This window comes from Coregonus clupeaformis, chromosome 2 (assembly GCF_020615455.1).
Source record: "Coregonus clupeaformis isolate EN_2021a chromosome 2, ASM2061545v1, whole genome shotgun sequence".
Taxonomy (NCBI): Eukaryota; Metazoa; Chordata; class Actinopteri; order Salmoniformes; family Salmonidae; genus Coregonus; species Coregonus clupeaformis.
Genome location: NC_059193.1, coordinates 31,253,252 through 31,369,783, shown reverse-complemented (window position 1 = coordinate 31,369,783; position 116,532 = coordinate 31,253,252). Strand labels below are relative to the sequence as shown.

Sequence of the window (116,532 nt, the reverse complement as noted above, 5' to 3'; positions counted from 1 at the left end):
AGATTTCCGAGTTCCCAATTGTTGTTGTTGTTGTCGTTGCGGAAAGAGTACCACAGCATGAGTACCAATAAATACCAATAAAACCTAGCGTTCAAACAGGTAATTGGTTCCAATCGTTTTTCCACATTCATTTTTCCCATAGGGATTTTAGAAACACTTCAAATAAGGGCTGTGATTCATGTAGGCATACCCTGGCGTGACGTTTTGATAACTGTATAAATCGCTCTAGGACAAGGTGACTTTTATCAATATATTCGCCTGTGTTTACCCCCCCAAAAATGAAATGCTAATTAGCTTCTAATGTGGCAATCAAAAAGAATCAAATCAAATCAAATCACATTTTATTTGCCACATGCGTCGAATACAACAGGTGTAGACATTACAGTGAAATGCGTACTTACAAGCCCTTAACCAACAATTTATTTTGTAAATAAAAAATAAAAAGTGTTAAGTAAAAAAATTACAAAATAAAGAGCAGCAGTAAAATAAAATAACAGTAGGGAGGCTATATACAGGGGGGTATCGGTGCAGAGTCAATGTGCGGGGGCAACGGCTAGTCGAGATAATTGAGGTAATATGTACATGTGGGTAGAGTTAAAGTGACTATGCATAAATAAGAAACAGAGTAGCAGCAGCGTAAAAGAGGGGGTCGGGGTGGGGTGGGGGGGGGGTTAGTGCAAATAGTCCGGGTAGCCATGATTAGCTGTTCAGGAGGCTTATGGCTTGGGGATAGAAGCTGTTACCTTTTGGACCTAGACTTGACCTAGAACAGTCTATGACTAGGGTGGCTGGAGTCTTTGGCAATTTTTAGGGCCTTCCTCTGACACCGCCTGGTCTAGAGGTCCTGGATGGCAGGAAGCTTGGCCCCAGTGATGTACTGGGCCGTGCGCACTACCCTCTGTAGTGCCTTGTGGTCAGAGGCCGAGCAGTTGCCATACCAGGTGGTGATGCAACCAGTCAGGATGCTCTCAATGGTGCAGCTGTAGAACTTTTTGAGGATCTGAGGACCCATGCCAAATCTTTTCAGTCTCCTGAGGGGGAATAGGCTTTGTCGTGCCCTCTTCACGACTGTCTTGGTGTGTTTGGACCATGATAGTTCGTTGGTGATGTGGACACCAAGGAACTTGAAGCTCTCAACCTGTTCCACTACAGCCCTATCGATGAGAATGGGGGCGTGCTCAGTCCTATTTTTTTTCCTGTAGTCCACAATCATCTCCTTTGTCTTGATCACGTTGAGGGAGAGGATGTTGTCCTGGCACCACACGGCCAGGTCTCTGACCTCCTCCCTATAGGCTGTCTCATCGTTGTCGGTGATCAGGCCTACCACTGTTGTGTCGTCAGCAAACTTAATGATGGTGTTGGAGTCGTGCCTGGCCATGCGGTCATGAGTGAACAGGGAGTACAGGAGGGGACTGAGCACACACCCCTGAGGGGCCCCCGTGTTGAGGATCAGCGTGGCAGATGTGTTGTTACCTACCCTTACCACCTGGGGACGGCCCGTCAGGAAGTCCAGGATCCAGTTGCAGAGGGATGTGTTTAGTCCCAGGATCCTTAGCTTAGTGATGAGCTTTGAGGGCACTATGGTATTGAATGCTGAGCTGTAGTCAATGAACAGCATTCCCACGTAGGTGTTCCTCTTGTCCAGGTGGGAAAGGGCAGTGTGGAGTGCAATAGAGATTGCATCAGCTGTGGATTGTTGTGGAAAATAACCACTATACTTTATTAGAAATCAGTCCTTCCAGAGTGTTTGTGGGATCAATAATGACTTTATTATAATGTCAACAAAGCCAGGCCAATCTGCAGATTTGCCCGCCATCTCTCCCTCCCTCCTACCTATATAGTATTTTTCTCCCACCCTAGGTTCAAATCCCTCCCTCTTCAGTTTCCCGCTCTTTATCACTCCGCCCACTTCCTTTGTCTCTGAGGGCGGCTAAATTCTACTTTCATTAAGTTCAGAATCACATAGTACTACAATCAATCAATCCTTATCTTGCAAAAACACTCATGTTTAGTTTAAACTCTGTTCAACCCCGGCTCTTTCACTGTGTTTGAAGATAGAAACAAAAGGCCCAAGCCAGTTTCAGTCTCTGATATGATAAGACAACCATGGATCTAAGTAAGAGCAAGCAATTTGACCCTGGGTCAGCTTCCCTCTTTTACCCACACACACAGTGAAATTACCCAATTCAGTTAGCCACAAAGTATGTTAACTATATGTTGATGATTAACTCAGTTTCACCTCATAGTCCACTAAACAATTTCCAACAGGATCTGTTGGGGCGGTATGCAAATTGGAGTGGGTCTAGGGTTTCTGGGATGATGGTGTTGATGTGAGCCATGACCAGCCTTTCAAAGAACTTCATGGCTATAGACATGAGTGCTACGGGTCGGTAGTCATTTAGGCAGGTTATCTTAGTGTCCTTGGGCACATGGACGATGGTGGTCTGCTTGAAACATGTTGGTATTACAGACTCAGTCAGGGACATGTTGTAAATGTCAGTGAAGACACTTGCGAGTTGGTCAGTACATGCTCGGAGTACACGTCCTGGTAATCCGTCTGGCCCCGCGGCCTTGTGAATGTTGGCCTGCTTAAAATTCTTACTCACATCGGCTACGGAGAGCGTGATCACATAGTCATCCGGAACAGCTGGTGCTCTCATGCATGCTTCAGTGTTGCTTGCCTCGAAGCGAGCATAGAGTGATTTAGCTCGTCTGGTAGGCTTGTTTCAGGGCAGCTCGCAGCTGTGCTTCCATTTGTAGTCAGTAATAATTTTCAAGCCCTACCACATCCGACGTGCATCAGAGCCGGTGTAATACGATTCAATCTTAGTCCGGTATTGACTCTTTGTCTGTTTGATGGTTCGTCTGAGGGCATAGCGGGATTTCTCATAAGCGTCCGGGTTAGAGTCCCGCTCCTTGAAAGTGGCAGCTCTACCCTTTAGCTCATTGCGGATGTTGCCTGTAATCCATGGCTTCTGGTTGGGTTATGTATGTATGGTCACTGTGGGGACGACGTCATCGATGCACTTATTGATGAAGCCAGTGACTGATGTGGTGTACTCCTCAATGCTATCGGAAGAATCCCGGAGCATATTCCAGTCTGTGCTAGCAAAACAGTCCTGTAGCTTAGCATCTGTGTCATCTGACCACTTTTTTATTAACCAAGTCACTGGTGCTTCCTGCTGTAGTTGTTGCTTATAAGCAGGAATCAGGAGGATAGAGTTACTACAAATGCCATGATGATCTGGACGAGACTGCCAAATTGAGGCAAAGGTAAGATTCTCTGGATGAACCATCTAATGTTAGCTAAATGTAGAAATTAATAAATTGGCTACATTTCTTTAAATTGACAATTCCGTGAACTGTCTTGTGCAAGTTTTAAATTGACACAATACCTGTTAGCAAAGGTGTCAGCTAGAAGACGACGTGCAGGAGCTTGCAGGGATTTGTAGTTTTGCATGATGTCTACTTTGATGCTAGTTAACATTTTCGAATCTGAGAGTAAATTGATTTGATTTTGATTTGATTTATTAGGATCCCCATTAGCCGGCAGCTAGTCTTACTGGGGTCAGACACATAACAAAAAATACATTTAAGACAATTTACATAAATTTAAAAACATTAACATGTAGTGTGTGTGTCTGTGTGTGAATCTATCAGTTACACATTCATGTCAGTACATACACACAACAAGTAGGTCACATGGGGGAGAGGCGTTGTGCAGTAAAGTGTTGCTTTATTTGTTTTTTGAAACCAGGTTTGAGCTTCACTTGCGCTATATAAGATGGAAGGGAGTTCCATGCAATCATGGCTCTGTATAATACTGTACGTTTCCTTGAATATATTCTGGACCTGGGGACTGTGAAAATACCCCTGGTGGCATGTCTGGTGGGGTAAGTTTGTGTGTCAGTGCTGTGTGTAAGTTGACTATGCAAACAACTCTTTGTTAAGGGTTTCAGTGACTTCCTTAGCTGTGGTTGCTGATGTGCATATGGTTGAAACTGTTAGGCCTACTGCTGATAGGTAGCTCTCTCTGCTCTCTCCCTCCCCTCTGTCTGTCCTTGATTGCAGGAGTGAAGTCTGGTGTGCGGGAGTCAGGGTTCCAGCTGCAGCTCATTCACCATATCACCTCAGCCTTTAAGACCCGGTCAAACTTACCACTCATCGTCAGATCATAGTCAAGACGACCATGTTAGTCTCGCTGCCGACTCAACCTGGTTATTTTTGCTCTTTGTGTTTTTGGTCTGTTCTATTTACTTTTTCTCCTGTGCCACAGATATTTGGAACCTGACTCCTGCCTCCGCTTCACTCCTGCCACCACCATCCTGCTCTCCATTACCGGACCTCTCTTTTGGACTCACCACGGACACTAGGACATTACGGTACCACACCTGCCCTGATCTGGATCTGTTACCCTCCCTGTACCTGGACTTGCTCTTCCCATATATTTGGAAACCTGGACTTTGAACATTGTAAATAAACCTGTTAACTTCTCTGGCTTGGTGTACTTGTCTGCATTTGGGTTCTTATCCAGTTAAATCATAACAGTATGATCTGACCAACATGAACCCAGCAGACAGTAGCTCGGATACCACCCCAGAGTGCACTCAAATTTGGACTGCCATAGCCAATCAGGGCATTTTACTTGGCCAACATGATACCCTGTTTAAAACGATTGCTGAGGACAGTCAGGTGCTGCTTAATCAGGTTCAATTACTCTCCAATCAAGTATCTGCCCTTACTACCCCTTCAGCCCAGATCAGAGAGCCTTTTGTTCCTGCTCCAGAGCGCTATGACGGGAACATGGGAACCTGTGGCGATTTTTTGACTCAATGCTCGTTAGTGTTTGAACAACAGCCCCTCACCTACGCCTCAGAAAGAGCCCGTATTGCCTACCTTATCAACTCTACTAGCGGTTCCGCTCGTGCCTGGGGATCCGCGGTCTGGGAGAGTCAGTCGGACATTTGCAACGCTTACGATGCCTTCACCACGGAGATGAGGAAGGTTTTTGACCACCCCGTACGAGGCAAGGAGGCTGCGAAACGGCTGTTTTCTCTTCGGCAGGGGGCTCGTAGTGTGGCGGAGATGGCAGTGGAGTTTCGGACTTTAGCAGCAGTGAGTGGTTGGAATGACGAGGCATTACAAGGAGTGTTCATCAATGCTTTGTCTGAGACCTTAAAAGATGAATTGGTGTCATATGATGAATCGCCTACGCTGGATAATCTTATTTCTCTCACTATCAGGTTGGATAATCGGATTCGGGAGCGCCGCCGGGAGAGGAGTGTTAGTTCCAAGCAACCTGTCTGTCATCAACAAACTCCTCCCTGCATCGTCCCTACGGAGAGAGCCGTGTCTTCCCGAGTCGATACGAGGAGCACTGAACCCGAAGCCATGGAGGTGGGTCGTGCACGGTTGTCCTCAGAGGAGCGTGCACGTCGTATTCAGGCTCGGGTCTGCCTGTATTGTGGAGAAGCTGGTCATTTCGTTCCTTCCTGCCCAGTTCGTCCGGGAAAAGGGCCGGCTCATCATTAATGGGAGAAGTTTTGGTGAGCCGAGCAGCGGATTCTTCCTCTTCTCCCCGCATTCTGCTCCAGGCATCCCTCCAGTGGCAGTCCCAGAATTTCTCTGTTAGTGCGCTGATTGACTCTGGTGCCGACGAAAGCTTTTTGGATAGAGAGTGGGCTCAACAAATGGATTTGGAGACTGTTCCTATGGACTGTCCGCTGCAGGCTAAGGGTCTAAATGGACAATTGTTGACCCGCATTACCCATCAGACTGTTCCTGTTTGTCTTAGAGTGTCGGGAAATCATCAGGAGAACATTCAATTCCATATTATCGACTGCCCACAGACTCCCCTGGTCCTTGGTATCCCCTGGCTCATAAAACACAATCCACACATTGATTGGGTGACAGGTAGCATTGTTTCATGGAGCACATTTTGTCATGTGAATTGTTTGTGTTCTGCTCAGACTCCTGCCAGTACGGTGCCTCAACCTCCACTGGAGTCCATGGATCTTTCTGCTGTTCCTGACGTGTATCATGACCTGGCATCCGTTTTCTGCAAACACAGAGCTACTTCTCTTCCTCCTCACCGGCCTTACGACTGCGCCATTGACCTCCAGCCAGGAGCCCCGCTCCCCAGCAGTCGCCTGTACAATCTCTCCCGGCCGGAGACGGAGGCTATGGAGAACTACATTCGGGACTCCTTGGCGGCAGGTATTATGCGTCCTTCCTCGTCACCTGTAGGAGCGGGATTCTTTTTTGTTGCTAAGAAGGATAAGACCCTCAGACCCTGTATTGATTACCGTGGACTTAACAACATCACCATTAAGAACAAGTATTCTCTGCCTTTGATTAATTCTGCTTTTCCCCTCCTTCATGGTGCTACCATCTTTACGAAACTGGATCTACGAAATGCGTATCACCTGGTGCGCATTCGTAAGGGTGATGAATGGAAGACTGCCTTCAACACACCCTTGGGACATTTTGAGTATCGGGTTATGCCTTTTGGGTTGTCTAATGCCCCTGCTGTTTTTCAGGCACTAGTCAATGATGTCCTTCGGGACATGTTGAATCGGTTTGTTTTTGTCTATCTGGATGATATCTTGATTTTCTCAGAGTCCTCCCAGGAACATGAACTGCATGTGCGCCAGGTGTTGCAAAGGTTGTTGGAGAACAAACTGTTTGTGAAGATGGAGAAATGTGAATTTCATGTGTCTGAGACTTCTTTTTTGGGTTACATCATAGCTCAGGGGGAGCTGCGGATGGACCCAGCTAAGATCTCTGCTGTCACGGACTGGCCAGCTCCCTCTACCCGCAAACAACTTCAACGATTCCTGGGGTTTGCGAACTTCTATAGGAGGTTCATCAAGGACTACAGCCGCATTGCGGCGCCACTCACCGCTCTCACCTCCATCTCACGACCGTTCGCTTGGAATGAAGGGGGCCGAATCAGCGTTCGAAGAACTGAAACATCGCTTCGCCTCGGCTCCCATTCTGATGCAGCCGGACCCCGACCGCCAGTTTGTCGTGGAGGTGGATGCATCCGACACTGGGGTAGGTGCAGTGTTGTCACAACGTTCTCCTGAAGATAACAAACTGCATCCCTGTGCTTTTCTCTCAAGGAAACTTTCTCAGGCAGAGAGGAATTATGATGTTGGAAATCGTGAACTGCTCGGCCGTTAAGCTGGCTCTCGAGGAGTGGCGACATTGGTTGGAGGGGGCGGAACAACCCTTCATCGTTTGGACGGATCATAAGAATCTGGCTTACCTCCAGTCAGCGAAGCAGCTCAACCCCCGTCAAGCCAGGTGGGCACTATTTTTTGGGAGATTCAATTTTTCTCTGTCTTACCGTCCTGGGTCACGCAACGTCAAGCCTGACGCCCTGTCTCGTGTTCATTCGGCTGTTGATACTGGTAGTAACCCTGAACCCATTTTGCCTCCTACCTGCAGTATTGCAGTCATCACATGTGACATCGAGGGGATTGTTAGACAGGCTCAACATCATCAAGCTGACCCTGGGAGGGGTCCTCCTAACCGGATGTTTGTCCCTGAGTCTGCTCGCTCCCAGGTACTTCAGTGGGCTCACTCGTCTCCCCTTACCTGTCACCCTGGAGTTTCGCGGACCCTTGACTTTGTGCGACGGAAGTTCTGGTGGGCCACGATGGAGGCGGACACTCGAGCCTTCATTGCTGCTTGTACGGTATGTGCACGAAGTAAAAACTCCACCCAGGCCAGCGCTGGTCATCTACGACCTCTACCTATACCCAGCCGGCCCTGGTCGCATATCGCTATGGATTTTGTCACTGGACTTCCCCCTCATCTGGTAAGACTGTCATTCTTACGGTGATTGATCGTTTTTCTAAGTTCGCTCATTTTTTGGCCCTACCTAAACTGCCCACTGCCAGAGAGACGGCGGATATTTTGGTTGAACATGTGTTCCGCTCTCATGGTCTACCCACGGATATTGTCTCTGACAGGGGTCCCCAGTTTGTCTCCCAGGTGTGGAAAGCTTTCTGTAAAGCTTTGGGCATTACATCCAGCCTGTCCTCTGGATATCACCCCCAGACCAACGGGCAAGCCGAGAGAGCGAACCAGGAGATGGAGACCGCACTTCGCTGTGTCACTGGGTCTAACCCTGGGTCATGGAGCTCCATGCTCCCCTGGGTGGAATATGCTCATAACACCTTGACTAACGCTTCCTCTGGTTTGTCTCCTTTTCTGTGTGCTCTGGGTTATCAACCTCCCCTGTTCCCTTCCCAAGAGAGGGAACTTGCGGTACCCTCGGTGCAGTCCCACATGCGCCGCTGCTTCAAGGTCTGGAGGAAGGCCAGGGTAGCTCTGTCCCGAGCTTCGGCGTACATGCAGAGGCAAGCCAACCGTCACCGGTCCCAGGCTCCCGGTTACTCTCCTGGTCAAGAGGTATGGCTGAAGTCACGGGACCTTCCATTGAAGGTGGAGTCTAAGAAGATGGCGCCTCGTTTTATAGGACCGTTCAAGATACTGTCTATTGTTAACCCCTGCGCGGTTAAGCTACAGCTTCCTGCCTCCCTACGGGTTCATTCCACCTTTCATGTTTCCCAGATTAAGCCTGTGTCGGTTAGCCCTTTGTGCCCGCCTCTCGTCCCCCTCCTCCGCCCAAGATCGTGGGTGGGGGTCCGGTCTACACTGTCCGGCGACTTCTGGATGTTCGCCGCCGAGGTCGTGGTTTCCAGTACCTGGTGGATTGGGAGGGTTATGGTCCCGAGGAACGTTCCTGGGTGCCCAGGAGCTTCATTGTGGATCCTGATCTGGTCCGAGAGTTTCATAGGTTACATCCCGATAAACCCCGTCGGCCGCCAGGTGGCGTCCGTAGAGGGGGGGGTACTGTTAGGCCTACTGCTGATAGGTAGCTCTCTCTGCTCTCTCCCTCCCCTCTGTCTGTCCTTGATTGCAGGAGTGAAGTCTGGTGTGCGGGAGTCAGGGTTCCAGCTGCAGCTCATTCACCATATCACCTCAGCCTTTAAGACCCGGTCAAACTTACCACTCATCGTCAGATCATAGTCAAGACGACCATGTTAGTCTCGCTGCCGACTCAACCTGGTTATTTTTGCTCTTTGTGTTTTTGGTCTGTTCTATTTACTTTTTCTCCTGTGCCACAGATATTTGGAACCTGACTCCTGCCTCCGCTTCACTCCTGCCACCACCATCCTGCTCTCCATTACCGGACCTCTCTTTTGGACTCACCACGGACACTAGGACATTACGGTACCACACCTGCCCTGATCTGGATCTGTTACCCTCCCTGTACCTGGACTTGCTCTTCCCATATATTTGGAAACCTGGACTTTGAACATTGTAAATAAACCTGTTAACTTCTCTGGCTTGGTGTACTTGTCTGCATTTGGGTTCTTATCCAGTTAAATCATAACAGAAACATCAGTATAGATGGACAAACATGCTTTGTTTAATTCCAGTGGCAGGTCATTGGTAAAAATAGAACAGAGTAGAAGGCCTACAGAGCTGACCTGTGGTACACCACACTTTACATGTTAGACATTAGAGAAGCTTCCATTAAAGAAAACCCTCTGAGTTCTATTAGATAGATACAGTAGCTCTGAATCCACAATATGGCAGAGGTTGAAAAGCCATAACACATATGTTTTCTCAACAACAGGTTATGGCCAATAATATCAAAGGCTGCACTGATATCTAACAGTACAGCTCCCACAATCTTCTTATTATCTATTTCTTTCAACCAGTAATTTGTGTCTGTGCAGTACATGTTGTGTGTCATTCTCTATAAGCATGCTGAAAGTCTGTTGTTAATTTGTTTACAGAGAAATAGCATTGTATTTCATCAAACACAATTTTTTCCAACAGTTTGCTAAGAGCTGGCAGCAAGCGGATAGGTCTGCTGTTAGAACCAGTAAAGACCGCTTTAACACTCTTGGGTAGCGGAATGACTTTGGCTTCCCTCCAGGCCTGAGGACAAAGACTTTCCTCTAGGCTCAGATTAAAGGTATGACAGATAGGAGTGGCTATAGAGTCAGCTACCATCCTCAGTAGCTTTCCATCTAAAGTGTCAATGCCAGGATGTTTGTCATTATTGATCGATAACAATATTCTTCCAACTCTCCCAGACGAACTTTACAAAATTCCAACTTGCAATGCTTTTCTTTCATTATTAGTTTTTTTATGCATGAGTACAATGAGTTTAGTCACATAATTTCTCAATTTGCAGTAAGTCAGATGTGCAGCCAGATTCATTAGCCACTCTTTTTGCCCCATCTCTTTCAACCCTAGTTTTTCAATTCCTCATCAATCAATGGAGCCTTATCAGTTGCTGTGTCTGGATGCTCCTTATTAATCACATCAGACCAACAAATATGTTTAACATCATCCACATAAAATATTTTGTATGATCTCTTATACACTATTTTAGGCCCAGCTTTTGGATCTTTGGCTTTCTTGGATATAGCCACTATATTTTGATCACTGCATCCAATGGGTACGGATACAGCTTTAGAACAAAGTTCTACAGTATTAGTAAAAATGTGATCAATACATGTGGATGATCTTGTTCCTGTAGTGTTTGTGAACACCCTGGTAGGTTGATTAATAACCTGAACCAGATTACAGGCACTGTTTACAGAGAGAAGCTTCTTCTTGAGCGGACAGCCTGATGAAAACCAGTCAATATTCAGGTCCGCAAGAAAGTAGACCTCTCTGTTTACATCACATACACTATCAAGCATTTCAAACATATTATTTAGATACTGACTGTTCTTCTCTAAGCATTACAGGGATATGGCTCTGAATATATACAGCAACCAGTGGCGGTCAGTGCCTTTTAAGATGTGGGAGGATGATATTTTATCTTCATGAGCATAGCCTTATTTCTATTACAGCATATTGGATGACTGTCATTTATATTCCATTCACCCAGCTCAATGTAAAATCGATAGGTTTAGTTTACTACATGATACTCTAATTTTCCCTATACCCATCATGAGGTTGCTACAACCTATGAATGAAAGTTTACAACGTTCGTGCACACAGGTCGAGAGCAACATTTGAGGTGACAGACAGTAACACATTCAATACTGCCTTTCAGACTCTTGGCTGCATCTAGCTGATCTAGGGTGTAATCATTAGTCCAACAGTTGCAAACTAGAGTTTCTATTGGACAAATTCAGGTATGTTTATCCCCGTTTCATTCCGTTTGCTTCCGTTTAAGAAACGTTTTTCAACAGAATTGGCAGATTGAAACACCCCTGAGCACATGTAAACACAGTTCACTTTCATAGCAGCCATGTTGTATTCCTTCTCGCATCTACGTGCTCTCCTCCTCTCACCTTTTCCCTTCACTTGTGGACTTCAATGCACAACATATCAGCTGTATGTGACCAGGCGAAAAAAACTTTCCAAGCCAAACCATATCATAACCGCTATACACAGCCTACACCGTTATCACTATATTAGCTAAAGTAACGTCATAGTCAACATAGCTAATAGAATTAACGCGTTAGTAAACCCGCTACAATCATGCAGTACAGTGTAAAGTCAGTAAGCAGTTTGGCGGGCCCCGGTGGCAATAAATTAGTAAAACCAAAAGCTTACCTTGACTTGGAAGAGTTCCAGTGTTGTGCTGTATAGTCATAGCCAGCTAGCTAACATAGCATCCCTCTGTTTGAGCTGGGTGTTTGAGTTGGCTAAACTAGCTAGCTGCATTTGCTAGCTAAGTAAGTGAAATATCTCTCTCTCTTGTTTCTCCTTCATTTTTTAATAAATTAATTTGTTCAAAATTGTTCAACTATTGTCTTTCTCTCTCTGAGTCAGCTACTCACCACATTTTATGCACTGCAGTGCTAGCTAGCTGTAGCTTATGCTTTCAGTACTAGATTAATTCTCTGATTCTCTTTGATTGGGTGGACAACATGTCAGTTCATGCTGCAAGAGCGCTGATAGGTTGGAGTACGTCCTCCGGAAGCTGTCATAATTACTGTGTAAGTCTATGGAAGGGGGTGAGAACCATGAGCCTCCTAGGTTTTGTATTGAAGTCAATGTACCCAGAGGAAGACGGAAGCTAGCTGTCCTGCGGCTACACCACGGTGCTACCCTACAGAGTGCTGTTGAGGATACTGTAGACATTGCAAAACAATGTGTTTTAATCAATTATTTGGTGACGTTAATATATTTACTATAGTTTTATCTAAAAATGATAACTTTTAAATGTTTCACTATTTTTATATTTTTATTTTTATGAACTTCACTGAGGATGGTCTTCCCCTTCCTCCTCTGAGGAGCCTCCACTGACAGCAACACCTCCCCCATAAGCATTCCAGACATGGCAGAACGCAGGGAAGATTGAAAACAACAACAAACAGCAGGGATCTAGACAGCCACAAGCCCGGGACAATCCGCAGTCCCATCCACAATGTCTAACCGCGTCTTGGGCTGCGTTCAAGCCCTCAAGAAAATATATAGAGCCGAATATATATTGATAAAAGTCACCTTGTCCGAGAGAGATTTACATGGTTATCAAAACGTCACGCCAGGGTAAGCCTACACGAAACACAGTCCTTATTTTAAGTGGTTCTAAAATCCCCTATGGGAAAAATGAATGGTGGAAAAACGATTGGAACTATTTCCCTGTTTGATTGCTATGTGTATTATGACACCTCCCCCACTGTGGGGTTCTATAGGGGATCATGGCTAGAAACAGTGGCGACCCGTCACTCAGGTCAGGTGGGGAAGAGCCCCACCTATTTTGAGCCCCACCTGTTTAGCTAAGAAAATATAATATATATACATGTATATATAAAAAAAAATGTGTGCCTGTTTTGCATGTTATTTTGGCATTAATACATGTCACATATCAGTTTGAAAACAATGTAAAAAATAAATAAACAAATAATTGAGTTAATAAAGCCGCATACAAACTTGGTCTCTTTTTTGCTGTCTTGAGTAAGGCAGCTCCAAAATGGATGTGTTTCAGTCCAGCTCAGTGCTTTGTGGTGGTGGGGCAGCCAGCAGAAAATACGGAGCGTAGGGGTTGGTAATGTTCTCTAGTTGCGTCGTGATTGGCTCAGTGTTCGGTCACTCATGGGGACACTACATCACCGCAAAATCTATGGGTAGTGCTCGAAAATTCAAGCCCCTTGGGTGCTGCCACAGAGTTACATTAGAAGTGCCCATCCAAGAAGGCTCAAGGTCATTGACCACAGATAAAATGACGTCAAATCACGTTATATCTACAGTAGCTTTGATTGGACTGATCATGTCAACATCATAGTTTCAAAATCTTAGCTAGCAAGCTAGCAGTCATCATAATGAATTAAGTCAACAATCTACTGGCAAATCCTTTTCAATCCTTGTCATATGTAGAGAAATAATGAAGAAAAATTATAGATAAAACGTAAACATTACACAACAAGTTGGAAATCTCAAATTCAACAACGAGTGGTTTGGAAGGAATCATTGGCTAACTGCAAGCATTGCAAAGCAATCACTAGCCTGCTATTCAGTGGAGTGGGAGTGTGGTCCAAGTCTAGGTTTAAGGGTCTCTTTTCCAAGCTTAAAAGGATAAACATTCAACATTGGCCATGCTGTCAATCCAGCATGACTTCTGTCGCGCTCAAAACAACTGGAAACTCTGAACTGGGAAATCTCAGACTTCAGTGAGTCAAGACAACTGGGAACTCTGAAAAAAACGAGCTCAGACTGGGAAAATACGTTTTGAACGGTCATCCAACTTGGATTTGGAAGTTGGGAACTCTGGCCTCTTTCTAGAGCTCCGACCTGAAGATCACTGATGTCATCATGATTCAACCTTGTTTTTTTGAGCTCCCAGTTGTCTTGAAAGCACCATCAATCCAGAGAATGCCAGACCTTGATGTCAAAGTTTGATGACAAAATTTGGCCACGAAGGACCGCCGCGCCACCTTCCTGTTCAAGTGAGCACAGCACAACAAAGTGAGTCCAAAAAAGTATTGTATGCTGCTGCATAAATGATGTAATATGCCAGGGAGATATGTATACTGTAGCTAAGAAAGTAATACTAAGTGTATGTTGTGTAGTAAGCTGTTAGTAGCCCATGTGCCTCACCCAAATAATTTGGTTCCTTTTCCACTGTTCATGGTGCACATGTAGCCTATTGCCTTTTTTAGAGTAATGTAATCATTGAATATTGTAAGAGCTTTCATTGTCTGCTTATATGCACCCTTTATTTATCATACGGTTCTGACTTGGTGTACAGGGAGAATACTGTAAGAATGGCCCATGTTCTGAATTCTGTACATTTCAAAAGTGCTGAACAAATAGTTATATTGACTACGTCCGTCCTAGCTCGCTCATTAATGTCTTAATCGAAATTACGGATTGCCTCTTATCGCTCGTTGTCCCGTTATGCCATAGTTTGTACATCTCAATTGTCAGTAGAAACCACATTTGTTTAAGCAAGTCAGCCATATCAGCTATGTATTTTTTTAATGCAGTAAATTAGTCTAAATGAACTGTTTCGCTGCCAGACAAGGCTCCGCTGATAGCCAGGTGTAGCAGTGGTAAAGTGTTGGGACTGCTGTTGGGACTCTGCTGTCGAGACAGCTTTATGTAGGCCCTAACAGTTTGTGGGCACTGTTTGTCACCGTTATAGTGCAATTAATGTATTGTTTAGTGTTGTGTTGCGTAGTGGCTTTGCTGGCATGCATCTAAACATTTTATTTTATTTTTGCCCCATCAAGATTTACAGCCTAAAATTGCCACTGGCTAGAAAGATAACAGCTTTTGTCAAATTGACATCAAAAGTACCGTATATATATATTTTTTACATTTTAGCTAACCCGAACCCTTTTCCTAACCTTAACCTAATTCTCTTAACTTGGACACGGTTTCCCAAAAGCATATTAAGGCTAAATTAATTTTAGAACCATTAGAACCTATGTTCATTATCCTAACCTGCTGCATAAATTCTCCTACCCTGCTACGATAATTCTAATCTGACAAAAAACAGAGCCTTTCTAGTCAAAACCTAGAGCATCTCCAAAAGTCAATAGACATCACCTGGCCAATAAATGCCCATAAACGTAACCCCTGTCGAGGTCAAAATCAGCATTGTCCACGCAACTGGCCTTTGTTTTCCTATCTTTCACCACCACTTACTTTTTATGTTAACATTTTCATGTGGCACGTGGGCTCTAGCCAACAGGCTACAGTGCGGGTAGACTAGTCTACATAATGAGATTATTATGGATAAGAGCGAGAATACTTTTCTTTGTCAAGCATCGATCATCATCATGTCACCAGAATCAGACCATCGATAATTATTGAAAATGAGCATCAAGACCAACCCTCGATATTTATTGGAAAGGAGCATCAAGATCACGTGCACTTCACCGCTCTGTGAAGTTCATAAGTTATTTCCTCTGTAGCCAAATAAACTGCATTTTTTCCCGAGTGGTAGTGGGAGGACCACACACCATATCATCGCGACTCCAAGTTTACTTCGATATGATGGTTATTATATCAATATTTGCGCATAAAGGCTTTGCACTGCCATTTCTCGCATAATACATTTTATCCACACAAAAAGTTCCCACCTTGTCGAACGAACAAATGATCTGTCGGCATTTATAAAATGTTACTGAAACTTCCTGTTTCCATCACAGCTGTCGCTATTTTTTAAATACAGTATGACTTTACTTGCACAAAAACTGTGGATGGAAATGTGGTTATTGAGCCCTATAAGACAATTCAGGTGTGGTGACTCTTTTGACAAGCATATTTTGCATTAGGCTATTTAGTGAATGAAGAGTTTCCTCATACAAACAGTGTAGTAATTATGCAGTAATTAATGTTATTGCACAGTGGAATTAGGGGACTTCTACCAAAACAGGAGTCTTCCATGGTCTTTGTTCCAAGCGCAGCGATGGGCTCTGAGTTATAAGAAGATGTATTGCTGGACTGGAATAAAGACCTGCACACCCTGTAGATCCCCAGGCCCAAGTCAAAGAGCCAAGATCCTCTTCAAATGGGTAACGTTTAACCAACAACCCTCTGAAATGTTTTGTCGTGCAAGGCTTTCACCACCCAAAAAACATTTTAGAATCTTCTCCAAACTCCAGCTGAAAGGTTCATGACATTTGGCTGCATTTCAGTTAGAAGTGCACACATTGGAACGGGGACACAGAACGGGGCAACACAATCAACAGGTCGTAGGCAATAATTACACTTTTAATGGTGAGGCAATATTGTATGTAACACAGTGACCAGAAACTGTGACACACACTCACCTCCCCGCGTCACATCGATCACCATCATCATCTCAAATATCAGATGCAAAGACTAGAACACAAAGGGACAACAAGAACAGAGGACAAAGCCTTCCACCTGAGCATGTACAAGATTGAGAAAGGAAAACAAACTGCTTTAAGAGGCCACTTTAGAGATATATAATGTATATAGATTGTATATATGTAAATATATATATACATACATATACACACTAGGTCCCCCTCACTGGGGGGCTGATTAGTACACGCTGTGGGTATTTCATAGGCTTTTTTAAATACACGTTCAAATTTCATTTTTTTTTTTATACAGAGACACATTGCTTTTGCTACAGGGAAGTAACACTGCTTGTCACAGAGTTTAGAACGTCACATAGCTGCATGTCCATTGTTCCACTGGTCTTATTCTTGCACCAGTCACTGGCCATATAGAGGAAGAGAGAGGGCATGTCTGGACATGGCCCACAAGTCAAAATGTCCTCTCCACTGTCCTTTAGGTAGCATAGTAAATACAACAGAGCCAACTGGTCCACCAGGGAAGAAACAGTCTGCTTTTCTATTGCTGCCTTCACAAAGAAAGATCCAAAGAAAGCTAAATAAAATGACGGTTTGCTAATCATATATAGCTTACAGATGTATTGTAGGATGCTGAAAGTAGGCTACACTGAAACCCGTTGTTTCTTTTTTCTAGCTCGTTTCAAATGGACGATACACCGAGATACTGCAAAGTAAGACTAGAAAGGGTTAATTCCCCACTACCGCATCTAGAAACAGATTTCAAAGAGTCTCTCAGGAGAAAAACATTTTTCTAAATGAAAGTGTAAAAGAAAGGAGGAGAGAGGATGAGTATTTCCCCTCTTCTTTTTGACAGGTAATAATAGTACATTCTGCATTGGAAGAAAGTCTTTGATGTTATCATGTCATTGTCGATGTTCCACAGGTTAGTCAAGGTTGTCGTCTAAGTTGTTGAGCCGCCCGTGGCCCTCCCTAACCCCTCCCACACACACACACAAAGGCTCGCCGGTGTGCAGGAAGGTACAAGGCCATCCGTCCCTTAGACTGGGGGTCGAAACCACGGCGACGACCCTCACGACTTGTTGTCATCGTAGAGGTCGAGCGATGCCTGGATGTCGGGAAGCTCCATCTCACAGACCACACTGCGCGGGGACAGGGAGTTCCGGTTGAAGAAGTGGCCACCTGCAAAGGAACATGGGAAAATGTCAATGTCAGTGACACCAAGAAATATTACATATCATCTGCCAGTAAGATACTTACACTACATGGCCAAAAGTACGTGGACAACCCTTCAAATTAGTGGATTCAGCCACACCCATTGCTGACAGGTGTATATAATCCAGCACACATTCATGCAATCTCCATAGACAAACATAGGCAGTAGAATGGCCTATACTGAAGAGCTCAGTGACTTTCAACATGACACTGTCATAGGATGCCACCTTTCCAGCAAGTCAGTTCGTCAGATTTCTTCCCTGCTAGAGCTGCCCCGGTCAACTGTAAGTGCTGTTATTGTGAAGTGGAAACGTCTAGGAGCAACAATGGCTCAGCCGCGAAGTGGTAGGCCACACAAGTTCACAGAACGGGACCGCTGAGTGCTGAAATGCGTAGCACTCAAAAATCGTCTGTCCTCGGTTGCAACACTCACTACAGTTCCAAACTGCCTATGGAAGCAACGTCAGCACAATAACTGTTAGTCGGGAGCTTCATGAAATGGGTTTCCATGACCGAGCAGCCGCACACAAGCCTAAAATCACCATGCGCATTGCCAAGCGTCGGCTGGAGTGGTGTAAAGCTCGCCGCAATTGGAATCTGGAGCAGTGGAAACGCATTCTCTGGAGTGATGAATCACGCTTCCACATCTGGCAGTGCGACGGACTAATCTGGGTTTGGCGGATGCCAGGAGAACGCTACTTGCCCGAATGCATAATGCCAACTGTAAAGTTTGGAGGAGGAATAATGGTATGGGGCTGTTTTTCATGGTTCGGGCTAGGCACCTTAGTTCCAGTGAAGGGAAATATTAACGCTACAGCATACAATGACATTGTAGACGAATCTGTGCTTCCAACTTTGTGGCAACAGTTTGGAGAAGGCCCTTTCCTTTTTCAGCATGACAATGCCCCCTGTGCACAAAGAGAGGTCCATACAGAAATGGTTTGTCGAGATCAGTGTGGAAGAACTTGACTGACCTGCACAGAGCCCTTACCTCAACCCCGTTGAACACCTTTGGGATGAATTAGAACGCAGACTGCGAGCCAGGCCTAATCGCCCAACATCAGTGCCTGACCTCACTAATACTCTTGTGGCTGAATGGAAGCAAGTCCCCGCAGCAATGTTCCAACATCTAGTGGAAAGCCTTCCCAGAAGAGTGGAGGCTGTTATAGCAACAAAGGGGGGACCAACTCCATATTAATGCCCATTATTTTGCAATGAGATGTTCGACGAACAGGTGTCCACATGCTTTTGGCCATGTAGTGTATCTAGAAAAGCTGATGCCTAGCACCATAAACAAACAACAAATAAAAATGTATAGTTATTCATACTTGATCATTTCATCTTTAGCATCTGTAAACCTCATTACAGGAGTCACTGGGATTGGACACCATCATGGACATTTGCAGTTGAGTAAAAGTGTGAGTGTGTGACATGCTGAGGTCAAACCGTGACATTGTGAATCCTCAATGATCCTCAAACTGCTATACAACCTCAAGTCAAGAGAGCGATACATGGAAGATCACCTGGACCACCTTTTGAATCATAGTAATCATCAATATCATTCATACCTCAATAAGATCTAAGCAGTGTTATGTGAAGGTTTGTGGCCTGACGATTCTGATGTGTGAGGTTAGACATGTAATGTAATAGCTAAGAAATAGTGCCATCTTCTGGGGATAGTATTGCATTACTGCCAAATATACACAACGTACAAAACATTAGGAACACAAGTTATTTCCATGACATAGACTGACCAGTGAAAGCTATCATCCCTTATTGATGTCACTTGTTAAATCCACTTCAAATCAGTGTAGATAAAGGGGAGGAGACAGGTTAAAGAAGGATTTTTAAGCCTTGAGACAATTGAGACATGGATTCTGTATGTGTGCCATTCAGAGGGTGAATGGGCAAGACAAAATATGTAAGTGCTTTTGAATGGGGGGTATGGTAGTAGGTGCCAGGCACACCGGCTTGAGTGTGTCAAGAACTGCAACACTGCTGGGTTTTTCACGCTCAACAGTTTCCCATGTGTATCATGAATGGTCCACAACCCAAAGGACATCCAGCCAATTTGACACAACTGTGGGAAGCATTGGCGTCAACATGGGCCAGCATACCTGTGGAATGCTTTCGACACCTTGTAGAGTCCATGCCCTAACGAATTGAGGCTGTTCTGAGGGTAAAAGGGGGTGCAACTCAATATTAAGGTCTTCCAAATGTTTTGTACACTCAGTCATGGTCACATATGAGCACAGAAGAACCTTAAACTTCAACTTTCTGTAGGGAGGTGTGTGTGTGTCTGTCTGGTTTAGGTGCACAAGAATAATGGGTGTCTTTCAATAAATATAGTAACACACACACAGCTTTGTTTTTGTGAAATTCCAGGACTTTTTGGAGTGTAAAAAAGTTTGACCATTAAAAATCCTATTTTCCCTAACCCCTTAAACTTAACCCAAAATCTAACCCCAAAACCCAAAACCTAACCCTTCAGCTTAAAATAGCATTTGAACAAGTTCAGGACATTCGGGTGAAATGTTAGGACATTGTGGTCCTGATAATGTAGGAAAACAAATACAACACTCTCACAGTCACATAACAAGTCAAAAGGAGGGATCCACAGTGGTTTAATGTCTCATAGCGCTTTGCCCTATTACAACAACAAAAATGACAACTAACAATACAGGAAGGTACAGTAGTACAAGCTTAGAAATACAATACAGAAGAATATGGCACAAGAAGGCAACATTGCCATGAGGCTCCGGCAGAGAAAGGGTCTAGAGGGGCGTCTTCACTCCTCCCACTCCAGGCTGGAAGATAAATGACATTTAGAAAATAAAGTAGCAGAACAAAGAAATGGCATGCAAGTAGGATCAGAGAAGGGAAATGTAATTGATCTGAACATAAAAAATATTTTTCTCTTGTGTAAGGCTCTAACACATTTGCAGTTTTTTTAGTAGAGGGGATGGATGGAGGCTGTGGCTTCCGTAAATGGTTGTTCTGATCTAGTGCTACTTTATTGGGCAATATTGTGAAACAGTACTCACACTGTCTCCGTTAATTGATGTGCAAACATGTACAATCCAATATTTCATTACTTTTTTTACTCTCTAACTGCAAATGTATTAGATACATGCCAGTACCCATGTCAACTGTACTTGACGAGAGTACAAATATACACTATGTTACAATTGTGCTGTTAAAGTATTTTTCGATTCATGTTAGCTGCGATCAAAGTTGAGTAAATTAATGAAAATGGAAGTTTGCCACATCTGAATAATAATCTCAGACTGTTTTGCATCTGTCTGGACTGTATTCAAACTCCATTGTATGGCAATGGTTCAAAGTAGTCAGAGTTGAGACAATTTCAGATATCCACAAATCCAGGAGTATAGTCCTGGATGCTGGTTTAGTTAAATAGAAATGAAATAGACCACAATATTCTGTGACAAAGCCATCAGGACTATCCCCAGTTCAAGACTATATGAAACCAAATCTTGATTGAAAGTACAATTGAATCCAGTAGTAGAATGGTTTAACTATGGAAGTGGATGGTGGTACTCACTCAGGGCTGGAGAAGCTGGCAGTGGCCTTGATGATCATATAGAACAATGTGAGAGCGCTGAGAAGGCCGAAGCTGGCGATTATAAACCACTCCTCTGTCAATAGAAGGAAAGGGGGGGGGGGGGGGTCACTGCAGCCCACCATGCAATGGGTTAAAAACCGACGAGTCCCCACAGGAAAACACAAAAGATCTTTCCTCTCTTTGAAAACCAATGTGAGGCGGAAAAGTCAGGAGGATGAAGAGACGAGAAGATGAAGAAAGGTGCGTCCTTAAGATCCAGAGGAGGAGAGCGACAGAGGAGAGAGGCAGGATGAGCTTGAAGACAGGAGATAGAGACCTGGAAGCACGGGCGTAGTTTAAAGACAGAGTGTTATGCACATGTGCACATACACAGACAGACAGACACACACGCATGACCCCAACGCACACACCCACCCACACAAAAGCAAAAATTGCACGCACACATGTATCCAGAGGCACCCACACAGCACACACCAACTGCGACAGAAAGAGAAACAGATGTGTATGTAGGCCTACATGTATCTCTACAATGCATGTACACTGAGTATACCAAACATTAGGAACACCTTCCTAATATAGAGTTGCACCCCCCCCCCCCCTTTGCCCTCAGAACAGAACAGCCTCAATTTGTCAGGGCATGGACTCTAGAAGGTGTTGAAAGCGTTCCACAGAGATGCTGGCCCATGCTAACGCCAATGCTTCCCCACAGTTATATCAAGTTGGCTGGATGTCCTTTGGGTTGTGGACCATTCTTGATACACACGGGAAACTGTTGAGCGTGAAAAACCCAGCAGCGTTGCAGTTCTTGACACAAACCGGTGCGCCTGGCACTTACCACCATACCCCGTTCAAAGGCACTTAAATCCTTTGTCTTTCTTATTCACCCTCTGAATGGCACACATACACAATCTGTCTCAATTGTCTCCAGGCTTAAAAATCATTCTTTAACCTGTCTCCTCCCCTTCATCTACACTGATTGAAGTGGATTTAACAAGTGACATCAATAAGGGATCATAATGTTTTGTATACTCAGTGTATAGTACTGATGTAAAGTCAGTGGAACTGTACAAATTGAAAGAGAGCAGGCATATACTACATGAGCCTTTTAAGGTTTACCAGAAATTAGAGGAAATTGAGTCATATTATCAAACAGCATAAATTGGGTGGATTTAGATAAGAATGACTTTGATTCATTTATGGAAGTAGGCCTATCCTGAAACAGGTTTAGGTACTAAGAGTTATATAACAACTCTTACTCACTCTATTATTCAGATGTTGAACTATTCACACTGATTAGCTATTCATTCAAAGTGTTGTATGCATTACTGAATTACAATTACTAGCTATAAGTGAAAGAACAGTGTAGAAGTAGTTGTCGTAATAACTGCAGTGCATGTTCTTATTTTTCAAGAATGGCTTTTCGCCAGTTGTGCTTTTTGCCTTCTCATGGTTGGGGTTAGGATTAGGATGGGATAGGGATTATGGATTAAACAGACAGTGGCTGCGAGAGTCAGAGGGGGGTGAGTGACCTACAAGAGACAAGTCTCTGGTGTGTGTGTGTGTGTGTGTGTGTGTGTGTGTGTGTGTGTGTGTGTGTGTGTGTGTGTGTGTGTGTGTGTCAAAAGAGGGGATGAAGTGAGGTATGGAGGGGCAGGGAGGGATTTCGGATATATACAGTGCTATGAAAAAGTATTTTCCCCCTTTCTAATTTTCTCTACTTTTGCATATTTGTGATAATGAATGTTATCAGATCTTCAACCAAAACCTAATATTAGATAAAGGGAACATAAGTGAACAAATAACACAACAATTACATTATTTATTTCATTTATTTCATAAACAAAGTTTAAAACGAAAACGAAAACTCTGCATTCCACAGTAAGAACATCATACCAAAGGTCAAGCGTGGTGGTGGTGTGATGGTTTGTGGATGCTTTGCTGCCCCAGGACCTGGATGACTTGCCTTAATAGAAGGAACCATGAATTCTGCTCTCTATCAGAAACGAGCAGTTCATGCTTGAAAACCCACACGTCACTGAGTTAAAGCAGTTCTGCATGGAAGAGTGGGCCAAAATTCCTCCACAGCGACGTGAGAGACTGATCAACAACTACAGGAAGCATTTGGTTGGAGTCATTGCAGCTAAAGGTGGCACAACCAGTTATTGAGTGTAAGGGGCAATTACTCTTTCACACAGGGGAATTGGGTGTTGCATAACTTTGTTTATGAAATAAATGAAATTAATATGTAATTGTTGTGTTATTTGTTCACTTATGTTCCCTTTATCTAATATTAGGTTTTGGTTGAAGATCTGATAACATTCAGTATCACAAATATGCAAAAGTAGAGAAAATTAGAAAGGGGGCAAATACTTTTTCATAGCACTGTATTTTGTGTGTGTGTGTCAAGTCAATATGTCAAAGGTTTGCAGCTCCAGTAAACATTTTGCTACTCTAGTTATTCAGTTTAAAAAAGTCCGTTTTGCCTTCACTAATTATTTAAATAGCATAACCAGAGACATTTTAGTTTTATTTTGTCAAGGTTAATTCCTTCACTTAGTGTTTTGAGCTATGAAAAAACGGAGCTTGCATGCTGATTTGCCAGGATCAAATAAAATTGTGAGACACTTTTATGGGTGTGTGGGTCAAAGAGTGTGCCTGAACTCGAAAGGTTGAAAAACAGAGAGGAATAAATGAAAACCAGAGAGAATTTCTGTTCTATTTTGTTACAATTTTATAACCTTTCATATCAATAATGTAACTTCAAATCAAATCCAAACTTGAGTTGAAGCAAAGAAAGTGTCTGAGGTGGAAGCTGCTTACTGGTGACGGCGATGTTGATCTCTCCGGAGCGGGGGGTGAGCTCTCCGCTCTCGGAGGGGATCTGGGGTCCGGTACCGGGGTGGCCTCGTTGCAGGGGCTCCAGGCTGATGGACGTCTCACTGGACAGGTCCACCAGGGCCGTCCGCTGGCTGGCCATCGTCTGGCTGCGCCCTATCCTGTGGTCCATGTCAAAGCCGGCGTTGTCCACGCACGGCAGGTTGGGCTAAAGGGTAAAGTAAAAAAAACACAGGGGTTAGGGGAATGTTATGGCTAGTGGTTAAAGTCCAATTTGTGTCATATTAACTTTGGCCAATGTTAGCTCACGCTAGAAAGAACTCGATATTTTGATCGCTGACCCCGATTTTGACCACGACCCTGACCTTAACCCTAACTTCTGAGCAAGTAGCTCTTGTAGCAGCTCATCTAATGATACCACTTTAGTCTGTTCTGGTATGACTCTAATTTCTGGTGTCTGAGCAATAGTTCCATACCTTGCCAGCAGGGGGCATACTAGGGCTATGGATGAGGTCATAAACAGTTGGCATAAACAGAGGGTTACGCAATCGCCTGGATAAAGATCTGTCACAATGACTGGGAGCAGCATGTGAAGGGCAATCTGGGTAAATAACGTCTTAATCTACAAAACAACACATGCAGCTTAATAGACTGTGAAATGTTCTGTTGTATTCTACTGTTAATCAACATAAACATATGAAATTGAGACATGTTTACATAATATCTTATAAGGCTATCTTTTTCCTCTCATTATTTGGGTCAAGAGTAGTGTGTGATCAGATCAGAAAAAAAAGGTCTGAGGCCAAACCGTTACTGGCGTTGCCGGATAATATTGACATACTGACTTCTAACAAATGTCCACTGATAAGGCATTGAGACATTGACTACACTAATACTCACCATGATGCCCAGAGCTTTGAGGATGTTCAGTTTACACATGGGGCAGGTACAGTGCTCGTTCAGCCAGGGGTCCACACACAGCTTATGGAAGACATGTCTGTGCAGAGAGAGACAGAGAAACAAAGAACACGGTTGAAGAGCACGAAGCCACCTCCACAAACAAGCCCCCAAATGGCCGACATGGGGCTCTTCAAAGTCTGCTTTGGACCTCTTTTCTCCCCTTTACATCCTGCGACTGGACAATGACTGCTCTGTTTGAACCGGCTAGGAGGGCCTGGTGTGTCTTTAACGGCAGCGGAAAGCTTGTGGAAAAAGGAAACGAGTCAAGCTTTACAGACACAGTGGTCATTGTGGGGCAACATTGACACAAAATGGACATTGTGTGTCTTATGACACAAGGCAGCCATTGTGGATCTGAGAGAAACATCATCTTGTTTAAAATGAATGGTCTGTTCCATATTATTAAATAAAGACGGACAGCCAGTTTCACTGCACTTCAAAGGACCTGTCTACCTGAACTCCTTAATGCCTTTATCAAAGGCATGGTACGCAAACCATTTAAACATTAAAGATCCTTATGATGAGCATCCATAAAACAATACAAGGCCCCATTATCGCTAAAGAACGATTCCTTAAGTGCGAGTACCAACAATGCATAATAGAAAATACTTAGCCTCCAAATACACCTAAGGACAAGCATAAAAGTGCAACGGATAATTCTGCTAAGTGCTTGTCTAACATAGCCTGGCATTTCCTGGGCATGGAGTGTAAAGTGCTGTTCCTTATCAAAGCCTCTTGCAGCGGGGGCACCGGGCCTCTAGCACTGTTTATTGCCTTTCAAGGCAGGCACAGAAAACAAGGGCTTTATACATTAATGAGGAGTCTGTTTACAATAGAATGGCTTGGGGAGAAAGTCAGTGTGCAGTCAGAAGCAGCGCTGCAAGAGAGGGACTTTTGGATAAGCCTGCATGTAGAGAGACTCGGATAAGAGCTTGTGTTTCAGTTTGATTGTTTCACAGTTTGAATATGTGTGCCACAGGAGGTTGGTGGCATTTTAATTGGGGAGGATGGGCTTGTGGTAATGGCTGGAGTGGAAAAAGTGGAAGGGTATCAAATACATCAAACACATGGTTTCCATGTGTTTGATGCCATTCCATTTGCTTCGTTCCAGACATTATTATGAGCCGTCCTTCCCTCAGCAGCCTGTGTGCGTGACTGTAACGAGTGTGGCTATCTGTCTCTGTATGCTATAAGTGAGAAACTACAGTCTGGGAGAGATTGCGCTCAGAGCATTTGTCTGCATCCCAAATGGCACCCTATTCCCTATGTCAGGGTTCTTCAATTCCGGTCCTGGAGGGCCGAAACACCTCTGTTTTTCATCCTCTCCTTCTAATCAGGGGCTAATTCAGACCTGGGACACCAGGTGAGTGCAATTAACTACCAGGTAGAAATAAAAAACAGAAGTGTTTCGGCCCTCCAGGACCGGAATTGAAGAACCCTGCCCTATGTAGTGCACTATATAAGGAATAAGGACTTTCTTAGAGCAGAGAACAAATGTGACGGACAGACAGACGGGTTATTAGATACAATACCAGATGGCATCACAGAAAAACAGCAACATACCAACCAGGATAAATTGTTAGTTTTTCCTTTCTTGGTTGGTATATTTGGTTTATCCATATGGCATCTGATATGACATCTAATATGTTTGCCTGCCTACCTGCCTGCCTGTATATCTGTCTACCTTTCTGCCTGCCTGTCTGAAAAGAGTTTTGTGAGAAAATGGTGCTTTGGTTTGAGAACTGAAATACTGGTGGTTGTTCTTACTGCATATCCTTGGATATCCTGCAATAATTGGCTGTTGAGACTGTTCTGTCTCTGTCTACCAGCCTGCCTGTCAGTCCGTCAGTCCATCTAAATCTGACCAGAAAAACACCCCTCCATTGACAACACTGTCCTATAGACTGATATTAAATGTACAGAGACACAAATTGAGTGGTCGTCAAGTGTCCTCCCATTACTTCAATGCTTTTAGTTATTGATTGGGGATAGCAGTGTGTACTTAAGGGAGGCACCAGTGGGGTTGGTGGTTAGAGATACTGTATGAACACAGAGGAGGACGCAACATGCACACACATGATAAGGACCAATAAACTCCATTCTACATAAACAGCCCTTTTACTCGTTTGTCCTCATTTCATCCCTCTCTCTTCATTCTCTATCCTCCAAGTCCGTGTGAATAATCCATGTGTTTTGCCATCGGATCAAGTCTTAGTTTCTGGCTCCTCTACTAAACTACAAATACTGAGGTTGCCCAGAAAAACCACTAGTGCATTCTTGGTATCATTGCAGTGTGCCCTAAAAACACAGATAGCAATGAAGGGCAGAAACCAAGGGTACATTTAGCTTTGAACCGCTACCATGACCAGTCAATCGCACACGTTACTCTAAATCTGTAATTAGCCTACCTATGGATTGAGGACAAAAATGAGCTCTTTAGCTAGCTTAACTCTTATGTATCCGTTCATTTGGAAATGGTGATTATCCTGCATTGCATTATGTCTATTACCTAAATAAACGATAGCAGGTTTTGAGGCCAGACAACTTTTCAATTTCCTTTAACGCTAGCTAGAGATTTTGAAACATGTAGACTATCAGCATGTCCACAACTTCTGTGAGGACATACAGTGGGGAAAAAAAGTATTTAGTCAGCCACCAATTGTGCAAGTTCTCCCACTTAAAAAGATGAGAGGCCTGTAATTTTCATCATAGGTTCACGTCAACTATGACAGACAAAATGAGATTTTTTTTCTCCAGAAAATCACATTGTAGGATTTTTAATGAATTTATTTGCAAATTATGGTGGAAAATAAGTATTTGGTCAATAACAAAAGTTTCTCAATACTTTGTTATATACCCTTTGTTGGCAATGACACAGGTCAAACGTTTTCTGTAAGTCTTCACAAGGTTTTCACTCACTGTTGCTGGTATTTTTGGCCCATTCCTCCATGCAGATCTCCTCTAGAGCAGTGATGTTTTGGGGCTGTCGCTGGGCAACACGGACTTTCAACTCCCTCCAAAGATTTTCTATGGGGTTGAGATCTGGAGACTGGCTAGGCCACTCCAGGACCTTGAAATGCTTCTTATGAAGCCACTCCTTCGTTGCCCGGGCGGTGTGTTTGGGATCATTGTCATGCTGAAAGACCCAGCCACGTTTCATCTTCAATGCCCTTGCTGATGGAAGGAGGTTTTCACTCAAAATCTCACGATACATGGCCCCATTCATTCTTTCCTTTACACGGATCAGTCGTCCTGGTCCCTTTGCAGAAAAACAGCCCCAAAGCATGATGTTTCCACCCACATGCTTCACAGTAGGTATGGTGTTCTTTGGATGCAACTCAGCATTCTTTGTCCTCCAAACACAACGAGTTGAGTTTTTACCAAAAAGTTATATTTTGGTTTCATCTGACCATATGACATTCTCCCAATCCTCTTCTGGATCATCCAAATGCACTCTAGAAAACTTCAGACGGGCCTGGACATGTACTGGCTTAAGCAGGGGGACACGTCTGGCACTGCAGGATTTGAGTCCCTGGCGGCGTAGTGTGTTACTGATGGTAGGCTTTGTTACTTTGGTCCCAGCTCTCTGCAGGTCATTCACTAGGTCCCCCCGTGTGGTTCTGTGATTTTTGCTCACCTTTCTTGTGATCATTTTGACCCCACGGGGTGAGATCTTGCGTGGAGCCCCAGATCGAGGGAGATTATCAGTGGTCTTGTATGTCTTCCATTTCCTAATAATTGCTCCCACAGTTGATTTCTTCAAACCAAGCTGCTTACCTATTGCAGATTCTGTCTTCCCAGCCTGGTGCAGGTCTACAATTTTGTTTCTGGTGTCCTTTGACAGCTCTTTGGTCTTGGCCATAGTGGAGTTTGGAGTGTGACTGTTTGAGGTTGTGGACAGGTGTCTTTTATACTGATAACAAGTTCAAACAGGTGCCATTAATACAGGTAACGAGTGGAGGACAGAGGAGCCTCTTAAAGAAGAAGTTACAGGTCTGTGAGAGCCAGAAATCTTGCTTGTTTGTAGGTGACCAAATACTTATTTTCCACCATAATTAGCAAATAAATTCATTAAAAATCCTACAATGTGATTTTCTGGAAAAAAAAATCTCTATTTGTCTGTCATAGTTGACGTGTACCTATGATGAAAATTACAGGCCTCTCTCATCTTTTTAAGTGGGAGAACTTGCACAATTGGTGGCTGACTAAATACTTTTTCCCCCACTGTACGTGAAGAAGACCTCCCCTTTCAGCCTCATAAGAAGGACCTGTCTCCTTCACTTCCCCTTCTCACAGCAATCTGAGTGCTCCTCTTTGACAGAGACTGGATAAGCAGGATGGATGGAGAGCATTAACGCTTGGCCAGTTCAGTCCTGGACTGTGTTTACATTTCTGATATCTGACCTGAGCTGGTCTGTTCTGGACTGAAGAAGGAGTGGGTACATCGTCCTTGCGTCAGTTGGGCCAAACAAAACACAGCCCTAATGCAACTATGCAGAGATTGGCCGGCAGATTCAGCTGCTACTCAAGACCAAGGGTGCATCTCCAAAGTCTAGGAAAACTTTTCTCCTAATCTCCTCTCATTCATCTGCAGAGACAGGATTGGTGAAAGCAATGTGGTCAGATGCCTACTGGGAATCGTCTTTCACCTGTCCAGTTCTTTCACATCAGTGCAGATGAAAGAGAGGAGGCAAGTAGAGCAACACTCTCTGGATGTGCCATGTTCTGACTGAATGATTGATATGTCTTGACATGTCTTCAGGAGGGCACCTTGGGACACGTCTTGAGAGTGACTGTGATGTGATGACTACGGCAGTGTCCTATCCCTTAGTCCAGCTTCTTAGTTCCATCTGCAAAGGCCAGAGAGGACACGGCAGATGGCACAGGGTGTGTGTGTGTGTGTATACGAAGACAGAGAAAGAGAGTGCCCGCGGCTGCGGGATTATGAGCCTAAGTGTGTGCGTGCGCACGTTGCTGAGTGTGTGTGTCGGAGGAGGAGGACGTTTAAGTATGTGTGTGTGTGTGGGGGTGCTGGATGAACCTGGAGGTCATTTGGCAGCACTGGGTCTAAACATAGCCGGAGCGAGCTCGCAGGGGTTACGACTCACAGCGTGCAGCGAGACCCGACGGCCTTGATAGAAGAGCGTCTGCATTTCCAAAACAGACCAGTCTCCATTTAGCCAGAGCTCCTCCCTCTCTCCCTCCCTCCCCCTCTTTTTTCCTGGCAAGAGCTTAAATGTCAACTCTGACAGACATTACATTTTCCACTTCCTTTGTAAAGCTTAGTGATCCACTAAACCAACACATGCTGTATGTGTCCTACAACTGATCCTAAATCAGATTCAAATGGTCAAACCAGAGGTGATTGACAGGTAGTAAAAACTGGATTTTTATGGATTATGAATTTTCACCTGACCTGCACACATACAGAATTTAATTTTCGCTCTTCCTGTTTTCATATTCCTGTGGTGTTATATACAGTTGAGGTCAGAAGTTTACATACACTTAGGTTGGAGTCATTAAAACTCGTTTTTCAACACACTCCACAAATATCTTGTTAACAAACTATAGTGTTGGCACGTCGGTTAGGACATCTACTTTGTGCATGACACAAGTAATTTTTTCAACAGTTGTTTACAGACAGATTATTTCACTTATAATTCACTGTATTCCACTACGTTGACTGTGCCTTTAAACAGCTTGGAAAATTCCAGAAAATGATGTCATGGCTTTAGAAGCTTCTGATAGGCTAATTGACATCATTTGAGTCAATTGGAGGTGTACCTGTGGATGTATTTCAAGGCCTACCTTCAAACTCAGTGCCTCTTTGCTTGACATCATGAGAAAATGAAAAGAAATCAGCCAAGACCTCAGAAAATAAATTGTAGACCTCCACATGTCTGGTTCATCCTTGGGAGCAATTTCCAAACGCCTGAAGTTCCCACGTTCATCTGTACAAACAATAGTACGCAGCCGTCATACCGCTCAGGAAGGAGACACGTTCTGTCTCCTAGAGATGAACGTACATTGGTGCGAAAAGTGCAAATCAATCCCAGAACAACAGCAAAGGACCTTGTGAAGATGCTGGAGGAAACAGGTACAAAAGTATCTACAGTAAAACGAGTCCTTTATCGACATAACCTGAAAGGCCGCTCAGCAAGGAAGAAGCCACTGCTCCAAAACCGCCATAAAAAAGCCAGACTACGGTTTGCAACTGCACATGGGAACAAAGATCGTACTTTTTGGAGAAATGTCCTCTGGTCTGATGAAACAAAAATAGAACTGTTTGGCCATAATGACCATCGTTATGTTTGGAGGAAAAAGGGGGGTGGCTTGCAAGCCGAAGAACACCATCCCAACCGTGAAGCACGGGGGTGGCAGCATCATGCTGTGGGGGTGCTTTGCTGCAGGAGGGACTGTTGCACTTCACAAAGTAGATGGCATCATGACGAAGGAACATTATGTGGATATATTGAAGCAACATCTCAAGACATCAGTCAGGAAGTTAAAGCTTGGTCGCAAATGGGTCTTCCAAATGGACAATGACCCCAAGCACACAACAAAGTCAAGGTATTGGAGTGGCCATCACAAAGCCCTGACCTCAATCCTATAGAAAATGTGTAGGCAGAACTGAAAAAGCGAGTGTGAGCAAGGAGGCCTACAAACCTGACTCAGTTACACCAGCTCTGACAGGAGGAATGGGCCAAAATTCACCCAACTTATTGTGGGAAGCTTGTGGAAGGCTACCCGAAACGTTTGACCCAAGTTAAACAATTTAAAGGCAATGCTACTAATTGAGTGTATGTAAACTTCTGACCCACTGGGAATGTGATGAAAGAAATAAAAGCTGAAATAAATAATTATCTCTACTATTATGCTGACATTTCACATTCTTAATATAAAGTGGTGATCCTAACTGACCTAAGACAGGGAATTTTTACTAGGATTAAATGTCAGGAATTGTGAAAAACTGAATTTAAATGTATTTTGGCTAAGGTGTATGTAAACTTCCGACTTCAACTGTATCTATATATGTATGCAAATGACCTACAGCTAAATTGCGGTACGGCGTGTCTCTGGTCTAGCCTGATGTGCGTCAGTACAGTCGTCCCACTGAGCAGAGCAGCAGGAAAGGTGTGAGACGGATCTGATGGGGGGATGAGGAGGGAGGGAAGTAGGGAGGGGCGCTGTGTGACGGATGAGTGTGGTGATTACCTCAGATAGGAGGAGAGATGTCAGGGATGGGTAGAACTCACGTCAGAGGAGGAGGGAGGGAAGGAGAGGAGGAGGGAGGGGATGTAAGTGGATGGTGTGACATTGAGAATGAGTGGATAGCGGACATGTTGCATTCCGAATCTGAGTGAGTGTCTGTCGCGTGTAAGAGGTGCAATGGATGTGTCAGGCTGTCAGCTAAAACTCCTGGCTTAGGATGTATATACTGTAGGTACTAGGACATACCTAGACACACACACAGTCTTGTACAACTAACCTTGTGGGGACACAAAATGTAGTCCCATTCAAAATCCTATTTTCCCTAACCCCTAAACCTAAACCTAACTCTAACCCCAAAACATAACCCTAACCCTAGCTCCTAACCCTAAAACTAACCCTAGCTCCTAACCCTAAACCTAATTCTAACCCTAACACTACCGTAATTTTCGGACTATAAGCCGCGCCTTTTTTCCAATTTTTCGACCCTGCGGCTTATATAACGGTGCGGCTAATCTATGGATTTTTACAGCTAACGGCCACTAGAAGACCTCCTAAATGTATGGATTTTACAGGTTACAGTCCACCAACTTTAACTCTATGGGCTCTATGACCGGTCCGCGCCCCCCACCTTTAAGCGGCGGGCTCCAGCAGGAAAAGCTGGAGGCCGGAAAAGAGTGAGACAGGTAGCGCGCAAAAGTAAAAGTGGAACCGATAGTGGTACGAGAGATAGAACGAGAGACAGAACGAGAGCAAGACAGACAGACATTACGAGAGCGAGACAGTTTGTGCAAAGGAAGTTTTCATGCACAAACCCTTATTATGGAAAACAAACGTAGAAATGCATATGATGCAGCTTTTAAGTTAAAGGCAGTCAATCTGGCTGTAAAAGAAGGAAATAGAGCTGCTGCACGTAGCCTTGGCATCAATGAGTCAATGGTGAGACGTTGGAGACGCCAGCGGGAAGAACTGTCTCAATGCAAAAAGTCAAAAAAAGCTTTCATATGGTAATTAAACATTAAAACACCTGCGGCTTATAGTCCAGTGCGGCTTATATATGTACACATCATTCAATTTAGCTGCTGCGGCTTATACTCCGGTGCGCCTTATAGTGCGGAAAAAAAGGTAATTCTAACCATAACTCTAAACCCCCTAGAAATAGCATTCGACCATGTGGGGACCAACAAAATGTCCCCAGCTGGTCTCCATTTTTTTTTACTATTCTTGTGGGGACTTCTGGTCGAATTAAACACGTCCACACACACCCCCCTCCCACACACACTCACTTGCAGGGCAGGATGCGGACCACGTCGTTGAGCTGGTAGCCCTCGATGCACACAGCGCAGTGGTTGAAGTCCGGGTCTGTCTCCTGCAGCACAGAAGACAAACAGGACAGTCAGTGTTAGACAGCCACAATGAACAGGAAGACATCAATTACAGAGGAAGTGAATGAACAGTGACAATGAAACAGATACTTCACTTTTGACCATTCATATTCAATATCAACCAGGTTACAAATAGCTGTTTTGTTCAACAGGCTGAGGTGGAAATGGTGCCTAACATGGTCAGTGTCTGTGACTGACGTGTCTGTGACTGACTAACTGTCCTGGCATGTCCATCAGTCAGTGTCATGCTTAAGCACGACATGGGAGGAAAAGAGGGAGAGAGAGAGAGGGGAGGAGGGGGTGGTAAGGGAGAGAGAGAAGAAGAAGAGAGAAAGAGGTGTGAAAGGGGTGGAGGGGTAGAGAGAGATTGAGTGAAAGACAGTCAGACAGTGGGATGACACTGAAAACACGAGCCAAGGAAGAGAGGGAGGATGGTGTGATATATTGAAAGAAGGATGGCAGCAAAGAGAGACTGACAGAGAGGGCATAGAGAAAGAGAGAGAGAGAGCGAGGTGGGGGAAGCGAGAGAAAGAAAGTGTGAGAAAGAAAGAGAAAAATAGAAACAGTGTGATACAGAGAGTGTGATGAGAGAGAGTAGAGAGAGTGTGATAAAGAGAGAGAAAGAGAAAAGAGAAAGAGAAAAGAGAGAATCAAGCCATGTTATTTATGGAGTATGGCTATCTCTCTACTGACAGAGGAGAAGCCGCCACAGAGGCACAAGGACATACCAGCGCCCAGCCCAGCCTGGTCGGGGACTGAATTAACCCGAGCAAGCAGGGAGGGGCTGATCGATATGACAGGAACAGGGTTCTGAGAGAACACAGACCCACTGTCTGCTATCGCTCTAGTCATACCTGGGAACACTAGCCTAGTTTGACATGTATGTGCTTTAGATAGCTCCACTGACTGTGTACAATGGTGGCCCCATACGACCATACAATTGCATGCCAACAATAGTCAGTTGGTTAAGCCCATTTAGATGTGGGACAAGGCAATGTAAAATACTGATACAAAGTAATAATAATAATAATACGGTCTGTGTTCAGCTAAGATTTTTATCCAAAGTCACTTATAGTTATCAAATTGCCAACTTAACTTTGTTCCAACCAACTAAACCATCAGAACTAGTCATGGTGCTGGCAAAATTGGATGCGCAGTACTTCTGGGTATTGGAGTTCCCGGTATGGGAATATTGATAAAGTCTGACAGCTTGTATAGAAAAGAAAATGATCCGTACCAGCTTGCCATGCAGAGATCAATATAGAGAACAAAACACACAGTGGGGAGAACAAGTATTTGATACACTGCCAATTTTGCAGGTTTTCCTACTTACAAAGCATGTAGAGGACTGTAATTTTTATCATAGGTACACTTCAACTGTGAGAGACGGAATCTAAAACAAAAATCCAGAAAATCACACTGTATGATTTTTAAGTAATTAATTTGCATTTAATTGCATGACATAAGTATTTGATCACCTACCAACCAGTAAGAATTCCGTCTCTCACAGACCTGTTAGTTTTTCTTTAAGAAGCCCTCCTGTTCTCCACTCATTACCTGTATTAACTGCACCTGTTTGAACTTGTTACCTGTATAAAAGACACCTGTCCACACACTCAATCAAACAGACTCCAACCTCTCCACAATGGCCAAGGCCAGAGAGCTGTGTAAGGACATCAGGGATAAAATTGTAGACCTGCACAAGGCTGGGATGGGCTACAGGACAATAGGCAAGCAGCTTGGTGAGAAGGCAACAACTGTTGGCGCAATTATTAGAAAATGGAAGAAGTTCAAGATGACGGTCAATCACCCTCGGTCTGGGGCTCCATGCAAGATCTCACCTCGTGGGGCATCAATGATCATGAGGAAGGTGAGGGATCAGCCCAGAACTACACGGCAGGACCTGGTCAATGACCTGAAGAGAGCTGGGACCACAGCCTCAAAGAAAACCATTAGTAACACACTACGCCGTCATGGATTAAAATCCTGCAGCGCACGCAAGGTCCCCCTGCTCAAGCCAGCGCATGTCCAGGCCCGTCTGAAGTTTGCCAATGACCATCTGGATGATCCAGAGGAATGGGAGAAGGTCATGTGGTCTGATGAGACAAGAATATAGCTTTTTGGTCTAAACTCCACTCACCGTGTTTGGAGGAAGAAGAAGGATGAGTACAACCCCAAGAACACCATCCCAACCGTGAAGCATGGAGGTGGAAACAAAGGGGACAGGACGACTGCACCGTATTGAGGGGAGGATGGATGGGGCCATGTATCGCGAGAACTTGGCCAACAACCTCCTTCCCTCAGTAAGAGCATTGAAGATGGGTCGTGGCTGGGTCTTCCAGCATGACAACGACCCGAAACACACAGCCAGGGCAACTAAGGAGTGGCTCCGTAAGAGGCATCTCAAGGTCCTGGAGTGGCCTAGCCAGTCTCCAGATCTGAACCCAATAGAAAATCTTTGGAGGAAGCTGAAAGTCCGTATTGCCCAGCGACAGCCCCGAAACCTGAAGGATCTGGAGAAGGTCTGTATGGAGGAGTGGGCCAAAATCCCTGCTGCAGTGTGTGCAAACCTGGTCAAGACCTACAGGAAACGTATGATCTCTGTAATTGCAAACAAAGGTTTCTGTACCAAATATTAAGTTCTGCTTTTCTGATGTATCAAATACTTATGTCATGCAATAAAATGCAAATTAATTACTTAAAAATCATACAATGTGATTTTCTGGATTTTTGTTTTAGATTCCGTCTCTCACAGTTGAAGTGTACCTATGATAAAAATTACAGACCTCTACATGCTTTGTAAGTAGGAAAACCTGCAAGATTGGCAGTGTATCAAATACTTGTTCTCCCCACTGTCGTTGTGAGGCTCATCTGACCTAGTGGGGCGGAGGGGGAGGGGGCTTATGTCGGGTAGGAGACTCCCTTTAAGACCCCGGGGAGTCCGCTACCCTTCCCCCGCGACCCTGACTTCCTGTCACTGCAAGTGAGGCAGGCTGCTGTAAATGGCCACCTGATTAAATATGAATGTTGTCATCTACAGCGACTGCTGGCACAGAATGAGGCCAAGGCACATGGCACAGACCAGGGGCCTCATAACCGTTGCGTAAATGTCACACTAAATATCTGTGTGCGCCATTTCTGAAAAGATTGCGTATGTCTAAAAATATTGAGATTTATAAACTTGCCGCATGCTATACATGCGCATGTTTCCCATTATATAAATCTTACCTGTCGTAAACTGTGCACATCGTGAACGAGCATTATAATTCCACCCGGAAAACGCCCATCATTGAACTTTTATGGTGAAAATAACGCTGTTTGCTGTTTGATTTGGAATTTTTGGCATTAGGCCACAGCAGTTTCTAAAAGAAAGAGCCATGACAAATTAGATCAAATGTTCTTGAAAGTGGTGCCAGAATGTTTTACAGTGACTCAGACTTTCACTGTAATATTCAGCAAAGGACTGTGACTATTTCTGAAATAAATAAAAAACTATAAAAAATTGTTTTGAAGTTTGCGGAACATTTTATTTAACAATGTTTTGCATCAACTTTTCCCCCCAACCTAAATATGCTCACTGCCCGCGAATTCTGAAACATTGCCTTGGCCTACTCGAGACATTTGAAATTACAAGGTGAACTGTCTGTTCTACCATTATGTTAATGTAGCCAACATTTTAACAGCAATCCGGATCGGATTATATAGAGCGAAATAGGCCTACTTGAAATACAGTGAGGGAAAAAAGTATTTGATCCCCTGCTGATTTTGTACGTTTGCCCACTGACAAAGACATGATCAGTCTATAATTTTAATGGTAGGTTTATTTGAACAGTGAGAGACAGAATAAAAACAAAAATAATCCAGAAAAACGCATGTCAAAAATTTTATAAATTGATTTGCATTTTAATGAGGGAACTAATTATTTGACCCCTCTGCAAAACATGACTTAGTACTTGGTGGCAAAACCCTTGTTGGCAATCACAGAGGTCAGACATTTCTTGTAGTTGGCCACCAGGTTTGCACACATCTCAGGAGGGATTTTGTCCCACTCCTCTTTGCAGATCTTCTCCAAGTCATTAAGGTTTCGAGGCTGACGTTTGGCAACTCGAACCTTCAGCTCCCTCCACAGATTTTCTACAGTGGGGAAAACAAGTATTTGATACACTGCCGATTTTGCAGGTTTTCCTATTTACAAAGCATGTAGAGGTCACATTGTATGATTTTTAAGTAATTAATTTGCATTTTATTGCATGACATAAGTATTTGATCACCTACCAACCAGTAAGAATTCCAGCTCTCACAGACCTGTTAGTTTTTCTTTAAGAAGCCCTCCTGTTCTCCACTCATTACCTGTATTAACTGCACCTGTTTGAACTTGTTACCTGTATAAAAGACACCTGTCCACACACTCAATCAAACAGACTCCAACCTCTCCACAATGGCCAAGGCCAGAGAGCTGTGTAAGGACATCAGGGATAAAATTGTAGACCTGCACAAGGCTGGGATGGGCTACAGGACAATAGGCAAGCAGCTTGGTGAGAAGGCAACAACTGTTGGCGCAATTATTAGAAAATGGAAGAAGTTCAAGATGACGGTCAATCACCCTCGGTCTGGGGCTCCATGCAAGATTTCACCTCGTGGGGCATCAATGATCATGAGGAAGGTGAGGGATCAGCCCAGAACTACACGGCAGGACCTGGTCAATGACCTGAAGAGAGCTGGGACCACAGTCTCAAAGAAAACCATTAGTAACACACTACGCCGTCATGGATTAAAATCCTGCAGCGCATGCAAGGTCCGCCTGCTCAAGCCAGCGCATGTCCAGGCCCGTCTGAAGTTTGCCAATGACCATCTGGATGATCCAGAGGAGGAATGGGAGAAGGTCATGTGGTCTGATGAGAAAAAAATAGAGCTTTTTGGTCTAAACTCCACTCGCCGTGTTTGGAGGAAGAAGAAGGATGAGATTAGGAGCACTCCCTTTAAGAGTGTGCTCCTAATCTCAGCTTGTTACCTGTATAAAAGACACCTGGGAGCCAGAAATCTTTCTGATTGAGAGGGGGTCAAATACTTATTTCCCTCATTAAAATGCAAATCAATGTATAAAATTTTTGACATGCGTTTTCTGGATGTTTTTGTTGTTATTCTGTCTCTCACTGTTCAAATAAACCTACCATTAAAATTATAGACATAATTTCTTTGTCAGTGGGCAAACGTACAAAATCAGCAGGGGATCAAATACTTTTTCCCCCTCACTGTAGCTTATCTATTTAGTACTGTGAAGTAGGCCTAATTAAATGAGAGATGGGAGGAATTGTATCCTATTTTGTTTAGGCTACTTTGGGAGTATGAAACCATCACAGTCGGAAAACGTGAGGAAATAGTCCTCTATTTGTTAAACATTTTATTGCAAAGATAAAATAAATGTATCTTCTCACTAACGGCAAATGATTGCATCTTGTTGTTATATTTTCCTGTTTTTTATGAAAATGTGTGTAATCTTATCTTCCATTTGAATCAAATACTGTTTGCAATGCAATACTTCAACCACCAGAAATTCTGCACACGCATGGTCTAAAGTTAAGCGCATTCTCTGTTAAAGTAATTTTTTTTATAAATGGCAACTTTTGTGTGAAAACTGGCACACGCACGTTTTGGGGTATATTTTGTACGTATGCAGAGTTAAAAAATGAGGCCCCAGTCCCTGTGTGAAATAGGCCTCTGCTAAAATAAAGCAGATCTGTGTCACTAATGGCAGATTTTCAAGATGGCAGAATTTGAGACTTCTAGGGCCTGGGGATGACTGGGGTTGTAGAAGAGCAGAGAAGAGATCAGAGTTACTCACTACAAGTCACTTTGCACTATGAGACGCAATGGATGTTTTATCCTTTGGTTACGAATGTGATGGAATAGTCCCTGATGTGGCCTGAATGTGTCCTATGTGGACTGTGATTAATGGGTTACGGAGCTGACCTGTGCACTACTGAACGTGATAAAGTGGTCTCGGCACTGACCAGTGTCGGTGTTGACGGTGATGGAGTTGACACAGGCCTGGCCCATGTCCTAGCGACTGGCAAAATAGGTGACGGCACTGACCTTTTAATGTTGGCACTGGTATTTTAAATAAATTGCTCAATAGCTTGACCATTTTGAGTTGGACAGTGGTGTTATTGTTGTTGTTGTTGTTGTTCCTGAACAGATATAGGACGACAGGTCTATGAAGGAAATGGCCCTCCGGCTGCGCAGTAATGTTTAATTAAACTAATGACCTTCATAGATGTAACAACTGACCTCCATAGCAGCCGCAATATAGCAGTGAATGCTGCTACATGCAGGTCTGTTGGGGCATGTTGCTTGTAACTCCAAAGTTACTGCTTTGATTCCCGCATGGGTCCACAAATAGTGAACTTAATGTGTTTGCTGTAATGACCATATAAAGGTTGTGTAGATAAGGAAAAGGCAGCTAGGCTAGAATGCCTCGTATTGTGTCTGGACAGTATCAGGTATAATCTACTTCTCTCTCGACTGCAGCTTGTTATGCAAGCAGTCCTCGTTGGCTGTCAATGGTAATGGCCAGGCAAGATCTCTCCATTACGCGCTCTTACGTCCAAAGCCATCAAGCAGGGGCAAGGTTAACATAACTCCTTGTCCAGAGAGACGTCGTGGCCTGATAAACTGGCAGGTTATTTGTGACCAGTGACACTGTAGCTTGTTGTCATCTCCGTCATCACCGTAACAGGCTGTATTTTCTAGCAAGGGCCTCGGCCCCTTAGTGCCTGCCGGTAATCTCCTAACTCATAATTTTCTCCCCCCTCACTTCCTCTTTCTCCTCCCCGATATCCAGCCTTGACATCCGGCTCAGTGTGGTCAATCACTCCCGGTGGACTTCCTCCTGATGGAAGGTTTCAATTTCTGCGGCGCACTCCAAGGCCCATGGTTTATTCATGGACAGAGACCTGTCTCACCCTTGACGAGGGCTCAGAGGTGAGAAGGGAAGAGGCCGGACGGAGAGGACCAACACTCTCCCAAGACGCCCAACATTCTCCTCCATACCCCGTCAGCCCCGACACTTGTCTTCACTTGAGACATTCTAAGGATCTCCGTTACACATCAATAGCATTATACATTTTCAGTCAAATGTGATTTGCACTATTTCCTGCATGTGTCAATGTGAGAAATACTTCTGGTGTGCTCATAGGAGGATTTAGAAAGGATTTTAATCTTGTGTCTTCGTTTAGTTGTTCTGGTTACTCACGTTGACTACCAACCACATTTCTGGAATATTTTAATAATAAACACAAGCAGGATTTGTATTGAACATTCACAAGAGTGGAAGATCCCTCAATCAATAAATCAATCCTCTCCTTTGACATGTATGGCATTAGCCATTCTCTGCTTGTATCTAATAACCTACAAAATGGCTACACGGACTATCTGAGTTTACCCTTGTATTTCTCTTCTCTATGCACACTAACAGGACTCTACACACTGACACACTGACACTCCAACACACACACAACATGCACACACATTTATACTGACTCTACACACACGCACACACACTCACATACAATCATCATATATGATGCTGCTACTCTGTTTATCATATATCCTGATGCCTAGTCACCTTACCCCTATACATATCTGCCGCTATCACTCCAGTATCACTGCATGCACATTGTAAATATGGTATTGGAACTGACCCTGTATATAGCTTCTTACTTTCTCATGTTCTTCTTATTTATTATTAGTATTTCTCGTGGGTTTTTGTTCTACCTTATGTTATTTTTAGTGCTACATTGATATTGATTACTGCATTGTTGGGTTTGGAGCTTGGAAGAAAGGCATTTTACTGTACTTGTGCACATGACATACAAAATAAAAGAAACTTGATTCAAGAAAGCAGTGCTGGCAGGTGTACCTTGTCACCTTTCTTCACTGTCCTGGTTGTCAGCTTCCCGATGGCTTTCTTAGCTGCATCTCCAAGTCGACGCTGACAGAGAGAAAGGGGGAGAATGAGAAGGGGAGAGAGAGGGGGGGAGAGGGAGAATATAAAAGGTGAATATGGAGAGCAAATGTAGCCTGAGGGTTGAATTAACAAGAAAAATGAACTATACCTTATTCAGCACAAATAACTCTTCTCAAACTAATTTCCCAAAACTCCATAGTGTAGCACTATTAGAAATAGCTAAATGAAGGACATAAAGGACATTCACACTCATTTCAATGGTTGGGAGCCTTTTTGCTTTAAACATTTCAAACAAATTGGAGAATTGGAACAAAAATAGTACAGCAGTACATTGAGCTTCAGCCCAGTCAACCAAAGACATGATAGCTATAACAAGTTTTACTGTAAAAATACAGTTAATAATTGATCTTTGGACGTTTCAACCAAGGGCAGAATAAGGTGCCAATGAGTGAGGTTCAATACATTGGGACAATGTTGAAAGACATAGAGCCAGAATCATAAGCATTTTGCAGTATTTTACACTGGAGAGGAATAACAGGAAAATGTTAATTGAGAGGTCACAAACTGTACAAAGAAACAGAACATTCGGTCTCATCTTTAAGGCATGGTTCTTCACGTTTCTAGAACCCTTCTGAGAAAATAAGTGACGCAATCCTTGCAGATGCCGAAGCTTAGACGTCAGGGTCTAATTTTAGCTATGTAGTCACAGTGTGGAGAGAGAGAGACATTTGTAAAGCACATATGCTGCTGAAGGGAAAGACCTTGTTCCGTTCCTTTCCACTGATTAAAGACTGGTGATTTAGCACCAGTACTGTAGACACAGTGACATTGAGTGATAGTGATAGTGATAGTGAGTGAGTGAGTGAGTGAGTGAGTGAGAGAGAGAGAGAGAGAGAGAGAGAGAGAGAGAGAGTGTGTGCGTGTGTGAGAGAGAGTGACACTCCCCCTGTGCCAAGTGATCAGTAGCAGTAATAGGTCTGGTCCATCCCATAAACTACTACTACTAGGGCTCAGTGTGAGTATAGTGGACTTATCTCACTGACCTAAGTGGCTCTTCACTCATTAACACAGGCCCCACTGATTAATACTGTACTCTAGTGTGAAAGAATACACTGTGGTGTGTGTGTGTGTGTGTGTGTGTGTGTGTGTGTGTGTGTGTGTGTGTGTGTGTGTGTGTGTGTGTGTGTGTGTGTGTGTGCGTGCGTGCGTGCGTGCGTGCGTGCGTGCGTGTGTGTGAAAGAGAGAGAACGTGAGAACATGTGAGCTTTGCAAACATACAGAAGCAGTTGACTAGGCAGTTTAATGAGTTTGTGGGGTTATCCTAAAACAAACAAAAGTTGGTCACCTCTTGCCACCTCAGAGAGCAGTGACAGTGAGTGATAGTCTTTAAACTCCCAGTACTTAGTATTTAGTGACAACAGTATTTAGTGACCACAGTATTTACTGACAACAGTATTTACTGACCACACATACATTTACATTTACATTTACATTTATGTCATTTAGCAGACGCTCTTATCCAGAGCGACTTACAAATTGGTGCATTCACCTTATAGCCAGTGGGATAACCACTTTACAATGTTTTTTTTTTTTTTTTTTGGGGGGTGGGGGGGGTTGGGGTAAGGTAGAAGGATTACTTTATCCTATCCCAGGTATTCCTTAAAGGTGAGGGGTTGTTTCTGATAGATAGCTAGAGAGTCTCGAACTGGCAGAAGCTACATAGATGGGCCCCGTGTAGCTCAGTTAGTAGAGCATGGCGCTTGCAACGCCAGGGTTGTGGGTTCGATTCCCATGGGGGGCCAGTATGAAAAAAATAAAAAATAAAATGTATGCACTCACTAACTGTAAGTCGCTCTGGATAAGAGCGTCTGCTAAATGACAAAACATTTAAATAGATTAGGACTGTTTGTAAACAGTCTTAAATGGCTCCTTGTTTTGTCTCCTTTTCCACAGCTGTGAAATGACATTGAAGGTTTATACCACAGAGGGAAGGACAAAAGGAAATTAGTCGATTTAAGATAATTGGGACAGGGCCCACTAACCTCCACTGTCCTCCACTATCCTGGCTTAAATATCTTGCACAATTCAGGTACAAAAGGTAGCGTCTTAGACTAGACCAACCGAAAGGAGTGTGTGTGTATTTTAAAGGTGCCAGACGCTAAGGAAGCAGAGTTTTACAACAACGACCCTCCATTAAGGATTCATGAACGATTTACCGCATCAGAATTTCATGGCTGCTTCCTCTCAGAAAGAGAGAGAAGGGGGGGAGACAGAGAGAGAGAGAGAGAGAGAGAGAGAGAGAAAGGTTACAGAGCAAGCGAGAGAGAGCGCGAGAGAGAGAGAGAGAGAGCAGAGGAAGGTCAACCGAGCCAGACATCATCTGGAGGGCATGAAGGTGACTGGCGCTTCATCTGCTATCCACTTCCTTTACCTGATATGAGTCCTCACAGACGGTCGACTGAATACTAGTATGTCAAAGTGACATTGAGAGCATATGCCTCAACTAAAAGCTCCAATATTGGAAACATTTGTCACCACTATCTAAAGATGTTTGCACTCAATTGTTAACTTCAATTTATATATTTTTAAATAATTTTGTGTCCCCCTTTCACCCTGCATTGGTATCAGAAGTCTGATGGAACTATGGTGTGATAATAGTGTCTGCTAAATGACCAAAATGTAAATATAAAAATTAACTGTGTACAAAAGTACATTGATACATTGGTCTTTAGAGTATCTTGTATTTGTAACAAGATACATTTTGATGTATCTTTTGCCCATCTCTGACCCTAAGTACATAAACACCAAATAAATACAATATTATAAAAGAAAGCGTAACCATTAGCCAACATACTCTATGTCCTACCTGGCTGCGGTCACGTGCGTTTGTAAAGCGTATCTTCTGGATGAAGTAGAAGATGAGCCAGGCAGAGGAGACGATCATGAGTACGATGAAGGAGACGGAGACGAAGACCAGGGAGCCGCGGTTGATGTTCTTGGCCTGGCCACGCTGGCCCACCACCACACTCACCAGCACTGTCAAGTTCCTCTCCAGCAGACCCAGGATCTCCTTGCCGTACGACTCGGTGATCATCACCGCCACAGTGTCACCAGTACCTGATGAACACAGTAGAGGGGAGTTAATAGCATAGTGGCTAGGTTTTTGTGGTAATCCAATCAGAGCTTTTGCATGTTTTCTTGTGACGCGTCAAGTCAATGAAAGCAATGACCAGTCAGTCCCGATCCATGATTTTGGAGGCAGTCAGTTAGCATACACTTATTCACAGTTTCCACATGCTCCCTCCACTATATTCAATCTGCCAGCTTTTAAATGTCAGATCCATATCACAATAACTACTATTGGATAGGCAATTTCTCTTCACCCATATTGACAGGATCCACAAAGCAAAGTCAATAACAGAGCCCCTTCCCTCTAAGTCTACAGATTTAGGATTGGTTTCCAACCAAATTATCTTTAGCTACTATGAAAAGACCCATAGAGCCAGTCAACAGATTCTCATTCCTCTACATGGACAGATCTAGGATCAGTAATCAGTTCCCTGCGTTAGCATTTCAAGGTGTTAAGGCCCTGGAGATGGGTTTTAATAGGGTGGCATAGAGAGAGTTTGCCATCCATCTGCATGGCATCACCAGCCAGTCCCAACAGAGCGTGCCAGCGGATCAGATCTACTCTCCCTAGCTCAACCCATTCCTCATTTATTAAGACAGGTTTTGAAGACCTGCACAGCCAACACAGCTGTGTAGTGACGGATTTAATATCCCATGGCCTGAGGAAAAACGTGGAGACAGGAGAAATGTATATGAGAACATATAATATATCCATTATCTGAATAATATACCCGATGTGAAGAAATGTGAAATATTATGTCAACAAAGGTGATGTGGTATAATGGAATTCATTCATTGACAATGACCACAATGAATTGCAGAGAGCATTAGCCAGTGGAAAATAATAACTGTTTATTTTAAACTATATAAGCAGTGGTAGAGCCATCTGTGATCATCATAATCATCTCCATTTTAAGTTGGTGGTAGTAAGAGGGTCCAGACAGCTGACTGCTACAGGCCAGGGGGAGTCATGTTACTGCTGGAGACGACTCCTCTCTGTCCCTCTGGACTCTTTACCACAGCTTGCCTTACCACTAATAGCAGCTGTAAGTGCACTGTGTGTGTCTGTGTGTGCTCAGGTGTGTAAGCGTGTCTACTGTACATTAGTGTGTGAATCTGTCTAAATCTGTGTGCGTGTTTACTACACATCTGTGTGTGTGTGTGTGTGTGTGTGTGTGTGTGTGTGTGTGTGTGCATGCACACACGTTTACAGGTCTATATCTGTATGTGTCTATTGTACCTGTGTGTGTGTGTGTGTGTGTGTGTGTGTGTGTGTGTGTGTGTGTGTGTGCCAGAGACAGTGTGTGTTTAGAGCAGTAATGTCATGTTTCAGCAGCAGAAGAGACATGACCAGAGGAGTGCAGTGCAATTTACCTTGCCTCAAAGTTGACAAATGGCACGCTGGTCACACACACCAAGGCCATGAGATTAAGACAACCCACCACCACGACTGCTCTGTGCTACCTTATAGCCTAGCACAGTATACAGTAGACTCCATCGTGGTGGCATCCATTGCCATTTCGGTAAGCGAGCCTAAACAGGTCAACTCTCCAACTATATTTACGCATCTAATACATACCAACTGAAAATAAAGACACACATTCAGAGACACACACACACTCATGGGGGAGGAAGTGTGTACACATACACACACATTTGTTTACACTCAAGGACGTAGGATGAATTGGTTTTGATGAGGGCTCTGTCTTGGACAGGAAACATCCACTTTGAGTGGAGAAAACATGAGGCCTCTACCTTTCTCCTGTAGCACACACACACTCTATTTTCTAGAGACGGTGACTACCTGCATTCTCACTGTGACATAAACCTTTCTTTCTTTTTCTGCATAGACATCCCTCCCTATGAAGGATTTTCTGAAAGATGTCAAAACAGTGACATCCCCCTTCCTCTAAGATGTCAAAACGACAAACGAGCAAGTATCCAAACTGCCTCATCCTCTTTACCTCATCAGAGACATTAAAACAACATTGTGCCGAAAGAAGCATCAAGACTGTCCCTCACAGATCATTTGGCTCCTTTTAATCGCCAAAAGTCCTTGAAAGTTTGACTTTGAATGATCAATAATGTTATCAGATGGGAATTCCTCCAGTATTGGCCTAAAAACATCTCCCTGTTTTCTTAAGAGAAAGAGAGAGAACAAAAGAGAAAGGGACTGACAGAAAGAGAGAGAGAGACAGAGGGAGAGAGAAAAGGGCTGTAATTCAGAGGGCTGGGTATAAAGACTCCCTGTCATGCAGGCTGAACGGCAAAAGTTACAGTTGAAGTCGGAAGTTTACATTAGCCAAATACATTTAAACTCAGTTTTTCACAATTCCTGACATTTAATCCTAGTAAAAATTCCCTGTCTTAGGTCAGTTAGGATCACCACTTTATTTTAAGAGAATTATTTATTTCAGCTTTTATTTCTTTCATCACATTCCCAGTGGGTCAGAAGTTTACATACACTCAATTATTATTTGGTAGCATTGCCTTTAAATTGTTTAACTTGGGTCAAACGTTTCGGGTAGCCTTCCACAAGCTTCCCACAATAAGTTGGGTGAATTTTGGCCCATTCCTCCTGACAGAGCTCGTGTAACTGAGTCAGGTTTGTAGGCCTCCTTGCTCGCACAGGCTTTTTCAGTTCTGCCCACAAATGTTCTATAGGATTGAAGTCAGGGCTTTGTGATGGCCACTCCAATACCTTGACTTTGTTGTCCTTAAGCCATTTTGCCACAACTTTGGAAGTATGCATGGGGTCATTGTCCATTTGGAAGACCCATTTGCGACCAAGCTTTAACTTCCTGACTGATGTCTTGAGATGTTGCTTCAATATATCCACATCATTTTCCTTCCTCATGATGCCATCTATTTTATGAAGTGCACCAGTCCCTCCTGCAGCAAAGCACCCCCACAGCATGATGCTGCCACCCCGTGCTTCACAGTTGGGATGTTGTTCTTTGGCTTGCAAGCCACCCCCTTTTTCCTCCAAACATAACGATGATCATTATGGCCAAACAGTTCTATTTTTGTTTCATCAGACCAGAGGACATTTCTCCAAAAAGTACGATCTTCGTCCCCATGTGCGGTTGCAAACCGTAGTCTGGCTTTTTTATGGCGGTTTTGGAGCAGTGGCTTCTTCCTTGCTGAGCGGCCTTTCAGGTTATGTCGATATAGGACTTGTTTTACTGTGAATATAGATACTTTTGTACCTGTTTCCTCCAGCATCTTCACAAGGTCCTTTGCTGTTGTTCTGGGATTGATTTGCACTTTTCTCACCAAAGTACATTCATCTTTAGGAGACAGAACGTGTCTCCTTCCTGAGCGGTATGACGGCTGCGTGGTCCCATGGTGTTTATACTTGCATACTATTGTTTGTACAGATGACCATAGTACCTTCAGGCGTTTGGAAATTGCTCCCAAGGATGAACCAGACTTGTGAAGGTCTACAATTTTTTCTTTCTTTTGATTTTCCTATGATGACAAGCAAAGAGGCACTGAGTTTGAAGGTAGGCCTTCAAATACATCCACAGGTACACCTCCAATTGACTCAAATTATGTCAATTAGCCTATCAGAAGCTTCTAAAGCCATGACATCATTTTCTGGGATTTTCCAAGTTGTTTAAAGGCACAATCAACTTAGTGATGTAAACTTCTGACCCACTGGAATTGTGATACAGTGAATTATAAGTGAAATAATCTGTGTGTAAACAATTGTTGGAAAAATTACTTATGTCATGCACAAAGTAGATGTCCTAACCGACTTGCCAAAACTATAGTTTGTTAACATGAAATTTGTGGAGTGGTTGAAAAACAAGTTTTAATGACTCCAACCTAAGTGTATGTAAACTTCCGACTTGAACTGTAAGTCATTACACTATTAATCTCTCTACCTCTCTCTCGCTCTCTCAATATCTTCCTCTGCCTCCTTCTCTTTCTCTGTACCTTTACTTTGAGTTTCTTGTCATTCTTGCTAGCAATCTGGCCATCCAGAATCACAACAGGCTGACTTCTGCCCCATGGAAGCGCACATCGTTTTCGTGACAATGTCAGCTAACCCATCTATTGTCCCAAATTGAAGGGCTTCCACAGAACAACATTCTGTTTTACCACAGAAAACAACCACATAGTGGTTGGAATTTGGTAAACCGAGGCAAAACAAGGTTCAAATGAACATTAAGTTGTTAAACCACTGACCAACAACCTAGTTGGTCTACTGCTGCCTATTGCAGTTGAGCTATGTCTACTCAAACACACATATTCGCTCACACACTTACACATGACACGCACGCACACATGCACAGAAAGACCCAAACGCAACCTACTATAGATAGGAATTGCACCTAATTTCACTAGAAATTGGCCCTCACTTCACCATCTAAAGACCATAAACCAAGCAAGACAAACAATAAAGAGAAAGAAACCTTGACTTGAGAACATAAAGAGACACACACCATTGCCCCCGGTCCTAAAACTGTACATACACGCGCACAAGCTCCGCTTATCACGAAAGAAGTGCAGCTGGCTTTACAATATGCTCTATTGCCCAGGGTTGATGGGAAATCACGGCCAGTCAAAACAATGGGCCTGCACAACGGGCCGCTCCCATTAATCATTAGCTTTATGGGGCTGAGCTAGGCTAGTTCACCATAGATCCAGCACTGAACAAACATGTAGAGACCGGGCCTGGCTAGACTAGGCTAGGGTACCATAGACCCAGCACAGAACACGTGTTGTACCATAGCCCAGGGGGGAAATCAGCCATGACGCATGTTAACTTATTAACTCTGGTGCCTCATGCCAAAGGTGTGGATGTGTTTTGTGAGACATGGATAGCAAGAGAAAAGGTGAGATGTGTGTGTGTTTCTGAAAATCTGTGGGTGTGCCTTTGGAAAACAAAACACATTTTTTAAATGTAATATTAACTAGTCTCCTTCCCTCCTACTCTGTAATGCTGAAAACATAATAACAAGTTAACACAGAAAAGGAGCAAAACCTTGGGTTGACCTTGGGACTTTCACTTAATTTGGATAAAACACGTAGCGACTTCTGACACGTGATGTCTTCTGATGCAACTCCACACCAGTTACTCATATAAAACAGAACACAGCTAAAGCAGTTTCCTTTTATTACAATTTCAATCATTGTTTGTTTTCTTCAGCTACTGATGACAGCTAAGTAATTAGATTTTAGTTGCCAAATGTCGTCTTATAGTAAATACATGATGGTATAAGGGCAACATAATGCAGTGAGAACGTGCAGGGAGGTATCTATTTAGTCATATTAAAACACTTCCATTTTTTACGATCAGGAGTATCATCCGATCCGAATAGCAACTGTCAATTTACAGACAAGATTACGAGTATGGCCATACCGGCACACCCCTACCATACACACTTGTCTAAATTGATGGGTCATGTGAAAGAAATGCTATAACCACCCCCCAGCCACATCTAGTGGATGGGTCACTATTGTCTAGACATGTACACAGTGGTGTAAAGTACTTAAGTAAAACTACTTTAAAGTACTACTTAAGTAGTTTTTGGGGGTACAGTGGGGGAAAAAAGTATTTAGTCAGCCACCAATTGTGCAAGTTCTCCCACTTAAAAAGATGAGAGAGGCCTGTAATTTTCATCATAGGTACACGTCAACTATGACAGACAAAATGAGGAAAAAAAATCCAAAAAAACACATTGTAGGATTTTTAATGAATTTATTTGCAAATTATGGTGGAAAATAAGTATTTGGTCAATAACAAAAGTTTCTCAATACTTTGTTATATACCCTTTGTTGGCAATGACACAGGTCAAAGCGTTTTCTGTAAGTCTTCACAAGGTTTTCACACACTGTTGCTGGTATTTTGGCCCATTCCTCCATGCAGATCTCCTCTAGAGCAGTGATGCTTTGGGGCTGTCGCTGGGCAACACGGACTTTCAACTCCCTCCAAAGATTTTCTATGGGGTTGAGATCTGGAGACTGGCTAGGCCACTCCAGGACCTTGAAATGCTTCTTACGAAGCCACTCCTTCGTTGCCCGGGTGGTGTGTTTGGGATCATTGTCATGCTGAAAGACCCAGCCACGTTTCATCTTCAATGCCCTTGCTGATGGAAGGAGGTTTTCACTCAAAATCTCACGATACATGGCCCCATTCATTCTTTCCTTTACACGGATCAGTCGTCCTGGTCCCTTTGCAGAAAAACAGCCCCAAAGCATGATGTTTCCACCCCCATGCTTCACAGTAGGTATGGTGTTCTTTGGATGCAACTCAGCATTCTTTGTCCTCCAAACACAACGAGTTGAGTTTTTACCAATAAGTTATATTTTGGTTTCATCTGACCATATGACATTCTCCCAATCCTCTTCTGGATCATCCAAATGCACTCTAGCAAACTTCAGACGGGCCTGGACATGTACTGGCTTAAGCAGGGGGACACGTCTGGCACTGCAGGATTTGAGTCCCTGGCGGCGTAGTGTGTTACTGATGGTAGGCTTTGTTACTTTGGTCCCAGCTCTCTGCAGGTCATTCACTAGGTCCCCCGTGTGGTTCTGGGATTTTTGCTCACCGTTCTTGTGATCATTTTGACCCCACAGGGTGAGATCTTGCGTGGAGCCCCAGATCGAGGGAGATTATCAGTGGTCTTGTATGTCTTCCATTTCCTAATAATTGCTCCCACAGTTGATTTCTTAAAACCAAGCTGCTTACCTATTGCAGATTCAGTCTTCCCAGCCTGGTGCAGGTCTACAATTTTGTTTCTGGTGTCCTTTGACAGCTCTTTGGTCTTGGCCATAGTGGAGTTTGGAGTGTGACTGTTTGAGGTTGTGGACAGGTGTCTTTTATACTGATAACAAGTTCAAACAGGTTCCATTAATACAGGTAACGAGTGGAGGACAAAGGAGCCTCTTAAAGAAGAAGCCTCTCTCATCTTTTTAAGTGGGAGAACTTGCACAATTGGTGGCTGACTAAATACTTTTTTCCCCCACTGTATCTGTACTTTACTATTTGATCTTTTTGACAACTTTTACTTCACTACATTCCTAAAGAAAATAATGTACTTTTTACTCCATACATTTTCCCTAACATCCAAAAGTACTTGTTACATTTCGAATGCTTAGCAGGACAGGAAAATGGTCCAATTCACGCACTTATCAAGGGAACATCCCTGGTTATCCCTACTGCCTCTGATCTGGCGGACTCACTAAACTCACATGCTTCATTTGTAAATTATGTCTGTTGGAGAGTGCCCCTGGCTATCCGTAAATAAAAAATAAAAAATTGTGCCATCTGGTTTGCTTAATATAAGAAATGTGAAATGATTTATACTTTTACTTTTAATACTTAAATATATTTAAAACCAAAATACATTTGGACTTTTACTCAAGTAGTATTTTACTGGGTGAATTTTACTTTTACTTGAGTCATTTTATATTAAGGTATATTTACTTTTACCACCACTGCATGTACACATGTTCATGAAATATTTTACCCCAGACACATATGGCTAACTTGATGGGTCATGTAATCATCTGGCAAAGTAGTCTTTTTTTAAGACATGTAGCTAGCTAGCTATCTAAACAATAAACCATAATCCCAACCCATACTACTAGCAATACAAACTGATTTTCATAGCTAGCCACCATGCATGAAATGCTGTAATAACTATATGCAATGTTAGCTAGCTAGCTAACATTAGGCTATAACTAGCAATGCAAATAGATTTCTGAGATACGAATAACATTACTACACAGATCATACACGTAACATTAGCGAGCCGGCAAGCTAACGTTCGCTACCTAGCTAACAGTACGCTTTAACTTGAAATGAAAACAACTTTCTGACAAAATTAGAAATGTATAATATCTGAAAATATAGCTAGACTCTTACCCATATACATGGATGAACGCTTCACGGCAGCATGTATTTTCTGTTTGGTTTGTAGCTAGCTACAAAAAAAGCTGTGGTAGCAAGGATTATCTATATATACTGAGCAGCTCATGTTATAGAGAGAAACGTGCTACATGGCAGACCAATCTGAACTCATCTCTCGGCATGTCCAGCCCATCCAATATCTCAGCTAATCATGGCTAGCGGGAAGGTTCCTGTGTTTTTCCGTGGCTAAACCAACAAGGCTCATAATTGAAATGTTTTATTTATATTTACAGATGGCATACAAGTTTGTTATTAAGGCGTATGAAAGTTCACATATTCCAGAAGGCATTTCTGCCAAAAAACGCATTTTGATAAAAAATGTTTAAAAAAACATTAAAATGCCTCTCCTGTGAAGTAGTGATGTGCGACATATGCCTAGCTTCTTGAAACGGGTTGCATATTATGGTGTTGGAGTGTGTGTGTGTGTGTGTGCACGCACTTCAGTGAGAGCGCACTTCAGTCTGTGTGTTGCGTCAGAGGGCAGGGGGATAAACAAAAAGCCTTTTCCCTGATGACTCATGCAGTAGTCATCTTGTGTACCTGTCCTGTCTGTACACTGACAGCAGAGCAGCTAGAATGGGTAGAAGTAAGTGACCTTCACCTGTCACACACTGATACGGCCAGGCAGAGTTTCTCAGCCGGCTTCGTGACAACTGCAGAGTCCAGATAACATACGCACACACGGGCATACACACACATATGTAAACACGGATGCACATACACAACCGCATGGATGCGCGCACACACAAGTGTGCACACACACACACACACACACACACTCTAGGCTAACTTTTATTTCTATTGGTGGCACTGGTGCTACCAACTTTTTCAGTTGATGGCATCAGCACATGATTTGGTCACACCAATTCTTCATGCGACCAATTCATTTTTCGTGCGATAATGACCTGTGTCCCATAATTGACCTGCATTCCATACAGAACAAGGTTAATAATGACTATTTTTAATTTTTGCAGGGCTTGACATTCAGGTAAATTTGCCAGTGGCACACCGGGCCAGTGCCAACTGAATGCTACTGGCCCGAATGAAAATAATACTGGCACGGGAAAGGGGATGATGCGCACATCATTTAAATGTTATCTTTAATTTGCGGGCTGAGCAAGTAGGCTATAGCCAATAATGACCTACCCTCCACACACAATTAATTACATTTTAACTTGACAATATCATATTTGCATTGATTGTTTAGATGTAAAAAATAAAACCTTTGCGCAATCTTAAAAAGGGTGTTATTGTTGGCAGTCGCTCTACCGTTGTAGGGCCCTATATAATCCGTTTATATTTTGGTAAATTCCGTTTTCTGTAGAACATTTTCCAGGTTTCCGAATTTTCCTAGTTTCATTTTAGGTTTTCACTTTTTAATATAAAAACTACAGACCACAACAATGCTTAAAACACATCAGGAGACCACTTTTGAGGTCTGGGAACAATAATAAAAAACTAAAACTAAAATGAGGGTGTAGTTGCCCTTTAATTCAATAACAGGCCTAGCGTGATTGATACAAATCATCATGATATCATTCTGCCAGGTAGGCCTACTTTGCAGTCAACATTTAATTGGGAAGGTTTTTTGGGAAAGCCTTTAGAAATGTTAATTCAAACAGCGCATGATGACTGAATTGCGCATCGCAAAGATTGAACCAAAACTTCAAACTAAACTTTTTGAATACCTGGTCTGCATACCCATTGTTGCAAACCCATTGCTGTTTGAATTAATCTTGATAATAAAATAAGAAAACGCACTGCCAAGGGTCGCAAATGCGAGTGTTTTGGTCCCAGTTTTGAGCCCAGCAAAACACAGCCTACACGTTTTGGGCTGATAACAACCCAAAACACAGTAAGACGCTGAACTAGAATGAGACTGCAGGGACCACAACAGCAGGCATAAACAATATATATACTCTCTCACTCTCATTCTAACTCTAACTCTAACTCTAAGCAGTTATCTGTAGATCTCCAAAGCTAAGTCAAGTCTCCAGACAGGCATTCACCACAGAGGAAAACAGACAGAGCCAGGCAGGCACGTGCCCAGGCATGTTTACATGCCTCACTCTTTGGCTTTGGCTTTGCTTTATGGGTGGCGCCTAACGGCTGAACGTAGACCTGCCGTGATGGCTTGCTTCCAGATACTGATCCAAGGTCTGGTTTTAGTTTTTCCCCTTATGGTTAAGGGTAGGATTGGCGAAAGGTCAGCTTTTCCTAGACCTGTGACTATGAGGAAATTCTATTCAGAGACTGTGTGACTAAATTACATCCTTTGCACCCCACTACAACACAAGCGCTTCACAGTACAAGCACCAAGGCAAGGCTTTTTCTCGCTTTCGCCCTCTATTTGTCTCACCCCCATCCCCATACACAACAGAGATCAGAAGCATGTTTATGAACATTAACACGCACACATAAATCCCTGTCAACACAGTCAAACTTGCTGTTGTCAATGTGCCATCCTCTGTGAGGCTGATGTTTATCTCCACACAACATCTCTGATACAGTGCCTTCAGAAAATATTCATACCCCTTGATTTATTCTACATTTTGTTGTGTTACAGGCTGAATTCAAGATGGATTAAATAGATGTTTTGCTCACCCATCTCAACACAATACCCCATAATGACAAAGTGAAAACATGTTTTTAGAAATGTTTGCAAATGTCTTGAAAATGAAATACGTTTTTTTACATTCACACCCCTGAGTCAATACATGTTAGAATCACCTTTGCCAGCGATTACAGATGTGAGTCTTTAGGGTTAAGTCTCCAAGAGCTTTGCTCACCTGGATTGTGCAATATTTCCACATGATTATTTAAAACATTCTTCAAGCTCTGTGAAGTTGGTTGTTGATTACATTTACATTTTAGTCATTTAGCAGACGCTCTTATCCAGAGCGACTTACAGTTAGTGCATACATTATTATATATATATATATATATATATATATATATATATATATATATATATATATATATTATTTTTTCATACTGGCCCCCTGTGGGAATCGAACCCACAACCCTGGCAGTTGCAAACTGAGCCGGCCATTCCCTCCCCTACCCTGGACCAATTGTGCGCCGCCCCATGGGTCTCCCGGTCGCGGCCGGCTACGACAGAGCCTGGATTCGAACCAGGATCTCTAGTGGCACAGCTAGCACTGCGATGCAGTGCCGTAGACAACTGCGCCACTCGGCGTTGATCATTGCTAGACAGCCATTTTGAAGTCTTGCCATAGATTTTCAAACCGATTTAAGTCAAAACTGTAACTAGGCCACTCAGGAACATTCAATGTCGTCTTGGTAAGCAACTCCAGTGTATATTTGGCCTTGTGTTTAGGTTATTGTCCTTCTGAAAGATGAATTTGTATCCCAGTTTCTGTTGGAAAGCAGACTGAACCAGGTTTTCCACTAGGATTTTGCATGTGCTTAGCTCTATTCTAGCCCTTGCCGATGACAAGAATACCCATAACATGATGCAACCACCACCATGCTTGAAAATATTGAGTGGTACTTAGTGATGTGTTGTGTCAGATTAGCCTCAAACATAACGCATTTTCTGCAGTTTCACTTTAGTGCCTTGTTGTAAACAGGATGCATGTTTTGGAATATTTTTATTATGTACAGGCTTCCTTCTTTTCATTCTGCCATTTAGGTTAGTATTGTGGAGTAACTACAACATTGTTGATCCATCCTCAGTTTTCCCCTATCACAGCCATTAAACTCTGTAACTGTATTAAAGTCACCATTGGCCTCATGGTGAATTCTTTGAGCAATTTCCCTCCTCTTTGGCAACTGATTTAGGAAGGTTGCCTGTATCTTTGTAGTGACTGGGTGTATTGATATACAATGCTCAAAAGGGATATTCAATGCCTTATTTTTTTATTTTTTTTACCCATCTACCAATAGGTGCCCTTCTTTGGGATGCATTGGAAAACCACCCTGGTCTTTGTGGTTGAATCTGTGTTTGAAATTCACTGCTCAGGTACCTTACAGATAATTGTATGTGTGGGGTACAGAGATGAGGTAGTCATTCAAAAACCATGTTAAACACTATTATTGCACACAAAGTGAGTCCCTGCAACTTATTATGTTACTTGTTAATACATGGTTTACTCCTGAACTTATTTAGGCTTGCCATAACAAAGGGGTTGAATACTTATTGACTGAAGACATTACAGATTGTCATTTTTAATTCTTTTGTAAACATTTCTAAAAACATAACTCCACTTTGACATTATGGATATTGTATGTAGGCCAGTGACACAAAATCTCAATGTAACACAACAAAATGTGGAAAAGGGGTGTGAATACTTTCTGAAGGCACAGTATACCCTTACCTCTCTAGCACTGTGTCAGTATGCTGCTGCTGCACTGAAACACACACACACACACACACACAATACAACATACAACACCATATACGCATTTGAACTAGGCTTGGGCGGTATACCGTATATACGGTATACCGAGGTATTTGGAAATAGCCACTGGATGGTTTTTCAATACCGTCAATACTGTTGAAACTATTTATTTGAAGTTTTTTAAAGATTTGAATAATTGTAGCTACTTTTTAAGTAAATACCTGCAGTCAACTTGTGCAATATGTTAGGAGATGAAGGAGATCGCATTCTTCATTTCACCTGCTCATTTAATTTTCATTATGAAGCTTACCGGTAGTCCCCAGTCCCGTTGTTTGTTTATAAGCACACAACGACGAGAGACCGGAGCCTTGTGAGTCACTCACTGTTGTGCAGCACGCGCCAGGTGATTTAGTTACTGTTTCTAATTCACAACTAAATGTTTGCCAGCTAGATATCTTATAACAATTAAGTTAACTGTCTAAAATGTGCTAAATGCTCTGCAGTTGTGCATTTGGTTTGCTAACGTAGTAGTTAGTTAGCTATCTAGTTAAGTGGTTAGCTTCTTCCAAAATCAAGCTTTGCTTGGTAACAGCAGAGAATCCCGTCCTGGATCAAGATCCTTTCTGGCTAATATTTGGTGTGCAAATATCTGAATCTGAGTCTGAATACTTATGTAAATAAGGTATTTCTGTTTAAAATTTGTAATACATTTGCAAAAATTTCTGAAACCCTGTCTTTACTTTGTCATTATGGGGTATTGTGTGTAGATTGCAGATTTGTTTTACTTTTTAAATTTTATTTTAGGTTAAGGCTGTAACTTAACAATGTGGAAAAAGTCAAGGGGTCTGAATACTTTCCGAAGGCACTGTACATCTCCCATATCCCCGTGATATTAACAAATAACTCCCACCCGTGATAAATGACGTGCTATTCAGGCTAACAGCGATCAATCCTGAAAGGTTTGCGCTCGGGGGAACTATCAGGATTCTGCCGTTCGTTCATGCTAGAAAATGACCTTATAAATTAGTCATGGGCTCCCTTCTATATTTATAAAAGCCCATCGATCCCACCCAGACATCTATCACACCTTCTGACTCATTCTCCCTACCTCTTCCTCCCTTTCCCTTGTTTCTCCTCTTCTCCCCTCTCTGCCTACCGTTACTAGACTCAAACAACCACTGTTGTCCTAGGTCTATGGATGCTAAGCTAGCTCTCTCACTTTGTGTTTCATTCTTTCAGTTCTTCTCTTCCTTTTTCTTCTCAGTGTCTTCCTTTCCTCTCTCCTCTCCTCTAACCACCACTGTCTGCCTACCTGTATTCCCAGCTATTGGCTCCTCAGCGGTATAGGGATGCTACACCAGCCCCCGCCCTCTCTCGCCCCCTCTATTTCTCGCTCTCCCTTCCTCGCTCTCAATCTCTCTTCACCTCCTCACTAGACCGTCTCTGTCTCATTCATGCAGACTTTTCAACGCTATCTTGAATTAGCTCAGGGCATCCCCTGGGGTGGGGTGACGCTAAGGTGAAGTACAAAACGGCTCTAGGCTAGCTGTCAGCTACTTTAACTCATACTGTAGACTCATTCATGAAGTGTCCGATTATATTTTAATGGATGTTGTTTTTTTAGAGATGCTTCATGTAAAAGTTGTGATCTAAAGATCAGAAGTTCTGACTGTACTCATTCAAAATCACATTCTTGCTAAAATAAGCTGCGACTGAGACAGTGATGGTAGCAATGACACAGAGTGAGTAGGAAGAAATGCATGTGAAGCAAATGAGAGAGGCGGAGGGAAGGAGATAGAGAGATGTGACAATGCTGTAAATATGTTTGTGTGCCTGAACACCCTTCTGTGTGTGTGTGTGCGTGCGTGTGTGTGCGTGCGTGTGTGTGTGTGCGCATGTTGCAGTGTAAGAGAACACCGGCCTTGCCCAAGCCCGCTGGCTGTGTTGGTGTTTAGCTGTGGTGGTGGCTGAGGTCCAGCATGCAGGAGTCAGTCTCCATGTCCTTCAGTCCAGTCAGGACAGCCACACTGTATGTCCCCTGTACTGTCCCCTGCAGCCACATCACAAACGACAAACTGCCAGAAAACATACTGCACTGCACTATGACTGCTACACATACACACACTGTCAATAACCCTTGGCAGACGGTATAATCGTCATACACCCACCATTTACATTTACATCATTTAGCAGACGCTCTTATCCAGAGCGACTTACAAATTGTCACAGCAGGCTAGCTGGCTATACGCACCATATAACAAGAGCTAAATGCTAACTTCACCACCATCACAGCAAGCTAGCTGGCTATATGTACCATATAACAAGAGCTAAATGCTAACTTCACCACCATCACAGCAAGCTAGCTGGCTATAAGTACCATATAACAAGAGCTAAATGCTAACTTCACCACCATCACAGCAAGCTAGCTGGCTATAAGTACCATATAACAAGAGCTAAATGCTAACTTCACCACCATAATATGCCATTTAGCAGACGCTAAACACAGGCTAAAACACACCGAGCAGCAGATGATCTCGATGCTATGTCAGGGGTACTCAAGTACTATTTGAGAAGGTCCGGTCACACAAATTCGGATGGATAATGTAATTTAATCGGCATAGTAACAAACCCCCACCTCGCAACCCATGCGACCCCAAACTGTTCACACCCCTCTTGTTGGCGGAGAGAAAATGTTGCAGTTTTAAAGTTAATTTTGCATGGGGCAGAGATTTTGTTTTAGCTGTACTTGCCATAATATGGACTTGGTCTTTTACCAAATAGGGCAATATTCTGTATACCACCCCTACTTTGTCACAACACAACTGATTGTCTCAAATGCATTAAGAAGGAAAGAAATTTCACAAATTAACTTTTAACAAGGTACTACTGTTAATTGAAATGCATTCCAGGTGACCACCTCATGAAGCTGGTTGAGAGAATGCCAAGAGTGTGCAAAGCTGTCATCAAGGCAAAGGGTTGATATTTGAAGAATCTCAAATATAACATATATTTTCATTTGTTTAATACTGTTTTGGTTACTACATGATTCCATATGTGTTATTTAATATTTTTGATGTCTTCACTATTATTCTACAATGTTTTTTTAATTGGGGGGGGGGTCCCTATTGACCCTGTTCTGGGTCCGGATCAGGTCTGCCAGTTGAGTATGGAGGCTATATGTATTGCCATTCGATACTGTGATTTTATTGTGATTCAATATTTCAAACATATTGCTCACCATATGTCTGCTGCAGAGGGACAAGAGAGAGCCATGAGAAAACAAGTTTTGATCAGTCACGGAAATCAAAAATGCAGAAAACTAATTGGCTCCGTATTTAAAAAGAAGATGGAGAACAAGCTATGAAGGTAAAAAACTGGAGTTTTGGTGCAGGTACAACCAACAAGCAAAAAAAATATTTTGAGATGTTGCAAAATGATACGATTTATATCGTGAAAAATAATTTCCCAATATGTAACTGTATAGATGTTTGCCTCCATCACTACATAGAAGCCATATACATACATTAAGCCATATACATAACCCATATGCATAGGCCATTTAAACAATGAACAACCCATAGAAATAGGCCAAGCCATATGTACCCATAAGAATATGACTACATATTACCCTGGTCATATATACATTTACATTTTACATTTTAGTAATTTAGCAGACGCTCTTATCCAGAGTACATACATTTTTTTTCTCCATACATACAGTGGGGAGAACAAGTATTTGATACACTGCCGATTTTGCAGGTTTTCCTACTTACAAAGCATGTAGAGGTCTAAAAAAATCCCAAAAATCACATTGTATGATTTTTAAGTAATTAATTTGCATTTTATTGCATGACATAAGTATTTGATACATCAGAAAAGCAGAACTTAATATTTGGTACAGAAACCTTTGTTTGCAATTACAGAGATCATACGTTTCCTGTAGGTCTTGACCAGGTTTGCACACACTTCAGCAGGGATTTTGGCACACTCCTCCATACAGACCTTCTCCAGATCCTTCAGGTTTCGGGGATGTTGCTGGGCAATATGGACTTTCAGCTCCCTCCAAAGATTTTCTATTGGGTTCAGGTCTGGAGACTGGCTAGGCCACTCCAGGACCATGAGATGCTTCTTACGGAGCCACTCCTTAGTTGCCCTGGCTGTGTGTTTCGGGTCGTTGTCATGCTGGAAGACCCAGCCACGACCCATCTTCAACGCTCTTACTGAGGGAAGGAGGTTGTTGGCCAAGATCTCGCGATGCCTGGCCCCATCCATCCTCCCCTCAATACGGTGCAGTCGTCCTGTCCCCTTTGCAGAAAAGCATCCCCAAAGAATGTTTCCACCTCCATGCTTCACGGTTGGGATGGTGTTCTTGGGGTTGTACTCATCCTTCTTCTTCCTCCAAAAACGGCGAGTGGAGTTTAGACCAAAAAGCTCAATTTTTGTCTCATCAGACCACATGACCTTCTCCCATTCCTCCTCTGGATCATCCAGATGGTCATTGGCAAACTTCAGACGGGCCTGGACATGCGCTGGCTTGAGCAGGGGGACCTTGCGTGCACTGCAGGATTTTAAACCATGACGGCATAGTGTGTTACTAATGGTTTTCTTTGAGACTGTGGTCCAAGCTCTCTTCAGGTCATTGACCAGGTTCTGCCGTGTAGTTCTGGGCTGATCCCTCACCTTCCTCATGATCATTGATGCCCCACGAGGTGAGATCTTGCATGGAGCCCCAGACCGAGGGTGATTGACCGTCATTTTGAACTTCTTCCATTTTCTAATAATTGTGCCAACAGTTGTTGCCTTCTCACCAAGCTGCTTGCCTATTGTCCTGTAGCCCATCCCAGCCTTGTGCAGGTCTACAATTTTATCCCTGATGTCTTTACACAGCTCTCGAGGGTGATTGACCATCATTTTGAACTTCTTCCATTTTCTAATAATTGTGCCAACAGTTGTTGCCTTCTCACCAAGCTGCTTGCCTATTGTCCTGTAGCCCATCCCAGCCTTGTGCAGGTCTACAATTTTATCCCTGATGTCCTTACACAGCTCTCTGGTCTTGGCCATCGTGGAGAGGTTGGAGTCTGTTTGATTGAGTGTGTGGACAGGTGTCTTTTATACAGGTAACGAGTTCAAACAGGTGCAGTTAATACAGGTAATGAGTGGAGGGCTTCTTAAAGAAAAACTAACAGGTCTGTGAGAGCCGGAATTCTTACTGGTTGGTAGGTGATCAAATACTTATGTCATGCAATAAAATGCAAATTAATTACTTAAAAATCATACAATGTGAATTTCTGGATTTTTGTTTTAGATTCCGTCTCTCACAGTTGAAGTGTACCTTTGATAAAAATTACAGACCTCTACATGCTTTGTAAGTAGGAAAACCTGCAAAATTGGCAGTGTATCAAATATTTGTTCTCCCCACTGTATATACGAGCCATATAGAGTGCATAAGCCGTATGAATAACCCACATGAATATCAATATGCCCCCATATGACCCAGGTCTTCACTCCTCACCTTCATGGCCCATCTTGACGGTGTCCTCATTGGAGTTGTTGTTGTAGATGAGCACGGCGGAGGCGTTGAAGGCCGAGGCCTTGAGGATCTTCTCCTTGAAGGTGCAGTTGCCGCGCTGCAGCAGGGCCACCCAGTGCCCCGTCCGGGGGGGCACCATGAAGCGAGTGTGGGGGTCGCAGCCCTGGCGGTCCACCACTGGAAAGGGGGAAGGAGAGGGGTGGAGGGTTAGGAACCTTAGCAGGCGGTATAAAATGGTGAGTGGTGTCAGTGTATTTGAAGGTCTGCTGATAAACTACTTATAACTCATTAATATGTCATTTAGTAATCAAATAAAGTGATTGTAACTCAAAAGTTATAGCATGGAACGAGTGTGGGGGTCCACCCCTGCACTGACACAGCACAGAGGCAGGAGAAGGTTAGAACCCACATACACACACACACAAATGTACAACCACACGGACACACACAGCTCTGTGAGCTGCTTAACCTTTACCAGTGTATAAAGCAGTTTAAACTGCACACAGCTGCCTATGGATAGCAGCCAATGTCTCATATTTCAGTGTAACTATGTAACCCAGTTTAATGCCCTTTGAACAAATCCACAACCAGGAAATCCAGTGGCATATAATGGACCACTAAAGCAAACAAATCGCACCATCGAAGCTAAGTCACAGATAGAACAATGAGCCAGATGTTTCACCGGATGTATAAATCTGAAGCATCCGGTTGGCATTTCCACTCACCACCAGATATGGTGATGAGAGGAAGCTAAGTGGCTGGCAGTGGGAGAAGATCTCAATACAGTTCCCAAAACTAGAATCTGTTACGAACAGAGTGGACTACGTTTTGTAGACTTTACCCGTTGCCAAAGTAAAAAAAATTGTTGTTGTTTTGAAGGAGTGCAAGGGCGAATTGAGTTATTGCACATGCACACTTCACAGAGCGGGAAATATGCAAATACATGCTAGCACACGCCCATAGGATCTCGCTAGCTCGTGCCCACCTCCTTGCTTGTCCTGCCCACTATGCTGCATTTGCTCCCATTGGAAACGATAGGCTGTGGTCTATCTTGGGTATCTTTGGCTAAGAACTACATGGAGTGACTACCGAGAAGACACAAAAGAAAAAGGGTTACACTACTCTAAGAAGAGATCTGGTTACAAAATGGGCAGGTTTCCCGTATCTTTCTGTCAATCAGGCCCATGTTGTGTACTAGCCATGCCCTGCTAACCAATGGATGGCAAAGCTCTTCATTTCGGCAGGAAACCCATGACAAAACATGTTAAGTGCATCTGAAATGGCACCCTAGTCCTTATATAGTGTACTTCTTTTGACATATAGTGCAATACTTTGTGTCTAAAATTGCTGGCTGGCTCGCTAGCTAACGTTACGTGTCTGATCTGTGTAGTAATATTATTTGTATCTCAGAGCCATTTGCTTTGCTAGTTATAGCCTAATGTTAGCTAGCTAACATTGAACCTGGTTGGTTAGCTGCCTGCAGATTCATGCAGGGTAGTAACATCATGAGTTGGGATTATGGTTCATTGTTTAGCTAGCTAGCTACATGTCTTAACAAAAGACTCCACTATGCAAGTAACCATTTCAATAGAATGTTACAGCGACAACTGTTGATAGGCGTAGCTGGTAAATTTGCTCTGGCTATCTACTCCGATTTCAGAACACTCTCGTCTGAGTGTGCCAGAGCGCAGAATAAGTGATTAATTTATGAATGCTCAACACCCGTTGAATATGGCCGGTGTCAGTAAACGTTGGCAAAAAAGCGTAAATTGTTGCCAGCAGCACAGTTGCAGTCACCAACGGTCTGGATAACATATAAACAGCCTAACCAGCTCTGCTAGGGCGAGTAAAATGGTCAGTGAGCTGTTCTCTCATTTGTGTCTGGAAGTAGCTAGCAAGCTAGCCAACGTTGGCCAGTTAGCTTGGGTGCTTGACTGCTGTTATTAGGACAGAACGCTCGGATCAACCCTTAAAGAGATGGGTGGGGCTAAAGCTTAAGAGGGTGTGAACGATGCTGAATGGTTGTAGACAAAGAAGAGCTCTCCAGTGGGTGTACCAAAACATTCAAAGGCCATTTTCTTAAAAGTGAGGTTACAAGTTCATCAACTTTCAAAGCAGAATTACTTTCCCATTGTTCCTCAACTGTAGCGTATGATAACGTATTTTCTAGCTCTGACTCTCTACTTGTATCCAATGTAAAAAACACAATTTCAAATTTTGCTACATAAGACCGAATCGAGCCGGTCGGTCACAAATATCAAATTCCCAGTTTATGCGTCAAAACCAACTTCATAAGAGGTTTTAAAAATAGGTTATATTTGACTGTAAATTCCATGACGTACAGTAAGGCATTGTTGGCAGAATAGATGGATGCAGTTCAATGCATGATTAATATAATTCACCAATACATGTATTGGTTGTCCAAAAGATAGTGCTATCAGGTTGTAAATCACTGCTGGCCAGGTAGATTGTTCAATGATTCAATATTTTGAACAAAAACGGACGACTGTACCCAAGGCTGGGAATGTCAATACAATCAAACTAGCAAGGGCAATGATCAAAAGTCAGTCATAACGTGGCTAATAGACTAGCAAATGTGTCAAACACAAAGCCTGCGGGCCGAATAGGACACACAAGCGAGTATAAATGAGTTAACAGTTGAATCATCTACTGTATGAAATTACAGCCTGATGCGCTCGCATCGGTGAATCAAACTTCTATTGTACTGCTTTCGTATGACCGTATACAGTGCGCAGCGGAGGGAAAGTGTACAGACACATGCCACAGTCTTAGCTACGCTACAAAAATATAGCAGCCTGGCTTCGGTTTTTAAAGCTTGACAATGAATAATCAAAAAACTAAACATGCAACAAAACACCATGCAAAGGAGAAACATGTAGGCCTATTACAGCAACATTTGAGCAGTAGCCTAGGCTAGCTACTCCACTACAATACATTTTGAGTGCACCATACAGCAATGCTGCATTCAACCGCACCAGTGATCCATGCAGTGCAAAAAAAATGAAAAACATGTTAAGTTTAAATGTTACAACAAACCTATAGCTACATTTTTGTTATTTGGAGTTATTAAATACTCTTTGATTAGGGTCACAGCATATTATGCACATTTGCAAGCATAACAGCAAAGGCTGGACAAATGTTATTTATCTCTTCTTTAGTTTTAATATGTTAAAATGCTATATACAGCATCCTAAGTGGACATTTATAAAGGGCCATATTTTTTCTAATAAAACAATGGCCAGTTTGGGTCGCAGTTGCATGTTTTCTTGTAAAAACAAAGAGGCTATGTCTGGCCCGCACATTTTTGACTTTTTTTATATGGCTCGTGCACTGATTGAGTTTGACACCCCTGGGCTAGCGTATCTATTTATGTAGCTAGCTATTTATTTAGGAAGCTAGAAAACAAGGAGCCTAACCAAAGATGCTTCTAACTAACCTCTTCTGCCTGTAAACACACCATCCAGTTCAAAATGAATGATGGCAGGCCCATGTGGCAAATGGCTTATTTGCATATATGCCTACTGTAGCTCTGATTGGCTATGGCGCACCGGTCTGCGTAGACTCCGGTCCTGGACAAGACAGATATTTTTATTTACTGCAGTGTCTATTAATTGTCCAAACGCACGGCCGCTTTTCCACTCTATATTGATATAGAATTTTCACAAATGTCTTACTATACTTAATTCCCAAACATTCTACGAATGTATGACAAATGTGAAAATGACCATATCTAAGTGCTCCCTTGTCAGAAAATGTAAAAAATAAAAAAAGGTGTCATATTCTTCCTGGGGGTGTATATGAACAGATTGTAATAAGATTTAATGTTGCTAAAACGCTGTCAGTTCCACTTTAATAGCAGAGCCGGCGCTCAGCTAGTCAGGAGACCCATCACACATAGAGGTCTGATAGAGGCTGGGCTGATACAATACAAGGTCACAGACATTGATTGTGTTTCAGAAAGGTGGGGAGGGAGTAGGACAGGAGTGTGTTTCTGCTTGTTTCAGCGTCCTTTCTTGTTCCCGTAAACACTCAAATCAGCTCTGATGGATCCGTGCATTCAAATAGTGTTATGCGAGCTTGTGTGAGCGTGTGTGGGTGGGTGTGAGTGTTTGTCTCTACAAGGGGGTGGTGATTGATATGAGTGTCCTGTGAGTGAGGGTGTGTCTGTGCAAGTGTCAGTGGTCTATTATGAATGTGTGTGTAGTAGTATTGTCACGATACCAGTATTGCGATGTGGGTGCATTTTCATGTTTGTGTGTATGTGTTTACCCCTCTCTCTCTCTCTGTGCTCCAGGGACACACACTCAGAGACAGGCAGTCTGAAATATTCATCAGGCTGCAATGTCAACACTAGGGAGCAAATGTGTGTGTGAATTATATTTTTATTCATATTCTAGTTATTTAAATTATGGAATTTATATTAAATAAAATATTATATTTGTGCGAGACATTCCAACACACACAAAGCATACTCTTTCACATACATCACATTTTCATTAACTAAAGATATTACATATTCACTAAACTTAGACTAACCACACACAGGCCCATAAAGACTTTCAACACACATACACAAAAGGTAATTTCCATGTAAAAGGACCCATGAGCACCAACATGTGAAGTTCATAGGAGCATGTCAACTTGGGTGTCAAATGAAAGCTTAGAGTCCATATTTTTTGAGAAATTAATGCATATATATGTATTTTCAACCATTTTCCATCCAAAAAATTACGAATAAGCAAAGGCTTTGATTTCTGGTCAAACAGATGGAAAAGGGGTCTTAGAAAACATCTACCAGAAAAAGCCTTAAAAGGTATTAGAAATACATAAAAACACAATAATGTTGAAGTAAAGACCCCTGCCAACAAATATCAACACACATGTAGTTTTGAATACATTTGTTTGCCTTCTGTAAATTTAAGAAACATGGCCTTGCGCCTTGAAATTCTGTTACCAAAAACCCACATATCTTTAAGATAGTATTTTCTAATTTCTCTCCCTCATGAGGGAAGATAATGAAAATTCACAGAAGTAACAAGTAAATGTAGACCTATAAATTAGTTAGTGTTTTTTCTGATATCAAATTTATTTAAGAATTATTAAGTGATTAAAACTCGAAATTCCATTACCAAATCGGTAACAGAATTTCAGAAATATCGGCAACTGAATTGGCTACAATGGGAAATCATAGTAGTCACAAACCACAGTTGGGTTCACAAATTTGGACAGTACAGTACAGCACAGTAGAGTACAGTAAAGAAAAGTAGAGTATAGTTCAGTAGAGTACAGTACAGTAAAGAAAAGTGGAGTATAATTCAGCACAGTACTGTACAGTAGAGTACAGTCCAGTACACAGTAGAGCTGTGTACTGTCTTGAACTGTACTCTACTCTACTGTACTGAACTATACTGTACTCTACTGTTCTATACTGTGCTGCAATCTACTGTACTGTATTGAAATATACTCTACTGTACTGAACTCTACTGTACTCTACTGAGCTCTACTGTGTTGTACTTTGATGCCCAAACTTGTGAAACATAGACGTCTATGATTGGTTCAGATTTGGTCCGGACTAATGAAATTTGATCTTGTTTGGGGGCAGAGCACATTAAAATAAATTGCCAGTGTGTAGAATAATACCAAAATATGCAAAGGATGATATTGCATATTTATACCTTTGTGTACATATTTATACATCACCATAAAGTTAATGACATTCATATCCATAATGATGCATTTCTGTGTAGTACAGATCAGGGACCCATGAGGAATTTCCGTTACCGGGTGTAAATCCACTTCAATAACCCACATAGATTTTTTCAAAGTCAATTTATCATGTCAAAGCTGACACCCCATTCTTTCTACAGACATCATTGAATCTTAATTCGGAACAGATATTTAACAGAGTTTTTGGAAAACGTGTAACAGTCCACGTATTCGTACCGAACCATTCGGTACAGAGACCTTGGTTCGGTCCGCACTGTGAAACCGAATTAATACATTAAAAAATATATATTACAATACATTTAAAACACTAGGCCTATAGGCTATGCCTATGCTGCGTTGTATGCCTTTTGAGAAAATCTGAGGCGAAAAAAAAAACAATTTCAGGCTATTCAGTTAAGAGCCTATGCGCACGTTGTAATCACAATTCAAATTTTAATTTGCGCATTTCAAACAGTCCTTTTGTGAGGTGCAGCTAGTTCTGTACGATGGCGAGTGGTGGGGTCGATAAACCAGGAGGATTCTCCATCATCATTTAAATCTCCAGTTTGGGAACATTTTGGTTTCCCAGTAGATTACAACGGAGATGTCAGAAAGAGTAAGTACTGTATGTCGCCACTGCTCAACGAGAATAGCCAACACCACAAACATGTTGACACATTTATGCTGACATCACCTCAGTATTCTTACCACCGGAGCAAGACGGAAACTTAGTCTCCCCTCTGCATTCAAGCAACCCTTCGCAGCTGATTCTGACTAGGCCAAAGAAATTACAAGAGCGATAGGTATGTTTATAGCCACGGATATGCACCCATTCTCGGTGGTAGTTTCAGCACCTCGTGAAAGTGCTCGAGCGACGTTACCAACTTCGCACTCTCACACCCATTTCAGCAAACAGGTAGTACCCGCTCAACAGTGCATTCATAAAGTATTCAGACCCCTTTACTTTTTCCAGATTTTGTTACTTTACAGCCTTATTCTAAAAATGATTAAATTGTTTTTTTCCCTCATCAATCTACTCACAATACCCCATAATGACAAAGCAAGAACAGGTTTTAAAAAACTGAAATATCACATTTACATAAGTATTCAGACCCTTTACTCATGACTTTGTTGAAGCACCTTCGGCAGCGATTACAGCCTCGAGTCTTCTTGGGTATGACGCTACAAGCTTGGCACACCTGTATTTGGGGAGTTTCTCCCATTCTTCTCTGCAGATCCTCTCAAGCTCTGTCAGGTTGAATGGGGAGCGTCGCTGCACAGCTATTTTCAGGTCTCTCCAGAGATGTTTGATCGGGTTCAAGTCCAGGCTTTGGCTGGGCCACTCAAGGACACTCAGAGACTTGTCCTGAAGCCACTCCTGCGTTGTCTTGGCTGTGTGCTTAGGGTCGTTGTCCTGTTGGAAGGTGAACCTTCACCCCAATCTGAGGTCTTGAGCACTCTGGAGCAGGTTTTCATCAAGGATCTCTCTGTACTTTGCTCCATTCATCTGTCCCTCGATCCTGACTAGTCTCTCAGTCCCTGCCGCTGAAAAACCAGGTTTCCTCCAGATATGACACTTGGCATTCAGGCCAAAGAGTTCAATCTTGGTGTCATCAGACCAGAGAATCTTGTTTCTCATTGTTTGAGAGTCTTTAGGTGCCTTTTGGCAAACTCCAAGTGGACTGTAATGTGCCTTTTACTGAGGAGTGGCTTCCGTCTGGCCACTATACCATAAAGGGCTGATTGGTGGAGTGCTGCAGAGATGTTTGTCCTTCTGAAAGATTCTCCCATCTCCACAGAGGAACTCTGGAGCTCTGTCAGAGTGACCATCTGGTTCTTGGTCACCTCCCTGACCAAGGCCCTTCTCCCCTGATTGCTCAGTTTGGCTGGGCGGCCAGCTCTAGGAAGAGTCTTGGTGGTTCCAAACTTCTTCCATTTAAGAATGATGGAGGCCACTGTGTTGTTAGGGACCTTCAATGCTGCAGAAATTTTTTGGTACCCTTCCCCAGATCCAATCGACACAATCCTGTTTCGGAGCTCTACGGACATTTCCTTCGACCTCATGGCTTGGTTTTTGCTCTGACATGCACTGTCAACTGTGGGACCTTATATAGACAGGTGTGTGCCTTTCCAAATCATGTCCAATCAATTGAATTTTCCACAGGTGGACTCCAATCAAGTTTTAGAAACATCTCAAGGATGATCAATGGAAACAGGATGCACTCGAGCTCAATTTCGAGTCTCATAGCAAAGGGTCTGATTACTTATGTAAATAAGGTATTTCTGTTTTGCTAACATTTTTAAAAACCTGTTTTCGCTTTGTCATTATGGGGTATTGTGTGTAGATTGATGAGGATTTTATTTATTGAATCCATTTTGGAATAAGGCTGTAAAACAACAAAATGTGGAAAAAGTCAAGCCACTGTATTGATTCAGGAATACCAACACTTTGTATTTTCTTAAAGAAACAAAAATTAACCACAGTAACTGTTGGCATTTCATTTTCCCACTGTACCGAAATGTGACACCAAAACCGCTATACATACCGAACCGTGGGATTGGCGAACCGTTACACCCCTAGTGGACACATAACAAACTGAGGGAGATTTTACTGAAATTCTGTTACCAAAATTTGCATCTGCACAGTTCTTCCAGTAAATGAGTTTTTGTAAAATGTTCAAGGTAAATTGTTAAAAGTAGTCATTGTGCATAGAGTTGTATGGTTTGTTAAACTTTTAAATCAATGGTTTTTGTTTGGCATACATTTTAAGTGAAAAATCGGAGTCTGCAATTCTGTTAACGTGGAATTCCAGTTGTGGGGCAATGGCCCCAAACCAAACCAGCTCATATCTCATTCACATGAGCAGCAGGTCAATAGATCTTAGGGGAGACTCAGGCTGTGCAGTACAGTACATGACTGTTCACTGTAAAAGGCTGCAGTCAGGACGACTTTCTTTCATTTCACTGAATGCCGCGGGAGCCATGCCTGACATACACTTTAGCCTAATGAACAGGCACTCAAGCAGGAAGGATGAATGAAGGGTGTGTGCAGATAAGCATTACAGCTTTTATTTCTTTAATCACATTCCCAGTGGGTCAGAAGTCCCCTGTAGCTCAGTTGGTAGAGCATGGCGCTTGCAACGCCAGGGTTGTGGGTTCGTTTCCCACGGGGGGCCAGTATGAAAATGTATGCACTCACTAACTGTAAGTCGCTCTGGATAAGAGCGTCTGCTAAATGACTAAAATGTAAAAATGTAAATGTACATACACTCAATTAGTATTTGGTAGCATTGCCTTTAAATTGTTTAACTTGGGTCAAACGTTTCGGGTAGCCTTCCACAAGCTTCCCACAATAAGTTGGGTGAATTTTGGCCCATTCCTCCTGACAGAGCTGGTGTAACTGAGTCAGGTTTATAGGCCTCCTTGCTCGTACACGCTTTTTCAGTTCTGCCCACAAATGTTCTATAGGATTGAGGTCAGGGCTTTGTGATGGCCAATCAAATACCTTTACTTTGTTATCCTTAAACCATTTTGCCACAACTTTGGAAGTATGCTTGGGGTCATTGTCCATTTGGAAGACCCATTTGCGACCAAGCTGACTGATGTCTTGAGATGTTGCTTCAATATATCCACATAATTTTCCTTCCTCATGATGCCATCTATTTTGTGAAGTGTACCAGTCCCTCCTGAAGCAAAGCACCCCCACAGCATGATGCTGCCACCCCCGTGCTTCACGGTTGGGATGGTGTTCTTCGGCTTGCAAGCACCCCCTTTTTCCTCCAAACATAACGATGGTCATTATTGCCAAACAGTTATATTTTTGTTTCATCAGACCAGCAGACATTTCTCCAAAAAGTAAGATCTTTGTCCCCATGTGCAGTTGCAAACCGTCGTCTGGATTTTTTATGGTGGTTTTGGAGCAGTGGCATCTTCCTTGCTGAGCGGCCTTTCAGGTTATGTTGATATAGGACTTGTTTTACTGTGGATATAGATACTTTTGTACCTGTTTCCTCCAGCATCTTCACAAGGTCCTTTGCTGTTGTTCTGGGATTGATTTGCACCAGTACGTTCATCTCTAGGAGACAGAACACGTTTCCTTCCTGAGCGGTATGACGGCTGCGTGGTCCCATGGTGTTTATACTTGCGTACTATTGTTTGTACAGATGAACATGGTACCTTCAGGCATTTGGAAATTGCTCCCAAGGATGAACCAGAGTTGGCTGATTTCTTTTGATTTTCCCATGATGTCAAGCAAAGAGGCACTACGTTTGAAGGTAGGACTTGAAATACATCCACGGGTACACCTCCAATTGACTCAAATTATGTCAATTAGCCTATCAGAAGCTTCTAAAGCCATGACATCATTTTCTGGAATTTTCCAAGCTGTTTAAAGGCACAGTCAACTTAGTGTATGTAAACTTTTGACCCACTGGAATTGTGATACAGTGAATTATAAGTGAAATAATCTGTCTGTAAACAATTGTTGGAAAAACGACTTGTGTCATGCACAAAGTAGATGTCCTAACCGACTTGCCAAAACTATAGTTTGTTAACAAGACATTTGTGGAGTGGTTGAAAAACGAGTTTTACTGACTCCAACCTAAGTGTATGTAAACTTCCGACTTCAACTGTATGTGTGTGTGTGTGGTTGGGAGGGTAGAGAGATTATGTGAACATGTACCAAGTATGAGCATGACTGAACTTCGAGTTTGTCTTTTCTAGATGTTAAGAATATGTTGTTGATGAAGTGAACATGAACTTCCTAACGCAAGATCAATATGTGAAATCTAAATCAACTCAAATCCTGATTGATTATATAATATGATACAAACTCATTGAGATATTGTGAAGGACGATATGGTTTATTATATTTACATCATCAAGGCTGTATGAAGCACGACATTGATAAAAAGGGAAAATGTTGCATAGTCTTTTCCATTGACTGTGCGTTTTTATATGGATTATGTCACAAATCCACTTAGGGTGGTTTGGTGATTTGACTTCTGTTGTCCGGCCAGTGCCCTTGACCTACCTTAGGGGCTTACACCCTGTCCAGTCATCTAACCTCCCTCTCTGTCTTCCCTGCCTTAATACCTTAAAGGCAGATGAACACCCAAATGCTCTTTACTGGAATTTGGCCCAGATAAAACTCAATATCATAATTGTATTCTTTCTTTTTTTCAAGGAAGGGGAGCGCAAAAAAAAGCTAAGAGTCATTGTTTCAAAAAGAGACGATGCAATTTGCGGCAAATGTCCCCTCCCCTCTTCATTGCTCCATGGTCTAATTCCAATCGCCTGCTCCCGACCCTGTCTGGGAAAGTGTGGGAGGAAATGCAGACAAATGGGAATGCAATCTTAATAAGCCGCCCTCCAGGTGAATTTTGGCAGATTAATTTCAGCCACTATCGTTGAGGTGTCAGAACTATCCCGTTCCTGAACATTTATGAGAGTAGCCGTAGCAACCCTTCAAGGGAAAATTACTTCACCACATGGTTGAACAGTTTCTCATAACGCTCCAATCATTTGCACATATTGATCGGGCCGGGTTTTAGCTACATTTGATGGTTTTGGCACTTAGTAGTGACAGTTCAGGTCTGCCTTAGATGCATTGGAATTGGCAGTTGGGGCATGCTCATGCACATACCCACCCACACCCACAAACAATGGTCCATACTGTATCTATTTCAGGGCTGACATTGGATGGCTAAGCCACCCTGACTCTGAAAATTATGAAGTGGGCCTACTGTTGAGAGAGATACAGGAAGCACAGTATTCCATCTCATATGAGGAGATGGGATCCAAAAAAAATAAAAAAAACTCCTACGCAATGCACACAGTGCAGTATGAAAACATCCCAGAAGCCTTTTTTGCCATTAATACTCATTAGATTGGTAGACAGTAATTAAGGGTCACTGATAGGTTGTTTTAATCGTCATCGACATTCTAAATTTGGGAAATGGGCTATAGTCGAAAGATGTGAATTGAACACCTACACCACATGATAAGCAGAGTATTTCTGACCTGTTTCAGGTTGCTATCGTATGTTGCACGTCACTACTTCACAGGAGAGGCATTTGAACGTATATATTTTATTTTTTATCAAAATCCGTTTTCTTTTGGCAGAATACCTTCTGGAACATGTGAACTTTCATGTACCTTAATAACAAACTTGTATGCCATCTGTACATACATATACTGTACAATTGTTAAATTACAAGCCTAGTTGGTTTAGCCACAGAAAAAGACAGGAACCTTTCCGCTAGCCATGATTGGCTGAGATAATGGATGGGCTGGACATGCCGAGAGATGAGTTCGGATTGGTCTGCCATGTAGCATGCTTCTGTCTATAACGATAGCTGCTCAGTGTGTGTAGATAATCCTTGCTACCGCGGCTTTTTTGAAAGATATAACAGTAGCCATGGAGAACTGCAAAAGGGTTGCTACTGCTCTCAACAACATTGCTGCCCTGAATTTAGCAGGTGCTATCGACAAAGACCAGTGGGGAAAATGTTGTGTTGGACTACTTTTGCACACGGTCAGTGTAAACTGGAGTGACTTGACACAACGTGGACCAAACAAGCTGTACAAACAAAACAGAGTTAAAGCAAATGGGTTCCAGTCTGCCGTGAAGCGTTCATCCATGAAGAGTCTAGTTACATTTCTAATTTTATCCGAAAGTCGTTTTCATTGCAAGCTTGCTGGCTCGCTAGCTAACGTTATGTGTATGATCTGTGCAGTAATATGCATTGCTAGTTATAGCCTAATGTTAGCTAGCTAGCTAACATTGAACCTAGATGCTTAGCTTTAGCTACCTGCAGATTCATACTACAACATTTCATGCATGGTTGCTAGGTATGACAATCAGTCTGTGTTGCTAGTAGTATGGGTTGGGATTATGGTTAATTGTTTTACCATCTACATGTCTAAACAAAAGACTCCACTTCACCAGATGATTACATGACCCATCACGTTAGCCAGGTGTGTCTGGGGGTGATTACGGCCATCTATTGTATTTCATGAACATGTCTAGACAATAATGACCCATCCACTTAGCTAGATGTGGCTGGGGGGTGGTTATAGCATTTATTTCACATGACCCATCAATTTAGACAAGTGTGTCTGGTAGGGGTATGCCGACATGGCCATACTCGTCATCGTATCCGTTAATTGACAGTTTATAGTCGGATCGGATGATACTCGTGATCAGAAAAAAATGGTAGTGTTTTAATATGCCTAAATAGATGTTGGCAAAATATCTCCCTGCACGTTCTCACTGCAAAAAAGCTGCAGATTAGGAGCAGCGCACGGAGGGGTGGGTTTGTCTGTGTGTCTCCTCAGAGGGCAGCCGAAATGGGCAGTCAGAATGGGCATTAGCATTTCAGTCAGAATGGGCATTAGCATTTCATATTTTCTCCCTACCCTTGCCCCACAAGCTACATGATCAGACCGAAAAAATTTGAGGAAAAGTGATCGGGGGAAATTATGTAGCGAGTGGACGGAGAAATACAGCTTCACTCTATCCAATCAGAGCAGCAGGATCAACGCACAGCCTGCCTTCTCTTTACAGACAGGCAAACTAGCCAGTTGAGTTATTTAGACCACGCATATGACTAACTCAAAGACAGTACAGTATGGTTTAGAAACTGACTGACACATGAGAAACATGCTCGCTGGCACAATATCTTTTATCTGAACACTTTCAATTTTTTTTATATTGCTACTATGCAAATATGCAAGTAACCATTTCACTGTACCGTGTACAACTTCTGTATCCTGTGCATGTGACAAATAAACTTAGATTGTATTTTATACAGTGTGTGTTTACCAGAGATGGTAATGTGAAGAACAACATGACCTGCACCAAAGTCAGATTAGGATATATGCCAAGGACTAGATAAAGTGTATTTTTAACTGGATTTTTTCCTTATTGTAGGCTATTACTTTTACAATTTTTAGTCTTGAAATCTTTGGTTGTTTATGACACGACTCACTCTGTTTAGCACATGGCCTCACATGTGAATCCTTAAAGAGATGGGTGGAGCTAAGGGTAAGGTTCACCCATTTTGAAAGTTATATTGTTTTTGTGCATCTCTGAGTGATGCTCCATTGATTTCATGTTTTCATGTACATCTGAGTTATTGGTGTTCAAGCAGGCAGAAATCCGGCCAGTATGACGTAGCACTGTGATAAAATTGCTTTCACTATACACTGGAAGTTAACAGGAATACGACTTTTAGATCGCGAAAATGTCAATCATACATGTCAGATTTCACTACTGGCCGATGTCATAATTCGGTAGGATGTCTTCTCTCGAATGAGCCATTGATCATATTTTTGCGATATTCCTACCTCGAGAAATTTGTAATTTAAAGGAGGGTCTAGCACATTTTTCATATTTGTCTGCCTCTTCAGTCCAGGGTGCATTGCATGGTGCCGTTGCCAGAAATATTATAGAAAGGAGATAGGAATCCGATGAATGAAGGAACGTATAACGCCCCACCCATGCTGCGTCACGCAGTTGCTAAGCTAATCACAACACAATTCATTCTCAAATTTAGTGTATATGTCGAGAAACGTGCCTATTTTCCTCAAGTACGTAATGTCACAATTCCAAAGCTTTACGATATTACAGATAGCAAGTTAATTATCTCATATCTCGGAAAAGATTTGCAAAAAGAAGATATTGAATATCCCTTTGAGCATGGTGAAGTTAATGACACTTTGGATGGTGTATCAATACACCCAGTCACTACAAAGATACAGAGATCCTTCCTAACTCTGTTGCTGGAGAGGAAGGAAACCGCTCAGGGGGATTTCACCATGAGGCCAATGGTGACTTTAAAACAGTTAAAGAGTTTAATGGCTGTGATAGGAGAAAACTGAGGAAGGATCAACAACATTGTAGTTACTCCACAATACTAACCTTTTTGCAATAAGGCAATAAAGTAATAATGCAAAAAATGTGGCATACAAATGAACTTAATGTCCTGAATACAACGCGTTATGTTTGGGCCAAATCCAACACAACACATCACTGAGTACCACTCTTCATATTTTCAAGCATGGTGGTGGCTGCATCATGTTATGGGTATGCTTGTCATCGGCATAGACTAGGGAGTTTTTTTGGATAAAAATAAACGGAATAGAGCTAAGAACAGGCAAAATCCTAGAGGAAAACCTGGTTCAGTCTGCTTTCCAACAGACACTGGGAGACATTAACCTTTCAGCAGAGCAATTACCTAAAACACAAGGCCAAATATACACTGGAATAGCTTACCAAGACAACACTGAATGTTCCTGAGTGACCTACAGTTTTGTCTTATAAATGGTCTGAAAATCTATGGCAAGACTTGAAAATGGCTGTCTAACAATGATCAACAACCAACTTGACAGAGCTTGAAGAATTCTGTGCACAAATAATGTGCAAATATTGTACAAGAAAGGTATGCAAAGCTCTTAGAGACTTACCCAGAAAGACTCACAGCTGTAATCACTGCCAAAGGTGATTCTAACGTGTATTGACTCAGGGTGTGAATACTTACGTAAATGAGATTTCTGTATTTCATTTGCAATAAATGTGCAAACATTTCTAAAAACATATTTTCCCTATGCAATTATGGAGGTATTGTGTGTGGATGAGTGAGAAAAAATATATATAAAAAAAATTGAATTCAGGCTGTAACACAACTAAATGTGGAATAAGTCAAGTGGTATGAATACTTTCTGAAGGTACATGTCACTACAAAGACGATGCTGAAGTTAATTTTCACTCCTACTAATATCTGAGAGTTACGGTGCAATTCAGAACCCTGTTTTTTGCCCCCAAGTACAGAACTTGTCATCCACAGGCCTTGTACAGAAAAGAAGAAGAATGTCAGAAAATGAGTGTGGATCCTGAGGATTTCGTGATGCACTTCAATTTGACACTGTCCATATGTATTTCTGAAGAGCCTTCTTGGGTGATATATTCCATTGGAAGAAGACAGATGCATACTTGCAATGCTTTGGTGTTAAGTTCAGTTACTTGCTAGCCACTGATAGTGTGTTAATAATATAGTGTGTGGGGTGACTCAGAGCAATGTTGCACTATACAGTGGGGAGAACAAGAACAGGAAGTGTGAATCTGCGACAAGACCCACCAGACAGGAAACCACCTCCTGGTATTGTGGTGAGAAACGACAACGCTTTGCACACATCTCCTGTTGCACAAGGCTTTACATGGCGCATGTCAAACGTGGGATGTTGTGAAACGCATTGGTATTAAACTGAGACATACTTCTGCAAAACGCCAAACTTCCTCAACATTTTCTGGGTGACATAAATATTTAGGTTTTCTGGGTGACCTAAATATTGACTGGCTTTCATCAAGCTGCCCACTCAAGAAAAAGCTTAAAACTGTAACCAGTGCCTGCAGCCTGGTTCAGGTTATCAGTCAACTTACCAGGGTATTTACAAACAGCACAGGAATGAAATCATCCACATGTATTGATGACATCATTATTAATGAGGCAGAAATCTGCTCTAAAGCAGTATCCAAATCCATTGGATGTAGTGATCATAATATAGTAGCAATATCTAGGAAAACCAAAGTTCCAAAGACTGGGCCTAATATAGTGTATAAGAGGTCATATAAGAAGTTTTGTGGTGATTCCTATGTTGAAGATGTAAATAATATTTGCTGTTCTGTGGTGTGTAATGAGGAGCAACCAGACACTGCACTTGACACATTTATGAAATTGCTTATTCCAGTTAGTAATAAGCATGCACCCATTTAAGAAAATCACTGTAAAAACTGTTAAATCCCCATGGATTGATGAGGAATTGAAACATTGTATGGTTGAGAGGGATGAGGCAAAAGGAATGGTAAATAAGTCTGACTGCACAGTTACTGAGGACGATAGTGAACGATATTGCCATTCCTATTTACCATCTCTTCAATCTAAGCCTACAGGAAAGTGTGTGCCCGCAAGCCTAGAGGGAAGAAAAAGTAATTCCGCTACCCAAGAATAGCAAAGCACTCTTTACTAGTTCAAACAGCTGACCAATCAGCCTGTTACCAACCCTTCGTAAACTTTTGGAAAAAATGAGTGTTAGACCAGATACAATGCTATTTCACAGTAAACAAATTAGCAACAGATTTTCAGCACGCTTATAGGGAAGGGCATTCAACATGTATGGCATTTACACAAATGACTGATGATTGGCTGAAAGAAATTGATGTTTTGTTAGACTTCAGTGCAGCTTTTGACATTATTGACCATAATCTGCTGCTGGAAAAACGTATGTGTTATGGCTTTACATCCCTTGCAGTCGTGTGGTCAGGTGCCACAAAGAAGGACTTAGGAAAACTACAATTGACCCAGAACAGGTCAGCACGGCTGGCCCTTACATGTACACGGAGAGCTAACATGTCTTCATCACTTCTTGTATTTGTGAGAGGTATTGACATGTTGAATGCACCAAGCTGTCTGTTTAAACTACTAGCACACAGCTCGGACACCCATGCATACCCCACAAGACATGCCACCAGAGGTCTCTTCACAATCCCCAAGTCCAAAACAGACTATGGGAGGCGCACAGTACTACATAGAGCCATGACTAAATGGAACTCTATTCCACATCAAGTAACTCATGCAAGCAGTGAAATCGGATTTTAAAAAACAGATACAAATTAGGCTTGGATAGCATACAGTATACCGGGGGTATTTGGAAACAGACATGGAATGGTTTTTCAAAATCGTCAATATCTTTGAAACTAATTCTTTGAAGTTTTTCAATCCATTTTAATATTTGTAGCTATTTTTTAAGTAAATAACTGCAGTCAGATGAAGCAGATTGCGTTCTTTATTTCCCCATTCACATTATTTTACATTATGAAGCCAGAACAGTTGAGCAGTGTTTTTTTGCTTCAATAGAGTGATCAGGGATGTGCAACTATAGTTTTCCTTCCCAGAAAATACATTAGAGCAACACATTCGGCAGAAAATAGCTTCATTTTCATCCGATGACAACAGAAGTGCAACGCTATTTGGCTGGGAGCCACACAAGTAAATGATCTTACAATGAAAAAGCAAGGTCCTTTTTGCAAAAATCATGCACTACTTTGTGAAAATTTTTAAACTAAATCTATTTGAGTGTTTACCAGCATTTGTAACTTGAGTCTGTTGTACAAAACAGTTCATCTGATAATACTTGTAAAATATAAAAATACTGGCTTGTACAGTTTCTTGAAATACTTTGCAAATGCAACTTATTTCTATGTGGGAACTGAAACGGTCTATTCATTCCTTTTACATTTTAGTGGACACACTTATCCAGAGCAACTTACAGTAGGGAGTGCATACATTTTCATACTGGTCCCCCGTGGGAATCAAACCCACAACCCTAGCATAGCAAGCGTCATGCTCTACCAAATGAGCCACATCATCACACCATCAAAACCACAATGTCTCAATGTACTCAATTACTGTATTGTGCATTGTTTCTCTTCATGGTGATGGAAAGTCTACAGGTACAAACCTTGATGACCAGCCTATGTACAATACAGTCATGTACATTTACATTAAGTGGTTTGTAAGGATGGTAAATTAATACTGCACAACAAGTGGTTGTTTTCCATGTTATTTGATCAATAAAAATAATTAATTTGATGTGGATGTTTTGTGTCTTTGCCCAGAACTTTTTGATGTAAATGTTTGTGGGCAGGGTTTTGTTCCTTCTGGATTCCATTAGAATGACAATCACAGAGAAAGGGACAGGGCAAAACTCTTACAATCCCAACTATTAAATCCTGCAAGATACTGTTCTTAATTATCCAACAACTTTTTTTACCCAAAACGGAGATGCTGAAAAAAATTTTTTGCCTCCGCTACAGACGTCTATAATCGGTCCGCTAATACCAGCAAAGGCCCAGTGCACTACTTTTTATTCTGATTTTCCATGGGGTGCTGTAGCACCCTCAGCATCCCTACTTCCCGTGGCTATGCAAGCCGACATTTCTTCCCAGTAGCGAGGGAGTGTTGGTCATCCATGACCTGGGGTGAGGCTAATTAGCCTACATCCCCACCGAGCTACGCCATGCCATGGTCATTTAACGCCATGTGGGCTCACTCGAGCGTCCCAAATCACCGGGCTCGGCAACGGCACAACAGGGTTTCCATTGACAGAAGGTCTTAATGGCCAAGTATTTTATACGACAGGCTTCCATCCATCTGACAAGGCTGGTTGCTCTGGCTGCTCTGGGTCTGACTTCTGATTGGGTGGTACTGGGATGCTCAATGTTTTGATAGGTTGTCTTGGTTTTGGAATGATTTCTCATTCCAAAACCATGATTTCTCAGGACTTAGGTGCAGGCACTGACTGGTGAGGAGAGACTGGGCAAAGTGAATGGAGTCGAGGCGAGGAGGGGAAAGAAGAACATTAATCCGAGCGACTGCTCATCTTTATGGCTCGACCGAAGGCAGAGCAGCTTGGGCTCCGATCGTTTGAGCTCGCCACCATATGTCCTATGCCCTTGGAGACCGCCTCAGTCCTACGGTTGGACAGCCAGAGACGCAGAGAGATAGAGATGGAAAGGCAGAATGGCCTGAGGAGGAAATTCTAATGCTACACGACTCAAAACAGGAAGCACTAAATCAACAGATTTATGTTCCAAGAAGCCCTGAATCTGGAGAAGGCTGTGGACTATGTTTAGAATGGCTCTCAGAAATGTAAACTTCTCTCCTGAAGTACTACCAGTTCTCACACTCTGTATAACAAATCAGTACTCACACTCTGTATAACATATTTAATTCAGGGGTTATTGAAAAGGTTATGTGAGGATGTTACAAGATATCAAACTTTCCTTTAATATAAAAGAGAACTGAATTAAATTAATACGATCAGTTTGACACCTCACCTTCAGAAATGTCACACTAACAGACCACAGACAGAGTTCAAAATCAGCAGAGTGAATGAATGAAATGTCCTAGGCACAACTAAGGGTCAAGGTTCAAATGGTACAGGCAAAGAAAAAGGTCAAGGCCCTCTGCGAAGAGAGTAGTTGTACTTTATAGGTGCTCTGATACCTTCAGCATGAAAAAAAAAAAACTTGGAAGCAAAGGACTGATCTCTGACCTGCCACACACCTAGCTCCAGTGACTCTGCAAAATCAGGTGGATGAATTGTTGGATTGATAAATGAGACAGTGGACAAAGAGGCTTGTGGCTGCTTAGTCTCATACCTACACCTCTGAGGAAAAGGCTGTATTGAAATCAAATCAAATGTTTCTCATTCCCTCAAAAGTGTCAAGTGGAATTCAGGTGACTGCCAAGGCTGAAGCATGGTCTTTTACAGTCAACAGGCATGTGACATCCTTGAAATCGAGTGCTGGTGATAATTCCATCCAGTCAGGTTCATGTGTGGTGCTAAGAGATTGATTTCTGTCAGACCTATTGAACTGAAGAAAGACCAGCACAGGGAAGTGTTCCTGCTCGCCAATGTACAGATGCGATGGCCTTGACTGACCTTCAGCAGAGTAATGGAATCCTGTACGGCACCTGCAGAGTGTAGGCAGTGGGAAAACCAGTTCTATTCCAGTTAAGTAACCCCTTCAACAGAAGAACCTTACCATGACAGTAAGAGCAATTCCCGTTTAGTACGGAAAATGGACCTTAGTGTTGATGTTGAATTTTTATTTATTTATTTTATTTATTTATTTATTTAATACCAAACAACAGAGATCTCCTAAGTAACTATGACCCAAGTCATCCAAACTCATCCTTTTGTTACTAGTAACATTATCCCAAGTATATTTATTCACCCTTCCCTTGGTCATTGGGCTATAAACGTGCTGTTGATGTTCCACTTTGCCTGACCGAGTTTGGGGTTGGCGGTTCGCTGGAAGGGTTGTGGCACAGGTCACGCCACTCCCCAAGGTCGAACTGCCACCACGGCGCCAGCAGCAGACGATGGAAACTAGGTTATTGGTGGTCAACCTGAGTGACACCAAAAACAAGACTAGGACACAAGGCTAATCTAGAGTGCCTTGAGAAAGTATTCATACACCTTGACTTATTCCACATTTTGTTGTGTTACAGCCTGAATTCAAAATGGATTAAATATGTATTATTTTACCACCCATCTACTCATAATGCCCCATAATGAAAAAGTGAAAACATGTTTTTAGATTTTTTTGCAAATGTATTCTGGATTGTACAATATTTGCACATTTTTCTTTTTTAAATTCTTCAAGCTCTGTCAAGTTGGTAGTTGGTCATTGCTAGACAGCCATTTTCAAGTCTTGCCATAGATTATCAAGCCAATTTAAGTAAAAACTGTAACAAGGCCACTCAGGAACATTCAATGTCGTCTTGGTAAGCAACTCCAGTGTATATTTGGCCTTGTGTTTTAGGTTATTGTCCAGCTGAAAGGTGAATGTCTCCCAGTGTCTGTTGGAAAGCAGACTGAACCAAGTTTCCTCTAGAATTTTGCCTGTGCTTAGCTCTATTCCGTTTATTTTTATCCTAAAAAAACTCCCTAGTCCATGCCAGTGGTGTAAAGTACTTAAGTAAAAATACTTGAAAGTACTACTTAAGTAGTTTTGGGGGGTATCTGTACTTCTTTTTTTTTGTATATTTTTGAAAACTTTTACTTCACTACATTAGCTTAGTGGGTAAGAGCGTTGTGCCAGTAACCGAAAGGTCGCTGGTTCTAATCCCCGAGCCGACTAGGTGAAAAATCTGTCGATGTGCCCTTAAGCAAGGCACTTAACCCTAATTGCTCCTGTAAGTCGCTCTGGATAAGAGTGTCTGCTAAATGACTAAAATGTAAATAATGTACTTTTTACTCCATACATTTTCCCTGACAACCATAATTCACGCACTTTTCAAGAGAACACATGGCCATCCCTACTGCCTCTGGCCTGGCGCACTCACTAAACACAAATGCATCTTTTGTAAGTAATGTCTGAGTGTTGGCGTGTGCCCCTGGCCATCCATACATTTTAAAAACAAGAAAATTGTGCCGTCTGCTTAGCCCTTTTACCCCTACCTACATGTACATATTACCTCAATTACCTCGACTAACCTGTACACCTGCACATTGACTCAGTACAGGTACCCCTGTATATAGCCTCATTATTGATATTTTATTGTGTTTATTTAGTAAATATTTTCTTAACTCTATTTTTCTTAAAACTGCATTGTTGGTTAAGGGCTTGTAAGTAAGCATTTCACGGTAAGGTCTGCACCTGTTGTATTCGACGCATGTGACAAATAAAATGTGATTTGATTAATATAAGGATTTTTTTATGATTCATACCTTTTACTTTTGATACTTAAGTATATTTTAGCAATGACATTTACTTTTGATACTTAAGTATATTTAAAACCAAATACCTTTACCAAAGACTTTTACTCAAGTACTAGTTTAGTGGCTGACTTTTACTTGAGTAACTTTCTATTAAGGTATCTATACTTTTACTCAAGTATGACAATTGGGTACTTTTTCCACCACTGGTCCTTACCGATGACAAGCATACCCATAATTTGAGGCAGCCACCACCATGCTTGAAAATATGAAAAGTTGTACTCAGTGATGGATTTGCCCCAAGCATAACACTTTGTATTCAGGCCATTTTTGCAGTTTTACTTTAGTACCTTATTGCAAACAGGATGCATGCTTTGGAATAGTTTTATTCTGTACAGGCTTCCTTTTTTTCACTCTGCCATTTAGGTTAGTATTGTGGAGTAACTACAATGTTGTTGATCCATCCTCAGTTTTCTCCTATCACAGCCATTAATCTCTGTAACTGTTTTAAAGTCACCATTGGCCTCATGGTGAAATCCCTGAGCGGTTTCCTTCCTCTCTGGCAACTGAGCTAGGAAGGATGCCTGTATATTTGTAGTGACTGGGTGTATTGATACACCATCCAAAGTGTAATTAATAACTTCACCATGCTCAAAGGGATATTCAATGTCAGGTTGTTTACCCATCTACCAATAGGTGCCCTTCTTTACGAAGCATTGGAAAACCTCCCTGGTCTTCGTGGTGGAATCTGTGTTTGAAATTCACTGATCGACTGAGTGACCTTACAGATAATTGTATTTGTGGGGTACAGAGATGAGGTAGTCATTCAGAAGTTAATGTTAAACACGATTATTGCACACAGAGTCCATGCAACTTATTACATGACTTGTTAAGCAAACTTTTACTCCTGAACTTATTTAGGCTTGCCATAACAAAGGGGTTGAATACTTATTGACTTAGGACATTTCAGCTTTTCATTTTTTATTAATTTGTAAAAAATTCTAAAAACAACATTACAATTTGACATTATGGGGTATTGTGTGTAGGTAGGCCAGTTACACAAAATCTACATTTAATATATTTTAAACTCAGGCTGTAACACAACAGAATGTGGAAAAAGTCAAGGGGTGTGAATACTTTGAAGGCACTGTGCGTCAAATCAGATTTCAACCAATGAAGTTCTCGATCAAACTTTTGGACACAACAAGAACAGGGGGTTTGTAACTATTTTAGGGTGCCCATACTGAAGTTTGATGATACACTTAGACGATTCAAAAGGCACCTTCTGCTCACAACAGGGTTGGCAACATTAGTGCTACTTTTCTGGCCACTTCAGTTTCCATAGCAACTGTACACCTATCATATTCTATATCAAGTAAAACCTTTAAAAAGGGTATCATTTTGTTATTTGTGAACGAGCAAGACAAAGAACTGTTTAGAACAAAGAGTCCTTATGCCAAGAACAAAGAAAGGTAGGAAAATTGAAACTGACTGTAAGCTTGTATCCTCTCTCTTCCTTTGACAGATGTAGAGGATAGGCAGTCCCTCAACGATTTCGCAGGATTTTTTTTTATATATTTGAGGACAAAAATGCTTCATTTTGCTGCCGCAATTCTGACATTTTGCATGGCAATATGCAATGACTTTGTCCAATTTGTAAATTGTGTGGTGATTGGTTTGTACTGCAGTGATTGGTCAGTTTTATGCTATAATATTGCGATGATTTCACAGCTTTATGCGGAAATAGTACAGTGAATGTTGAAATTCGCAAGCCCTTGCATAATATGTGGGGAATTGTGGATTTTGCCAAATGTGCCATCGCAGAATCCTGGAATCCTGGAGGGACTGGATAAGTGAAGATGTTTGACCCCATTTTCACTTTCTCTCAATTTCATGCTCTTTTGGCCTTTTTTGTGCATCCTGAATCCTGAACAAAGCTAGCGACCAGAGCAGAGGGACAAGGGTTCACGCCTCCAATGCCGGGAAGATGGCCCCCATCCCCATTGGCCTATCACTGCAATACACATGCAACACAATCTAAGGGCCATGATGATTCAGCCAAAACATGTTTTTAAGTTCTCAATGATGTAATGTTCTACTACAGTAGCTTAGAGACCTGGTTAATGGTTTTTTGAATGTTTGTTGAAGTATGGGAGTAGTGGACCAAAAGAGTGTACTAGTACACAATGTTCATAGCTAAAAGGGTGACATTTTGCTCAGTAATACAGTCACACACACAAAATCATGGACACATTCAAAACACACAACACACAGCCTGCGGTGAATGCACAGTGCACACAAGATGTAAGTAAGGGGTGGGTGGAATATGATGTTGTGGTTGTAAATACCAAGCATGCCAAATGGCCCCCAACCCCCCTTCTGAGTGTTCTTCAGATTTCCCATCAAGCCGAGCCCTCACAAGTCAGTCAGGGCCTCCTCAGAACGATTACATCCCTGGGGAAGGGTGTTTAGGGGACACTGCTGTTTAGTGTTTATCGAAAGCTGAGGGGAAAGACACAGGACACCTACTGTTGCATACTGTATTCAGCCCATCCAGTCTGTTTACCACAGCCAGATTAGCCCAAAGGCACTCAAACAAGGGGCTTAGGGAAATGGGGTAAATATGAGTTTGCACAGCAAGGAGTGCCCGAAGTCCAATGAAATATAACGGGTAGGGCCTCCCGAATGGCGCAGCAGTCTAAGGCACTGCATCGCAGTGCTAGAGGTGTCACTACAGACCAGGGTTAGATCCCGGGCTGTATCACAACCGGCTGTGATCGGGAGTCCCATAGGGTGGCGCACAATTGGCCCAGCGTCGTCCGGGTTAGGGGAGGGTTTGGCCCAGCGTCGTCCGGGTTAGGGGAGGGTTTGGCCCAGCGTCGTCCGGGTTAGGGGAGGGTTTGGCCCAGCGTCGTCCGGGTTAGGGGAGGGTTTGGCCGGGGGGGCTTTACTTGGCTCATTATGCTCTAGCGACTCCTTGTGGCGGGCCAGGCGCCGGCAGGCTGATCTCGGTCGTAAGTTGAACGGTGTTTCCTACGACACATTGGTGCTGCTGGCTTCCGGGTTAAGCGGGCGGGTGTTAAGAAGCGCGGTTTGGCGGGTCATGTTTTGGAGGACGCATGACTCAACCTTCACCTCCCGAGCCCGTTGGGGAGTTGCGGCGATGGGGGGAAGAGCATCCTTTTTTCATGATTTGAAAAGTTCCCACTGTTTGCAAATCTCAAAAAGGAAATAGTGCTAGATTTTGAACAAAATAGCATGTAAATGACAATGTCCAGAAAGTATGTCAGGGATTTCCTTTGATATTCTGAGAAGTGACCAGAAATGTGTTTAGCTTTGCAGAAACATGAGCTATTTCCAATCTGTGGCCCCTTAACAGATAAAGACAAAGGCCGAAAGGGGAAATGCGACTACTGAAGAAAGAGACATTGACAATATAGCATCTTGGAATAACAGGAAAATATTGCCTAAACAATTGTGTATTTATTAATCCAGCAGCAGTTATTGACCAAATACTTATTTTCCACCATAATTTGCAAATAAATTCATTAAAAATCCTACAATGTGATTTTCTGGATTTTGTTTCTTTCTCAATTTGTCTGTCATAGTTGACGTGTACCTATGATGAAAATTACAGGCCTCTCTCATCTTTTTAAGTGGGAGAACTTGCACAATTGGTGGCTGACTAAATACTTTTTTCCCCCACTGTACATGCACCCACACACACACATTTCTGAAGATTATTATTTATTTTATGTGATTAGTGATTTAAGGTCAACTCTGTTATGTGAACTGTACTCTTTTTTGGGGGACCCAGGGGTCATAGTGTTGATGAAGAAAGAAGCTTGGGGGGGAGTTCGGGATTTTGGCAATGGGGCCCTTTGTCTACTCCCCCAGAGTCAGAGCCATTTTTATGTACACACACACACACACACACACACACACACACACACACACACACACACACACACACACACACAGTATGTGCCCCTCTTGATGTTGATGATGACGCAGAAGCAATGTCTGGAACTAGAAAATATTATGGCAACAGGTTTCACTTGCCATTTAGAAAGCAAAGTGTGCGTGTCAGTAGTAGTATTATTGACGTCTTAAGTAGCCTACAAAGCAATTCTTCAATATCACTCAAACAATTGCATTAATGGGGTAGGCTACTTAAATATCATGCATGCATTAACACCATGTATTTTACCCTGCATGCAATTATATATCACTGCTGATAAATGATATATAACCTACCTCCATGATTCGGTGCAGGTGCAATCACGATTCCCTTCGCGTCCACTTTCGGTGAATTCTGGCCGTACGTGCCATCGTCCTTGGTTAGAATTTGCTTTGGATTGCCTTTGGAGTCAAGAACCGTGGCATTGACCGTAGCACTAACATGGTCTTCCTTGCTGATGATTTTGTCGGCACGGATCGACAGTATACACCTGGGCAGAACGAGCACCAACAAGACGACGGGGAGATAGCTGCATGGCGTTGCTGCGGTCCACCTCTTGGGCATCTTTGGAATGTCTTACTGTAATGTCCCGTTTACATCCAAGCTGTTACTCAGGGAATTGAATCACTCCAACGATTTCCCCCCAAAAAACTGACGGGGGCTCGGCTTCTTCCCTGCGGCGTCCCGTCATAAAAACATGCTGTGCTGTTCACATCGTTTTCTTATTCCAATACATATCGCCTACACTGCCTTTGGAACGACAAAAACCCACACATTAGAACTGTAGAATGACAAGCTGAAATAATAATTGAATCAAATCAAATGGCTTTGGAGAGGTGTAGGCTATATCCGTAAGATGTTATGGTTAGCCTATTTGCTGTAAATTGCTTAATATTACAACACAAGCCATGTAACCTTTTATCACATGACAGCCTAAGGAGAGCCCATTATTTGAATATTATAAGCCCTATATTAATGTCAACTACAATGCGCATTTATATCGTTCGATTATTTAGTAGGCTATCCCGAATATAGCACAAATACAAAGCCTAGGCATTAACATCAGATACACGGAATAATTTAAGAATAGCTTATAGACCGTATCCTTATTTTCAATAGTGGCAATGTCTTTTTAAAGAGGTAATTTTTTGTGTTTTTTTACAGTTGTGCATTATTGCCACAAGTGAACAGCTGTCATTGCTGCTTTGTGTTCACAATAGCGTGCCAATGATAACGAGCTACTCTTTCTCGGAGCCATTAATTTACGCATTTTGCATTGATTCGCAACCTACCTTCTCCATTTCGTCGAAACAAAACGATATTGATACAAAACCTCTTGCCTTGCTTTAATACGAATCCACTCTCTCGTCTTTTTCCTTCTGGCTCTTCTGGTTACACAGCGCAAGCGCGACCTGAGCAAACACAAAGCTCGTGCACATAGAAGGGGGCTAGAGCGGCGCGTGTACCATCACGACGATGTACAACTTTTCGCCCATCTGAACCCTTAAATCAGCCTTACATCACCTGTCGACATTAATTATACTGTTATTTAATAATTTATAGCTTAAGCCTACTGATATAGCGTTTTGGTTCCACAGTGTCCCTCATATCCAATTGTAAGAATATATATACTCATAGAAAAAAAAGGGTTATTCGGCTGTCTGCATAGGATAACCCTTTTTGATTCCAGCCGGGCAGAGCATCTTGCCCATAGGGGGCACGTGCCGTCTCAGATTTGTCCTGTTTCTACAATTTGCAGATATTAAGTTAATTACTAAACTTAATTTTTAACCCCACGTTTTTCATAATTATTTATTAAAATATCTCTGAGCTGTATTTTGTGGAGGGGGTACAATGACTGGACCAGGCAAATAGTTTTGATCAAGCTATAGGCTATTGAGTCCTTCTTGATGAATAAATACAACGAAAATGTTTTTTTTTTCCCTCTGTAATACTAGCCACTTAACAATTTTATGAAGTTGGCTTTAACTAGCCAGCTAGATAGGTTCCCAATCTCCCAACCTTCCAAGCCATTTCAGGCTATCAATCAAGTTGAAGTAGCTTGTCTAACCATCTTAGCTGGCATGCCTGCTGGCAAGGTTGCTAGACTTGAGAAAAGTAAGCAATTACTAAATGTACTGAATAAGACTCACCTTCCTTTCAATCTTTTTACCCAGATTATAGCAGAAATGCAAATAAGAATATTTTGTTTTGTTAATAAAAAAAGAACCACCAGTCAGGAGGATACAGATAGCTCAAGATGTGTGCTTAGATATGCAGAAAAATACTTGGTTTAAATGTAATCTGGCACCTCATGATAATATCATGATATTTGTGTATTAATTATGATGTCATGATAGGTGCCTCATGATGTGTGTTATGATCCCATGTACTGTGTTGTAATTTGGATGTAATATCCTAAAGTATAGTTCATTAAAGTAAAGTACAGTACAGTATAATGTACTGTACCCTCCTTTATTCTAATGTACTCTACTCTACTGAACTGAACTGTATTGTACTCTACTGAAATAAACTCTGCTTACAGGAGTCCATTGTCTGTCACCAATGTTAAATACAATTATATTTGAACTTACTCTACCAATTGTCTGTGGGGTTGGTTCTTACATACAGTAGGGTGGAATTTGAGACAAAATATCCAAAGGTACCAACGTAGCCAATTATTAAACATACTTTCCAAACATGGGTCTGTTGTAGACCCACTTCCTCTCTGCTTTCCTCATGTCACAATAACAATCCCCAACAAGTTATAGCTTGTTTGTGCACATGCAGGACTTTTATTTTGACACAAAGAAAGTTGAGAGGAAGTGGCTCTAGACCCACATTTGAAAAGTCTGTTTAATACTACGTTCCTTTGGATATTTTGTCTCAAATTCCACCCTATATAAGAACCAACCTCATGGACAATTGGTAGAGTAAGTTCAAATATAATTATATTAAACATTGGTGACAGACAAGGGACGTTTAGGTTTTCGTCTATGTAAAAATGCGTGGCTCTGCTGTCCAGGGATTGGATAGCATGGTGACGTCAGGACTAGTACAAGGTAGAACTCTTCATGGTTCCATGTAGAACCCTCTGTGGAAAGGGTTCTACATGGAACCCAAAAGGGTTCTACCTGAAACCAAAAAGGGTTCTTAAAAAGGTTATCGTATGGGGACAGCCGAAGAACCCTTTTAGGTTCTAGATAGCTGTGTTGTAAAGTACTTAAGTAAAAATACTTTAAAGTACTACTTAAGTACTTTACTTTACTATTTATTTTTGACAACTCCATTACATTCCTAAAGAAAATGAAGTACTACTCCATACATTTTCCCTGACACCCAAAAGTACTTGTTGCATTTCAAATGCTTAGCAGGACAGGAAAAGGCTCCAATTCATGCACTTATCAAGATAACATCCCTGGTCATCCCTACTGCCTCTGATCTGGCGGATTCACTAAAGACAAATGCTTTGTTTGTACATTTTGTCTGAGTGTTGGAGTGTGCCCCTGGCTATCCGTAAATTTAAAAAACAAGAGAAATGTGCCATCTGGTTTGCTTAATATAAAGAATGTGAAATGATTTATACTTTTACTTTTAATACTTAAGTATATTTTAGCAATTACATTTACTTTTGATAGTTAAGTACATTTCCTCAAGTAGTATTTTGCTGGGTGACTTTCACTTTTACTTGAGTCATTTTCTATTAAGATATATTTTATTTTACTCATGTATGACAATTGGGTACTTTTTCCACCACTGCTAGATAGCAAAAAAAATTCTAAGAGTGCAGGCAGCCAATTAGGAAACAAATGTGTAAGATGGACCCATGTTCTATACTGGTAGCCTATAGCCTGTTATTGATAAGGGCAAGCAATATGTCACTATCCTGCAGTGACAGGTACAGTATAGCTATAACTAAACTATATAAAGATCTCTTTATGTAGCCTATTCAATGTTGCTTGTGAATTTGGGGATTTTATGACAGTGTTTTTACGAAGGCCAATTTCGGGGGGAAATGGGAAAATAAGGCTTGATACACATCCAGACAACAAGCACCTGCACAAAGCTTATGGATGTGCTTATGTCCTTCCCCTTCTTACACAGTGTGTGTGTGTGTCACACTCTTTCAACCTGAACACATAAAAATGGCTTCCCCTGGTGTTCCACATCTATGTCCATTTGTCACTATACCCTCTAGACCCCCTCTGCCCATTATTGACAGACTCTTGTATTTTCAAACCTTTGCTGTACTCTGCACAAAAGCAAGTTGATTTTAGACTAACTGCCAACAGTAGCCTCAAGAAGAGGCGGGGGAGTTTGAGATTAGTCTCCAGTGCATGGCCAGTGTACAGACTTTTAAACATTATTAAAAACATGGATGATTGGAACAAAGGCCATGGGAGGATGAGGGAGAGAGTGAGTGTGGTGAAGGAGAGGAGAGAGGGATTCTGGCAGACGAAGATAGGAGAGGGGGAAGGATGGGGACGAGGATAGGGAGACTGTGGCGGAGGAGGACAGGAGTAAATGAGAGTGTGGTGGAGGAATAGAGGACAGGGGGAGTCTGGCAGCAGCGGAGGAGAGGAGAGAGGGAGTCTAGCTGAGGAGGAGAAAAGGAAAGGAGAGAGTGCATTGGAGGAGGAGAGGAGACAGTAAATTGGCTCCCCTTAGACTAGGTAGGCCGCTACATTGAGGGATCGGCTTACCTTTCATTCTCAGTGGAGCCGTGCAGTAAAGATCAGAGAGGCAGAACATGGGTGACACATAGTACAATAAAGACGGTAGAGAGATGGCTGAGTTGTTATAGTACAACAAACCTGGATAAACATGTACGTGTAGGTGACCTTGCACTAAATCACAGAGGCTTTGAAGTTACAGTAAATTAGGAAAGATGGGCTGTGTAACCTCAGCATCTCTGAGGTGTCACTCCTGATATGACAGATGAACCAAGGGGGGCGACATGCTGTTCACTTTAATTAAAGTAAATAAAGGCGTCAGAGCTGTCTCTGTGATATGAAAGACAAGTTTTGGCCTACTTGACTGTGCCTGTCATTTGTTTTTATGAGGGTGCTCTTTTGCTTCGCCTGCCCTCTTTCTCATCAGTAGTGCAATTATGCTTGAGATCACCAATATTTATATATACCACTGTTGCTGTCTTGCTGATGTTCTGATGAATCAGAGACTGAGTGCAGGCAACAGAGCATTTTCCATATGCCACCAACAGATTTCCTCAGTTAAAAACAGGTTGAGCCTTTTTACTTTTGTTTGTCAAGACTGACCTCTGGTGGATGAAGTAGGTAACAGTGAACAGTCTGGAAAAAGCCCAGCAGATTTGGTCTTGTAATTTCCAGTTTCATTTTACACTGAACAAAAATAAAAACGCAACATGCAATAATTTCTAACATTTGACTCAGTACAGTTCATATAAGGACATCAGTCAATTGAAATAAGTGAATTAGGCTCTAGTCTATGGATTTCACATTACTGGGAATACAGATATGCATCTGTTGGTCACAGATACCTTTAAAAAAAAGGTAGGGGCATGGATCAGAAAACCAGTCAGTATCTGGTGTGACCCCCATTTGCGTCATGCAGCGCGACACATCTCCTCCATCTGCATAGAGTTGATCAGGCTGTTGATTGTGGCCTGTGGAATGTTGTACCACTCCTCTTCAATGGCTGGATATTGGCAGGACGTTGCTGGATATTGGCAGGAACTGGAACTCGCTGTCCTACACGTCAATCCAGAGCATCCCAAACATGCTCAAAGGGTGACATGTCTGGTGAGTATGCAGGCCATGGAAGAACTGGGACATTTTCAGCTTCCAGGAATTGTGTACAGATCCTTGCAACATGGGGCCGTGCATTATCATGTTGAAACATGAGGTGATGGCGGCGGATGAATGGCACGACAATGGGCCTCCGGATCTCGTCACAGCATCTCTGTGCATTCAAATTGCCATCGATAAAATGCAATTGTGTTCGTTGTCTGTAGCTTATGCCTGCCCATATCATAACCCCACCGCCACCATGGGGCACTCTGCTCACCCACACTACGCCACACATGCTGTCTGCAATCTGTCCGGTACAGTTGAAACCGGGATTAATCCTGTGAAGAGCACACTTCCCCAGCGTGCCAGTGGCCATCTATAGTAAACATTTGCCTACTGAAGTGGGTTACGACGCTGAACTGCAGTCAGGTCAAGACCCTGGTGAGGACGACGAGCACGCAGACAGCTTCCTTGAGACGGTTTCTGACAGTTTGTGAAGAAATTCTTAGGTTGTGCAAACCAGGGGAGGCTGCTGAGGGGAGGACGGCTCATAATAATGGCTGGAAATGGAATGGCATCAAACACAGGGAAACCAGTTGTTTGATGTATTTCATACCTTTCCACGTTTATTCTGCTCCAGCCATTACCACGAGCCCGTCCTCCCCAATTAAGGTGCCACCAACCTCCTGTGGTGCAAACCCACAGTTTCATCAGCTGTCCGGGTGGCTGGTCTCAGACAATTCTGCAGGTGAAGTGGTTACATGTGGTCTGCAGCTTTGAGGCCGGTTGGATGTACTGCCAAATTCTCTAAAACGATGTTGGAGGCAGCTTTTGGTAGAGAAATTAACATTAAATTATCTGGTAACAGCTCTGGTGGACATTCCTGCAGTCAGCATGCCAAATGCAGGCTCCCTCAAAACTTGAGACATCTGTGGCATTGTGTTTTGTGACAAAACTGCACATTTTAGAGTGGCCTTTTTATTGTCCCCAGCACAAGGTGCACCTGTGTAATGATCATGCTGTTTAATCAGCTTCTTGATAAGCCACATCTGTCAGGTGGATGGATTATCTTGGCAAAGGAGGAATGCTCACTAACAGGGATGAAAACAAATTTGTGCACAACATTTGAGAGAAATAAGCTTTTTGTGCATATGGAACGTTTCTGGGATCTTTTATTTCACCTCATTAAACATGGGTCCAAAACTTTACATGTTGTGTTTATATCGTTCTTCAGTGTAATGAAATACAGACCAACTTTTTACTGCATTAGGCAAAAGTGGCATGTGAGAAAATAAGTTTTCTTCCAAATCCACATCCATTCTTGTCTGAATTAAAATTATTAACTAGGTCAAATTAAAATTACACTGTAGTTCTGCCTAGTTTGCATGTGGGCATTTCCATGTAAAAAGCGTCATGAGCACTAACGTGTAGTTCATAGGAACACATCAAATATGTGTCAAATGAAGTCTAAGAGACACCAAAATAATGTTTTTACCTAGAGTCGATTTCCGTGGCCCTGTGGAATTAGCATAATAAAGAAATCCCCATCATATTCTGTCAGTTTAAACTAGAGATATCTGTCTTTTTGCATCTAACGATGTCCCACTTCCACATCTGCGGTGAAAGGTGGCAGAGCAAGAGCGGTGTTTGTCAGACCCTGAGACATCCAGAAAATTGGGTCTTCTCACAAAATCTTCTGTAGCGTCCAAACTTATGACCCCTCTATGGAAAGATGAGACTCTCAAGAACAGAATGGTGTTCTCAGTTTTGCTCCACGACCCCCACAAGCGTCTTGGCACTCGTCTGAAGTCGGCACAGTCGATCTGCCAACTTCTGTCTGTAGATTCCGAACAGTTTGGGTTATACTCTAATATGACCCTTCTTTGGAATGGCAAATCTCTGTTTTGCTCTAAGACTCGCCTGAAGGGCCCCAGTACCAGGTAAAAAAATCTACGGAAGTACAGTATATATGGAGATAGTTTAGTGCAAAAAAACAAGGGGTTAAATACATGTAAAAAATAAATCATAATATAGGACAGACACTTCAGAACAAACTTATTTTGATATATTTTTTGGGACTATCTGTTGTTCAATTATAGTGAATCTGTGTATCCTCCCACCCCAAAAGCTTTGATTTGTGATCAAACAGATGGAAAAGGGGTCTTAGAAAACATCTAGCAGAAAAAGTCTTAAAAGGTACTAGAAATATATTAAAACACAATAATGTTGAAGTAAGGACCCCTGGCAACCAATATTCCCTCTAATTTCTTTTGGCACTGAGCAAATTTCAGGTCTGCTGAGCGCAAATTTGAATGTTGTGAAAATTCTGTGGAACTTCTGGCGTGCGTTTACTGTACCCGCTTTAAGTTACAGTTTTAACAGTGGCCAAGTAGGCTACTGTGGCTAGTTGATCATAATGTAGGTCTACCAGAGTGGCCTACCATCAAAAACATTATTTACATGGAAATAGCTGTTCTATAGTTCAGCCTACAGTAGCAGCCAATGTGTGTTGTTCAATGCCTACATTCCATTAGACTTTTGGAGAAATAAAAACATGCAGGGCTTGACATTAACCGGTCTATCCACTTGTTGGCTACTTAGTTTATTCAAGACCGTCTCAAAATACAACACTTCCCCTTTTTTATATGACTCGCTTTTCAAAGATGGCTAGAAATGCACACAATGAGTACGCTTGTTGGAAGCAACCACATTGTTGACTAGAAATGAGCTATAACTGGGCTAATTACTCACTAACTACCAAAGAATATGAACAAATTTGCACATATGGCTACATGCAGCTCTCACTTTGATCTCAAAACAAGCCCATCTCATACTGTAGCCTAAACACAGTCCAGTTCAAAGTGAATGGCACAGATCAAAATATGGCAATGGCTATTTGCATATAGGCCTACCGCAGCTCTGATTGGTTATGGCGTACTGGTGTAGAATACGGGCATGAGTCGTGCCTGTCAATGCAATAGAATCCTACTCCAATGGACTCTGCCTACAAGAAAATCTCTTGCATAGTTCACATTGCATACTAAATCTTGCATAGTTCGTTTTGTTTCGGTATATATTGTGTTGATTCGATCACAATTGCCACAGTAGAGCGAAACGTTGATGGTGTTACTAAATGTACTGAATAAGACTCACCTTCCTTTCAATCTTTTTACCCAGATTATAGCAGAGATGCAAATAAGAATATTTTGTTTTGTTAATAAAAAAAGAACCACCAGTCAGGAGGATACAGATAGCTCAAGATGATACAGAGAAGATTAGCATGTAGAACCCTCTGTGGAAAAGGTTCTAAATGGAACCCAAAAGAGTTCTACCTGGAATCAAAAAGGGTTCTTAAAGGGGTTATTGTATGGGGACAGCCGAAGAACCCTTTTAAGTTCTAGATAGCTGTGGTGTTAAGTACTTAAGTAAAAATACTTTAAAGTACTACTTAAGTTGTTTCTTTTTTGTATCGTTACTGTACTTTACTTTATTATTATTATTATATATTTTTTTTTTTGACAACTCCACTACAATCCTAAAGAAAATAAAGTAATTTTTACTCCATACATGTTCCCTGTCACCCAAAAGTACTTGCTGCATTTCGAATGCTTAGCAGGACAGGAAAAGGCTCCACTTATCAAGAGAACATCCCTGGTCATCCCTACTGCCTCTGATCTGGTGGACTCACTAAACACAAATGCTTTGTTTGTAAATTATGTCTGAGTGTTGGAGTGTGCCCCTGGCTATCCGTAAATTTAAAAAACAAGAAAATCGTGCCATCTGGTTTGCTTAATATAAAGAATGTGAAATGGTTTATACTTTTACTTTTAATACTTAAGTATATTGGAGCATTTACATGTAATTTTGATAGTTAAGTACATTTAAAATCAAATACCTTTAGACTTTTACTCAAGTATTATTTTGCTAGGTGACTCACTTTTACTTGAGTCATTTTCTATTAAGATATCTTTACTTTTACTCAGGTATGACAATTCGGTACATTTCCCACCACTGCTAGATAGCACCTTTTTTTTCTAAGAGTGTAGGCAGCCAATTAGGAACAATTTTTGCAAGATGGACCCATGTTCTATACTGGTAGCCTATAGCCTGTTATTCATAAGGCCATGCAATATGTCACTATCCTGCAGTGACAGGTAGAGTATAAGCTACAAAAATCAAGATCTCTTTATGTAGCCTATTCAATGTTGCTTGTGAATTTGGGGATTTTATGACAGTGTTTTTACAAAGGCCAATTTCGGGGGGAAATGGGAAAATAAGGCTTGATACACATCCAGACAACAAGCACCTGCACAAAGCTTATGAATGTGCTTATGTCCTTCCCCTTCTTACACAGTGTGTGTGTGTGTCACACTCTTTCAACCTGAACACATAAAAATGGCTTCCCCTGGTGTTCCACATCTATGTCCATTTGTCACTATACCCTCTTGACCCCCTCTGCCCATTATTGACAGACTCTTGTATTTTCCCACCTTTGCTGTACTCTGCACAAAAGCAAGTTGATTTTAGACTAACTGCCAACAGTAGCCTTAAGAAGAGGCGGGGGAGTTTGAAATGAGTCTCCAGTGCATGGCCAGTGTACAGACTTTTAAACATTATTAAAAACATGGATGATTGGAACAAAGGCCATGGGAGGATGAGGGAGAGAGTGAGTATGGTGAAGGAGAGGAGAGAGGGATTCTGGCAGACAAAGATAGGAGAGGGTGAATGATGGGGAGGAGGATAGGGAGACTGTGGCGGAGGAGGACAGGAGTTAATGAGAGTGTGGTGGAGGAAGAGAGGACAGGGGGAGTCTGGCAGCAGCGGAGGAGAGGAGAGAGGGAGTCTGGCTGAGGAGGAGAAAAGGAAAGGAGAGAGTGCATTGGAGGAGGAGAGGAGACAGTAAATTGGCTCCCCTTAGACTAGGAGAGAGGAAGTCTGGCTGAGGAGGACGGAAGCAAATGCAACGAAATTGGGATAAACCTACCTGAATTTGTCCAATAGAATCTCTCATTTGCAACTGTTTGGACTAATGATTACACCCTAGATTAGCTAGATGAAGGCAAGAGTGTGCAAGGTGATATGGAAAGTGTCACTGTCTGTCACCTTGATTACTCCAATTTGTCTCTCAACCTCTGCACCTATGGTATACACTTTCATTCGTAGGCTAGGTTGTAGCAATCTGATGATGGGTATAGGGAAAATTAAAGTATCATGTAGTAGCCTAAACCTATCGATGTTACATTGAGCTGGGCGAAAGGAATATGAATCATCCAATATGCTGTAACAGAAATAAGGCCATGCTCATAAAACAATTATCGTCCTCCCTAATCTTTAAACGGCCCAGACCGCCACTTGCCCAAACATAGACGTCTATAATTGGCTCAGATTTGGTCAGGTCCGGACCAGACCTTGGTCTGACGCCATTAAAAGGTAATTTACAACCTTCACTAGTGCAGTCTCAGTGCTATGATGGGGTCTAAAACTAGACTGAAGCATTTCTTATACTTTATTTGTCTTCGGGAAGGCAGTGAGTTACTGCACAACAGCTTTTCAATTTCTTTTTTGAGGAATGGGAGATTCGATATAGGCCAATTCGTTTTTTACATTTTCCGGGTCAAGGTTTGGCTTTTTCAAGAGAGGCTTTATTACTGCCACTTTTAGTGAGTTTGGTACCCATCCCATGGATAGGGAGCCATTTATTATGTTCAACATAGGAGGGCCAAGCACAAGATGTAGCTCTTTCAGTAGTTTAGTTGGGATAGGGTCCAGTATGCAGCTTGAGGGTTTAGAGGCTATGACTATTTTCATGAACGTGTCAAGAGATACAGAATTAAAAAATGAGTGTCTCCATTGATGTTCATCACTGCTGAAGTGAAAGCCATCCTCTCTTGTTGAATTCTGCTTTTTAGTTAGCTTTGCGAGAGTATCAAAAATAAACGTTGGATTGTTCATATTCTCCTCAATTAGGTTGGAGAAATAGGATGATCGAGCAACAGTGAGGGCTCTTTGATATTGCACGGTACTGTCTTTCCAAGCTAGTCGAAAGACTTCCAGTTTGGTGGAGCGCCATTTCTGTTCCAATTTTCTGGAAGCTTGCTTCAGGGCTCGGGTATTTTCTGTATACCAGTGAGCAAATTTCTTGTGACAAATGTTTTTAGTTTTTACGGGTGCGACTGCATCTAGGGTATTACGCAAGGTTAAATGTAGATTCTCAGTTAGGTGGTTAACCGATTTTTGTACTCCGACGTCCTTGGATAGGTGGAGGGAGTCTGGAAGGGCATCTAGGAATCTTTGGGTTGTCCAAGAATTTATAGCACAGCTTTTGATGATACTTGGTTGGGTCTGCGCAGATTATTTGTTGCGATTGCAAACGTAATAAGATGGTGGTCCGATAGTCCAGGATTATGAAGAAAAAACATTTAGATCCACAATATTTATTCCATGGGACAAAACTAGATCCAGGGTATGACTGTAGCAATGAGTAGGTCCGGAAACATGTTGGACAAAACCCACTGAGTCGATGATGGCTCCGAAAGCCTTTTGGAGTGGTTCTGTGGACTTTTCCATGTGAATATTAAAGTCACCAAAAATTTGAATATTATCTGCCATGACTACAAGGTCTGATGGGAATTCAGGGAACTCAGTGACGAACACTGAGTATACAGAGTATATCCACATCAGCATCAGACCATTTTATTGGTAAACTACACGGTAATGTAAAAGTTATATTTTTTAGTGATCCAATACGTAATATAGCACATTTATCATAATTTAGTTGTAATCCAGAGAGGTTAGAAAATGTATCTAGATCCTCTATGAGGCTGTGGAGGGATTCAAGTTGTGGATTTATAAGAAAACATGAATCATCAGCGTACAATGACACCTTTGTTTTTTAGCCCTGGATTTCTAATCCCTTGATATTAATGTTGGATCTGATTTTAATAGTTAACATTTCGATGAACATAATAAATAGATATGCCGATACTGGACAACCTTGTTTTACTCATCTTGAAAGTTTAAAACTTTCTGAGAAACTATTTTACACCTAGGGTTACTATACATGATTTTAACCCATTTTATAAGAGATTCTCCCAAATTGAAATGCTCCAGGTATTTTATCCAGTCGTATTATATCAAAAGCCTTTTCAAAGTCAGCTATGAATAACAGGCCTGGTTTCCCAGATTTTTCAAAGGTTATGCTGTTACTCCTCACAGTTCTAGACAGGTCAGGTCACAGGGAAGATTGAAAACAACAACAAACAGCAGGGATCTAGACAGCCACAAACCCGGGACAATCCGCGGTCCCAGCCACAATGGCTAACCGGGTCGCGGGCTGCGTTCAAGCCCTCATGAAAACCCTGCTAGCTTGATAGGCAGCTAGCTAGAAGATAGGCTAGCTGCTACGCCAAATAGCTCCTCAGACCCGGCCTTGGTCAGCAGGATCACTGGACAGACAGTAGCAGTCCCAGCAACTGATGCCAACTGCGTCGCGGGATCCAAAATCAAAAGTTAGCTAGCTACAAATAAACTTTTCAATACACTTTCAAAACAACAAACATTCCAAAACAACAAACCGAGCTCTCCCTCGTTCCACGTTCAACAGTTAGCTGGCTAAACTCAAAAGTTAGTTAGCTACTAAGAAACTTTTCAATACCCTTTCCAAAACAACTGTTGAGCTGAATCTCAGGAGTGAGTCAAAGAACTACACTTCCCAGAGTGCACCAGAAGCAGCAAACCGGCTGCTTGTCACCTGATCAGTCATTTTCACTGATTTGGAGCACCTGTGAAGGCATGGAAGGGCTCAGTCATTCAGAAGAACAAACTTCAGAGAGAAGACTCCAAGTTCACTCACAGGTTCAGTCCAAAGACGCCAATGGTAAATTGTTAATTCACTTAAGTTATTTAGAATGTTTATTTAAATGTTTAAACTAATTTAAGTTCATTAAAATGTTTAATTAAAATTGTAACTTTTTGTTCTGTCTTTAAAGGTTTACAACCTAATTTACTGGCTAATTTACTGGCTAATTTACTGGACAGACCAATCAACTGAAAGCAAACTAAAAATAAAAAAGATTGAGTCAGAAATTTGAGTTGTCCCTGTGTCCTTTGGATGGTGAACAAGAGGAGGACTTGACAGTTGTAAACCACGCGGAGCGGCCTGGCCCTGAGGATAAACGGCTTCAGATCCAGAAATAAGCTGTTGACGCAGAGGAAGTCAAGATGGCGGAAGATGTCCTGGGGAAGTCGGTCCAGCAGCTCAAAAAGGAGAGGACCACTGCAAAAAGCAGCTTCACCAGACAAGCCAACTTCATTTCAAGAGGAGCAAGCAGCATGCTTCAAGTGGAGTTAAAGGAGGAATTCGCTAAGCTTTCAGATTGTTTCAGAAAGATGCTTGATGCCAACGATGACTACAGGATTGGACTGGAGGCTGACATGACTGAGGATAAGGAACCAGGTCTTAATGAACAGCAAGAGGCTGACATTGATAGATCTGTAAATGAAGGTGAAACAAAGTTGGCGGAGATAAGAGACATTGTTCAAACAAACCTGTGGTCGAGGTATGGAAGGAGTGAACTTCTTGTGGCAATCCTGGAAGCAGAAAAAGCCAATGATAAAGCGGCTGATGTACCTGTGGAAAGTGCCAATTTAGAGGGCTATGAAGTGCACCTCGCTCTCTTGGACAAGAGAATAAAAGAGGCCATCTCAGCAATGTCAACATGGGAGCGATGGATCCCTGTAGGATTAAAGGACGAATTAGATGGAAGAGTCAAGGACGTAAGAGCATTCTACTACAGGCTTGAGTTAAGGAGACCTGAATTTGCCACTGCACGGACGATCAATGAGCAAGGCACAGGAGGGAAACTACTACCCCAACCGGCAACATCCACACCAATAGTGAGAATCAAGCCAATCTCTCTACCTATCTTCAATGGAATCAAGAGAGAATATCACAGATGGAGGAAAGACTGGGAAATGCTACAAAAGCAGGGAGAGCCATCCGGATCGACTGAAGCTAAGAAAATTCAACTCCTGGAGAGTGTGGATGACAAAATCTCAAAAGACCTCAGACTTTCAACCTACACCACTGCCGATGACATGTTCAGAGTCCTGGAGAACAGGTATGGCAACAAGTCAACCATCATAGTGGAAATCCTGGAAGAGCTGGAGAAGATGCCACATGTGAAAGGGAACCAACCAAGAAAGGTCATTGATCTCATACAGTCAGTGGATAAGGCTCTAGCAGATCTCACAGAGTTAGGAAACTCTGGAGCCATAAATAACCCACTGGTAATTAGATCCATTGAAAGCAAGTTGCCTGACTTCATTAAAAGAGACTGGGTGATGTTCATGGTTGAACCCAGAAACAATGTCACATCAGACAACCACTTTGTCATGCTCTTGAAGTTCCTGAAAAGTCAAGAAGAAATACTAGATTGACTCGAACAGCTCAGAACTGTGGAGAAGGTGGAAAAATCAGATCGTTTGGACAAGAAGTATGACAGAAAGATTGCCTCAACAAAAACCACAAAGAAAGAAGAGCTTGATGAGGTATGTGGTGTATGTGGTGATAGTGGGCACAACAACAAAATCTTCTTCTGTAGAAAGTTCAAAAGACTTAAGCTACCTGAAAAGAAAACTGTATTGAGAAAGCTGGGAGCATGCAGAAAATGTCTCGGATGCCATGATGAAGATGGATACTGCAGAGACACTTTCCTATGCAGAAACAAAGACTGTAAAAGGGAAGGTGGTGCCCCAGACCACCATTTTTTCCTCTGCCCAAAAGGAGAAGTCAAAAGAGGGGAAGAGAGAAAGAGTGGAAAAGACGGCAAAGGTGAAAGCAAGCTAACGGAGGAACAAGAGGAGATCTTGTCTGAACTTTCCCAGGAAATGGCAGATCGATGCAGAAAGGCTTTCACCAACACCAACAAAACCGCAGTGACACTCGATGCTTCAGGCCAGTCTGAGCTACCGCAGAGAAATGGGCTCTCTGAACTTCCTGTCATCATGATGTTGATGCAAGTAACGGCAAACGCAGGGCAGAAGATTGGGACTTTAATTGACCTTGCTTCAGACACAAACTACATTACCCATAAGGCTGCTGAAAGACTGAGGTTAAGACATGAGAAGATAACTTTAGTTGTGCATGGTGTTGGTGGTATGACCATGGAGGTGAACACACAAAGGTATCTCCTCAAAGTCAGAGTCAAGACACCTAAAGGGACAGAGAGAGCTCATGAAATGGTCTGCTATGGCTTGGATGAAATCGCCAGAGTGCATCAAGTAATTGAACCTGAGAAGTTGAAAAAATTCTTCCCAGAAGTCAAACTTACAGAATTGGAAAGGCCAGAAGAGGTTGAACTTCTCATTAGCCACCGAGAGGGAAGACTCGCTCCCCAGAGGGTAAAAATCATCGGAGACCTTGTCTTGTGGGAGGGTCCATTGGGGAAAACAGTGGGTGGAGCACATCCCGACTTATTTGAAGAAGTGGAGGTTGCAGCATATGAGTCAAAAACACACTTCACTCGCTCCATGAGGACAGCAGCTGTCAAATATCAAGAAATCACAAGTCCAACAACTGACACAGCCCAGCTACAGCAGGAGGCTGTGACTCAGACCAAATTTACAGCTGCCAGTAACCGTGAGTTCCTTGAGTGGTGGCACTGGGACAGCATCGGAGCTGCATGTGAGCCAAGATGTGGAGGATGCCGATGTGGAAATTGTCCACCAGGAGGAAAGGAAATGACCCTGGCAGAGGAAAGGGAACTGGAGATCATTAAAGAAGGCCTCACCTACAAGAAGGGGGATGCTCACACACCGGCTCCACATTGGGATGCAAAGTATCCTTGGGACGGTAGATCCAGCCTCTCTCCCGAACAACAAAAGTGCAGTCCAGGCTTGTTTCTTAAGGATGGAAAAGCAACTAAGCAGAGAGCCAGACTGGAAAGTCGCATATGCTACCCAGATCCATGAAATGGTCGAGCGAGCGCAGGCATAAAACTCACCAACAAAATCATGGACGAGTGGAACGGACCAGTGTGGTACGTAAGCCACCTGGTGGCACCAAACCCTAATTCGGTGACAACACCAGTTCGTATTGTATGGAATAGTAGCCAGAAATACAAAGGCGTGGGTATGAATGATCTTATTCTGAAGGGACCAGACGTTCTCAACCCTATAAGAGCTGTCTTGCTGAGGTTCAGAGAAGGGACGTATGCATCTCTAGGAGACATCAAAAAGATGTACAACTCTGTATGGCTGGAGGAGCGTGAGATGCATCTTCACAGGTTCCTCTGGAGGGACAGCCCAGATGAAGAGATAAGTGAATATGCAATAACCAGAGGCAACATTGGGGACAGACCTGCTGGTTGCATTGCTCAATTGGCTATGAGGGAAACAGCGCGCCTGTCCAACTTTCTTCACTTGGAGGATGAGCGCAGAGTCATTGAAGAGGACAGTTATGTGGATGACCTCTTAACCTCCCAAAATGACCTGAATAAACTTGACAAGATCACAGCGAATGTCGAAGAGATCTTGAAAGCTGGAGGGTTCTTCCTCAAACCATGGGTCCGGTCAGGGCAAAGTGGGAGGCAAGGAATGGAGATGGAGGTTCTAACAAAGACACAAAGTAAAACCTTAATTCTTCCAAATCAAATGAGGGACGAAGACAACAAAGCCTTGGGTATCGGCTACCAAATGGATGAAGACAAGCTCTACATGTTAACCTCAGTTAACTTTTCCAAAAGGAAAAAGATGAGAGTTGGAAAAAATCTTCTCAAGGAGGAGGTGAGAACTGAGACACCTAACCCACTGACTAGGAGGGCTCTCTTAAGCCAAGTGGCTGGACTGTATGACCCAATTGGCTTAGTTACACCTGCCAAACAGAAGGGGGCAATTCTTGTTAGAAAAGCATTCCAAGAGGGAGGGGGTGGGAAACTAACCCAAGAAACCTGGGACCAACCTCTCTCAGAAAGCCTCAGAGAAGAAGCCATCCAGCTTTTTGAAGAATATGTGCAGCTTGGAGAGGTAAAATTCCACAGGAGCCTCACACCAGCTGGCTGGGAAGGGAAACCTTGGGGCATCACATTCTCTGATGGAAGTGACAAAACCTATGGAGCTGTGATGTACTTAAGATGGGAGACAAGTCAAGGCACTAAAGTTCGATTAGTTGAATCAAAAGCCAAGCTGACACCCCTGGATCAGAAGGGAGAAGCTGTAAAAGCTGAGATCTGTGGTGCTGTCTTCGCAGCCAGGATCAGGAAGTATGTGGAAAAGCATGCTCGAATGAAGATCGAGAGATGGTTCCATCTACTTGACAGTCAAACGGTCTTGGGAGCCATTCAAAGAGTCAGTTATGGGTACAAAACCTTCTTTGCAAATAGAGTGGGTGAAATCCAGAAGGCTGGACAAGTGCAAGACTGGTGGTGGATCCGTGGGGATCTAAACATAGCTGACATCATAACAAGAGGGGGTGCTCCTGAAGATTTGAAGGAGAATTCCACATGGCAAAATGGACCAGATTTCCTAAAGTGGCCAGTGGAGGAGTGGCCTATAAAATCAGCTGGAGAGGTTGCAGCTCATGCCAGGGAGAGTGTAAACAAGCTCCAGAGGAAGGCATTCTCAGGTGCATTAACAAAAGCTCAAGCAAGAAGTAGTCAGCAGAAAGAAGACCTACAAGGCACTCAGGAATGTCCAAATAGTGAGACTCAAGAGGGAATACCTGTGGTAAACCCAACTCTTCTTAGAAGGAAGCCCACTGGCTGGGTTAAAGATCTTGTGGAAATAAGAAGATTCAGTAGCCTGTCCAAACTGGTGAGAGTCGGTGCCTGGGTTTGTCTAGCAGCCAAGCAGTGGCTGAAGAGGAAGGGCCGGGCCCTTAAACAGGCAAAGAGGGAGGTAAGATCACCCAAGCAAGCTGTGCTGACTGTCAAAGAACATGAAGATGCACTCAAAGACCTTTTCCTCGCAGCTCAAGAAGGTACAGATTTTTCAGACACAACTCTAAGCAGACTGACAGTGTACAAAGATGTGAACTCTGGGCTGCTAGTTTGTGGAGGCAGAATTCAGACATTCAACGAAGATAAGACAGCAGTGCCAGTTTTAGCCTTTGAAGCATGGGTGTCTACACTGCTGGCACAAGAATCCCACAAAGCAAACCACGAGGGAGTGGCGGGAACCCTTCTCCGGATGAGGAAGAAAGCCTGGGTAATAAAAGGCCGTAGACTTGCCAAGAAAATGGTTGACAACTGTGTGGTCTGCAGGAAAAACAAGGCAAAACAGTGTCAACAAATCATGGCTGACCTGCCTCTAGAGCGAACAGGCCCAGCTGCACCTTTTGAATTCACCACCATGGACCTGTTCGGCCCTTATGAAGTGAAAGATGAGGTCAAGAAGAGAACTAGACTCAAAGTATGGGGAATAGTCTTCTGCTGCATGGCTTCCCGAGCCATACACACTGAAGTGGTGAGTGACATGTCATCTGAAGGATTCCTGCTAGCCTATCAAAGGTTCACTTCACTGAGAGGACACCCCAGGAAACTCTGGTCAGACCCTGGCACTAACTTTGTGGGAGCCAAACCCGCACTTCAAAAAATTCCTTAACCAACTAAACAAGTCTGAACTTGAAGACACAGCTGCCAAGCATGGTACAGAATGGTCATGGAAGATCCACCCTGCAGACTCTCCCCATAGGAATGGTGCCGCAGAGGCAGCTGTCAAAGTAGTGAAGCGGGCGTTGAGCAACCTTGGTGGAGATGGTGTTTTCACGTGGGGAGAATTCCAAACGTTTCTCTTCATGGCAGCCAACCTTGCTAATGAGAGACCCATCGATGCAAGAACTCAAAGCAGAGAAGACTGTGTAGAGTACATCACCCCGAATTCTCTGCTTTTAGGACGTACCAATCCAAAGGGAGACCCTGGAGATTTCCAGTTTGATGGCTACCCTTACAAAAGACTTAGACATATTCAAGCAGAGTTAAGCCATTTCTGGAAGAAGTGGAGCCAATTGGCTGGACCTAATCTGTTCATAAGGAACAAATGGCACACCAAAGAGCGAAATGTTGCTGTTGGAGATGTGGTCTGGTTGGCTGACCAAAACGCCCTAAGAGGACAGTACAAGCTGGCTAGAGTGGTCGGTGTCAATGCTGACAGCAAAGGCATCGTAAGAGATGTGCTTGTGAAGACTTTTCCCAGCTATCCTGTTCACATCACAAAGTCAAACAGCAAAAAAGGGCCCACAAGAGCAAACGGTGAAAGAACGAAGAGGCTTCAAACCAAAATCCCAGCCACAATTCTTCATAGAGATGTCAGACGGCTTGTCATTCTACTTCCCATTGAAGAACAAACAGAGGTGTGAAGGGCTTGTGTGACCTCTCTGGATTTGAAAAAACCAGGAGCTCAAGTGGGAGGTGTTGAGCTGAATCTCAGGAGTGAGTCAAAGAACTACACTTCCCAGAGTGCACCAGAAGCAGCAAACCGGCTGCTTGTCACCTGATCAGTCATTTTCACTGATTTGGAGCACCTGTGAAGGCATGGAAGGGCTCAGTCATTCAGAAGAACAAACTTCAGAGAGAAGACTCCAAGTTCACTCACAGGTTCAGTCCAAAGACGCCAATGGTAAATTGTTAATTCACTTAAGTTATTTAGAATGTTTATTTAAATGTTTAAACTAATTTAAGTTCATTAAAATGTTTAATTAAAATTGTAACTTTTTGTTCTGTCTTTAAAGGTTTACAACCTAATTTACTGGCTAATTTACTGGCTAATTTACTGGACAGACCAATCAACTGAAAGCAAACTAAAAATAAAAAAGATTGAGTCAGAAATTTGAGTTGTCCCTGTGTCCTTTGGATGGTGAACAAGAGGAGGACTTGACAACAACAGACCTTGCTCCACTCCCTGATCTACTGGGTGAGCAGACTTCTATTCCAGGCCAGCAATAATACACATTATTATCAACTCATTAGGTTTGATAAGTTGAATCAGGTGTGTTAATGCTGTGCTGGCACAGAAGCCTGCACACCTCCAGGAGAAGGATTGGCCTGCTACAGTTGTAATACATTTGTAGCCTAACTTGTGTGTGACTTTTAACTGTATAGTTGTATACAACTTTTGCTAAGTACACATACAACCCATGGCATACAAGGATGTGCCAGCAGTCTCTTGGGACATTCACTGGGACCTCTTCATCGGCAGACAGGCTTTCGCAGCTCTCCATATCGGAGGACAGACATCACAAAGAAACAGGCTTCATTTTATTACAGTTAGACAGCCCTGACTATTATCTCTCTGTCTGTCTTCATAGTTTTCCTCTCTAGGGACATTAACTGGAGAATATTTTCATAATGAAATCCTACAACCTGCCCTATCTAACTAGTACATCTACTCCCTTTTCTGACAGCTGGAGCAGAACATAATTTCACCCTCTTCCATTGCTGTACAAATGCATTTGGAGAAAATTTTATTGAAAGTATAGGAAGCATTGCTTTTTTGAGCGTGACTGGCCATCAGAGTTTACCCATCTATTTTTTACCACTACATCACTGGTTAAGACCTGCTTTTTGTGGGTCTTAAAACGTCCCATTAGCGCTGCATGAAATTGTAACTTTTGTGCTCGTTTTTAAGGACACACCTCAAATCTTGCCACCCCTCCCACCTGGGCGCAAGCGAGCTAATGATAGACAGGTCAATTGCAGAACCTGGTATTAGGGCTGGAAAATGGCAGTGCGCCAGTTTTTACATGCCGAAATGACAAACTAACATGCGTTTGACACTTGCTCCTCTTTAGCGCCAGCCAAAAATATTTATTTAATATTTATTTATTAAGTGATTAAAATGCATAATTCTGTTACCAAATCTCGGTAACAATATATGACCAAAAAATCTGTAACAGAATAACTGCAACTGAATTGGCGACAATGGGAATTCATTGCAGTCACAAACCAGTTTGGTCACGTGCTACTGTCCTCCCTTCCACTGGCATACTGTTATGTTCAGCTCATAACTTTTTTTCTTTCTCTTTCTGTCACGTGGTAGTCAAAGCAAGAGTGTGAAAACAGTCTGGACAACCCCTCCCTCTCTCTCTCTCCAGTTAATGTCACCCGGTTCTTACTGATACCTACCAATGAGCGGTAGGTAGCCTAGCGGTTAGCGTGTTGGGCCAGTAACTGAAAGGTTGCTAGTTTAGATCCCAGAGTTAATAATGTGAAAAATCTGTCCTTGAGCATGGCATTTAACCCTAATTGCTCCAGCGTCGCAGTTAATAATGGCAGACCCCTTGCCATGACCCCACTCTCAGGAAGAGTTGGCATATGCAGAAAAACACATTTCAAATTCACAAATGCGTATAAATACACACATCTACATGTGTGAAATATGACAAATATAAGCACCCACCAAATTATTATTTTATTACGAGCCCCCTCACTTTCCATTTACTGGAACCAGCCCTCTCACCCACTGAGCACCAACCGACACCAGACATCCATGGACATTGAAAAGTAGTTGAAATTTGGTCAGTCCAAATCTGAACCAATCATAGATGTCTGTTTCACACGTTTTGACAGCGCAGTACAATACAGTAGAGCACACTAGAGTAGAATACAGTAAAAAGTACGGTATTGCACTGTACTGTACATTACTGTGCTGTACTGAACTATACTATACCATACTATACTGAACTCTACTCTGCTCTGCTCTGCTGGGCTGTGATGTGCTGTACTGTGATGTCCAAACTTGTGAAACATAGACGTCTATGATTGAGACAGGTTGGGTCCGGTTTGGACCAACCAAATTACGTCTTACTGTATTTGGAGTGCGGAGCTCATTCGAATAATAGCCAGTGTGTAGCATAATACCCAGACATGCAAAGGGAGATATTACATTTTTTACCTTTGTGTACCTACTCAGGATATATCACTGTGAAGAGAATGATATTCATCATTATGCATTTCTGTATAGAACAGATCAGGGACCCATGATGTCATTTTGTTACCATCATTCTGTTACCGGGTGTTAATCCACTTCACTTTAGTTCAATAACCAAAATAGATTTTTTCAAACTCAAGGTGTTATATCATAGCTAACACCCCACTGTTTTTGCTGATATCTTTAAATCTTAATTGGGAGTAGAGTTTTTTTGAAAACGTGGTCACATAAAAATATGAGAGATTTCACCGTCATTCTGCACTGTTCTTTGAGTAAATGTGTTTGGTAACATGTTGCCAGATGCAATAAGAAAATTATAGAAAAACTTTATCAGTGATAGCCTGTTGAGGCTGAATATATAAACATCAGGGTGGCACGCACACACACACTTCCCCTACATCCGTGATCCCTCTTTCCCTTCAGCTCAGATCCTATCGTTTCCTGTGTTATGTAAGCAATTCACATGAACACACACCAGTATAACATTAGCTAAGCACTGTGGACACAGAAGTTGAAGTCATTCTCAACCTCTTGCCCCGTGCTGGAAGGGACAAGGATGTGTTGCAGACCCTATTTGACTTTGCTATTAGTTCTTTCAAGGCCATTGCCTTGACACGTCTCTGCTCTTCTCTGACGGAAGTGTCTGCTCCTCACACAGGCCTCTACCTCTCTCCTCACAGTCACCATACTGGGGGCATAGGAAATGTGCTTATCTGGCTTGGACTGTTTGTTTGTAATGTTAAGTTGTGGTTGCCTGAGTAGGGTTGCTTGGTATATGTGTGCAGAAGGACAGGCTGCCAAGACCGGAGGAGCAAATAAACCAAGCTACGTAAAAAAAATAGAGGTCTCATATAAAAGGAATGGTTGGATATTTCTGCAGCTAGAGAGTATTTGGGTGGAAAGCACAGCCTCTCTGCCCAGTAGAGGATTATTGAAGCTTATTTGGCAATGGATTTTCCTCCTAAGGATGGCAAGAATGTCTTTCCTCTGTCGTCAAGACCTGAAGCTTTTTGTGGGTTGTGTTTTAAATGGCATCTGAGGATGCACGATTTAGTTCAGTATGGATAACAAAAGATTGCTGCAAGGGAGAGGAGTATTGGGAATGTACGGGTGTTATTTAGGACAGGATATTTTCAATGAATGTCAGAACATGGAACTCTTGAGCACAATGACACTTACTTATGAAGTGTGTGTGTGTGTTTTCTATCTGTGTGTTTGTATGTGTATGCTCTTACGAGAAAGGGTCATTGGGTGTGAATGGATGTCTGTCTGGAATAATGCAAACCTTACTATGGCCCCAGTGGTCAAATTGCCATATTTCCTGTTCCTCAAAGCGTGGGGCAGATCAACTCACCGCTCTCTCCTCATATGAATCACAGCATGAGAAGAACAATGTCATGCCCCCACCCCCAAACATGCACCACCCCCAGAGGCAGAACTAGACACACAGCTGGACCATAATACTAGAAGAGAGCAGAGGAGTACAGAGTGTAGAGGAGACCGGTGTCGTCTGTTGAAGTCAAGCTGCTGAACTCATCTGAGACACAGCAAAGACTCTTGGCAAACTTTGGCAGGAACACAGTGGTTTGAAGTGTGATATTGAGATTACAATTTCAGACTTGGGACACAGAGGCTGCGTTACACGGAGCAGAGAACGGAAGGAAGGGAGAGGAGTGCGAGAGGCAGCTCTCTCTGCTTGTGGAAGTAGCTCGTAACCATAACTTATAGCTTTCGCTGTGAGCGTACGGATCTTCTGCAGCACTATGAGTCTCTCTGCTCCAGCCGGGACTCTGCTATTGCTGCTCTCTCTCTCCGCTCTCCTCCATGGCTGTTCCTCCTCTCCCACCACAGAAGAGTGCACTGGCATGGGCGTCCGTAAGTTGGTGCATCTTTCTTTTTTTTTTTTTTTACTCCTTCAGGTCACTTTCATTAAGCAAACCACAAACGAAGGGTTTGTCGTTAAAAACTCTGAATGTGTGTGTTTGTGTGTGAATTTTTTTCTTTTGGTAGATGTAAGTAAAAAAACAAGTAAGTAGCTTGGATGTAGTCATTTCAGCTGATGCAGCTTATCTTTCCTGTGATTTTGAAGATATACCCGCATGCAAGCTCTTATCTACTGAGTAGGAATGCGTTCTCTATAGGGCGGTTTATGTAAGTTACTGCCATGTACCGGCCAGCTCTTTCCCGTATATTTAATCATTAGCTGAAATGAGCCTGAATTCTCTGGTAACTTTCACTATAGCCTGCCACTTAACTTTTATGGCTAAAACAGCAGCAGGTTAAACTGGAATGTGAATTCCATGGGTGATTGAAAAAAATGTGTGTTCACAGCGCTGAGCCACTACACACACAGGCAAGGTACTGAACAAGAGAGTTAACCTTCTTAGGAAAAAACGGTGCTATCTAGAACCAATAAGGGTTATTCGGCTGTCCCCATAGAAGAACCCTTTGATTTTTGGTTCCAGGTAGAACTCTTTTGGGTTCCATGTAGGACCCTTTGTGGAAATGGTTCTACCTGGAACCCAAAAGGGTTCTACCTGGAACCAAAAAAAGTTATCCTATGGGGACAGCCGAAGAACCCTTTTGGAACCATTTTTTCTAAGTGTGTAGGAGCAAAACAAGCTTTAGTCTATCTGCATTTCAAATGTGATAAATATACTGAACAAAAATATAAACGCAACATGTAAAGTGTTGGTCCCATGTTTCATGAGCTGAAATAAAAGATCCCAAACATTTTCCATACACCCAAAAAGCTTATTTCTCTAACATTTTGTGCACAACTTTCTTTGCATCCCTGTTAGTGAGCATTTCTCCTTTGCCAAGATAATCCATCCACCTGACAGGGGTGGCATATCAAGAAACGGCTTAAACAGCATGATCATTACACAGGTGCACCTTGTGCTGGAGACAATAAAAGGCCACTCTAAAATGTGCAGTTTTGTCACACAACACAGTGCCACAGATGTCTCATGTTTTGAGGGAGCGTGCAATTGGCATGCTGACTGCAGGAATGTCCACCAGGGCTGTTGCCAGAGACCAGCCACCCGGACAGCTGATGAAGCTGTGGGTTTGCACAACCGAAGAATTTCTGCACAAACTGTCCGAAACCGTCTCAGGGAAGATGATCTGCGTGCTCGTTGTCCTCACCAGGGTCTTGACCTGACTGCAGTTCAGGGGGCAAATGCTCACCTTCGATGGCCACTGGCACACTGGAGAAGTGTGCTCTTCATGGATGAATCCTGGTTTCAACTGTTCCGGACAGATGGCAAACAGCGTATATGGCGTCGTGTGGGCGAGCGGTTTGCTGATGTCAACGTTGTGAACAGAGTGCCCTATGGTGCCGGTGGGGTTGAGGTATGGGCAGGCAGGCATAAGCTACAGACAATGAACACAATTACATTTTATTGATGGCAATTTGAATGCACAGAGATACCGTGATGAGATCCTGAGGCCCATTGTCCTGGCATTCATCTGAGCCATCACCTCATGTTTCAGCATGATAATGCACGGCCTCACGTCGCAACGATCTGTACACAATTCCTGGAAGCTGAAAATGCCCTAGTTCTTCCATTGCCTAATTACTCACCAGACATGTCATCCATTGACATGTCATCCATGTTTGGGATAATCTGGATCGACGTGTACGACAGCGTGTTCCAGTTCCCGCCAATATCCAGCAACTTTGCACAACTTCGAATATATAGTACCACAGACCACTTTAATGGTCTTGCCAGACCCCTCCCATGACCCAAGGTTGTTTTAAAGCTGATGAGATCACTTTGTTCTTAATGAGCTGAATCCTAGCTTGAGATCCACTCGCGTAACTCAGGTTTTCACCAAAAATGTCCCTTCGACTACGGATGTGAAAGTCCTGCAAGCTTTTCGCAGTGGGCTGAATCCTAACTTGAGATGTGCAAGCATATCTCCATCCTTTGTGTATATCACGCATTGATGTCATTGGAAGATCACGTCACCTACACATGTTTCAAGTTAGGGGTATGCCTTATCTGAATGCTTGACTAGGATGCACAGCTTTTGCTAGGTAAAATATCAGTATGTGAATCAATCAATTTCAATCAATTTTATTTTATATAGCCCTTCTTACATCAGCTAATATCTCGAAGTGCTGTACAGAAACCCAGCCTAAAACCCCAAACAGCTAGTAATGCAGGTGTAGAAGCACGGTGGCTAGGAAAAACTCCCTAGAAAGGCGAAAACCTAGGAAGAAACCTAGAGAGGAACCAGGCTATGAGGGGTGGCCAGTCCTCTTCTGGCTGTGCCGGGTGAAGATTATAACAGAACCATGCCAAGATGTTCAAAAATGTTCATAAGTGACAAGCATGGTCAAATAATAATCAGGAATAAATCTCAGTTGGCTTTTCATAGCCGATCATTAAGAGTTGAAAACAGCAGGTCTGGGACAGGTAGGGGTTCCATAACCGCAGGCAGAACAGTTGAAACTGGAATAGCAGCAAGGCCAGGCGGACTGGGGACAGCAAGGAGTCACCACGGCCGGTAGTCCAGACGTATGGTCCTAGGGCTCAGGTCTCTCAGTTGGCTTTTCATAGCCGATCATTAAGAGTTGAAAACAGCAGGTCTGGGACAGGTAGGGGTTTCAGTAACCGCAGGCAGAACAGTTGAAACTGGAATAGCAGCAAGGCCAGGCGGACTGGGGACAGCAAGGTGTCATCATGCCCGGTAGTCCTGACGTATGGTCCTAGGGCTCAGGTTCTCAGAGAGAAAGAGAGAACGAGAGAATTAGAGAGAGCATACTTAAATTCACACAGGACACTGGATAAGACAGGAGAAGTACTCCAGGTATAACCAACTAACCCCAGCCCCCCGACACATAAACTACTGCAGCATAAATACTGGAGGCTGAGACAGGAGCGGTCCGGAGACACTGTGGCCCCATCCGAAGAAACCCCGGACAGGGCCAAACAGGAAGGATATAACCCCACCCACTCTGCCAAAGCACAGCCCCCGCACCACTAGAGGGATATCCTCAACCACCAACTTACAATCCTGAGACAAGGCCGAGTATAGCCCACAGAGGTCTCCACCACAGCACAAACCAAGGGGGGGCGCCAACCCAGACAGGAAGATCACGTCAGTAACTCAACCCACTCAAGTGACGCACCCCTCCCAGGGACGGCATGAAAGAGCACCAGCAAGCCAGTGACTCAGCCCCTGCAACAGGGTTAGAGGCAGAGAACCCCAGTGGAGAGGGGAACCGGCCCGGCAGAGACAGCAAGGGCTGTTCGTTGCTCCAGAGCCTTTCCGTTCACCTTCACACTCCTGGGCCAGACTACACTCAATCATATGACCTACTGAAGAGATAAGTCTTCAGTAAAGACTTAAAGGTTGAGACCGAGTCTGCGTCTCTCACATGGGTAGGCAGACTGTTCCATAAAAATGGAGATCTATAGGAGAAAGCCCTGCCTCCCGCTGTTTGCTTAGAAATTCTAGGGACAATTAGGAGG

At 42.7% G+C, this 116,532-nt stretch overlaps 2 protein-coding genes across 6 annotated transcripts in view; one reads left to right on the top strand and one right to left on the bottom strand.

Annotated features, from left to right (window-relative positions):
- Positions 1-16,191: 16,191 nt before the first annotated feature.
- LOC121534377 (E3 ubiquitin-protein ligase RNF130) lies at positions 16,192-89,783 on the bottom strand. Of its 5 annotated transcripts, none has more exons than XM_041841029.2 (10): positions 89,651-89,782; positions 88,655-89,108; positions 62,366-62,560; positions 44,291-44,553; positions 41,389-41,460; positions 33,372-33,454; positions 24,817-24,913; positions 23,902-24,124; positions 21,061-21,154; positions 20,106-20,305 (listed from the first exon to the last, which is right to left on the bottom strand). In XM_041841029.2, the coding sequence occupies exons 2-10, from the start codon at positions 88,920-88,922 to the stop codon at positions 20,287-20,289; spliced, it is 1,314 nt and encodes a 437-aa protein (XP_041696963.1). In that variant the 5' UTR covers positions 88,923-89,108; positions 89,651-89,782; the 3' UTR covers positions 20,106-20,286. The 5 variants fall into 5 exon arrangements, with proteins under 5 accessions (XP_041696965.1, XP_041696967.1, XP_041696963.1 ...); XM_041841032.2 differs by having other exon boundaries at positions 44,303-44,553; positions 89,651-89,781; XM_041841030.2 differs by having other exon boundaries at positions 89,692-89,779.
- A 22,244-nt stretch (positions 89,784-112,027) lies between these two features.
- Positions 112,028-116,532, top strand: part of LOC121534433 (proteinase-activated receptor 4) — a 7,751-nt gene continuing 3,246 nt past the window's right edge. The window contains exon 1 of the mRNA XM_041841034.2: positions 112,028-112,924. Within this exon, the coding sequence (XP_041696968.1) occupies positions 112,813-112,924 (112 nt within the window). The 5' untranslated portion in view covers positions 112,028-112,812. The remainder of the gene's footprint in view (positions 112,925-116,532) is intronic.

Coding starts and splice junctions, on each gene's coding strand:
- LOC121534377 (XM_041841029.2), bottom strand. CDS start 88,922: ATGCCCAAGAGGTGGACCGCAGCAACGCCATGCAGCTATCTCCCCGTC. Junction 24,914..33,371: donor GTCCGCATCCTGCCCTGCAA/GTGAGTGTGTGT, acceptor CTCTCTGCACAG/ACATGTCTTCCATAAGCTGT. Junction 21,155..23,901: donor GATCAACATCGCCGTCACCA/GTAAGCAGCTTC, acceptor TTCTATTGACAG/AGGAGTGGTTTATAATCGCC.